General features: G+C 60.8%; 4 protein-coding genes across 6 annotated transcripts; all 4 read right to left on the bottom strand.

Annotated features, from left to right (window-relative positions):
• Positions 1 to 38,368: 38,368 nt before the first annotated feature.
• SMIM41 (small integral membrane protein 41) lies at positions 38,369 to 42,668 on the bottom strand. The gene is made up of 2 exons (XM_055128130.1): positions 42,278 to 42,668; positions 38,369 to 40,634 (listed from the first exon to the last, which is right to left on the bottom strand). Exon 1 carries the CDS (start codon positions 42,666 to 42,668, stop codon positions 42,393 to 42,395), a length of 276 nt encoding a protein of 91 aa, XP_054984105.1. The 3' UTR covers positions 38,369 to 40,634; positions 42,278 to 42,392.
• Positions 42,669 to 44,370: 1,702 nt separating this feature from the next.
• On the bottom strand, positions 44,371 to 50,549 carry ATG101 (autophagy related 101). The gene is made up of 3 exons (XM_004601492.2): positions 50,437 to 50,549; positions 47,685 to 47,991; positions 44,371 to 45,147 (listed from the first exon to the last, which is right to left on the bottom strand). Exons 2-3 carry the CDS (start codon positions 47,934 to 47,936, stop codon positions 44,743 to 44,745), a joined length of 657 nt encoding a protein of 218 aa, XP_004601549.1. The 5' UTR covers positions 47,937 to 47,991; positions 50,437 to 50,549; the 3' UTR covers positions 44,371 to 44,742.
• A 10,058-nt stretch (positions 50,550 to 60,607) lies between these two features.
• On the bottom strand, positions 60,608 to 82,861 carry NR4A1 (nuclear receptor subfamily 4 group A member 1). Of its 3 annotated transcripts, XM_055127961.1 has the most exons (9): positions 82,717 to 82,861; positions 78,529 to 78,614; positions 77,778 to 78,056; positions 65,606 to 66,480; positions 64,842 to 64,971; positions 64,462 to 64,613; positions 64,049 to 64,251; positions 63,780 to 63,958; positions 60,608 to 61,354 (listed from the first exon to the last, which is right to left on the bottom strand). In XM_055127961.1, the coding sequence occupies exons 4-9, from the start codon at positions 66,476 to 66,478 to the stop codon at positions 61,098 to 61,100; spliced, it is 1,794 nt and encodes a 597-aa protein (XP_054983936.1). In that variant the 5' UTR covers positions 66,479 to 66,480; positions 77,778 to 78,056; positions 78,529 to 78,614; positions 82,717 to 82,861; the 3' UTR covers positions 60,608 to 61,097. The 3 variants fall into 3 exon arrangements, with proteins under 3 accessions (XP_054983936.1, XP_054983935.1, XP_004601548.1); XM_055127960.1 differs by lacking the exon at positions 77,778 to 78,056; XM_004601491.2 differs by lacking the exons at positions 77,778 to 78,056; positions 78,529 to 78,614; positions 82,717 to 82,861 and adding an exon at positions 68,764 to 68,921.
• A 21,294-nt stretch (positions 82,862 to 104,155) lies between these two features.
• On the bottom strand, positions 104,156 to 110,927 carry TAMALIN (trafficking regulator and scaffold protein tamalin). The gene is made up of 8 exons (XM_055126481.1): positions 110,654 to 110,927; positions 109,238 to 109,287; positions 107,606 to 107,660; positions 107,404 to 107,506; positions 106,091 to 106,184; positions 105,945 to 106,011; positions 105,705 to 105,771; positions 104,156 to 105,256 (listed from the first exon to the last, which is right to left on the bottom strand). Exons 1-8 carry the CDS (start codon positions 110,867 to 110,869, stop codon positions 104,775 to 104,777), a joined length of 1,134 nt encoding a protein of 377 aa, XP_054982456.1. The 5' UTR covers positions 110,870 to 110,927; the 3' UTR covers positions 104,156 to 104,774.
• Between the last annotated feature and the right edge of the window lie 1,189 nt (positions 110,928 to 112,116).

The following is a 112,116-nucleotide window of genomic DNA, read 5'->3' on the forward strand; positions in this document are numbered from 1 at the left end:
TGTCACCAAGGGTGAAGTGACTGGCTTGTCCTGTACCTGTGCTGGGCCAGGCCCCAGCACCCAGCAGAGCCTCCTGGGATATTTGCTGAGGAGCTGGCAGGCAGGCAATGCCCGAGGGAGCGCCCTCTGGAGAGGCCGCCTGGCTGCTTCCAAATGGCCTCTTTTCTGTTTCTCCAAGCCAAGACCACAGGAAATACCAGAAGGGGGGAAGCCAGGTCAGAGGTCAGACCTGTGTGGCTCCCGGGAAAGTTCCACCAGGCTTCCTCCCTGGGGGACAGGAGTCCTTGTCCCAGCAGGGCCAACTGCCGGGCATCGTGGCGCTCCCACCCACAGCCCAAGGCCCCGACCCCAACTCTCCCAGCCTCACAGGGACACCAGCACACGCCACTGACAGTCACAGCATCGTCACACAATAAAGACACGCAGACGCCCCCTGCTAATGACCACCAGGGCCAGGCTGCCCGCCACAGCCCACAGCCACCTCCAGGTAAGCTCATTTATCCACCCAGCTTTACAGACTCGTGACTAAATCTCGGGAGAGACAACTGACCACAAAACCTCACACACACACCAGTGTCCAGGCAGAAAACCCTGAGGCACCCTCAGGAGGGTGGCGGGCTGAGTCAGACCCCCACAGCTGCCGCCACGCCAGCGGCCCGACCCCACTGCCTCACAACTGAACTCTGCAGAGGTGCCAAACTGCCAAGAACGTAGGGCACGCCAGTCTCCAGGCTGAGAGCCCAGCGGCCTTCTTGGGGTGGGGGTGGACAGTCCCCCCCCTCATACTTACAGAAGCCCCAGAAGCCACCCGCACATCCCACAACCACCCACACATAAACTCACCACCCAGGGGCCGGAGCCATTGCACTGCGGGTAGGGCGCTTGCCTTGCACGCGGCCGACCTGGGTTCGATTCCCAGCATCCCATATGGTCCCCCCGAGCACCACCGGGAGTAATTCCTGAGTGCATGAGCCAGGAGTAACCCTTGAGCATTGCCAGGTGTGACCCAAAAAGAAAAAAAAAGACAAACAAACTCACCACCCAGTTAAATGTTCTGGAGTTTTTGGAGCACACAGCCATGTTCCCAGCCATGCAACACCTCCAAACTGCACAGTCTGACACCCCAGTAGGAGCACGCCAAATCAGATGGGAGAGCAACATAGAAGCCAACTTAGCTCAAGACACAAACACATTAACACAGAGGCTCAACTAGCAACAGCAGCTTAGTAAACGCTCAGACAAGGACTTCATGGTGAGGTAAAGCAATTTAAAAAAAAATTTCTTTTACTGAAGTACTTTTGATCAAAAAGTTTTAACAAGCAATATAAAATAAGTTGTTTTCTGCCTGCCAGACTGGAGCGATAGCACAGCGGGTAGGGCGTTTGCCCTGCACACGGCTGACCCAGCTTCGATTCCTCCAACCCTCTTGGAGAGCCCGGCAAGCTACTGAGAGTTTTCCACCCACACGGCAGAGCCTGGCAAGCTCCCCGTGGTGTATTGGATTTGCCAAAAACAGTAACAACAAGTCTCACAATGGAGACGTTACTGGTGCCTGATCGAGCAAATTGATGAACAACAGGACGACAGCGCCTGCTGAGGGGTGGTTCGGAAAATGGGGAGATGGTGGAGGGAAGGTCAGCTGGAATACTGAGTACCTGTAACAAATGCATCTCAAACATCTTAGTAAACCACAGTGCTTAAATAGAGCAGGGGGTGAGCCATGCTGCCCATGTCCCCTTGCAGGGCCCCCAACCCAAATGCACCCCACCCGGGCAGAGGCTGGGGCCTTGCTGAGGTCCCTTCCAGGTACACGAGAACGGGCCCATTCAGGACCACCCTTCCCGAACCCAGGCCTCGGACTGCAGGCCCCCGCGACCCTCCCCTCGCCTCCCTCCCACCAGAGGGTCCCCCAGGCCGGCGTGGTCACTCCCACCTCCATCCGGCTTGGCCAGAGGAGGGACCGGACAGTCTGTCCGCCTAAGTGAAGAGCTGGCCCCTGGTGGTGCAAAGTCCTGCCCCCACTCCCATGGCCCCGCAGGCCACTGCTTGGTACCCGCCTTTGGGCCGTCCCCATCCCACATCCCGCGGCGCCCCTGCCCGCCATCCGCGGGCCGCGCGCGCCCCCTGCTGGCCGCTGCTCTGCCTGCACCGCCGCGTCCCGCGGGAGCAGGACGTGCTATGGGGCGGTGCGAGGGTCCAGTTCCTCCCTCCCGGGGGCCCATTCCTTGTACGCCCAAGTACCCAGGGGAGGTCTGGCATTCCCCTCTTAGCCTAACTCCCCCTTGCCTTCCCCTGGAGGTCGAGGGGACTCCCTGCTCACCCAGATATGGGGACAGGCACAGACGCACTCTGCGCAGCCAAGTCCGTGGGGGGCTGTTTGAGCGGGTGGGGAGCAGGCGTTGGCACAGTGGCCGGGCTTGGGAGACGAAGAAGGCCCCAGCGGGTCCCTGTCCCCAGCCTTAAATCTCTCATGGCTGCCGCTTCCTCCAGTCCAGGTGCTGAAGGGGTCAAGGCCAGCGCCGGAGGCAGGGCCCCAGGGGGATGGGAGGGGAAGGCGGGGAGCTTTTAGGGCCGCGGCTGGCAGGCAAGGGGCTCAGTGCAGCTGGGCAGGCATGCTTGCGTGCACTGCACTTTCCTGCATGCACACGCGTGCACCTGTGTCCACACACACACGCACATGTCAGTATCACGGACTAGCACGCCTGCACGTATGGGCCGAGGTGCACGCACTCCCACAACCCTTAATACCCACCTGCTGACTTTGGTCCATCACTCAAGTCCCCCTCAACCCAGTTTCCGAGGCCCCTAAACACACGAGGGGGCTATAGGGGACTCTGGGGCCAGGCTGACCACAGGTGGGGACCCTGGCTTGGTTTTACTGCCCACTGGCTCTGCCACCATGACTGTGCAGCTTTGCAGAGCCTCAGTTTCCCCACCGGTAACAGTGGGTGAGGAGGGTACAAGTGGGCTGTGAAGGAGAAAGGAGCTAAAGCGATAATCAGCCGAGCAGAGAGAGGCGCCGGCAAGTGGCCGCAGACAGATCCCCATCCCCCAGACCCTGTGTGCCCAGACCCCTCAGTGGGCGCCCCTGTGCCTACTGAGGCCTCGCACCCCGAGCCTGGAGCCCCAGCAGGCACCGGGCCTCAGCCAGCAGGGCCTCTTCCCTTTGCAGCAGCTGAGCTGCGTCCAGCCCCGCCTTGCCCCAGCCCCGCCTCACGGGACCAGGTCCTGCCAGGACCCGCCACTCCCAGCTTCCCTCTTCCTCTGAGCCTGCGTACCTGGTGTGCAGGACGGGGGACTGCAGGACCACCCCGCCTCCCACCACCGCAGTCTGCCCTGGCCACAGTGTAGCGGGGGGCACTGGGCTTCCCTCCCCAGGCTGGGGGTCTGCCTGGAGCCCCTGGCCAGGCCTCCCCACAAGTCCCAGCCCCTTCTCCCACCCCTCACAGACTCTCCCCAGGATCCCTGGGAACAGGGTGGGCACCACCCCTCAAACTCCTTCCCCAGGACCCTGCCCCATGGCCCTGCTCCCCTCCACAGTCTCCCCCAGCTGGGCTCTGAGAAAAGGGAGCCTAGAGAACCGCCGGTCTGAGCCGGTCCAATGGTCCTGCGAACATCCCGAGGGGCAGGGCAGCCCAGTGCCAGGCCCCTGCCCCCGCCCACACACACGTGCACACACACATACATGCACACACATATACTCATGCACACACATACACTCACGCACACACATACACTCATGCACACACATGCACAGACACATGCACACACATGCACAACACATGTACATGCACACGTGTGCACACACTCCACATCCTTTCAGGCCCTAAGGGGTGACCTGCGACTCAGCCTGCCTGTCCACACCCCAGAAGGGCAGAAACAGCCGTCAGGAAAGGCAACCAAGATCAGCAGAGCGCGGTCCCCCACACACACACCCCGTCCTCCAGAAACTGACCTGAGTGGCCACGAGACCAGAGAGGTCCAGCTCCTTCCAGTTCTCCCCGGAGTCAGTCAGGCCATCTCTAGCCTCAGATGTGGGGACCAGAGAGTAGCACAGGCATGGACTACTCCTGCACCAAGAATGTCATTTTGCACATGGATACCTGGGGCCTAGCTCTCGGCTTGACTTGGGGCTGGGTGCCAGGCCAGGCTGCCCACCTCCCAAGAGACAGACAAGACCCGGGACCCCCAATCTGGCTGTGCACCGGGACTGCCTGGCAACTGGGCTTTGAAAGTTTACTGTGTGCAGGGGCTGTGGGTGGGGGCTGTGGGCTGGGGCTGTGTGCAGGGCTGTGTACTGGGGCTGTGTCCCCGGGCTGTGGGCAGGGGGGGGGGACTGTAGGGGGGGGCTGTGTGCGGGGGCTGTGGGTGGGAGCTGTGTTGGGGGCTGTGTGCGGGGGCTGTGTGCAGGGCTGTGTTGGGGGCTGTGTACGGGGGCTGTGGGGGGGGCTGTGTGGTGGGGCTGTGTGTGGGGGCTGTGAGTGGGGGCTGTGTGCAGGGCCGTGTTGGGGGCTGTGTTGGGGGCTGTGGGCGGGGCAAGGGGTGCTGGCTGTGTGCGGGGCGCTGTGTGCGGGGGCTGTGGGTGGGGGCTGTGTCTGGGGGTTGTGGGTGGGGGCTGTGTGCGGGGGCTGCGTTGGGGGCTGTGTGCAGGAGCTGTGTTGCGGGGGCCTGTGTGCAGGGGCTGTGTGTGTGGGGGGGGGGGGCTGTGAGTTGGGGCTGTGTCCGGGGTCTGTGGGTGGGGGCTGTGGGCGGGGGCTGTGGGCGGGGCGAGGGGTGCTGGCTGTGGGGGGGGGCTGTGTTGGGGCTGTGTGCGGGGGCTGTGTTGGGGGCTGTGGGCGGGGGCTGTGTTGGGGGCTGTGGGCGGGGCGAGGGGTGCTGGCTGTGTGCGGGGGGGCTTCATAAAGCAGAGAGCAGGCTTCGTTTTGTGTTGGGGGCTGTGTGCGGGGGCGCTGTGTGCGGGGGCTGTGTGCAGGGTCTGTGTCCGGGGGCTGTGTTTGGGGCTGTGTTGGGGGCTGTGGGCCGGGCGAGGGGTGCTGGCTGTGTGCGGGCAGAGAAAGGGCCGTGCCCTCCCGAGTGCGCAGTGGGGAGCACCGGCCGCCCTGGGAGTCCCCGGCGGGGCCAAGCAGTGTGAAGGCAGCCAGGGCCTGAATGAGAGTGGCGGGTGCCACAGACAAGCGCAGGTTTGGGAAGGGGGTCCTGAACCCTGCTGCGACTACTGACCCCCCTGCCCCGCCCCCTCTGGCCCCCACGGCTTGGCAGTTTCAAACCACGAAGCCGAGCAGGCAAAGGCCGGGAGAAAAGGCGACGGCTGACGAGTGGGGCCGGCGTCGGGTCCTGCTGCGGTCACTGACTCGGGGCCACGTCCGGCCGTCTGTCCAGTGCTAAAGGGGACTGGCTCTGCCAGAACGCGCCCCCGCACTGTGCAGGCCAGGGTGGGGGCTGCGGGAAGGGGGCTCTCCCAGCCCCCCAAAGCAGCAGCCGGCTCGGCCCTAAGTTTGCCCTGTGACACCCGCTGTGGGTCGGGGGCTCCCAGCTACACACACACACACACACACCCCTAGCCCCATGTCTGTCCTATGCTCTGTTCGTGGGACTGGCCTCTGTGCATGTCCGCCCGCCCCGCCGCAGTGACCCCAGCAGCTGTCTCGGGTGCTGCCCGCCCCCCTAGGAAACTCGGGAACTCGGGGTCCGAGCCCGGCGGCCGGGGTCCGCACCCAGCCCAGGCGCCAGGCCCGGGGCGGGGCCGGGAGCGTCAGTCCCCGCAGCGCTGACACCTGGTGTCCACCGGCGTGCCCGGGCAGGAGGGCCGCTCGGGGCCGCCCGGACCGGACGGGACAGGACGCGGGCGGCGCCGCCACATCTGAGCCCGGCCGCATTCCGGGGCGCCCCGCCCGGACCCGGGAGGCGGAGCCCCCAACGCAGGCCGGCAGCGCCACCTGCCGGCCAGCCAGGCTCCCGCAGGCCATGGAGCCTTCCAGGGGCCTGCGCTGGGGGCTGCCCCAAAGTTCTGTCCAGTGCCTTGCCCCGCAGCCTCATCCACTTCTCTCTTCAACCCCCCTAGTCCGTCCCCCCAACACCCCCACCCCTCACCAGCCGCGCCCAGCCTGCCCGAGTGTCTGGATGCCAGGAGGTGGGCAGGAGGTGGGACTAAGCTAAGCACTCACCCTCCAGGCTTCCATGCAGCCCTCAGTACCACCGGGATGGCAGCAAAACAAAGCCTGCTCTCTGCTTTATGAAGCCACGAACATCTTTGTCTACAAAGAACAAACTTGCACACACACACACACACACACACACACACACACACACACCCCCCCTTGTCTCTGTCCTTGACCCCTGTCCCGAGGACCAGGCTTCCGTGAATACTCCCTGTGTCCTTCCCCAGCCGTCCGTCCAGTGCTCATCAGCTAGGTTGGGACCAAGCACGGGTCTGCACACGGGGCCCCTGACCCACAGCTGGTGTCGAGGCCCAGGTCTGCAGTGCAGGGACCCCTGCCTGGGGCTGGGCTGCCTTGCACAGTGGAGAAGCCCACGCGAGCGCCTGGAGCAGCTCGCAGCTGTCACACGCTGTGACCTGCTGTCAGGACTCAGGGGACGGTGCCCTCTGCGTGCTGTGCCCTCCAGGACCCTCGGAACTGCAGCAGAGTCAGTGGTGGGACGCCCAGCGGGCTCCCTCCTCCAGCCCTGGCCAGGCCTGGCACCAGCCTGCAGTCCAGAAAACCAGGGCCTGCACGAAGGGCCCTGCAAGTGAACCCCCAGAAGGGGGCCTCGGGGCTCCCCAGCAGACAGGGCATGGGGGGGGAGGGGCCCCCCCTGTCCTGACAGCCACGCGCTCAGCTCAGGGCACTCTGCAGCCCCAGTGGACAGGCCAAGCAGAGCCCAGGGCCCACGCACGGCAGGAGAGAACGTGAGCTGCCTCCCGTGAGAGCTGGCTAGGGCCCGGGGGGCGGGCAGCCACATGAGAGGCCTGCTGGGGTCACTGTGGGCGGATGGACAGGACATGCACAGAGGCCAGTCCCACAAACAGGGATGGACATGAGCATGCGCGCGCGCGCGCGTGTGTGTGTGTGTGTGTGTGTGTGTGTGTGTGTGTGTGTGTAGCTGGGAGCCCCCGACCCCCAGCGGGTGTCTGAGGTCACAGGGCAAGCTTAGGGCCAAGCCGGCTGCTGCCTTAGGGGGCTGGGAGAGCCCCCTTCACAATGCGGGGGCGTGTTCTGGCAGAGCCTTTTGTGCTGGACAGACGGCTGGACGTGGCCCCGAGTCAGTGACCGCAGCAGGACCCGACGCCGGCCCGACTCATCAGCCGTCGCCTTTTCTCCCGTCCTTTGCCACCTGCTCGGTTGCTTGGTTTGAAACTGCAAAGTCATCGCGGCCAGAAGGGGCGGGGCAGGGGGCTCGGTAGCCTGAGGCAGGGTCTAGTACCCCCAGAATTTTTCAAGGACGTTCTGCACTTGGGGGGGTCCTCCCTGCGAGAGGCCGGGGCGGGCCTGCCAGGGCGGGAGCGGGCAGCGCCCGCCTCTGCTTGGCCTTGTTTTCCTCCGAAGTTGCCTCGTCAGCTCCGGGGCAAGCTCAGGGCAGTTCCTGGCCCGGGGTGGGCAGGGCTGCGGCCCGGGGAGCAGAGCAGGACGGGGAGCTCTCAGCCCCCCTCCCTCTCCCAGCTGGGACACCTAGGTGCGCCCCCCAACAGAGCCAAGCCACCCTCAGGCCCAGACCCTCCGGGGGGGCAGGACAGAGCACAGTGAGGCGCAGGGCTTGGCCGACATCTGAGCCTCTGTCCCCGAAGGCCCCGTGCTGAGAGGCGCCCGGCTGCAGGGATCCCGGCTGAGAATTTGAGGGGGCCGGGCACTTCGGGGGCAGGTCAGCTTCCCACGGCGGCCTTTGTGACCCCAGTCCGCCTGCGGAGGGAGCACTCGGGAAGGAGCCCGCCCTCCCCCGGGACCGCAGCGCTGAGAGCTGTGCCCGTACCAGGGGGCAGAGGGGCTGGCCTGGCCTCCCGCCCGGCCGGACGCCAGGGCTCGGGGAAGGGGCACCCCAGGGTGGCAGCTGGGCCCACTGAGAGTCTCCAATTAAAGGGTACTCCAGGGCCTCTGGTGCCCAGCTCAGCCCTCCACGGGACAGAAGGGGAAACTGAGGCTCAGAGAGGTTCCCTAGGCAAGGCCAGGGCCGCGGCGCTGTTTTTCGGGGCCTCTGGCCACCTCACTGCTTTCCAGGGGCATACTCGGGCCCCCACTCTGGGCCTGGTGGGCACAGGTGCTGCAGGAGGTGAGGCGTAGAGGGAGAGTGCCCAGCTGCCCTGGAGATGGGGGGGCTGTGGGCGGGGCTGGCCGCTGGCCTTAGGAGAGTCTGACAGACACCGGCAGTGGGGGCGCACCGGGAGCCTTCCCTTTCACCCCAGACGCTCTCAGCAGGCTCAGCCAGGAGCAGAGGGCCCAAAGCAGCCCCCACCCACCTTGAGAGAAACCCAGAGTGCAGGTGGCCTCTGGAACAGCTGGACCAGGGTTCCACCCTCTGCCCCTCATCCTGTGTGCCTGAGCCAGCACTCACCCTACTCCTCACCCACTGGCTCTGGCCCTCACACACACACACACACACACACACACACACACACACACACAAAGATACACACACAAACACAGACTTGCATATACAGAGATGCACACACAGACACACACACTCTCACACACAGAGACATACACAGACACACATAGACACAGACACACACACTCTCACACACAGACACTCATACATAGAGACACACACATAGAGACATAGACATGCACACAACACACACTCGCACACACAGACACACACAGAGACATGCACACACACAGACACTTGTACCCACAGAGACACACACAGACATACATACACAGACATGCACAGATACATTCGCACACACACACAGACACGCACACAGGCACGCACACAGCCGCGGGGGCTTTCCCGTCCCTGGCGCTGTGCGGCCGGCCGGGTCCGTGCGTGCCTCACAGACAGGCCCTCGATGGGCGCAGCCGGGGCTGCTGCTCCGCCTGTGAGCCTGTGAGTGAGAGGGAAGGGGTCGAAGGTTCCGGAAAGAGCTGATGGACGGGTGGAGGCCAGGCCCAGCCACAGTGAGAACAGATGGACTTAACAGTGGTCACTCAGAGGGGCCGGGGCGACAGTACGGCAGGTAGGGCGTTTGCTCGCACACGGCCGACCCGGAGTTGATTCCCGGTGTCCCCTATGGTCCCCGAGCACCGCCAGGAGTAATTCCTGAGTGCAGAGCCGGGAGTAACCCCTGCCCCAAAAAGTTAAAAATAAATAAATAAAAATTTAAAATTAAAAAAGTAAGTGGATATTCCCCGGCTCTGTGGCTAGGGACCACCCTCCACAGTCTCCCGTGTCATGTGGGCGTCTTGGGCCCTGCTCGCTGGGCTGCCTGCAGGCAAACAGCAGAGGCCTGGGGGTCCTGCACTGGCCAGCCCGGAGAATGGACGCTCCCCCCAGAGCGTCAACCCCGCGCCCAGCACCCTCTGCGGCCAGGCCCAGCCCCTGGATGTGTCTGCCTGTGTGTGAGTCTGGGGGTGCCCTGGGACGGGGGAGCCACACCCCAGTGACTCAGGGCTGCGGCATGTGCCGACCAAGGCCAGGGCGGAGAGCAAAGCCAGGCACCCAGCCTGAGTCACACAGGGACACGCCCAGCCAGGTGCCTGCCCACGAGGGTGCCCCTCACTCAGTCCACAGGGACCCCACACGCCACGGGCGGCGGGTTCCAACCCAGGAGGGGCAGCACTCTTGGAGGAGGAGGGAGCCGGGGGGAGCGGCCAGCCGAGGGGGCTGTGTCAGGTGGCGCAGACTGGCACCGGCCCACCCCTGTGGAGGACTCGGGGCAATAGGACAGCGGGGAGGGCCTTGCACACGGCCGACCCGGGTTCAATCCCCGGCATTCCATATGACCCCCTGAGCACCACCAGGAGTGACCCCTGAGTGCAGAGCCAGGAGTAACCCCTCAGCATTGCCCTGAATGCCCCCCCCCACCCACACACACACAAACACCAACAATGTGACAAACCGAAGATGACAACCTTGGCGTCACCGCCAGGCCGAGCTGCTCCACCCTGCAGCGGCCCAGGCAAGGGGCTGAGCTGTGTGGAGTGAGGGGGCTGCAGAAGGGGGCAGGGAGGCGCCACAGTCACAGGGCGGGGGCAGCCCCGAGCCCAGTGCAGTCCAGTGGCAACCCTCTGGCCCGAGAAGACCCACCTGGCGAAGAGCCCAGACTACCCCCTGGGGTCACTGCGTCAGGCCCCCAAGTGAGGCCCCCAGCAGCTGAGAGCAGACCCTCGGGGACACCACGCACTAGCACCCCCTGGCAGACATCGTCACCAGACCCCAACCGTGTCTGCTGCTAATCTACACCTCCTCACACCAGGTCTGACGTTGCGCCCACCCCAAATCTAAGCCGTACCCCAAACCCACGCCGAGGTTTAGAGCCTCACTCCCAATCTGGGCACTTCTCTGTGCCCAGGGCAATCAACCCCATGCCAAGCCGCAGCTCTGAGCCCCCAGCCCTGCTCGGGCCAGACTTTCCCCCCAGGCTCCCAGGCCAGCCCTGGCCCCACCCTCAACCCGGGTCACTTCCCTGTGCCGAGAGCCTTTGCGGCCACCAAACCCCAATGCCCGTCCCACAGCGGGCTCGACCCCCACACCGGCCTCCCCCAAGCCGGGCACGGGGCCGGAAGTCAGGGCGCACATGCCAAGCGGCGAGCGGGGGAACACGGGCACCACGGGCCAGCCCCCCCCAGCCCCCTGCCGCCCCGCCAAGATTCCACCGGGCAGGCGGGCGGGGTGTCATCCACCCTACGGACCTGCCCCGGCCTGTCTGCTCCGCAGCGTGGGGGACAGGGGCCAGCGCAGAGCAGTCAGATGCCCCCCGAGCGCCCCATGCAGGAGCCGGGTGAGGGTCCACTCCTGGCCACGCCCCCACCCTGACCAGGGGCACCCACACCCCAGGGGTCAGGCTCAAATCTCCATGCCTGGAAATGTGCCAACAACTGCCCCGCACCCACCCCCAGGCCCTGGTCCCACCACAACCCCTGCCCTGGTCGGAGCCTGCCACCCCCACTCCCACCCCCCTCCTCCTGCCAGCCCCCACCCCTGCATTCCCAGCAGGCCAGGGCCTGGGTGGGGGGAGCAAGGAGGCTCAGCACCCCCTCCCCGCCCCGCCTCCAGGCTTCTGGCAGTTTCTCAGTCTCCCAAGAGCCTCTCCGGCTGGCCCAAGCACCCACCCACCCTCCCTACGCCCACGTCAGCCTGCAGGACAGGACCCCCGAGTGAAGGGTCCCCTTCCTCAGCGGGCCTCTTCCTGTCGGGAGGCCTGTCCACCATCAGAGGCCCAGACCCCTTCCTTGTCGCCAACGAGGGTCGAGACACTCGCCGTCCCGTACCCACCGGGCAGCAGGCATGTGGCCACACTCAGGCCTCGGCCAGCCCGGGGCCCACCCCAGAGGTCTGGGTGAGTGTATGGAGGGGCAGGACAGGGCTCCCCCACACCTGGACCCAGAACCTGGTTGCTAACACGGCAGCCCCAGCCTCCTCCTCCCCTCTCCTCACCCCTGCAGCCCCCTGCCAGCGGGCTCTGCACCTCTGCTCTCGGTCCACTCGGGAGAGGGCTCGGGCCCGGGCTGATCCCATTCTGAGCTGCCCAGTGGTTAGCGCTCAGCTCTGTCGGGTCACCCCCGCTTCTCAAGGTTAATGTCCACAGCGCTGGCCACTCAGTCAAGAACCCCACAGGTGCCACCCCCCCACCCCCCGCCGGGGTCTCACAGCTTCGGGCTGTCCAATGCAGGAACTGACCGAAGCAGGGCACGTGTCCTCTCCCTCCACGGAGCCCCCCTGCCCCAGCACGGGGGCTCCCCTCCTCCCTCACTAACCGCCTCCCTGCCCTGCAGTCTGGAGGCCTGGCTTTGCTGTCCCACCCCAGTATCCCGAGGTGGGGTGTCACGAGGCGGCTCCCTGGCCCTGCCCGGGGAGTGTGGCCTGTGGTCTCAGGCTGGCGCTCTGTTGGTTTCGTGTTTGGGGCCACCCTGGTGGTTTGAGCCTCATCCGCGGCAGCTGCAGGGACCACATGGGGTGCTGCAGGCTGGATCCTGGTCTGTCACGTGGGAGGCAAGTGCCCCTCCCGCTGGGCCATGGGCCGGGCCCCCTCCCTCCCCTTGGCAGTTCGCAGGGTCCCTGGAGAGCTGGGTGCCTCCCTCTGCGGCTCCGTTCTCGTGACACTGTGACACGGATGTCACTGTCCCGGCTTGATTAGGACAGTAACAGGCTGCAGCAGGATGAGTGACTGTCCAAGGGGCCTCCAAGCCCACCCACCCGAAGACCTGGGGACCTGCCCCTGCGGGTGCGGAGGAAAAGCGGGCAGAGCCAGGGCCAGACTTTCCTCTCAGTTCTTACAACCCTACCTAAGGGAGCTGGAGCGATAGGGCGTTTGCCTTGCAAACAGCCGACCCAGGTTCGATTCCCAGCATCCCATAGGGTCCCCCGAGCACCGCCAGGAGTAATTCCTGAGTGCATGAGCCAGGAGTAACCCCTGAGCATTGCGGGGTGTGACCCAAAAAGCAAAAAAAAAAACCCACAACCCTACCTAGGGGGCCTCCAGCTTTGGGGTGCAGGCAGGACCCCGGAGCACCTGGCCCCCAACTGCTAAAGTAACCGATGCTCCACCCCGCGCCCCCCTCCCCCGCTGCACACCACTGAGCAGCCCCACGCAGCACAGCTGGCACCCACGCACCCTCCTCCCCGCCCCCGGCCCTGTTCCCGGCCCGGGTAGCCCACACCCAGACCGGCCAAACCCGCTGCGCCGGCCCCGGCCCTCAGCTCTCGCGAGACTCCCCGCGGCGGCCGCACCAAGCCGGGCCGCGGGTTCCGTGGGGCAGGAGCGCCCCCTGCCGACCAGAGCGGGCCGGGGACCCGGGAAGGGGCCCGCGGGCAGCCGCGTGGACACCCGCGCGAGGAGCATCAGAGCCTCGGGCGCAAGGTGGCCCTCCCGCCCCGCCGGGCGCTGGTGCGGCCGAGAAGGCGATGCCCGTTTCTGCCGCCGAGCCCCCGGCTCGGGCTGGGCAGGGGGAGGACAGGCGTGGGGCACGCGGAGGGACTTGAGGGTCACCCCGCCGAGCCCGCACGAGGGTCCCCGCGGCCGCGCCGCGCCTTCGTGGCTCTGGACCCCTTCCTGGCCACCTCTAGTGGGCTTGTCTCCACCCTTCCTGCCCCCCGTGCCGGGCGCCTCGGCTTCCGAGGGGGCACCAAGGGGACAGTGCTGGCTCCCTGCTGGCCCCTGCGGACCACCCTGCCAGCCTGCCCGTGAAGTGTTGGGCTCCAGGGCGAAATCCAAGGTGCTGTGGCCACCTCCATGCTGCCCTCCGGGGCCCCCGTCTCTGGGGGAGGCGCACCAAAGGGACTTATCCTGGCTCCGTGCTCGGGAGCCCCTCCTGGCAGAGCTCGGGGACCAAACCTGGGTGGCCCCGTGGGAGGCATTAGCGCTCTGGCCCACCCATCCCTACCCGGTCTCTGCCCAGGGTTGCCTGGCAGTGGCAGGCCCAGGCAGGCTTCCTGGAGAAGGCGCTGGCCACGGGGGCCGGTGGGGGGTGGGAGGAATCCACAAGCCAGCAGAAACCGGGCTCCTTCATCCCAGGGGGTCCCCTGCATCCCCGCTGTGACCACCGGAGGCACCTTCCAGACACATTTAGCCTGTCTCTCCCCCCACGCACCCTGTGCCACTGGCCAGGACAACGTGTGCCCCCCCCCCCAGTGGCCATGCAGGCTCCCCTCCCCCTAGTGCCCTCTCGCAGGGCAGGGTGCGGCTGGCAGAGACGGCGGCGGCGGCGGCCAGGGCGGGGGCAGACCCGGACAGAAGCCCGCGCCCAGCGCACTGGAGAGTGACTGGCCCTGCAAGACCCCCGCAGATGCCCATGTCCCCCCGACTGCAGCAGACTGACCGTGGGGCTCTCTCCTCCCCGCTGCTCCCTGTCCCCGCAGGTGCCCCCCGGGGACTGGCCCTAACAGAACCTGTTCCAGGTGCTTACTAGGCACCAACTCAGGCCCCGCGGCTGCTGTCAGGACCATGGGCAGCCTCGGGCGGGGCTTCCCGTTCCTTCCGCCAGGAACTGACCTGGGCAGACCCGAGATGGGCCCCCACGCGCGTGCTCGCAGGGCCCAGGCGCGTGCTCGCAGGGCCCAGGCGCGTGCTCGCAGGGCCCAGGCCCCGCCTGGGGCCCCGCGTTGCTGTCTGCGAGTTCCACCTGGTTTCTGCGCCCAGAGCCCGTGTGTGTGCCGTGTTGCCGCTGCAAGCTGCACAGCCCGCCCCAAATGTTTTGTACTTGTCGGCAGATGCTGTGGAGAAAAACAAAGCCCAAAAGGCGAGTTCGGGGCCCAGGAGGGGAGTTCCGGGCTGGAGCGGAGGCGAAGGGGGGGCGCGTTAGCAGGCGCTATGGGCTGCGCGAGCCCGCCGGGGAGATGCGGTTTTGTGGAAGACGGCAGCAAGGGGACCCTCTGTGTTCCCTAAGAACTGGAGGCCGTTGGCCAGAGGGGACACAGACGGGCTGGGGAAGGGGGGGCGGGGCAGGATGAGATAGGAGAGCCTGGGACAGACTGACGGACTGATCTGACTGACAGATTTCCCAGGAGTCTCCTGCTGCCAAGTTGGGGTGAAGGGCAGTCAGGGTGCGGGGTGGCCCTCCCTGGGACTGCGGGTGAGGACAGGGGCTAGCGACCTCCGCAGCAGGCCGTGTCTGGTTTGGGCAACCAGGACAGGGACCCTCCAGAGTGAGCATGAGCAGGGGCTGGAGCGATAGCACAGCGGGGAGGGCGTTTGCCTTGCACGCAGCTGACCCGGGTTCAATCCCCAGCATCCCACATGGTCCCCTGAGCACTGCCAGGAGTAATTCCTGAGTGCAGAGCCAGGAGTAACCCCTGAGCATCGCCGGGTGTGACCCCCCCAAAAAAAATTAAGTCAGAGTGAACATGAGCAGAGAACAGGACACGACTGTGGCCTCAGGAAAATCACATGTGGCCTGACCAGGAGGAGGCGAGAGAGCAGCAGCTCTCCTCCCCGCAGCCCTCCCGCCCCTGGTGAGGGACTGTCACCATCCCACCGCCCAGGAGAGTTAGCAGCACCACCCCAGGGGGCCAGGAAGCAGCTCGGCTGCAGAGCCACGTGCCCTGTATGTGAGGCACATTCCGGTCCAGAAGCTGAAGAATGAAAAGAAAGGGGGCCGGGAGATGTACAGCGTCAGGGTGCATGCCTGTGCGCCCAACCCTGGTTTGATTCCTGGCATCACACGGTCCTCTGAGCAGGTGCCGCCCTGGAGCCCCCAGCACCCACGGGTGGACTGGGGATCCCTGGCACTGCAGGACTCAAGCATCACTGCATGGAACCATCAGGTGGCTGAGACTGGACCTCCTGAGCACAGGAAGGAAGGAAGGAAGGAAGGAAGGAAGGAAGGAAGGAAGGAAGGAAGGAAGGAAGGAAGGAAGGAAGGAAGGAAGGAAGAGAGGAAGGAAGGAAGGGAGGAAAGAAGGGAGGGAGGAGGGAGAGAGGGAGGGAGGGAGGGAGTAAAGAAGGGAGGGAGGAAGTAAAGAAGGGAGGAAGGCAGGAAGGAAGGCAGGAAGGCAGGAAGGCAGGAAGGAAGGAAGGGAGGGAGGAAGGGAGGGAGGGAGGAAGGAGAGAGGACTGGGAGGAAAGAGGAGGGGAAGGGAGGGAGGGAGGGAGGGAGGGAGGAAGGAGAGGAAATGGGGAGGAAAGAGGAGGGGAAGTGAGGAAGCTAGAGGGAGGGAGGGGGAGAGGAGGGGAGAGAAGGGGGAGGGAGAGAGGGAAGGAGGCCAGACAGGGAGTGGCTCAGAGTCTGGCTCCTGTCCCCAGTACCACGTGAGCTCCACGAGGAGCGACTCCCAGACACAGAGCAGGACTTAGCCCGTGAGCACCTCCACATGTGAGCCAAAAATAAAGCAAATAAACTGCCCAGTGGGCATCCTTGAATCCCGTCCTCTCTGTGGCCTCCCACTGCCGGGCTCGTCCCTCAGCTGGCAGCCCAGGCCACGCTCGGACAGCTCAGACTGAGCCCCAGCCGAGAAGCCCCCAACCCTGTCTGCTCCTCTGCAGCCCATGGACCCCAGTGGCCCCTGCCTCCGTGTGGGGGGACAATGGGGAGAAACTTCCCTGCACGGTGCTCTGGGCCAGGCAGCCGGGGCCAAGAGTGAGCTGCATGCGGCCCTGCGCTCCATCCCCCAGGTACAAACGGGAAAGAATGGCAAAGCCCACTGTGACCCAACCAACACTGCCGGGCGCTTTAGGCAAAGCAAATCGTCTGCGTACTCAAAATCCCTCCCAACTGGGCTGTTATCCTGCCTCCACATAAGCAACCTGCCCAAAGCCCTGCAGAGTCTGTGCCGTGCCAGGATTTCAGAGGAGCCGGCAGCTGGCGTTAGCAGCTGACTCTGGCTGCTGAGCTTGCCAGGGCATCCCTCCTCGGCTTAAAGCGGCTCTTCCTGCCTCCCCCAAGTCGGAAACGGCGCGGCCTGAGCAGCGGGGAAGGGGCGACGCTGCCACCTAGAGGCAGAAAGATGAAATGCAGGGGCTGGAGCGATTTGGGCATATTTGCCTTGCAGGTGGCCGATGGGTTCGATTCCTTGCATCCCATAAGGTCCCCTGAGCACTACCAGGAGTAATTCCTGAGTGCAGAGCCAGGAGTAAACCCTGTGCATTGCCGGGTGTGACCCAAAAAAGCAAAAAAAAAGAAAGATGAAATGCAGAGGTTTATGTGTAGTCCCTGAGCCTTATTCCTGGAACCCAGTCTTTTCTTTTCTTTCCTTTTCTTTCCTTTTCTTTTCTTTTCTTTTCTTTTCTTTTCTTTTCTTTTCTTTTCTTTTCTTTTCTTTTCTTTTCCTTTCTTACATTTTCTTTTCTTCTCTTTCCTCCCTCCTCTCCTCTCCTGCCACACTTGTGTGCTCAGGGCTTCATCTTGGTTCTGTGCTCAGGAATTACTGCGGATCATATCAAGCCGGGGATCAAATCCAGGTTGCTGCATGCAAGGCAATCGCCCTGCCCACTATGCTAGGTGCCCCAGAAGGATGTTTCTGTGGGAAAAGATCCTACTAGAGCGCCCAGCACCACCCACACAAGGACTATGGATCTCACTCTGCCGCTGAGCCAGAGACCGCTCACTGCAGAAATGTCACAGAACACTGTCTCTCTGGTGGGCCCATGTATGTTTGTTGTTGTTGTTGTTTTTTTTACAAACCCAGGTGGCAGAAACTCTGAACCCCCAGCCCTGGGCTCAATCCCCAATACTCCAAATAATAATAATAAAGCTAACTTTAAAATGAAATAAGAATTCTGCATCCCCATGCCGTCAGAGAATTTCGTCCGGTCCCTGAGGTCTGATACACTGTAACTAGGCTTGAGATCATGGCTTTGCTGGGGGGAGGGGGGAGGGGGCAGGTTTCACCCCCAATATATAGGTGGTGACAGCTTCCTTAGCCTGAGGGTGTTACCTGCATATTTGTTATTTTATCTCTAAACTTTGCATATAATATTTACATAATTTCATATTACCTCTGCTAGGGAGTTTTTATTTTAAATAATCAAATGTGCTCCTTTGATTATGATGCATCGTATTTAACAGCCTAGGAAATGAACAGCTGTCGGCAGGTCTGTGCAATTTTGAGAGCAGTCAGGGGTCCAGGAGTCTCCGGGGACCTGTCAGTGGATCGAACCTGGTGGTAAAATATAAGCGTGTTTTGTTGGCACGTGTGAAGGGATCAAAAATAAACTCCATTAGCTTCTTTTGCAGCAAACTGACCCGGGCCACTCGATACGGTCATTATGCCTGACGTTAATGCGTGTTTGCATTTTTCATTACATTCATGGCCATCACATGATGGGTTCGCTTTGTGTCTAGGTCACGCCCAGCACGCTCGGGGCTTACCCCTGGCTCTGTGCTCAGGGGGTCACTCCTGGAAGGGCTTGGGGACCACATGGGGTGCCTGGGATGGAACCCGGGTTGGTCACACATGAACCTGAAGCGCCTTGCCCGCCGTACTATTACCCCAGCCCCCAGTGTCTGACGGGCAGATCTTCAGGGCCTTCTCAGCCCCATAAATGTTCTCTTCTCCGTCCATTATGTTTGGAAAAATTCTACTTCACTCCAGAGGAAACAGCCATTTTCGGGAGAGGCAGGCACCGCTGAGTCCATCGCTCCCTGACGGAGGCTCGAGGAAACTGTGTCTGAACCGTGTTCACGCTTTCAAACTTCCCGACTGTGGGGCCGCCTCTGCACTGCCGAGATGCACACAGCACCATGATGCTCCGGAGGAGAGGCCTGCAGGGAGACACCACACACAGACACACACTCACACACACTCACACTCATACACACTCACACACACTCACACACACTCACACACACTCATACTCATACACAGACACATTCACACACAAACTCTCACATACACATACTCATACATTCACACTCACACCCTCACACATCCACACTCACACTCACACTTACACACATTCACACACTCACACACCTCACATACACACTCACATATACTCACACACTCATACACATACTCACATGTTCATACACACCCATACACACTTATATACACACTTACACTCTCACATACTTACACACATTTACACACACTCATACACACTCATACTTTCATGCACTCATACACACTCATTCACACACATTCACACATACACTTACACATTCACACAGTTACACACACATACACTTACACAGACATACACACACACTTACACACATACACACATACTCATACACACACATACTCACACATTCTCACACACACACACACCAGGCAGAGGACCAAACCAAATCGGTGCTCAGGAAGCCACGGGAACTGTCCTCATAACACCAACCCTTGAGTGATTGAAGTTTAAAGTGTAAGAAATAGCACAGGTATTTCAGTCCATTGAAAAATACTTTTAGGGGGCCGGAGCAATAGCACAGCGGGTAGGGCGTTTGCCTTGCATGCAGCCAACCCGGGTTCGATCCCCAGCATCCCATAGGGTCCCCCAAGCACCTCCAGGAGTAATTCCTGAGTGCAAAGCCAGGAGTAACCCCTGAGCATCGCTGGGTGTGACCCAAAAAGCAAAAAAAAAAAAAGAAAAGAAAAATACTTTTAGGGGCTGGAGCGATAGCACAGCAGGGAGGGCGTTTGCCCTGCACGTGGCTTATCCGGGTTCGATCCCCAGCATCCCATATGGTCCCCCAAGCACCGCCAAGAGTTATTCCTGAGTGCAGAGCCAGGAGTAACCTCTGTGCATTGCTGGGTGTGACCCAATAAGCGGGGGGGGGGAGGGGGGGAGGAGAAAAATGCTTCTAGTTTGGGCTGAACCTACAGGACAGCAGGCATTTGCCTTCCACACAGCCAACCTGGGCTTGATCCCCGGCGTCCCATAGGGTGCCCTGAGCCCCTCAGGAGTGATTCTTGAGTGCAGAGCCAGGAGTAAGCCCTGCGCATCGCCAGGTGTGAGCCAAAAACAAATACTTTCAGTAGATGGAACAAGGACACGGCTGAAAGGGCTGGAGTTCATGCTCTGCATGCGGAAGGCCCAGAGGCCATCCCCAGCAGCTTATGGTCCCCTGAGCACTGTGCCAAGAGTAGCTCCTGAGCACCACCAGGTATGGAAGAAGGAAAAAAGGAGGAGGGAGAGAGCGAGGGAGGGAAGAAAGGAAGGAAGGAAGGGAGGGAGGAAGGAAAGAGGGAAGGAAGGAAGGAAGGAAGGAAGGAAGGAAGGAAGGAAGGAAGGAAGGAAGGAAGGAAGGAAGGAAGGAAGGAAGGAAGGAAGGAAGGGAGGGAGGGAGGGAGGGAGGGAGGATGGGAGGATTTAGAGTTTGCCTCGGTGGCAGTAGAGAGGCGTTTGGGCAGGACTCTGCCATCGGCTGTGTCTGGGTACACACTGGGTGGCCCCTAATCTGCGCAGTGAGCTGGCTTGTCCTGGGAGAGTGAGCAGGAGGGAAAGGGTCATCACCAGGGTGAGGACCACCTGGCCAACTGACCTCCAGCCAGTGGGGCTGCTAGCCAGCCCCAGACAAGCATACTCTTCCCTTTCCGCGTGCTTTCAGCCCCCCCACCCCATCTTTCTGGAAACTTCTGCCTCTTGCCACCTGCAGTCTTTCAAGCACCCTCGGAGACTGGCAGGTGTTTCAGCATGCTCTGAGGGGCCAACGGATGGTACGGTGGGTGAGGGGCTTGCCTTGTGTGTGGTCAGCCTTGATTCCACCCCTGGCACCCATATGGTCCCCTGAGCCCTTCGGGAGTGATCCCTGAGTGCAGAGCCAGGAGTAAACTCTGGGCACCACCGTCCATGGCTGTCCCGGATGAGAAAATAAGAATCAGCATGCATTGAGCCTTGGGTGTCTGCGTGGCCCCGACTGGCCCTGGGGGTCCCAAGAGAAGCAGGGTAAGTTCAAGACCTGCCCTTTCTGTTTGTTTGCTTGTTTCTGCTTTTGTTCTGTTTGGGGGTCACACCCAGTGATGCTCGGGTCTTAGTCCTGGTTTTGCACTCAGGAATCACTCCTGGGGGTTCTCGGGACCCTAAGGGGTGCCAGGGATCGAACCAGGCTCGGCCACATGCAAGGCAAATGCCCTCCCCGCTCTGCTCTCATCCTGCACTCTCCCGCTCTGACCCCTGGACCTGGACTTTTACTTGTCTGGGGGCTCCTGAGAGCCTCGGGGTCACCTTCCCAGTGACACTGTCAGACCGGACTATTGCGTGCTGAAGCCCAGTGGCGCAGCGCTGCTCATGTCCAGTGGCACTAGGTGTCTAGTGCCGGGGTGAGTGTCCCCGCCCCTGAGGCGCTCCTGACCAGTCCCCTCCCACACAGAGCTGTGCCCGGCTGCACTGGGGCCGCATCAGGGTCTGAATGTCACTTTACTCAGGATTGTGCAGGCGGGCGCTGGGCTCCTTGCAAATGTCACAGGGGGGCAAAGCCCACAGAGAAAGGGGAGATGCAAAGCGGGCCTTGGGGCCCCCAGGAGGCATTTTTAATGTCGGGGGCCGGAGAGATGGGACAGCAAGGCGTGACGCTTGCCTTGCCCACAGCCAGCCTGGTTCCGTCCGCGGCTCCGTGTAGGGTCCCCGAGAGCCCTGCCAGGAGGACCCGGCTTACCCTCTGCTGGGCTTGGGCCCAAACACAGAACTAAAGAAAGGAGGTGTTTCTAGTCACTGCTCAGAGAGGCTGGGTGATGGGCCTGCAGCTGCCCAGGTGGGTTGTGAGCCAGGTCGGAGAGCAGGGCCAAAGCTGCAGAAACGCCCAGTGGCAGGAGGGTAGAGCGAGGCTGGAATCCCACGGCCCCCTGCAGGACCTGCCCAGGAGCCTAGACGCCGGGCCTGCTGCTCCTCCAGCTGCCACCCGCCTTTCTCAGCCCAGAGCCTGGGAGCCAGACAGAGCTAAGGCCTGGCGACAGGCTGTGATCAGCGACAGGGGCACTGGGCAGGGCTCAGCAGGACAGCATCTGCCCTGAGTGTGTGATGGCAGGAGTTCCATCCCAGGCATGCAAGCACATGCACACACATGTGCACATGAGTACATGCACACACATGCATCTGGGTATATGCATATGAGCACACACAGGTATATGCACACATATGCACATCTGCATCCCATGGGTGAGTATATACACACACTGTACACATAGGCATGCAGGTATACACATGGGCACATGCATGCATGCAAGTGTACACACACTTCACAGAGGGGCACGCAGGTACACACATGGGCACGCAGGTACATATACACATGCATTCATGGGTATGCATACATATACTGTACGCAGAGGCATGCAGGTACACATTGGCATACAGGCCTGTATACATAAGTATGCACATGGCACACAGGTACCCACATGGGCACACAGGTATATGGCACATGCTCGTATGAATGCACGGGTGTATGCATGCGCACACATGTATAGGTGTATACAAGCACAGGTGCACGCACACACACAGACTTTGGGGAGACACTTCCACACACTGGAAGGGCATGAGAAGAGGCGAGAAGGGAGGGGCTGGGGAGCACAGAGGGAGACGGAGGTGGCCCCTGGGCACAGGGATGCTGCCCCTACACATCTCCCCCAAAGGGCACCGAACCCTGGCTGCAGTGGCCGGGCTGGGAACGCGTGTGGAGGCACCACACCTGATCAGCCAGCTGTGAGGCCCCAGAGCCCCGTCGCCACTGCACGTGGCCCATGGAGGAGGTGGCCCCGGGCCCTTCCTGCTGGCTTCCAGCAGGTCACACACAGTGCATGCTGTTGTTCGCGAGCCAGCTGAGGCCCCGCGCCACCACTGCCCGCTGAGGGATGTGGCCAGAGCCCTGAGGCGGTCTGAGCCCATGTGCAAGGTCCCCACAGGCTGGGACAGCTGAGACCCTGCACGTCCTCAGCGCAGACCCCAAGCTGGAGGTCCCCACCCTGCAGCAGGGTTCTCTGGCCACCGTCAGAAATCGGGTCTCATCTCCCGGGCCGGCCCTCCCGCTGCCCTTTGTAGATGCCCCCGTCAGCCCTGCTCCAGCTGAGTGGGTGCTGGGAAGTGGCAGGAGTGTGGGTGACAATGGGTCCCTCATCACTACGTCCCTGAACCCCACGCTCCCTTCGCGCCCTGCAAATGTCCTTCCTCAGGGGCGAGGTACAGACTGGCTCTGCTGGGGAACGGGCAAACCCCATCTCGTGGACTCCCTTTGCATCCCCTAAGGAACGCACCCAAAGACGAGAGGGTCTTGCGAAGGAGGGGGCTGCCCACCCACCGCCTGCTCTCCTGCCGGGGGCTCCCACTAGACCCCCAGGTGATGCCTCAGGACTCGCCCTCTTTTGTAGGCTCCTGCGCGTCCCAGGCTTCAGTAGGGGGAGACGCAGAGAAGGCTTTACCCTGCTGCCTCCCCCTCCAATGGGGAGCCGCCCACCGAGCCAGAGCCGGGGGACCCTGCCTCGGGTCTTTCCTAAGATGCCCACTAGGGGGAGCCCCGCCTCTCCCCCTCCTCCCCATCCCTCCTGTGTCTCCAGGCCAGTGGAGGTGGGGTCGACTCGCCTCTGTCCAGGGACCGGACAGGCGCACGGGCTCGTGGGATGAAGTTTCCACATTTGCCAGGCGCCCGTCCTGCCCTAGAGGGCATCGGGCCCGCGCCGTTCTGTTCCTGGCACCCGCGCCCGCGCTCCTCCAGGCCTGGCCCCCCCCCCGCCAGGTACATCTGGGGGCGCCGCGGGGGCTGCGAGGACGGTCCGTGCTGGGGCAGGAGACCCTGTCGCGCTCCCGCCGCCGCCTAAGTCGATGGGGCGGGGTGGGGGGGGGGACGCAGAGGGGAAGTTCCAGGTTGGAGCAGCTGCGGGCCAGCTGCGGGGCGCCCCCACCTCCCAGCTGCTTCGTGCAGGGGCTCTGGCCGGGGTTGCCTCTGCCCCAGCCTGGAGAGGCCCTGGAGGACTTGGGCGGGGCTGCCCCCTTCGGGCTGCCCTCCCGTGCCTCCCCGAGCAGTGCTCCCTTCTCTTGGAAACATCCTCGGTGTATTTCGGCTTTATATACCTTACCAAGCACCCGGCGCTTGGGGGTAGGGGACGCCGACCCCCACGCCCTAGGGTAGGCTTGGTATGCAAGCCTGCCCGTGCCCGCTAAGTCACGACGCCACCCGCGTGGACCAGAAGGAGTCCGGGAGAACCTCGCAGCGCACGTCGCCCCGTTTCCAGCTTCCGGACGGGCCCCCACCCCGTGCCGGGAGCTGCTGTACTTCCTTCGGCCACGCGAGGGCGCCGGTGTCCAGCAGATACGCCGGGCGCCGGGCCGCCGCGACCGGGCCGCCCCAGTCTTGGGTTGCTTTGCGGTCCCGCGGCCTTCGCTGCCCTGCACAGTCAGCTGGTTCCGAGGAGCAGATCCCTTCAGGGCCTCACGCGGTGGGAGTGGGCGGGTGCTTCCCAAGACTGTGTCCCCCCACCACTCCCAGGCCCGGGGTGACCTCTGAGCTAAGCCCGGGACTGCAGAGGGGGACGGTGGCCACTGGACCTGCAGGGAGGGGCACGCAGACCAGCCACCGAGTGCTGAGTGCCGCAGCCCGCCGGGTCAGGGGTGCGGGCGTGGGGTGCAGGCAGGTCTGGGGGCGGGGTGCTACAGAGAGCAGTGATTAAACGGAGCCTGGGGGCGGGCGGGGGGGATGAGGGGCTCCAGGCCACGCGCTGGGGTGGGGTGCTCCGGGGTGAGGTGAGGGAGCAGAGGGAGGGGTGCACAGACGGGGCAGGGAGAGCGGGGAGCGGGGGGAGGGGTCTGGACTAGATCCAGAGGGAAATGGACATCCCGAGAGGTCGGGGCAGTAACCTGAGCGCTGCTGCCCGCTAGAACGTTCTGCGGTGATGGAAAGGTTCTGCAGCTCCCCCCTGTCTGCCGGGGGTCAGAGCGACTCTCAGCTTGTGAGACGGGATTGCTAAGACTGCAACTTTTTTTAAGGTTGCATAGATTTTTAAATTTTTAATCAATATAAATTAGGGCCTGGGGATAATGCCTGAGTCAGGACACAAATCCTGAATCAGCTCCAGAGGGCCTCCAAGCTGCACTGGGGTGACCCTGGTGAGCCCCAGCACCCAGACTCCAGCTGCACCTGGTCCCCAGGCCCTAGCACGGAACCCCTGTTGACTGAGAATCTCTGGGAATCACCCCCAAGGCTGCTGAACATAGCTTGGGAGACCCAAAATATAAATTAAACAAAGTAGTAAGTTTCTTGGACCCCAGCAGCCACTTGCTCCCACAATTCAAAATCACCGCCATGCCCCTGACCACCTCCACCATCTTCGGACAGACCTCACCAAGATATTAATCTGCTGAAAATTTGGGTATGCAGATTTTGTGACTGAAATCTCCTGGCTTTCTTGGAGTCAGGATGGGCTACCTCCCCCCACCTCCCTGTGCCTCAGAGGCCCTGACAGTCACATCCACATCCCAAAGCTGCCACCCAGTTTAATAAAAAAAAAAAAAAAGCTACTCCAGCTGTACCTTCCTGATAAAAATATTGAACACCCTGAACAAACACAATGACCTCTTAGCACCTGTATTGCAAACCATAATGCACAAAAGGAAAGAGAGAGGGTGGGGAGAGAGAGAGAGAGAGAGAGAGAGAGAGAGAGAGAGAGAGAGAGAGAGAGAAGAAAGGGGTGTCTGCCATAGAGGAGGGGGGGGAGATGGGAGGGAAATTGGGGTCATCGATGGTGGGAAATGTACGCTGGTGGAGGGATGGGTATTGGAACATTGTATGATTGAGACCCTATCATGGGTCTATCTTTGTAATGGTCTATCTCACAGCAATTCAAATTTTTTTTTTGCTTTTTGGGTCACACCCAGCGATGCTCAGGGGTTACTCCTGGCTTTGCACTCAGGAATTACTCCTGGCGGTGCTTGGGGGACCATATGGGATGCTGGGGATCGAACCCGGGTCGGCCGCGTGCAAGGCAAACGCCCTACCCGCTGTGCTATCGCTCCGGCCCCAGCAATTCAAATTTTAAATGAACTGAAAACAAGCACTGGAGAGAAAGCACAGGGATTAAGATGTTTGCACTGTCCTCCAGCACCGCCAGGAGCAAACCCCAGCACAGAACCAGGAAGAGCCCCCAGCTAGATGTGGCCCCAAAGCAAACAAATAAACCTGAGTTGCTGGGCGACAAATCATAGTAACATCAGAGTTCCAGAATCGAACGTCTCAGGCCAGAGGAAAGACTAGAAAGCAATCAGGTTTCGGGGCGGGGGTGCGATTGGGGGGCCCTGAGGAGAGGGACCCCAAGAGAGCGTGAGAAACAGGGAGAGGACAGCGTGGGCACTGCTGGCCATGACAGAAGCAGAGGAGAGTGGGGCGGGGAGGAGGGAGCCGGGAGCACGGGCAGCCGGGTGGGGCGCACTGTGCCAGGAGCAGGCCCACAACAGGGCAGGTGCCGGGTCGGTTGCTGAGATGTCGCGACAGCCCCGTGGCGCCCTGGCAGGCAGCTGAGTCTGTGGCCCTGGAGCTCAGAGGCGATTCAAGCCACAGTTAAGCGCCAGGCACGGCCGGCAGGGCCCAGCCCCTGGGCAGCTAATGCCAGGGTGCCAGGATGGAAGCGGGGACGGCTCGCGGGTTTTTGTTTTTAATGTTGAGGCTGCATCGTCAAGTTGCCCCTGGGTTGTTCCTGGCTCAAGACATGCGGTGCCATGAGGGACCAGACCAGCCTCCCCATACGGGGCCCATACCCCAGCCTCCCACCCCCACACCTTCCTCCCGCACTCGCTTCTCTGGAGTGTTTGTTTGTTTGTTTGTTTGTTTGTTTGAGCCATAGCCAGCAGTGCTCAGGGGTTGTACTTGGCTCTGCACGTAGGGGTCACATGCCTGGCAGGCTCAGGGGATCTTATGGGATGCCGGGGATTGAACCTGGGTCAGCTGTATGCAAAGGTGAGTGCCCGCCCCACTGTATTATCTTCCCAGCCCCTCAGAGTACTTTTGAAATAGAGTCTATATTTAAAATCAAGGGGCTGGAGCTATAGCACAGCGGGTAGGGCGTTTGCCTTGCACGCGGCCGACCTGGGTTCGATTCCCAGCATCCCATATGGTCACCCAAGCACCACCAGTGGTGCAGTGCTCCTGAGTGCAGAGCCAGGAGTGAGCCCTGTGCATCGCCGGGTGTGACCCAAAAAGCAAAACAAAAAATAAATCAGCAGGACGTGGGATTGATATCTAGTATAGAGGCTTTTGTTTGATTGATTGAATTTGGCTTTAGGGACACGCCTCACAGTGCTCAGGGCTCACTCCTGGTGGGGTCCAGGGGACCATATGGAGCACTGAGGATCGAACCTGGGTTGGTCACTTGCAAGACAAATGCTCTATCTTCTGCACTATGGCCCCCATAGTGCAGAGTTTAAGGCACTTGTCTTATAGTCAGACCCACCCAGTTTAAACATCCCATACAGCGTAGGGTCCTCGAAGTACCACCAGAGGTCGCTCCTGAGCACCGAGCCAAGAATAGCCCCTGAGCAATACTGAGTAAGAGCCCCCAAAACTGAAAAATACATACATATTTTTAAAATCATCAGGATGTATAGAAAGCTGGATTTCACCTTTCACACAGCCAACCTCGGTTCAATTCCTAGAACCCCATACGGTATCCAAAATCTGCCAGGAGTGATACCTAATGTGGAAAAAAAAAAAACCCTAAACACAAAGCAAAAAAGCTTTCCCACCTCTCCTTGGAAAAGCGGCAGCTCCCAGCCTCCACGTCGGCGCTGGCCTCGAGGGGCACCCGCCCGGCCGCCTCTGCAGGCACGCCTGCCCCCTGCCCCTAACATATGTGGGAGTCAGGGAACATGATTTCAAAGGAGACGCACAACAACCACCTCCCGTCCCGAAGAGGGCTGAGCATCTGTGACTTGCTCTGAGCAGATGCGGCAGGAAAAGCAGACCTTTTCTTTTTTTTGGCTTTTGGGGTCACACTTGGCAGTGCTCATGGGGCAACTCCTGGCTCTGAGCTCAGGGGTCACTCCCAGGGTGTTTGGACACGCCCAGGTGGTGCGACCCGGGATCGAACCTGGGCACTCAGCACGTAAAGCATGTGTCCGACCTGCTGAGCTTCACTCCAGAACCCAGTAGTGTTGAGGGAGGTAGGTGAAGGGTGGAGACCCCCAAGACGCCAGGGACCACGTCCAGCTCAGTGCTGGGGCACTCATCCTGATGGTTTCTTTTCTTTTCTTTCTTTCTTTTTCTGCTTTTTGGGTCACACTCAGCGATGCACAGGGGTTACTCCTGACTTTGCACTCAGGAATTACTCCTGGCGGTGCTCAGGGGACCCTATGGGTTGCTGGAATCAAACCTGGGTCAGCCGCATGCAAGGCAAACGCCCTCCCCGCTGTGCTATCGCTCCAGCCCCATCATCCTGATGGTTTCTAATACACATTAGACATTCTTCATTTTGAGGGGCCAGAGAGATAGCACGGTGGGTGTAGACCCGTGTTCCATCCCTGGCATCCCATATGGTTCCCTGAGTCCACCAGGAGTGATCCCTGAATATGAAGTCTGGAATAAGCCCTGAGCACTGCTGGGTGTGGCCCAGACACAACCAAGAGATGCTTTATCTTGATTATTCAGATAAATGTCCAGCACCCATGACAAACAGCTCACTTGATTCACTCCAGTCCCAGCACAGAGAAAGGAGAGAGGGCAGGAGGTGAAGCCCTGGTGTAACACACACACACACATACACACACACACATATACATACACACACGCACACACATACACATACACACATACACATACACATACACACACATACACATACACAAACACGCGCGTGGTCCTTCAGCACCACTAGGGGTCACTCTAAGCACAAAACCTGGAACAGACCACAAAGATGGCCACAGCGCCACTGGGTGTGACCAACACACCCCAGAGAAGGGGCACGGAGCCACAGGACAGCAGGCGGGGCTCTTGCCGCGCAGGCAGTCACCCACGTTATACCACCAGCACCACATATGGTCCCCCCAGGTCCCGCCAGGACCGTCCCTGAGCACAGAGCCAGGAGTATGCCCTGAGCAGAGGGGAGGGAGGGTGCGGAGGGGAGCTGAGTGTCCCTCCCTGCCCCGGCAGGGCCCCAGCAGCTGGAAACCTCCAGAACTCAATCGCCATTATACTCAAGGCCACTCTCCACAGACGAGCTCACCCATGAGGGAACCTGCAGAAAAACCCAGGTATGCGGGACCCGTGACTGAAATCTCCAAGCTCGTTCGGAGAGGGAACATGCCTCCTCCCCCCATCTCCCCAGTTTACCAGTAGCTTGGCAGGTGCACCCACAAACTGCCCCTGGTGCCATATAATCTCATCAATGGCCTCACCCGTAAGCAAATCTGCTGTATAATCGTAATCTAAATTTTAGAATTCCTGGAGCATGTAGTGCATTTGCGGCCATGTGACCTCCCATACTCTACATCACTGACGTACCAAGAGTAGCAACCAACACTTGATGGGGTTTGACAAACATGTTAGTAATCTCTTATACAAGGGCTCAATGGCTCCAGGATGAAATACAAGACTCTTCACACACTTTCCTCTAAGGAAACTTTACTGGACCATTTTTAGCAGATTATTCATAACAAGCAATACAAAATTACTTCTGCTTTGAGGGTCATGGCTTGGGATTTGGGGTGCAAACATTCAAAATATGGTGGTGGGAAGGTGCAATGGTGTTGGTGTTGGTGTTCGAATATTAAACATAATGAGTTATTGTGAACAACTTTGTAAGATAAATTAAATTTAAAAAATCAATAAGAATTTTTTAAAAGAATAAAAAAGAAGGAAAAGAAAAAGTCTTGCAGATATGACCAGGAGGTCAGGGTGACAGGACGCAGGTGTCCTGGGAAAAGGCTCTAGCAACAACAAAGGGAGTGAGACAGCAAAGGGTAGGATGGACCAGTGGTGGTGGTGGGGGGTTGTCCCTGATTTAGGAAATGTCACAAGAAAGAGATTTTGTGCGGCTGGAGCAATAGCACAGCGGGTAGGGCGTTTGCCTTGCACGCGGCCAACCTGGGTTCTAATCCCAGCATCCCATATGGTCCCCTGAGCACCGCCAGGGGTAATTCCTGAGTGAAGAGCCAGGAGTAACCCCTGTGCATCGCCGGGTGTGACCCAAAAACCAAAAAAAAAAAAGAAAGATTTTGTGAGAAATGTCCGGGGTTAACTAATCTTTTTTTTTTTTTCCTTTTTGGGTCACACCTGGCTATGCACAGGCAAGCTCCTTTCCTGCTGTGCTATACTAGCTCTCCAGCCCTACCTTATTATTATTATTATTATCATTATTATTATTATTATTATTATTATTATTATTTTGCTTTTTGGGTTATACCTGGCTATACTCAGGGGTTACTCTTGGCTCTGCACTCAGGAATCACTCCTGGCAGGGCTCAGGGGATCATATGGGATGCTGGGAATCGAACCCAGGTCGGCCGCATGCAAAGCAAACGCCCTACCCGCTGTGCTATCGCTCCAGCATCCCTACCTTATTTTTTAAAATGATTTCTTTAGCTAGGGACTAGAGAGATAATACAGCAGGTGGGGCATTTGCCTTGCACGTGGCAGACCAGGGTTCAATCCCTGGCACCCCATATGGTCCCCTGAGCCCTGCCAGGAGTGATTCCTGAGTGTAGAGTCAGGGTAATTTCTGAGCACTGCCAAGAGTGCCCCCCCTCCCATAAAAAAAATAGAATTTTTTGGCAAATCTGCATGGCATCTTCATGCCTTTCTTGGATTTATGCTCAGATTAGCATTACGATGCCTCTGCAAAACACTTTGTGAACACTATTAAACCCCAAGTTGTACCACAAAATCCCTCTTTTGAGTAATAACATGACTGTCCCCTGAGGCTAGAGGACCAGGGAACCCACTTTGAGAAACACAGACACTGTGGGTGGCCAGGGAGCTTCATTGCTTTCTGCCAAGTGGTTTTGAGATATTCATCCTTTCAAATGACACAAGATGAAATTCTGTTTCTGTTTTTGATTCATCTCTCCTTCGATTCTTGTAACATTTAGTATCCCTTGAAGATGGTGGTTTTTTTTTTTTTTTTTTTTTTGGTTGGGAGGCACACACCCAGCAGTGCTCAGGGGTCACTGCTGGCTCTGCACTTAGGAATTACTCCTGGCTGTGCTCAGGGACCATATGGGATGCCAGAGATGGAACCCCGGTCAGCCTCCTGCCAGGCAGATGCCCTACCCGTTGTACTATCGCTCCGGGCCCCACCCTTAAAGATGTTTTAAACAAAACAATACAGGGGGCCGGAGCGATAGCACAGCGGGTAGGGCGTTTGCCTTGCACGCGGCCGACCTGGGTTCGATCCCCGGCATCCCATATGGTCCCCCAAGCACTGCCAGGAGTAATTCCTGAGTGCAGAGCCAGGAGCAACCCCTGAGCATCGCTGGGTGTGACCCAAAAAGCAAAATAAATAAATAAATAAACAAAACAATACATTCAAAATTGGGAGCTGGAGTCTGGGAGTTATGGTTCAGCACAGAGCACGGCTTGCAGATGTGATATCCTAGGTTGACACCCCCAAACTGCCTAATGTTATAAAACAAGGGGGGCTGGAGCAATAGCACAGCGGGTAGGGCGTTTGCCTTGCACGAAGTCGACCCGGGTTCAATTCCCAGCATCCCATATGGTCCCCCAAGCACCACCAGGAGTAATTCCTGAGTGCAGAGCCAGGAGTGACCCCTGAACATTGCTGGGTATGACCTAAAAAGGAAAAACACACACACATACACACAAGAACAAAAATGGGAGCGGGGTGGGCCAGGAGCAGCCATGACCACCTATGCAAAGGGTCCCCCGCCTCCCCCACTCTGGATCCCTCTCGGAGCAGAGATCTTGCAGCGAGCACCAGGCACTACCCCATGGCAGGAAGATGGCGTCCCCAAGGTGGCTGGGACCTGCAGGTAACGCTCAAGGGTGTCACTTCACAGCGACTTAGTGCAAAAGAGGAGCCGTACCTGGGGGTCTGCCCACAGTCCCCCGACACTCGGCCGTGCTTCCCTAGACCTCCACAGTGCCACTGGCACCATGCCCTCTCGTGGGTTTGAGCACGTTGCTGGCAAACGGTTTTGCTGAAGAAAACCAAGGGGCTAAGATGCATTTATAGTCTCTCCTTCCTCCCCACCCTTTCGGTAAAGAAATTTCTGTTGAGATGATGCCATTTGTTCAAAAATATACTTCCTAGCAGCCCTCTCTATGCAGAGAACAAAACTGGGAGAAAAATTTCCTCGGCTAATGGAGCTGACATTTGAGCAGATGGCTCAGGCAGAGACGTCTGCAGCTAATATGGTCGCGTGGATCATGAAAACGAGCCCGAGAAGAAGGCAGACTGGCCTTGAGTGCATTATTATTATTATTATTATTATTTTTGCGGAGAGTAGACTCAGACATGGGAGGCCCCGTCGACCCGTCGAGGTGGGCTAGCGGCGGCTGACCCTGCGGTGAGGCGTCAGGCTTGCTCCGATTGCTCCAGCAGACAGAGACAGAGCTGGGGTGAAGGGCCCAGGGGCGCCCCTGTAGGCGGGGGTGCCGGCCTTTCTGCAGCCCAGGGCTCCATCTGCACCGCGCCTTGGGCCCTGCACGACGGGTGTCGGTGCATCCACTCCAGCCAGGGTGCAGCCAGGGCAGGGGCAGCTCCCCGAAGGCTTCCCTCTCACGGCCAGGGCGGGTACTGGGCAAGAAGACGGCCAGCTAGACACGCGGGGCTGAGCGCTCGAGAGACGGCCCGCCGTCCGTGCCCCTGGCAGCGGGCTCGCCGGGCTGCCTGCCAGCTTCCCTGGCTTACCGACTCTGGCTGAGGGGAGCCCCTTCACCCACGGCTTCCCGAGAAAACCCAGCAGAGTCAGTGTTCTGATCGTCCACAGATGAAGAGCTAAATTAACGTCTCGGCTGACGTGGCAGCTCACGAGTGCTGCCAGCAGAGGGTGGGGGGGCTCTGTCTGCCCACGGCTGGGCCCTCGGGGCCTCAGCAGCACCATGGGCAGGAGGGACTGAGGGGGAAGGATGCGCCCTGCATGTCTCGGCGCCCGCTGGAGATTGAGTGCCCCTGCCACTTGCTCCCGCCCCCCTTCTGGCCCCTCTGGGGAGGGTGGGTGAGCCTTACCACTCACTACCACCCCACCCTGGCACTCTGTTACCTGGACTGGTGCCCACGCCCGGCACTCTGGCATGCAGACATCTCCCAGAGAAGCCAGAAGCCACGTGAGTCCAAACACGGACGCTGTGGGGCCAGAGACAGCTGTGGGGCTGGGGGCCCGCGTTGCCTCGGGGAGCCCTGGGTTCGATCTTCTACTCTGCCTGTTGCCCTGGGCACCACCAGGAGTGACCCCTGAGCACTGAGCCAGGAGTAGGCCCTGAGCACTGCCAGATGTGGCCCCCAGACAAGTAAGAATAAACGGTGACTAGGGCCAGAACAACAGCACAGCGGGTAGGGCCTTTGCCTTGCATACGGCTGTTCAATCCCTGGCATCCTGGCATCCCGTATGGTCCCCTGAGCACCACCAGGAGTAGTTCCTGAGTGCACAACCAGGAGCAATCCCTGAGCACTTCAGGGTGTAGCCCAAAACCCAAACTAATAATAATAAAATTAAATTAAAACACATTTTAAATTAAATTTAAATTTAAATAAATTGAATACTACTGCAATAGTACAGTGACTAGGGCACTTGCTATGCATACGGCTGACCTGGGTTCAATATCCAGCATCCATATGATCCCCTGAGTCCCTAAGCCCTGTCAGGACTAATTCCTGAGTGCAAAGCCAGGACTGAGGTCTGACCACTGCTGGGTGTGGCCCAAAGACAAAATAAAAGAAAATAATAATAAAATTAAGTGTAGGGCTGGAGTGATAGCAAAATGGGTAGGGCGTTTGCCTTGCACGCGGCTGACTTGGGTTTGATTCCCAGCATCCCATATGGTCCCCTGAGCACCACCAGGAGCGATTCCTGAGTGCAAAGCCAGGAGTAACCCCTGAGCATCGCCAGGTGTGACCCAAAAAGAAAAAAATAAATAAATAAATAAATTAAAAATAAAATAAAATTAAGTGTAAAGAAATTGATAAAATTAATTTTAAAAGCGGCTGGAGTGACAGCACAGCAGGTAGGGCATTTGCCTTGCACACAGACAACCTGGGTTCAATTCCTCTGCCCCTCTTGAAGAGCCCAGCAAGCTACAAGAGTATCTTGCGCACACGGCAGAGCCTGGCAAGCTACCCGTGGTGTATTCGATATGCCAAAAACAGTAACAAGTCTCTCAATGGAGGTGTTACTGGTGCCCACTCGAGCAAATTGATGAGCAACGGGATGACAGTAATACAGTGATACAGTGAAATTTTGAAAGAATAAATGGTGGGGTTGGAGTGATACTACACTGGGTAGGGTGCTTGCCTTGCATATAGCTGAGTCGGGTTTGATACCCGGCATCAAATGGACCCATATGGTCCCCGGAGCCTGGTAGGTGTAATTCCTGAGTGCAGAGCCAGGAGTAAGCCCTGAGCATCGCTGGGTGTGGCCCAAAGAAAAAAAAATTTTTTTTTTTTTGTAGTCAGGGGACTACATGGAATGCTGGGAATCGAACCCGGGTCGGCCGCAGGTAAGGCAAACACCCTACCCGCTGTACTATCACTCCGGCCCCAAGAATTTTTATTTTTAATGAATAAATGGCAGCTGAAGAAAGTCCCTGGGCCTGTGGCAGAGAAGCAGCAGCCACTGAGGTGAGCCCAGGAGGGAACCTCCTGGCAGGACGGGGAAGGGAAGGCTCAGGACTGAGGTTCCGGAGGCGCGGGCATGTGGTCGGGTCTCCTGTGGGATGAGGAGAGGACATGAGAGGCAGGGCGCCTCCAGGGCGGGCAGCCATCACTGCTCTCCGTCCTCCCAGCCCCTTCCCTCCACACACCGCGTGCCCGCCCCGTGATGGTCACTGAGGGACACCACAGAGCCAAATGCCCTGTACCCACGGGGCTCGTTGGCAGAATACACACTTCACACAACCGCACACCCAGGGCTCCCGGGGCAATGTGGGAGAGCCTGGGAGGGGCCCCGATCGGTCAGGAGGGGCCAGGAAGGCTCTGGCAGGGAGCAGAGGACCTGAGTGGAACAAGGCCAACGTGGAGAGGGGCAAGAGGGGTGAAGAGAGGGAGGTCCAGGGGTCCACACGCAAAGGTGCTCAGGGCTTACTCCCGGCTCTGTATTCAGGGCTCACTCCTGGCGGGGCTCCGGGGACCGTCTGGGGTGTGGGATCAAGCCCAGATCAGCCTTGTGCAAGGCGAACGCTTTGCCCCCTGTACTGCCTCTCCCATCTGCTGACACCATTTTATTTGTATGAAACGTCCAGAAAACGGCAAGAGGAGGGTAACTGGGCGGGGTGGGGGTGTTATATCAGTAAGTGGTTTCTGGGGGGTGGTCATGGGAATATTCTGCAATTAGCTGCAAAATGTTTTGAATACATTAAAAACTACCAAACTGTATAATTCCTCTTTGATTTTTTGGTTTGGTTTTGTTTGGGGGCCACACCCGGCTGTGCTCAGGGCTCACTTACCGGCAGGGGCTCAGGGATCACTGCTGGGGGGGGTTGGGGACCCTACGGGGTACTGCGGATCGAACTGGGCCAGCAGCAAGGAAGGCATGTCTTACTTTCTATGTCGTACTATCTCTTGGCCCCCAATTAGCTTATTTGTTTTGCTTTTTCTTGGTGTGCTCAGGGCTTACTCCTGGCTCTGTGCTCAGGGATCCCTCCTGGCGATTGCTCCAGCACCCACAGAGGGTGTCGGGGATCTGCAGCAAGCAAGGCCTTGTCCCCTGTCCTCCCTCCAATCCGGGAGATTCTGCCTCAAAGACCCACTCTAGCTGGAACTGAAACTCAGAGATTGAAAACCCAATCGTGATCAACTTTGTGACGATGTGTCTCACAGGATTCAATAATACACTGTAACACAGTGCCATCCTGTTGCTCGAGCGGGCACCAGTAACGTCTCCATTATGAGACTTGTTGTTACTGTTTTTGGCATATTGAATACGCCACGGGTAGCTTGCCAGGCTCTGCCGTGCAGGTGAGATACACTCGGTAGCTTGCTGGGCTCTCTGAGACGAACGGAGGAATCGGACCCAGGTCTGCCGCGTGCAAGGCAAACACCCTACCCACTGTTAGCTATCGCTAATATTAAAAGACCACTCTAGGGCTGGAAGTGTGGCTCAGTGGTAGGGCGTGAGGCCCTGGATTCAACTCCCAGCATCACAGAAGGGATAAAACAATCCTCTCTGGAGACTGTGAGGAACAGGTGGGCCAAGAGAACGGGTGGGCACTGGGCCCTGGGGACACTGGGGCTGGGGCCGGGGCGGGCACAGCTCTCTCGGAGCAGGAAGGAGAGTTTTCTCCGTCACACCCCTGACCCTGAGCGCACCGTGGAATGGCGGGGAGGAAGAAAGGCGGGGTGCGGGGGACAGCTGCTAGGACCGGGGGTACCAGACGAGCGGTGCTGGGACGCGGCCAGAGCAGAGCATGACCTTGGAGGCTCAGGCCCCGGCTGGCTCCCTCCCGACAGGCTCCACTCCTGCTGCTCCGTCTCGTCTCCGGCCCCGGGACACGCCGATCTCAGCCCCCGGCCTTCACACCCTGTCCTCTCAGGAACACCGTGCCCCAGCCTCGGGGCTGGCGGGGCCCCCCTCCCGGGGTTGGCTGTCGCCCCGGGAGAGCCTCGGGACACAGCCCCTCCAAGACCCAGACCTCCTCCCATTCCTTCCCACCTCCCCCTCCAGGCCCGCCCACTGACCCTGTCTCCCCCCGGGGCCCAGGTCTGCGAGTGGACCCCCGGGCCTTAGCAGGTCAGCACTGAGGGACAAACAGACCCATGCCCTTGCAGGAACCAGGACAGGCTGGACCACAGGGGCTGAGGCCTCGAGGCAGACAGAAGCTCAGGGCAGGAGGAAGCCTCGAGGGGCCCTACGGAGCTGTGGGGGGTTTCCCTCCGGCCCTGCACCCCTTCCTGTGGGACCCCGGCAGGAGGGCGAGGAAAGCCCTCGGGCAATGCAGCATCTCCAAACAGGCCCACGGGGGTCTGGGACGCCGTGTGGGGGTATCGGTCCTGTCCCCTCCACGAGCGGGAGAGGGCTTCGGTCGCTCACTGAGCAGCAGCCCAAAGGTGCCAATTGTGCTCGGGGGTCCACACCCAGTTCCCATGAAAGTGCCCAAAGTAGCCGCCAGGGTCTGAGGAGACAGGGACCCCCGGCCCGAAACCTCCATGGGACTGACCTGACAGGCGCCAGGGGAGGCGTGGGAAGGCGAGGGGCAGGGGCAGGCAGGGGGCCAAGACCTCCCTTAGCCCCCACGGCTGCCCCCGAGTTAGAGCCCCCCTTCGACCTTGATGCTAAACTGGCAATGGAGAACCAAAAGCCCCGCAAGGCAGCTCTGACAGCCGCCCAGGCAGCCGAGGGGTGGTCGAGCGCCCTCCGCTCAGAAGGACATTCAGGCACGTGGCTTCTCTGGTGCAAGGCGGAGGGGACAGAGCGTAACTGGAGGAGCGCGGCGTGGAGGGCGGCTATTTTTAAGGCTCAAGAAACCTGAGCATGTGGAAGCCAGAGCCAGCCAGGGAGCCGGAGGAGGGTTGGGGGATCTGGCTTGGGGGAGGGCCAGCAGCCGTGGGGCGCACGTCCCCAGCGCCAGAGCGGGGTCCTTCCCTGGGGACACGTGGGGAGACACTAGCACCAGAGGGGGCCTGTGGGCGTGGCAGGGAAGACGGGGGTCCTTGTCTGCCCTTCCTGAGCAGCCGGTGTCGGGCATCTGAGCGAGCCAGGGTGCAGGAAACTCAGGGAGCAAGCACGGCCCGGGGCCTAGCTTGGAGTGGAGGGGCTGGGCGGGGTTGGGTGAGGGGTAGCGTATAGTGCTCAGGGCCTCAGCTGGTACTCAGCTGGTGAACGAGCAAACAACGCAGCCCTGGGGCTCATCCTGTGGTCCCCAATGCTCACCCATTTGCTCGAGCGGGCACCAGTAACGTCTCCATTGTGAGACTTGTTACTGTTTTGGGCATATTGAATACGCCACCGGGCGCTTGCCAGGCTCTGCCGTGCGGGCGGGATACTCTCGGTAGCTGGGTTCTCCGAGAGGGACGGAGGAATTGAACCCGGGTCGGCCATGGGCAAGGCAAACGCCCTACCTGCTTCCGGAAGGATCCTCGGTAGAAGAAGCCAGGAAATGGACAGGAGGGGGTTGGCAGAAACAGGCTGGCCCCACACCGTGGGGGGAGGCTGCTGAGGGGGAGGAGATCGAGGCCAGAAGGTCAAGGGGCCGTGGGGGAAATGTTTGAACACGCAGGCTGAGAGAACAGAAGGTGCCGCAACAAAGCACATGCCCAGTGGGGGCTCTGGGGTCCTGGCAATGAAAAACAAAAATTCTTTTATTTATTTATTTTTCTTCATCGCCAGGGGAGTGGGCACCGGGCATGGCTGAAGGCAGGAAGCCACTCTCGGGAGCCCGCTGTGGCCGCAAGCGACAGCCAGAGCAGACAGGAAGAGACCCGCGTGGTACAGCTGTCGCACAGACTAGGGGACCGGGGTATAAAGTGGTAAACCCCTCCTGGGCCCGGGGAGACGGCTCGAGGGCTGGACACACCCGGGCTCCATCGCCTCCACAACACGGCCCCACACACTCCGGAAGCAACCCTGAGCACCAAGCCGGGAGTAGCCCAAGACCAAAGTAACAGCAATGAAGCCCCCTGCTCCCCGCCCTCCGAGGCCCGCAGGCCGAGACCGTCGCATTCCCGCTTTCTCGGCCTGGGGCTCCTCTTTCCCAAGCGTGTTGGGGTCATGCTGGGAGGCTGCCCATCCCCGGCCCCCCCCCCACCCCGTCCCTTCCACAGTTTCCTTCTCCATCTCTGTGACATGACGGCCCGGCACCCGCCTACCTCCTCCTGACCGCTCCCCTGGGGTGTCCCTGCTGTGTTCAGACCGGTCAGCTGCCCCCATGACTTGGGAGCCCCCTCTGGCTCCACTGACCCCAGAACTGCACAGACCTAAGTGTAGTAAGAGGACACGCCCTCCCTTTGGGCTTTGTGGCTGGGGTGTCGAGTCGAGAATGTGACAGGGCCCTGGAACATTCCATGCTCACAGCAGTGCCATGGGGCGGGGGCGGAGGGGAGGGAGGGGTGGCCTGAGCCCAGAGTCCGACAGCCAGTCACAGCTGCTCCGGAGGGCTGGTCTGAGTGATCTTTCCTGGCAGAGCTGACCCCGGGAGGCCAGACCACCCTGCAGGGGCACAGAGAGGCGAGCAGTGCAGGGTCCAGATGGACGGGAGGCAGGTCTGAAGGCTGAGTCACATGAGGCTCATCAGCTACAGGGACCAATCAATTCCCTCTGCTCGGGCCAGAATTATTTGGTTCACCCGTCAATTCAGACCAAAAGGGTGAGTGGTGCCGTGGGAGGGGCAGGCCCCCACTCAGGCCTGTGGGCGAAGCCAGGGCAAGCCCCCTCCACCCCCACATCTAGAAGGTGCTGGGCCACCCCATTCTTCCCACCCCATCCTGGCCCGTAGCACTTTCTGTGGGCTTTGGCCACAGCCTCCTGCTGTCTCTACCACAAAGCCACAAAGATGCTCCAGTCTTCACCCTTTTTTTTTTTTTTTTTTGCTTTTTGGGTCACACCCGGCAATGCACAGGGGTTACTCCTGGCTCAGGCACTCAGGAATCACTCCCGGCGGTGCTCAGGGGACCCTATGGGATGCTGGGAATCGAACTCGGGTCGGCCACATGCAAGGCAAACGCCCTCCCTGCTGTGCTATCGCTCCAGCCCCAGTCTTCCCCCTTAATTCCCTAAGATCCAGAATTTTCTGCATCACCCTGGAAAGCCTCCATCAACTTCACTGCCCCAAGGGTGGCCCCGCGCCTCCTCAGGCCTGAGCGCCACAAGCATGTCCCTCCTGTCCACTGTGTTTGGAGACGGCACCTCCCACACTGGTCTCTCACGCTCATCCACTCTGCCCCGACAGCCAGCCTCTGCTCAGGCTCTGGCAAGGGGGTGCTTCCGACAGCTGCCGTGCCGTGAGCACCCCTTCTTACTTGGCTAAGGACAGAATTCTCCGTCCCCACCCCAGAGAGTGCCTGGCTCGGAGCACTGGCTTACTCAGTCCCTGAGGGTCAGAGAAAGCAGCGGAAAGTTTCCCAGGAACAGGGTGGACAGGAAGACGGCTCCTCTCGGGGGAAATGACGCCAGCGTCCACGAGGGCTGCAGTGGAAGACGCCTTTAATCTCCAGACAAGCACCTGACCTACTTGATGCCCACAACGGCCTCCCTGCTGGCTGGATGAGGAGTGGGGCTCGGGCGAGCCCGAGGTTCAGCGTGCGTGCTCAGAAACCCACCCTTCTTTCTGAGCAGGACTCTGCACGGCTGAGGGAGGGGGCCTGGCCCACAGGCCTCGGGAGGCCGCGAGGGGCCCACACTCCCTGCCCACCCGGGAAAGACAGGATCTGTGCACGACAGGGGCACAGCCACCGCAAGGGGAGGCCGAGAAGAGGAGCCGGGCCAGAGGGCCACACTCAGAGTCTGCTAGATCCTCTCCCAGCTGGAGGCGGGCGTCAGGGTGGCACCAAGGTCAGGAACTGGAAATGCAGCCTGTTTGCCCCAGACTCGCGCTATCGGGAGATTTAGTGACGAGCTGCGGGAAGTGAGGAGGCACCCCTGAGGCACCCGTCACCTCCACATGGGCAGCACTGACCACAGGCCACAGGCGAGGGTCATCCTGTCCCAGACGCGGGACATGTGTCAACACCCAGGCTGTGGGGTCAGGGCGGGCATGTGCAGCACACAGCAGCCAGGGAGCGAGCCCCTCCTCAGTGTCAGGATGCAGTGAATGGGCCTCCCGGGCCCACGCCAGGAGGGCTTCCAGGGGGAGTGGAGCAGAGGCAGCAGCTGCAGTGAGTGCCCAGGGGAGTTTCCACGGGGGCCAAGTTTCGGCCAGTCGTTTCGGGCAGTCGGTCCTCTGCGCACCCACGGGTCGAAGGCAGGACGTCCTGGGGCTGCAGGCTGGAGGCCAAGCTCGGGGACAGCGCAGACACCCCCCTCAGAGCTCTGGAAGCTGTAAGACACCAACAGCCCCGACTTTAATTCTTAGAGGGGAGCGCAGGTGGGGACGTCAAGGCACGGGTTGCGTTAGCCCCTGAGAGCGCGTTCCAGCTCAGTGTAGCTCAGGACCCGGGGGAAGGTGAAGACAAAATCTCCAGCCATCGGCTGTCCTTGCCTTTCACCTCCCCAAGGCCAGGACAGAGCAGCAGGCTGGGGCCAAATGCCTGGCTTCACGCCTTGGCCCTCAGACCTGCAGCCCGTCCCCATGCACACTATGTCCCTGTGTGTCTGTCTCTCTGTGTCTGTCTCTGTGTGTCTCTCCCTCCCTCTCTCTCTCCCCCCCCGCCCCCCCTGCTGAGAGATTCGGGTGACGGAAGCATTTCCTGCTCTTGGAAATTCTTTTCCTCCCCACGCAGCGGCCAGCCCTGGCCAGGGTCAGAGTGCCACAGCAAGCATCTTGGTATTTGCTCCAAGAACACTGAGCTCCCCAGCACCCCCCGCGCCCCCATCCCCCACTGAGCTGGAGCCATCCCAGGATGGGCGCTGGATGAGGGGAGTTTTCACCTTCCTTCTCGCCAGCCCTGCCTCTGAGGGGACGGGCCTCCCGCCACAAATCTCTCCAGTCTCTGTCCTGCCCGGGGGGACGGTGGGATGAAGGGTGGGAAGGCAGCGGAATGGCTGGGCCTGGGGCTCAGGACCCTGCCGGCAATGGAGAGACACTGGCAAGGGAGGCTGGGGACAGGCCAGTGCCCAGTGCCAGGAGCAGCCGGCTCCAGCCCTCCAGGCTCCAGCCCTCCAGCCCCGGCGGCCCAGGCCTCTCTCCAGGGGGCGGCAGCGGCTCCCTGAGGTGAGAAGTCGGAGGCTCAAGGCCCTGGGGATTAGCACCAGATCCCGCGGCTCTGGGAAGGGTCACAGGATGCTGCGAGCCTCTGGCAGCTTAGCTGTCCCCCGTCCACGCGGTCCTCCTGCCCCTCGCCGGCAACTCTCCCAGGCACTGAGAGTCCACAGCACTGGGCACTCGGGAGCTTGGGCGAGAGGGGCAGGAAAGGTCCAAGGCACCCCCCAAGCAAAGCCCCAACTCTGCAGCCCCAGACACAGTCCTGGGGGGAGGGGGACCGGGAGAGGGCAGCCTCGCTCCAGCTCCCAGCCCTGGCCTTGAGTCACCTTTCTCTAGGCCACCCAGGCCCGCCCCTCCAGCTGGCGCCCATCCCCGGAGAGACCCGGGAGCCCCCGCAGCTGGGAAGCCTCAGGCCCAGCTTCCTGGAGCAGCTGCCCCTAAAGACCCTCGGCTGTTAGGAACCTCGTCCTGCTCCCCCCAGTTAAGCAGGGCCAGGGTGGTCCTCCCTCGCCCCCACCCCCGCCTCCCTCACACGGAGGAGGAGCCCCAGGTGGAAGCAGGAGGAGCAGGCGGCCAGGAGGTCCCCAGGTCACATGGGTCCAGGGCTGGAGCCGCCCCTGGGGGCCCCCCTGAGCCCCTTGACTTTGATTTCCCAGCCAGCCCCTGGGCCACAATTACACGCAAGCCCAGACTGTTCTAGAAACAGAATGGGGCGGACCCGAGCCCGCCGGAGTCTCTGACAAGAGATAATGTGTGTGAGGCCCCCCAGGGCCGAGGTCAGCGCCCCCACCCCCCTGCCAGCGGGGCAGACCCCTCACCTGTGCGGGGGCGCCAGCCGCCGGGGTGCTGGAGCAGGAGCTGCGGGGATGCCCCTCGCGGGACCGGCGCCGCCCCCTGGGGTGTGCGGTCCGCGACCCCCGGGCCAGCCCACTCCTAGGTGTCGTCAGAGTCCTCGCCCCCGCCGGGCTCGGCCTCGCGGGGCTCCCGCGGCTCGCGCGCCAGCAGCTCGGTGAGGCCCTGCGCGCGCAGCAGGAGCCCGCCGCCCAGGAACAGGATCCCGCAGAGCACCAGCAGCGACAGCACGCCCAGCACCGCCGCCTGCACCGCGGCGCGCGACCCCTCGGGGGGCTCGGGGGGGCCCCCGGACTGGTTGCAGCAGGGGCTCAGCCAGGCGGTCCGGGCCGCCGCGCCCGCCTGCGAACTGTTCATGCTCGGCCGCCCAGATGTGCGCGGGGTTTGTGCGCGGGGTGGCCAGATGTGCGGGAGCCGGCGGCGAGGGGAGGGCTGGCAGCGGCGCTGGGGGGAGGGGCTGGAGGGGCGGGCCCGGGCTCCCGACGCCCCCAAGCCTCACCCAGAGCTCTCAAGCCCTTCTTAAACAAAGCGACTCCCTCCCAGGCTGGGGTATTTCCTGTGGCCCCAAAGGCCACATCCTCCTGGGCGTCCCCAAGGCATCTCCCTCCCACCCCTGGTGGGTCTTCACACCCCAGGGGCGGCTGACTTGCCACCCCCTGAGCAGGGCACAGGCACGCAGGGCAAGCCCCGTCCCTATTCCTGGCTGTCTCTGGGCCAAAGCAAAGTACAGCCAGGTGGCCTGCTCCGTGCTGGGGGGGACCCCCCACCCTGTCTCCCACCCTCACCCCCATCAAGGACTGCAGTTGGCTGCAAACCACCGTGAGATCTTTTCCCTGCGGAGAGGCAGAAAATCTGTGGAACGGCACTGGCAGTGGCTGGAAACAGCGGGTCTCCTGGGCCGTGGAAACAGGCGGCAAAGACACGACCCAGGGCTTGAGCGATGAGCTGACCCGTAAGGAGGCGCCTGGGCTGGCCTAGAGGTTGGCACCTCCTGGACAGCAGGGACTGGAGAGGGAAGAGCAGGGCAAGGGGATGTGAGATCCAACCCCCACTGCTTCCCTCATGCCACCTGGAGACACCAGGATGGGGCGTTACTGTCCCATCCCTCCTGCAGGAACCAGTGGACCAGCAGGGTGTCTGTGATGGGGGGGGGGGGGAGAGTAGGGCTGCGGCTGGGGACGGAGCCTGGCAAAGCGGCAAGTGCAGGAGGGCAAGCGCAGGAGCGTGCAGGGGTCCTAAGCTATCACAAGGCTGGGCCAGGGAGGAAGCTGGGGAGGGGCCCTGGGTTCCATCCTGGCCCAACACCCATCAATTCTGGCATCAAGCCAGAGTCCCCTTTAACAGCGCCCTGCCCCTGCCTGCCTGAGTGAGCCCCTCAGGCCCTTCCGCAGAGGGAGAGCAAGGAGCACCCGGGGGGCAGGCCGGTCAGTCGAGGTCATGCACCTCTAGACTGCCGAAATGGGCTTCCCCATCTCCAACCAAGACCCTCTGGAATGTCCCAGAGATTGAAGGTGGCCCGTAAACCTGTTGTGAAACATCACACGACCAAGGCAGCTGGCAACAGGGGAAAGGAGCAACCCTCCGTCCTGTGGGGGAGGAACCAGCTCCAGGGGCTCGACCCCCCCACTTCCCAGCACCTTCCTGCCACAGCTCGTTTAATCTGGGCACAACTGGCCCAGAGACACCAAACAGCACTGCAAGACTAAATCAATTAAAAGCACAGAGTGGAGAGCATTGATCTGGAGTAAAGCAATGTCCTAGCAGGCAGCGCGGGCTGGGCTGGACGTGGCAGGGGTCGCTGGCTGCCTCCACAGCCAGTCTCTCCAGAGAAACCCCAGGTGAAGGGGCCCTGCTGGGGGCTGGGGAGGGAGGTGGGCAGTGCATGTTCTGAGATAGCAGAGAGTGGGGAATCAGGACTAGCACACAACCCAGATGTTGAGCTTCCCTGGGAGAAAGGTGGGTCACCTCCAGAACCTGGCCCAGCGTTCCCATGGCCCTGGTCACTCCTAGCAGGTGTGGTTCTTGCTCAGGTGGACGGCCAACACAATTACAAGCCTGATCTGTTTTCACTGATCTTTAATCCCAGCCACCATTCCCCTCGGTCTCAAACAAAGGCCCCAACCAACTCCAGATGACCCGGGTTCGCCATGCAAAGTGCTCCTGTCTCAGGTAGCACACAGGCCCGGGGACAGACGGCTCAGCCCAGGCATCCTCTCCACTCGAGTCACCATCTCAGCGCCGACTCTCCTGCACAGTGGAGAAAGAATGGGGACCCCCCAGGGGCATGGGGGGCAGTGCTGGCCAGTGAAGAGACAGTCTGGCCAACACAATGCAAGGGAGCGGCAGCTCCCAAGCCCCATTCGGGCCCCACAGCCGTTCCGAGCCCGGGGGGCGTGTAGTGCAATCCCAGACGCGCAGGACCTGCCACGGCCTAGAGGGCAAGCGTGTCCTTGATGAGCCTGCGCATGGTGGTGGTGACCGAGGTGCCCAGCGCGTCGGTGATCTGGAAGGAGATCTTATAGAGGTAGGGCTGCACGTCCCGCAGGCCCGTGTCAAACACGTTGTCCACCTCCGACTGCGTGGGCATCTTGGGCAGGTACTCGTGCCGGCTCATCACCTCCACGATGTTGATGATCTTCTCGCACAGCTTCTCGCCCACCTTCTCCCGGCAGATCTGCCGCTCCTGCTCCGTGGCCAGGGCGACCACGTGCACCTTGACCGTCCACACCTCCCACGGGATGCACTCATCGGAGAAGGGCCAGCGAGACTTCTTCTTCTGGTAGAACTCCAAGGACATCTGTCCGAGCCCGTCCCCGCCAGAGTTGCGCAGTGCATCCTGGGGAAGGAGGGGTAACAGATGGCCACCTGCAGCCTCTGGGCGCTCTCGCCCCACGGGGCCTACGCCCCCAGCCCCGGGAAGTCTGCTCTCCCTGCTCACCATGTGGCCTGCGGCCAGGGCAGCAGAGGAGACCAGAGTGGGGAAAGAGCCGAGAGAGGTGACACTGCCACCACCACTCTAAAAGTCAGGGTCGGGGCTGGAGCGATAGCACAGCGGGTAGGGCGTCTGCCTTGCACACAGCTGACCCAGGTTCGATTGCCAGCATCCCATTTGGTCCCCCCAGCACCGCCAGGGGTAATTCCTGAGTGCAGAGCCAGGAGTAACCCCTGTGCATCATCGGGTGTGACCCAAAAAGAAAAAAAATTATTTTTTTTAAATTAAAAATGAAAGTGAGGGTCCTGCAGCCAGGGCAACAGTACAATAGGTAAGGCACTCCCCTGCACACAGCCAAGCTGGATTCGCTCCCTCTTACGGTCCCCTGAGCACAGCTGGAAGGGATCCCTAAGCACTGCCAGGTGTGACCCTAGAAGCAAATTAAGTGCAAGTAAGGGACCCAACAAAACGCATCTCCTCAGAACCTAAGTAGCTTTGTCCAGAGAAAGGTGGTGAGGCACTCACCCTGGCCAAACCTTTGGAATAAATCTCAAGAGCTGCCAGGCAGCTCTGTGAGCCCGGCAGGCTGCGGGGGGAGGCTCAGGGAGGAAGGCACTTGCTGAAGGCTGCAGGCCAGTGACGGGTTTTGCCAAGGCTGGAATGAGGAGTGCTGGATAGTAAGTCCTTTCTCTCCACCTCTTCCTGAAAGGCCTTTTCTTCCCACCAGGCCTCCTCTCTGGCCTCTATCCTGCTCCGCTTCATCACCGCTCCTTCTCCTCAGGTAAATCCTATTGGCCTCCTCCCCGCAATGAACAACAACGAAAAAGCAGCAGCAGCCTGAGAGCCCTGAAGGCCAGGAAGGGGGAAGCAGGACGCCCACATCCAGCCATGCGCCCAGGCTCCTGGGGAAGCACATGGCCCATCTGGTGAGGTAACTGCCTATTCCACCCACACACACCCCAGCGAGGGGCTGTGGTCCCACAACCCTCCTCCTGCCACCGCTGGGACCCGAAGCACCTTTTCTTCAAATTTAGGGACAACTCAGGGGTGACAGGGTAGGATACTAGCCCTCCCTCAAAAGCACGTCTCCTTCAGGGTCACACCAACAGCACACACTAGGACATGGCTATCACAGGCTGTTTCAGGCACACGACACTAGACCCACTTCATCTTCACAGCACATCCATGTTCCAACTTTACACACGGGGAAACCAAGGCCCAGAGGGGCAGACAGTCACACACCTGCTCACACACAGGCATCTGGCAAATGGAGGACGAATGCCACAACTCCCCAGGGGACATGTAGACTGCTCACAAACTCGCCCTTTGGGGACTGGGGCGGGGGTACGAACTGGGTGTGAGAGGGTCCAGCCCATACTAGGATGCTCCTCTAGTTAGCACACAGGCTGTCCAACCCCTCCTCCTCTGACCCAAGACAGCAACTGAAAACTTTTCCCAGGGGATGGGGAGAGAGCTCACTGGGCTGGAACATGCTTTGCTACATATGTAGGAGGCCTGGGTTCAATCCCCAGCACCACATGGGCCCCGAAAGAATGACCCCTGAGCACTGAAGCAGCCCCTAGGCACCACTTGGTAAGACCCCAAAATATATACAAAGATTTCCTGAAATAGAAAAAAATTAATAGGGGCCGGAGCGATAGCACAGCGGGTAGGGCGTTTGCCTTGCACATGGCCGACCCAGGTTCAATCCCTGGCATCCCATATGGTTCCCCAAGCAATTGCCAGGAGCAATTCCTGAGTGCAAAGCCAGGAGTAATCCCTGAGCATCGCTGGGTGTGACCCAAAAAGCAAAAAAAAAAAAATAATAATAATAATAAAGAAGTAGTTTAGGGGACCGAGAGAGAGTACAGCAGGAAGCACTTGCCTTGCATGTGGCCCACCCACGTGGCTCAATATCTGACATACCAAATGGTCCCCTGAGCACCACCCGGGGTGATTCCTGAGAGCAGAGTCAGAAATAACTCCTGAGCATCTGGGTATGACTTTAAAAAAAAACCAAAAGTCTCCTGGGGCTGACGGGATAGTAAGGTACTTGCCTTGTATGTGGTCAATCCTATTTTGATCCCTGACACTAAATATGGTCCCCTGAGCCCCTTCAGATGTGATTCCTGAGTACGAAAGCAGGAGTAAGCCCTCAGCACTGCTGGGTGTGCCCCCCCCACCCCCCGCAAAAAAAAGATAAAACATATGAGGCAGAGAAAAGGGGAGCAAATCACTGTCCAGGAGACCAATGGGCACCTACAGTGAACCGTGTGCCCACTGGCGCCCACCTCGCTCCACCTCTTCTCGACACCCCTCTCCCTCCCGAACAGCTCTGAAATGGCCGTAGAAGACGCTGATACACTCTAGGCAGAGGGGGCGTGCTGGGGTGGCAGGGCACTTGAGCCCCACTTGCTGCACACGCCACACACCTACCTTACCTTGAACTCCCCAACAACCTTGCGTAGGGCACGGTCCAGCTCATCAGAGGAGACCCGCACGTAGGTGAAGTCGATGAAGTCGCAGTCGACATCCTGGGTGCCCACGGTGCCGATGGAGTAGGTGCCCTCCTTCTTGTAGTGGAACTTGCCCGTGCTCCGGTGCAGGAGCACCGTGTGCAGCACCGCCAGCATGGCCTCCTCCACCTGGCGCCCCTCCACCGACACCTCCAGCACTTCCGAGCGACAGTTCATTCTGCAACCTGCTCCGGATCCAAGCAGGTCAAGAGTCAACAGCCCGGAGGTCACCCTGCAGGAAGCGAGGTCAGGAGGTTGACATCAGCCGCATCACCACGTCCAGGCGGCCCAGAGCCCTCCCGAGGCCCCGCTCTGCAGTGTTTTGCGTTCCGCAGTGCTCGCTGGTACACAGGCTCTCAGGATAAGGAAGGGAGCTAGCTGACTGGCTGAGGCTCCAATTCCGCCTGACAGCCAGTGGTTGGCAGTGTAGCACGGGGCAGGGTGGGGACAGGAAGAAAAGGAAGGCTGGAATTCCTAGGACCCCTGAATGATCAGGTAAGGAATTCTGAACTCAAGGGTCGCAAGGAGGGGCTGGAGAGATAGCACAGCGGGTAGGGCGTTTGCCTTGCACGCGGCCGACCCGGGTTCAAATCCCAGCATCCCATATGGTCCCCTGAGCACGGCCAGGTGTAATTCCTGAGTGCAAAGCCAGGAGTAACCCCTGTGCATCGCCAGGTGTGACCCAAAAAGCAAAAAAAAAAAAAAGGGTCGCAAGGAGTACTCTGCCAAGATTAATTCTGCGCACCAGAAGTTAACACTGGCAGAAGGGCCAACAATGCACAAGGCCAGGAAGGAGCTCAGGGGTAGTGTGTCTGCTGCAACAGATGAGGCCCTGGCTCAAGGGACAGAGCTCACACACCTCGCATGTGTGAAGCCAAGCCCACTCCCTGGCACCCTATTCCTCCCACCCCAGAACTGGAGATCGTCGCCCTGGTGACCACTGAGCACCACTGGACCAAGCACTAAATGCAGTACACCAGTTAGAAGAAAGAAAAAAAAAACACCTGACAAATGTATTTCCGCCCCAAGTCACGCATGTTCCCAGGGCCTTGCAGACTCTTAAGGTAACGCCTGTGGCCTTAAGGCATCAGGCAGCCAGCAGAGGGAGAGGTGGCACCACAGGACTGGAGGGGCAGATGCAGAGGTGGAAGCTTCCCCATCCCACGGTCCTGGTTAGAATCCCAGCACTCCTGCATCTCTGCTCCGTGACCTCAAGCACATCAGCCCATCTCTGAGCCTGCTTTCATATCTGATGTAAGGATTAGCCACACATATGAAACACAAAACCGGCGTTACGGGTGATGGCTCAGAGGGCTGGAGTATACGTGCAGGAGGCCCAGGTTCAATCCCTGGCATCACATGGTCCTCCACACTCCTGACTCCTAAGCCAGACAGCCGCTTGATGCCCAGCTTTCTCCTCTGCTCAACTCCCCCGTGCCCCCAGTTTCCCCACAGATGAAAAGGGGATGTTAACAGCGCAAGGAGCTGACGCCTGCAAAGGACTGAGAGCAGTCCCGGGCAAGTCATACATCCTAAAGATGAACTCACTGCCGTGGTGTCACGGCGGAGATGATGGCGGCTGCACTGGGTAGTGTGAAGGGAACAGGCCGAGAACCAGAACCTGGCGAATAACTTAACTGGGGGCAGGGCGAGCGCTTCGGGTCCCCTGCTGATAGGGATGAGTTCACACGCCTCCCAGAGAGGGAACTCACTCCCTCTCGGGTGACTACTCCACCTTTACGCCCCTGGACGGGTTACTCCGGCTATGGAAACTTGTCTCTTAGGGCTGTAGGTCGCTAATCTCAGCGTGGATAAACAGAAATCTCACCCCTTTCCATAAACGAACGTGTCATTTAAAGGCAGGGCTCCCATTTTCCCACCGGCCGTGAAGGGGCCCCAATTCCCTAGCCCATGCCAGCTTGACTCCCCAATTTCTCTCTCCAGAGCCGGGGGGGGCCCCTCTCCTGGGCTCTGGGAGTCCCCCAGACCCCCTTTGCCAGCAGCTGTGTGCCATCTGGCAAGCACCTCCCACGTGTGACTTGTCTTGGGGCTGCATTAGGCACCCCGATCCTTGCGGACAGAAGCTGTAAACACAATCACCAGCCACCTCGGGCAACCTGGGTCCACGTGACTGATTGCTCACCTCGGCCCGACCCACGAATTCCTGCCCTCCCCAGGTGGCTGGCTGTCTCCCCTGGGCCCGGGATGAAGGGTGGGCACGGCTCCCTCCACACGGCGGTTTCCAACCCTCCAGAGGCCCCCGCTGGGGTTGCGCGTCAGTCCCGGCTGGGGGGCGGGGAGGGACCGACCTCGCCCTCTCGCCGGGCGGGTCCCCGGCTGGGGAGCCCCCCGGGGCCCCTCGTCTCCCGCCCGTCCTCACCCGGGCACGGCCGAGCGCCGCCGCCCCCGAGACGCGCGCGGGGGCTTCCCGCCGGGCCCGCGGCCGCCCCGCGAAGCTCCAGTGGGGGTCGGGGCCGGCTCCAGCGCCGGGGGTAGGGCTGACCCCCGCCGGCCCGGGGCCTCGAGACGAGACCCCGTCCCGCCCAGCGCCCGCCCCGGCCTCGGGCCCCCGACTCCGCGCCGGAAGGCCGCGCCGGGCCGCTCCCACCCGCCCGGGGGCCCTGGCACCGCTGCGGCCGCCCAGCGCCGCCGTCTGCGCGACGCCCTTTCCGATTACCTCCAGCTCCTCGGGGAGGAAAGCGGAGACGCCCCCTCGCCCTCCCCGCGGGGACGAGCCCTCTCGCCCGCGGCGGCCGGAAGCTGGTCGTCAGGCCCGGAGTCGCTCACTTCCGCCATAGAGTCGCGGAGGAGGAGAGAGAGGCCGCTATGGCTCAGTGCTGCCTCTGTCGGTGGAGGACCGTCAGCGCCGCGAGCCGGGCCCAGGGCGAAGGCGACGTCCGGACACCCCTGGACACCCCTGGACACCCTGATGCCCCTCTGATCCCCCTAGACATGGGACAGCCCTTTGGGAAATGCCCTGGAGGTGATCAGCGCCAGTGTGTGGTGAGACATCGAGGGCATGGCGAAACTTCAGCCTGTCCACTGTGAGTTTGCAGAAAGCGTCCCTGGCTCACAGCGATGCTGCAGACGGGACTTGACGGTGTGCTCTGTCCATTCCCCGAGCACAACTTGACAGCTCTGGTGACAGTGCTTGTAAAGCTTGCGATTCGGCTTTTTTGTTTTTGTTTGGGAGGTCACACCGCCAAGACTCAGGCATTATTCCTGGCTCTGTGCCTCTGTGCTCAGGAATTACTCCTGACGTTTTCCTGAGGGTACTGGGGGGACCGGATAGGATCTCTGAGGATAGATCTAACCCGGGTCGGCTGTCTGCAAGGCAAATGCACTACCATCCCCTAATTCGGCCATTTCTGACTTCCACCTTTCTAAAGGGGACGCAGGGGATATGGCTCAAGGGTAGAAAACTTGCGCAGACTAGAGACTACTAAGATCCAGGATTTCACACTCCTGCCATCCCCACCCTGACCCCCTGCACTGCAAAACACCTTGGAAACTGAGCTGGTACATTCCTCTGCCCTGGCCTCCTCCCACCTGGACAGTTACCTATCCGCTTCCTTCTTCTCGGGAGTAAAGCCCCAGACCCCCGACCCCCAGTCTTGCTACTGGCCCTGGCTGCAGCTTTCTCTCTCCAGTGTACTCCCAGGATGTGAAGAAGGAGAGAGATGCCAGCTTCACAGACCAATACCAAACCAGAGCCGAGTCTCAGGAGAACATTTTGAGTGGGGAGGGGCTCTGAGCTCTGAAGGAGGGGGAGGTTTGAAGCAGCCAGAAGGGGCCCGGGAACTTAACCCCCAGAGGCTGTGGGTGAGTGAGAAGTCTGGGCCCTACCCGCTACTTCTCAAACCCTGGCTGCTTCTCTCCTGACATCAGAGTCAGGCACTGCTGCCGCCCCTGGCCTTGCCAGCTGCACACCGGCTGGCAGTGTTGTGCCAACTTCTCCACCCTCCTCTCAAGAGAGATAAGATTTACCCCCAACAGAGAGTGAAACCAGGCTGGGGATCTGCTGGGGACGGTTGATTTTGTGTGTCAACTTGACTGTGCCACAGAGGGCCGCGGCGGCTGGTCAAGCCTTTCTCTGGTGGGTGAGGTGTTCCTAGAGATCACTGTGTCACTGTCACTGTCATCCCGTTGTTCATCGATTTGCTCGAGCGGGTGCCAGGAATGACTCCATTCGTCCTTGTCGAGTGCTAACCCGATGGCGTATTGGGGGCTCTTTCGGGGTCGGGGGAATGAGGACCGTCACTGTTACTATTTTTAGTGTATCGAGTATGCCACGGGTAGCTTGCCAGGCTCTGCCGTGATTCCCAGGGATAAGCATTTGAATCCATAGAGTCCACAGTGGGGAAGGTAATGGGTTTTGCTTCTCCAGCCAGTTGAAGACCAAAGAGAATGAAGGGCCTGCTTTGGAGGACAGAGCGATAGTCCAGCGGGTAAGGCACTTGCCTAGCACGCGGCCAACCCAGGTTCTATCCTGGCATCCTGTATGGTTCCCCGAAACTGCCAGGAGTAATCCCTGAGTGCAGAGCCAGGAGTAATCCCTAAGCATCACATCACTGGGTGTGGCACAAAAACAAAAACAAAAAAGGCATGGGGCCGGAGCGATAGCACAGCGGGTAGGGCGTTTGCCTTGCACGCGGCCGACCCGGGTTCGATCCCCGGCATCCCATATGGTCCCCCAAGCACCGCCAGGAGTAATTCCTGAGTGCAAAGCCAGGAGTAACCCCTGAGCATCGCTGGGTGTGACCCAAAAAGCAAAAAAAAAAAAAAAAAAGGCTGAGCCTCCCGACGTAGATTTAAGAATTGACCATGGGTCTACCTCAGGCCCTGAGTAGGTCTTGCGTGTGTAAAGCCCTGGGGTTAATCCTGGCCTTCTAAAATAAAATAAATGAAATAAAGAGAAGCATAATTGGGGCTGGAGCGATAGCACAGTGGGTAGGACATTTGCCTTGCACGCGGCTGACCCGGGTTCAATTCCCAGCATCCCATATGGTTCCCTGAGCACCGCCAGGGGTAATTGCTGAGTGCAGAGCCAGGAGTAACCCCTGAGCATCGCCAGGTGTGACCCAGAAAGAAAAAAAAAAGAGAGAGAAGCAGGATATTTGACCTTCCTGAGTCTGCTGCCATTTTGGCTTGTTTTTGGTTTTTAGGTCATACCAACCAATGCTCAAGTGTAACTCCTGGCTCTACACTCAGGAATTATTCCTGGCGGTGCTCAGAGAACCATATGGGATACCAGAGATCAAACCTGGGTTGGCCGCCTGCAAGGCAAGTGCCCTACTTTCTCCTGCTTTCCAGGCCTTTGGACTTTAACTACAGTGACACATCAGCTCTCAGCATCTCTGATGCTGATAGTGGGTTTGTTAGACATTATAATTATAGGTTCCAGTTCCTTATAGCAAATATCTTTCTGGCCTAAAGAGATAGCTCAAAAATCTGGCATGCACACTTTATATTCTAGAGACCTAGGGGGTCATTCCTCGCATGGCATGGTGCCCTGGGCAGCACTGAAAGCAACCCTTCAGTACTGATCCAGGAGTAGACCCTGAGCATCACCAGGTGATGATTACCTTCAGTAAACAACTATGCATACACACTAGTGGTTCCACTTTGAGAGAACTCTGATTAGTAGACTCACCCAGGTATTTATTTTATGTATTCATTTATTATTATTATTATTATTATTATTATCATCATTGCAGCGCTAAAGGTTGAACCCAGAGCCTCATACTTGCAAGGTGAATGCTCTAATGTTGATCTGAATGCCCGGTCCCCATTGGTCATTTTATCCCATGTGTCCCTGAAACTCAGGAGCGTCCTGATAGGCTGAGGCCTCCGCCTCTAACTCAGGCCCAGATATTGGCCAATCCTTGCCCAGCACATCTTGCTCCGTCCTACAGGATTTCTGGCTCCTCAGAGCCTGTTGCCAGGGCCCCTCAGTGCTCCTGTCAGGAGGGCCAGGGCCAAAAGCCAAACTTCTGGGATAACCCCCCCGCCCCGTCTCTGTCTCTCTATTTCTCTCTCTCTTAAGATTCTTCTGTTGGGGGGTCATACCTAACAGGGTTCAGGGCTCACTTCTGGTTCTGTGCCCAGGGACCACATAGGGTGCTGCAAATTAAACCTGGGTCGCGCCTGTGTGCAAGACAAGTAAGTGCCCTGTCCACTATCCTATCCTATCCTGTCTCTGCAGCCCCTGAAGCTGCCCTCTGACGCTCCTGATGGCCAAGAAGAGGCCTTCCAATGCCCCACTCATGCCACGCGGAGGCCCCTGTCCTCAGGCCAGGCCCCTGTCTCACCCAGCAGGCAAGCCTCAGTGCCAGCCCTGTGGAAGGCCGTGTCAGAGGTGGTTTATGGGCTAGCAGTGTCGCAGCCCGGGCAGGGCTGGAACTGGCTCCCGCTACTGCCCCAGAGGGTCATCTGCGGCACCTTCCGGCAAAAAGTGCTGCTCTCAGCGAGCTGGGAGGTGACCGACAAGAGCCCCAGATGAGTGGAGAGACTCAGGACAGCGACCTCAGGAGGCGGGCCGTGGCCTTTCCAGGGGAAGTGCTGCTCCGGGGAGCTCTCTGGGGACACAGGGAGGAGGGGGTGAGGCTGGGGAGAAAGGCCTCATTGAGAGCAGAGAGGGGGCCGGAGCCATAGCACAGCGGGGAGGACACTTGCCTTGCACGTGACCCAGCTGGATCCCCGGCATCCCATAGGGTGCCCCAAGCACCGCCAGGAGCAATTCCTGAGCACAGAGCCAGGAGTAACCCCTGAGCATCGCTAGGTGTGACCCAAAAAACAAACAAAAGACAAAATAAAAAATGAGAGCAGAGAGTGGAAACTGAGGCAGCAGATCCGGCCGCCAGGGACCCAGCCCTGCCTGACACCCTCAGGCTCATGGCAGCAGCGAAGGCCTGTGCAGGTCCCTGAAGGCCAAGCCCCGACCTGGGGAGGCGCCTGCAGGGTGACCTTGCTCGTCCCGCCCCTTCCCATGTGAGCTGGGGGGGGGTGAGCCCGGACGGTGGTCCTGCAGGCCAGCCCAGCTGCTCCAAGCTGACCCCAGTGACGTCACAGGGAGTGTCTCCAGCCCCAGTGACAACACGGAGTGAGACTCCTGAAGGACCGGCCTAGCGGGGTAGCCAGCACCCTGCCGCTGACCCTCTCCCCCAGGCCCACCGCATCTGACACGGGCTCTGGGGTCCTGGACGGGGCGGCCTCATCACCCCTCTTGCTGGGCTGCTGCTCGCAGTCGCCTTCCTCCAGGGCAGAGCAAAGGGCCGCAAGGCCACCAGAGGGACAGGAAGCACCCGGAAGAGGCACCTCCGGGCCGGGCAGCGCTGGCGTGCCTGCTGTCTGTTCGGGGGAGTCTGGGGACCGGCCCTGCCTTGGGAAGGCTTGTGCCCCCTTCTCCCGGCACGCTGCGTCTGTCTCTGGCCCAGTGTGTGCGGCGGGCTGGGGGCTTGTCTGACTTTGTGTGGAGCCTGCTGGCCTGTCTCCCCGGCTACACAGCGTGCCGGGCCTCTGTCCCCTCTGTGGGCGACAGTGTGTCTGCCCGTTTCTCCAGCTCTAGCAGACCTAGCGACCCCTGGGTGCTGCTCTTCTCTCCCTGGCCTTCTGTTGAGTAAGTGTGGGGAGCAGCCATATTCCTCCCCCGGGTACCCCAGGTACCTTCCTGCTGGCCTCCCCCACGGCTGGCTCTCAGGGTGGGGGCCCCTTCCTGTCAGTGTGTTCCGACTAGGAGGGCAGTGACGGTCAGCATGCCCGCTCCCCTCCCCCGCCTGGCTGGCAGCGAGGCACCGCGCCCTGCTAACGCAGCATGCACAGGACAGGCCCCCACGTCCTCCTGCCCAGCTGTCACCCAGCCCCCGCGGCCACTTGGGGCTGATTTATGGTCCTGAGTAGGAGCGAGACAGTGCCAGCGCCTGGATCCGAGCTGGAGGCAATCTCAAATGGTCCCTGTGTTAGCAGGAAGCGGAGGGGAGGCAGGGTGGGGGCAGGACGACCAGAGCACGGGTGGGGAAGAGATGGGGGGACAGGCAGAAGCCAAGTCGGGGCCTCCAAGGCCCCAGACTCTGAGTCCAGCTGGGGATGCAGGAATGTGCCTCCTGCCCTCAGAATGTCCCTGGCTGTGGGGGAAGGAGCCGTTGGGTGGTGGAAGGGACTTTATCCAACCCTGCGCAAACTCCTTCCTTCCTGCCTTCGTTCGTGGGGCTGGGGGGTTTCACAGCCCACTAGCCAGCCTAGACCTTCACCAAACCCAGCCTGGGGGCAAGTAAGAGAAAGAGGGGCTGGAGCGATAGCACAGCGGGTAGGGCGTTTGCCTTGCATTCAGCTGACCGGGGTTCGATTCCCAGCATCCCATATGGTCCCCCGAGCACCACCAGGAGTAATTCCTGAGTGCAGAGCCAGGAGTAACCACTGTGCATTGCCAGGTGTGACCCAACAAGCAAAAAAAGAAAGAAAGAAAGAAAGAAAGAAAGAAAGAAAGAAAGAAAGAAAGAAAGAAAGAAAGAAAGAAAGAAAGAAAGTGTTTGCCATAGTGGCAGGCAGAGGGTGAGGGAGGGGAACTGGGGGGGACATGGGTGGTGGGAAATGTACACTGGTGAAGGGACCAGTGTCGGAACATTGTATGACTGAAACCCAATCATGGACAACTCTTTGACTTTAATTGAATCTCACTGTGATTCAATTAAAAACATTTTTTTCGGGGAAAAGGCATTTCAGATAGAGAAGGGAATATCAAGTAAACTGTGGTTGGAGGACCCGCTCAGGAGGGGAGATGCGGAAAGTAGACTATAGATTGAACACAATGGCCACTCAATACCCCTACTACAGACCACAACACCAAAAGGAGAGAGAGAACAAATGGGAATGCCCTGCCACAGAGGGGGGGCAGGGGATGGGATTGGGGGGTGGGAGGGATACTGGGTTCACTAGTGGTGGAGAATGGACACTGGTGGAGGGATGGGTGCTTGAACATTGTATGAGGGAAACACAAGTAATGTGTTTAAAATGTGTAAATCTGTTACTGTACCCTCATGGTGATTCACTAATTAAAAAATTAAAAAAGTTAAAATTAAAAAATATTTTTTAAAAATTGGAAAAAAATTGGACTGTAATGATAGCACAGCGGGTAGGGCGTTTGCCTTGTACATGGCCGACCCGGGTTCAATTCCCAGCATTCATATGGTCCCCTGAGCACCGCCAGGAGTAATTCCTGAGTGCATGAGCCAGCAGTGACCGTGTGCATCGATGGATGTGACCCAAAATGCAAAAAAAAAAAAAAAAAATTAGAAAAAAATATACGGCCTGGAGTAGGGCTGAGGGCTTGGGACTGGCTCTGGCTGCTGAGTGACAGGGCTGCCAGGCCAGACCCAGACAGGCCCAGTAGGCCCACGGGTGGAGGTTGCCCCCGGGGTTCGTGCAGATGGGAGCTGAAACTCCCCAAAACCCCAGGCCCAGGTCCCCGCTGACGGGAGAAGGGGCTCACTATGGCCTGGTGGCCACACAGATGCCGCACACATGCTCGGGGCCAACGGTGTGGCATGGTACTGCAGGATTGCGGTTGGCCGTGACTTCTAGACGCTTCTCTGCTTCCTCAAAGCTCAGCCTCCCTCACCCAGTCCTGGTGGGCTGAGCCAGGTGGGGCAGCTTCCTTGGCGGGCCTGACCCCCTGGCCTGGGCTAGCAGTCAGCCCCCGATCTCAGAGCCTCCCTTCTGTGGCCACGGTGGCACCTCGGGGCTGGGGAGGGTGTCGGGGCCTGCGGGCACAGGCCCAGCATGCGTGGGTGGGTGGGGGGGAGCCGGGGAGGCAGGCTTCCTGGGTCTCCTTGTGAGGACAAACAGCGGGCTTTGAGTCCTTGGAAAATCCCGCCCGGGATTCCAGGCTCTGCCGGCGTCACTGCCTTTTGACTATTGTCCCCGTCGGAAACGGGCCCAGCCCCCGGCCAACAGGGACAGAGTGGCCATTGTGAGGCCCCACCAGGCTCAATGCCCCCTTGTTTGCCCTCCCAGCCCCTAGCAAGACTGGGAGGCCAGTTCTTCCAGTGGCTTAGAGGAAAGAAAGGCGGCAGGCCTTGGGCGGGGCCAGGCGGGGCAGGGCGGGGCCGCAGGGCTGGCCCCCACCCCCCCACCAGGCTTGGCAGCGGCCTGGGTCTGTTGACTGGGCAGGGAGACCTGGGCTTGACGGCCCGGATGCGCTGCCACTTACGTGCCAGGTGACCTTGGGAAAGTCACTGCTGCTTGGGAAGTGAGCGCTCTTCCTCTGTAAACACAATGGCCGCTCTCTGTCGGGCCCTGCTCCCCACTGGGCGTGGCTTGAAACACTTGTTTCTGTGTTCATTCATGGAAGCACTTCAGCCACTTTATGAAACAGGTACGAAATATGTCCCCCAGTCATAGATGAAGACACACTGCAGAAGGAGGAGGTGACCTGCCCAGATTCCCCAGCCAGGAAGTGCTGACGCCTAGAGGTGAAGCCAGGCAGGCAGCCTGGTGGCAGTGTCCTTGCTTCAACCGCTTGGCCGTGTGCCCTCCTGGGAGGGCCAGAAACTTTATGCCCAACAGCACAGGAAAAGATCCTGTGGGGGGGAGGGGGGAGATGAGAGGTGGGGGGGAGGGGATAGTTATGTCACTGCTGTCGCCTTCGAGCGCGGGCAAGGGGACATCCCTGCCCCTGCCCACCCCATCCCAGGCCCCAGGCCCTCCTCAAGCTCCAGTGCAGTCACTGTGGCCGCCTGAGGGCCAGCCTGCCTACACCCGCGCGGAGGGGCAGCCTTGGGAAACTGCCTGCCTGCCTGCTCTGCTCTGGACCGGGCACTGCCACCCTGTTCGCCCCTGCCCTGGGGTGGCGGAGTGGGGACTCTGAGAGGAAGGGCCATCTCGGAGAACGGCATGAAGCTGGTGCCTGCTGGAACGGAAGCAGAGTCTGAGCCCCGCTCCCAGCCACACGCAGGTGCGAAGACCCCTCAGGGGCTGAGGCGTGCCAGGGTCGAGGCTTTGGGCTCGCACTGCTGGGGGCGTCGCCATGCACGGGCTCCCGGGCCCCACGTACACGTGGGCCCTTGTGACAGCCTGGACTGTTCTTGCCAACCCCTTGAGAGGGCGTGAGCTGGGGCCCTGGGGGCGTGAAGACTGTAGTGGCGCCCTGGAGAAACTCCTCAGCTCTCAGCGGCACTGGAGCAGTCCGCCACCGGGCCAGGGAGATGGAGTCGGGGGTCCTGGGCCAAAGGTTTGGGGAACACACACGGGGCCCCTCCCAGGAGATCTTGGGGAGGGAATGAGGCAGTGGTGAGGACAGTGAAGGGACCAGCCCCTGCGTGGGGCCAGCAACCTGGGGCCTCAGGCTAGGGTTGATCTAGGTTCCCAAAAAGTGAGCCCCTAGATGGAGCCAGGACGGGCTGAAGGGGTACAGCAATACGTCTTGTGTGAGTGAGGCCCTGGGCTCGGTCCCTGAGCATTGCATGGCCCCTTGAGCAATGCTGGGGTAGCCCTCATGGTCTTTGAGCACTGCGGGGCTCGAGCACTAGCAGGACTGCCCCTCCCCCCAGAAAAGGGTAGATCCCCCACAGGCCACCGGCATCATGAGCCACTGGGTCTGGGTCAGAACACAGAGTCTCAGGATCCGCAAGGCACTGACGAGGCTGCAGCCAAGCTCGGAGTCAAAGGGCTGCAACGGGCACTGGGCACAGGGCAGGGGTGGGGTGGGGGGAGATCTTAGGAGAAAGGGGCAGGCCACTAGCAACTGGGGTGGCACAAAGACAGAATAGAGACCCCTCACATCTCTTTCACACTCGCTGGGGTGATACTTGTGGCTTGTTTGGGGTCACACCCAGTGATGCACAGGGGCTACTCCTGGCTCTGCACTCAGGAATTACACCTGGCGGTGCTCGGAGGACCATATGGGATGCCGAGGATCGAACTCGGGTCAGCCGCGTGCAAGGCAAATGCCCTACCCAAGGTACTATTGCTGTCCAGGTGGTACTCATGGCACCCAGCTGTGGCTACCAGAACCTTCCACGGAGCAACATTCGCAGCTGCCACACATCACACCATTGTGAGCTGCCTTTCACCCCACACTCCCCACCCTGAACCCAGCAGCCCTGTGAGGGGTCGGGTACACCCCCTCCCTGCTCTTCAGACATGAGGCCTGGCAGCGGGAAGCAGGACAGAGTGACACGTGTGACAGTCAGACTGCCTATCACTGGGCAGTCAGCCTGGCCAGGCCTGGGCACCTCAGCACACGTTCTTTCTTGTTTCGTTTGGGGGCTACACCCGGAGGTGCTCAGGGCTCACTCCTGGCTCTGCACTCGGGGATTACTCCTGGAGGGGCTCAGGGCACCATATGGGGTACCGGGGACCAAACCTGTGTGGGCCGCGTGCAAGGCAAGTGCCGTAGCCACTCAACTGTCTCTCTAGCTCTCAGCATGAAACGAGGGCGGTGGTGGGAGCTCATGGCGGAGTCATACCTTGTACGTAGGAGCCCAGGGACCCACCCCCGGGACCCCCCTTCAAAAACAAGTGAACAGCCCAGGAAGCAGATGCTGTTATATACATTTTTTTTTTCTTTTTGGGCCACACCCAGCAATGCTCAGGGGTTCCTCCTGGATTTGCACTCAGGAATTACTCCTGGTGGTGCTCAGGGGACCATATGGGATGCTGGGATTTGAACCCGGGTCGGCCGCGTGCAAGGCAAACGCCCTACCCGCTGTGCTATCTCTCCAGCCCCCTACATACACCTTTTACAGAAGAGGAAACGGGCCGTTGGCTCAGGCTGGTCCTCTTCAACAGATGTGTCTCTCAGACCCTCTGCAGTGGGGGACCAAGGGTGTCAGATATGCACGGGACCCCAGTTTCAGCTACATGTCTATTTTTTTATTCAATATATTAAATATATTAATCAGAAAAGTCACATACTACAAATCCAAGAAAATACACAAATATAAATGTCAGAATCTGTCATTTGTCTTCTTCCTAGAGTGAGTTTATGTACAAGTGGAAGGAGGGGAGGCACAGAGCAGGTGGGCCAGAGAGGCCTGCCGGGCTGGGGGGCAGGGCGCGCCCCTCCCGCCCCGCCCGCCCCCGAGCCTCAACCTCTCCCTTCCCGTATTTACAGCAGCATCTCGCCTATTTACAGCACAGCGGTGTGTGTTAAAAACGGTTTATCTTACAAAAACATGAAGGCCGGGGCCAGGCTGGGAGTAAGACGGAGAGAAGGGGTGACCCCCCCCGTGAAGCAGGCCCCTCCCCGGGCGTGAGTCCTGTGCAGCTCGGGCCGGGGGCTGAAGGCACGTGTGTAGCTGGCGGAGTGCACGCGGAGTGCACGTGTGTTCCCGGGCAGCGTCAGAAGGGCAGCGTGTCCATGAAGATCTTGTCGACGATCGGCGGAGGGGGCACCAGGTCCTCCAGCTTGAGGTAGAAGATGCGCTGCAGGCCCTGCGTGCACAGGGTCCGCAGCTCGGGCAGCTTGCCCAGCAGGCGCGACAGGCAGCCGGCCGGCTGGGGCTCGCCCGCCACGGCCGAGATGTGCTCCTTCAGGCAGCTGGCGATGCAGTTCTGCAGCTCCTCCACCCGCCGCGGCTCCTGCAGCCCGTGCCGCTCTGCGGAGCCAAGGAGAGCAGCGTGAGCCACACACCGAGGGCGAGCGCCTCCCCAGGTCTGGACAGGCCGCCCTGACCACTGCCACAGCCTCCCGCCCAGAGGCCCCGCCCCCCCCCCCGTGAGTCCTATCCGACACCCCCAATTCTGGTGCTCAGGATGCTCATCCTCTAGGAGACACAGAGGCACTGGGAGGTGAAATGACATACCCAAAGTTCCAAACAATAAAAAAAAAAAAAAACAGGGCTGGAGCGATAGCACAGTGGGGAGGGCGTTTGCCTTGCACGTGGCTGACCCGGGTTCAATTCCCAGCATCCCATATGGTCCCCTGAACACAGCCAGGACTAATTCCTGAGTGTAGAGTCAGGAGTAACCCCTGAGCATTGCTAGGTGTGACCCAAAAAGCAACAACAACAACAATAAAACCTGGGGGCCGGAGAGATATCACAGTGGTTAGAGCACTTGCCTTGCATGCAGCTGACCTGGGTTCAATCCCCAGCATCCCATATGGTCCCCTGAGCACCGCCAAAAGTAATTCCTGGGTGCAGAGTCAGGAATAACCCCTGAACAGCACTAGGTGTGGTCCAAAAATCAAAACGTAGAAAAAAACCCTGGGGACCAGATTTATTTAGAGTAGAGCAGGTACATTTGCCTTGCACACAGCCAAATAGGGTTCAATCCCCAGCACACCATAGAGACCCCCAAGTCCTGCCAGGAGTGGCCCCTCAGCACAGAATCAGGTGTAGCTCTGAGCATCACTGGGTGGGGCCAAAAATCAGAAATAAAATAATAATAAGGCAGTCTGCTAGGCCAGTGAGTTTTGTTCTAGATGGTTCTGAAAAGCCCTGGAGAGGAGTAGCAGTGTTTTGGGGGTGCCAAGAATCAACCCAGGGCGTCACCCATGCAAGGCTGTACAGCTGAGTCATGGCCCTGAGAAGGGGGTCTCAGAGACCACCCACCTGCCATGCGCTTTGTTCTGTGTGACTGGGACCACTGTGAAATTTTGCCTGTTTTCTTTTTTTTTTTTTTTCCCGGTTCTAGACCACACCCGGTGGAGCTCAGGGGTTAATTCTGGTGGTCCTCAGGGGACCATATGGGATGGCAGGGACTGAGCCGGGCAAACACCCTACCCGTTGTACTATCTCTGTGGCCTGTGAAATTTAAGTGAAAGAAAGAACAGGATTAACTCTGGTGATTTACGAGAAAACAAGGAAGTGACCTGAGAATCTGCCACTTTACTCCAGTGCCCGTCCCCGAGGCTGCAGTCTGAGAATGCTGAGAGCGGCTCTTATCTGCAAAGAGCCCAGGCTAGGAGGAGCCCGAGGAGGGTGGTGATGTCTCTTTCTTTCTCTCTGGGCCACAGCCAGCAATGTTCAGGGCTTACCCTTGCCTTTGCACCCTGGAATCACTCCTGGTGGTGCTCGGGGGTCCAGATGGGATGCCGGGGATCAAACCCGGGTTGGCTGTATGCAAGCCCCTGACCGACTAGACTATAGCTCCGACCCATGTCCATGGACATTCTACATCTAGTTTCTACCCAGGGTGATGAGTCCTCAGAGATTTATCTCTTATATGCCTTCTTTTAGGTCACACCCAGCGATTCTCAGGGGTTACTTCTGACTCTGCACCCCACTTCTCTTGGGGGTGCTTGGGGGATCATATGGGATGCCAGGGATTGAACAAAGGTCGGCCGCGTGCAAGGCAAATGTCCTCCCCACTGCAGTATCTCTCTGGCCCCTTTATAGGCACCACCACTCGGTGAGAAATTTTGTGGGTCATTTTCCCTATGACAGCGCCACACCGGAAATGCTGACAGGCTACTCTCAGGTGTGTGCTCAGGGGCTGTGCGGGGCTCGAACCCCAGTCTCCTGCATGCAGGATGGGAGAGGTCTCGCTCAATGGGTTGAGTGTCTGTGCTTTGCCGGCACAAGGCCTGGGTTCAATCCCTGGCATCGAGTGGTTTTCCCCAAGAACCACTGGGTGTGGCTCAAAAACAAAACAAAAAAGGCATGTTCTCAGTCCTTTGTGAACTATTTCTCCGGCCCAACTCAGTAAAATTTTTTCTTGTTGGGCCACACCCGGTGATGCTCAAGTACTCAGGAATTACTCCTGGCTCGGGGGACCATAGAGGATGCCAGGGAATCGAGCCTGGGTTGGTCGCGTGCAAGGCAAGCGCCCTCCCCACTGTACTATTGCTCCAGCCCCTCAGCAAGATTGAAAAAAAATTAAAAAAAAAAAACAAAAACAAGCCTCTAAGTCACACACACAAGGTCTGGAATGGACGACGCCGACACTCGGGAACTTTCAGCTAAAGCGGCTGGTTCTAAAGGCCAGTGACCGCCCCTTCACAAAGTAGAGGTGCAGGAAGTGCCAGCCCCCTGGCCCTGGCACCCTGCCCCTGCGGCCCAGCCTGGGGCCACCACGCACCTGTGATGAGGACAAGCGCTGACAGACAGGCGAAGGCGGGGACGTCGACGACCAGGCTGTGCAGGGAGCGCGAGAAGGCCAGGATGCTGTCGATCCAGTCCCCGAAGCCACGGGCACACTGCAGCCGGTGCAGCACCAGGCCCGAGCAGAAAACCAGCTTCCCCTCGGCCGGCTTGGACCTGGCGGATGGACACAGCGGGCGGTGGTCAGGCTTCGGGAGGGTAGCGCGGTGGCCGGGGCAGCCCTGTGGGCGGCGGCGGGCAGCTCACCGGTAGGCCAGGCGGAGGATGAAGAGCTCCAGGAAGGCGGACTCCAGCAGCAGGTCCTGGTCGCCCACGGACAGCTCGGCAAAGCCGGGGATCTTCTCGGCCCACTTGCGGATGACCTCCAGGGACCCCGAGAGCAGGTCATAGAACTGCTGCACGTCCCCGGCATCCTCCTTCCCGAAGTGGGGCATCACCAGCTCCTGAAACTACAAGGGGGCGGGGGGGGGATGAGCACCTCAGAAAAGGCCTCACCTTAAAGGGCCGCGTCCGAGTGAGGGTCTCTGCTGCTGGCACAAACGCACTTTCCCTTCCCAGTGGGCCACCTCCCACCCTGGCCACTTCCTCCAGGCCCCTCAGCCGGACCTCCGAGACAGTGCACGAAGGCACGGTCCATGGTGAGAGCAGGTGGGCCTCACCTTGGAGTAGTCCAGTTTGGCGGTGCTGGGCCCGGAGTCCAGGTGCGCCCTGACCAGCGAGGTGAGGAGATTAGCGGGGGAGGCATCAGGGGGCTGCTTGGGCTTGGAGGGGAGCCGGCCCCGCCGCCCCTTCAGGCTGTCTGTCCGGACAACTGCGGAGAAAGGACAGGAGTGAGGCCAATGGGGAGGGACCCAGGGAAAGGACTCAGCCCAAAGCACCCGCCAAAGCTGAACAGCACCCCTGACTCAGGGGACCGGGGGTCGCAGGGGCCACGCCCCACTCATTTCGTGTGCGAAACTGAGCCAGGCATGCCCACCCCCGCAGCAAGCCGGCCAGATGCTGGGGAGGGGGGCTGCAGCCCGCCGGCCCAGCTACCCACCTTCCTTCACCATGCCCACGGCCAGGCACTTCTGGAAGCGGCAGAACTGGCAACGGTTCCGCCGCCTCTTGTCCACAGGGCAGTCCTTGTTGGCCAGGCAGATGTACTTGGCGTTTTTCTGGACCGTACGCTGGAAAGGGGCGACACGGAACAGGCTGTCAGGGGAGGGGGAGCAGGGAGGGGACCGTCCAGATCCTGCCGCTGTCCCAGACAAAAGCGCCCTCTGTTCGCAGCTATTTTCCTAACATTTGGGTGGCAGGGGAGGGAGAGATGGGGCGGGGGGAGGAGAAAGAAAGTCTTGGGGAACACTGGGAGGTGCTCTCGGCCTCAGGAGGAAGAAGCCCCCCCGGGCTACAAGGCTAGGGGCTCCCCGGCCCGCCAGACACCTGTGCTCCTCAATGTGCCCAAGTCTGTCTGGGACACAGAGCGGCAAGCGCAGGGCTGCGGGGAGGCGAGGTGGGTGCCCAGCGCTGGGACAAACACACAGCCCGTTCCCGATCCACCCCCGGCCCTCCAGCTCCGACTCCACTTTCCAGCACTTTCATCTCCTGCCAGGACACCAGCGCCCACGGTCCCTTCCCGCGGACCCCGGCGTGCGGGAGGGAGGGCAGAGGCCGGCGAAGACACTGCCCCCACGACCCGCTGCCCACCTCTCAGCCCTCTGAGGAGAGGTGCCAACCCCTGCTGACCAGGGGGCCCCCAGCCTGCAGGGCAGAGTCGGGCCGAGGAGGACCCAGACCTGAGCACTCAGGGCCGCCGCATACCTTGAAGAAGCCCTTGCAGCCCTCGCAGGTGCGGACCCCGTAATGCTGGCAGGAGGCGTTGTCTCCGCACACGGCGCAGCGGCCCTCGCTGCCCCCCGGAGCCCCACTCCGGGCCTTGGTCGAGGTCATGGGCGCATCCAGCATCCGTGACCCGTCGAGGTGTGGCGACGTGGGCACCAGGCCGGGGAACGCCGCGGGCAGGGAGAAGCTCTCGCCCTCCCCCAGCGGGTGGGCCGTCTGCGAGGGGAACAGCTTCAGGGGGCTGTGGGCCAGGCCGGGGCTGGGGCCGGCCGGGGGGCTGAAGGAGAAGAAGGTGGGCGGCTGCGGCGGCCCGGCCTTGGGCAGCTGCTCTGTCCACGCCCGCAGGCCTTCGTAAGTCTGGCTGGGGGAGAAGGGGCCGAAGGAGCCGTCCCAGGGGGACAGCTGGGGCGGCTGGAAGCTGGGCGTGGAGGGGGACGGGGCCGAGCAGGGGCTGCCGTAGTAGTCAGAGCCGCTGGACGACAGGGTCTCGTCCAGGGGGCCGCTCAGGGGCCCGGGGTAGCAGCCGTACACCTGGAAGTCCTCGAACTTGAAGGAAGCGGAGGCAGGGGAGGTGGCGGAGGAGGAGGAGGTGGAGGAGGCCGAGGAGGAGGCCGAGGAGCACGGCGGGGCCGTTCCCGGCAGCTGGTACAAGAAGGTGTCGAACTCGCCGGCGTAGCTGTCCATGAAGGTGCTGAAGCTGGGCAGGGCCGTGGGGGCGGCGGGGGCAGCCTCGGGGCTGGCCAGGTCCATGGCGGGCTTGCTGAGATCGGGAGTCAGGGCGTCACTGGCCAGCTGGTCTCGGGGTCCCGGGCTGGGTGCTGGTGTCCCATACTGGGCTTGGATGCAGGGCATCTCTGGAGGGGGCGAGCGGGAGGGCAGCCGAGGTCAGGACCGGGGCCTGGGACACTGCGGCCTCAGAGGGGACAGGAACTAGGCATCCTGGCCCTCGGCCAAGTACCATCTTGACTCCCCTGTCACGAAGCCCCCCCGGGGCTGGGTGGGAGGCAGCGCCCAGCACCGCAGGAGGGGGGCAGCTGTGTCCCCCCAGCCCTGCTCCTCTCGATGTGGAGGGAACCAGGAGGAAGTGGGTGGAGGAGCCCTGAACCCAGTAGAAGTAGATTCGCTACTTCTCCACCCGGTATTTCTGGAATATTCCCTGGCCCGTTGCAGCTCTGCACGGTTCCCTCGCGCCCTCCCCAGCGTGTCTGGGCAGAAGAAGGGTGCCCTGGAAATGCAGAGGAGCCGGCGAAGGCCCAGCTGCTGAGAAAGTGGCCTCCGCAGCCACGTGCCGGGGCCCTCCCCGCCCCCACCCTACATACTGAGCGAAGCCCACGCGCACCCCAGGCCTGCCATCTGGGGAGGAGCACCCACTCCGCGCCGCCAGGGGTGCTCCCGGGAGGAGAAAGTCAGTCCCCGACTCCCCAGGGCCTGGGGAGGGGTGTCCGGCCCCGGGGCTGCAGGAGGATGGACAGGTCTGCAGAGGAACGGTCTCCACCCCAGAGCCCCGAGGCGCCTACAGTCCAGCAGCTCTGCGGGGGAAACTGAGGCTGGGTGGGCGGTCCAGTATCTGCGCCCCAAAGAATCTCGAGCCCTCAGCAAAGGGTGTCTCATCGCTCGAACCCTTAGCCGGGGGAGCGCCCAGCATCATTCCACGGGAACCCTTCGAGGGTCGCACGGTCCCAAAAGAAGCCAGGGGGCCACAGGACAGCTGCCAGCCCACCTCTGGGCCTGGATGGCCACCGCGGTGAGGGCGGGGGAGCGAGCCCAGTGCCAACATCCAGGGGACAGCCCCAGTGGGTCTGACCCACACCTCTCTCCAACTTCCTGGGTCCGAGACCCCCGCAGCCACACTCCCCCCCCCCCACAACCAATACAGTCACCAAAGCCCCGGGAGTGGGCCGCCCACCAACAGCGCCTGTCCACCTCCCAGAGATGCGGGTGGCCACGTCTCCCTGCACCGAGGGCAGCAGGGAAGGGTCTGGGGTGGCAGGGAGGCAGCAGCCACGCGGAGCTGGGCGTTCCTGCCTTATTCAAATCCTGTTTCTCCACTTGGACTGTCCCACATCCGGATCAACACCCCCCCCAGCACCCCCCTCCCAGGTACTTAAGGACACCAGATATGGACCTACACCTCGCTGTGGGCAGCAGGGCAGTGCCACGGGGAGGAGGAAGAGGCGGGGTTGAGGAGGGAGCAGGGAGAATCCGGCTCCAGGCAGGTCCTGGCAACAATGTGGTTTGCACCTGTTATGCTGAGCAAGCCGCAGGCTGTGCCTACCTGTAGGCGCCAACGGGGACTGGGGGTGGGGAGGGCACTGAGGTGATCTGCGTGGCGGCATGGGGGGGGGTAATCCTCCAGGCAGCGCTACACCAGAGACCTCACACTAGCAACTTCCCTCCAGGATCCCTTGGGACAGACAAGGGGACAGGGAGCAAGCGCCTCCTCTCTCTCTCTCTCTTATACACACACACACACACACACACACACACGGATCCTGCATACAGCTCAAACAATCTTCCCTGTACTTCCAGGGCCCCAGCCCTGCTGGGGGCTAACTCAGCGGGACCCTCCGGCGCGCAGTCCAGTCCCCATGCACAGGATTCCCCGGGGCCAGCCAGAGGGCTCCGGACAGAGTTCAGGCAGAAACTTGGGGCCGGGACCCCTGCGAGCACTGCCACCGCCTCTGAAGTCCAGCAGCCTCGGGGGCGCAGCAGGAGAGGGCTGAGCAGAGGGGCCCTCGGGTCCGTTAGCGTACACCCCGCTAAGACCCCCCCCCAGCACCCAAGTCCTGGGTTCCACGTGCCCCCTCGGGCGCCCGGCGAGGCAGAACGACAGCCAGCCGCCTGCTGGACAAGTCTCACTCCTGGCGCCAACCCCAACCCCCTGCGGCTTCCACCTTGCGTGGCCAATGCTTCGCCCCTGCCCCCCCCCCCAAACACGCACACCTTCCGGGTCCCGCGGGCTCCCGGCGGACCCGGGTCCGCGCCCCGTCCCATCCGCGACTGCCCGGCTCCAGAGCCGCACGGCACAGCTGAGAGTCCCCAACATCCTCTCACCCCCGCTCCTCCGTGCAACATCCCGAAAGGCGAAGCCGAGCGCCCCGCTCGCATGCACGCTCCCTCCCCACAAGGGCACCTACCCGGCCGGCTCCTGCTCCCCCTGGCACGGACCAGCGCCCCGAGTCACTGCCTGGTCCCCGGTCCCTGGTCCCGCGTGCGCTCCTGCAGTCCTGCACACTCCCCAACTTTCGCAGCCTCTGCCACTGGGGCTCCCCGGCCGCGCCGGACCCTCCTCTTAAGCGCTCCGTGACGCACGGGGAGGGGCGGGGGCGCCACTGACGCACGCGGCCCGGCGAGCTTTGGCCATACAAGGGCGAGGGGGGCGGCGCGGTTCCGGCGGGAGGAGGCGCGGAGCCGGGGAGCCCGAGGGGGCGGGGCGAGGGGGGGGCCTGGAATGTCTGTGCGCGTGACGCACGCGGGGTTCCATTGACGCAGAGAGCGCGGATTGTTTGATCTATAAATAGGCCCCTCGCGCTGGCAGGCCGCGCTAAAAATAGCAGCTCGCCGACCCGCGAGGCTTCCCCCCACCAAGCCCGGGACCCGGCCCCGGGGGGCCCCCCGGGTCCGAAATAAACTGACCCGGGGAGCCCGCGCCGGAGAGGAGGGCGCTGTCGAGCCGCGGCCCGGCGCTTCCCACCGAGGATGTGCTCAGCCCCCGGCTGCTCCTGGCCGCCAAGTGCTCGCCGGGCGCCGCGAGCTCCCTCGGGACCCAGCAGCGCCCCCCGAGTTCTGCCACGAGGCCCCTGGCCCTGCGCGACGGCCAGCTCAGGGCTGCCCTCCCGACGGCCCGCGGCCGGCTCAGCTCGAGGCGTGGGCACCGGGCTCCAGGAGAGGTGCCGCGGGGCACGGTGGCTCCCGCTAATTCCCTCCCCCAATTTCCCATGCAAAGTACCTTCCGGAGGGCAGGGGTTTGCTGGGGCCCAGAAGGGCCAATGGGAACTGGCCCCAGTCTCCCCGTCCCCGCCGGGCCAGCGCACTGGGGCTGGGAGAGATCAAACTTCAGCACCGGTGGGGCCTGAGAAATTTTTGTGCCAACGCTTCCCCCTTTTATAAACAAACAAGGCTCAGAAATGATGGCACGGGGCTGGAGGGACAGCACGGCGGGGTAGGGCGTTTGCCTTGCAGGCGGCCGACCCAGGTTTGATTCCCAGCATCCCATATGGTCCCCTGAGCACTGCCAGGGGCAATCCCTGTGCATCACCAGGTGTGACCCCAAAAAAGCAAAAAAAAAAAAAAGATGGCACTTGCTCAAGGTCACACAGCATGATGGCACCTGGGACAGCTTCTCACACACTCTGGTCAGATATGCTCCCGCGCTTCAGATGGATGGGGGTCTCCCCTCTTTCCGCAGCTGGAGGGGCCTGCGGCTCTGACCTGTCACCTCCACCAGCAGCAGACAGGGCCTGCAGATTGAGCCTTCCCTGTGATGACATCACCCCTTACTTGCAGGAAGCTCCCCTACCCCACTGGGACCCCACCGGTCCCCTTCTCCCCTGTAGCCGACATCAGAGGTGCCTGCTTCCCCGACGCTTACCCCTCTCCTGTCCCCCGTCCACCCTGCAGTCCGGCCCCCACTGTCCACACCTCACCTCCAGTCCCCCAGTTCTGCCCTCCCAAGTGTCCCAGCAGCACCTCACACTTCACATGCTCCCGGCAGGGCTGGTCTCTGCAGTCCCTGAGGCCAGCGGCCACCCCACTCCTCTGGAGGCCGAACTCACCCCTTAACCCTCTCCCCCCTCAACTTCACTCTGGGCTCCCCATTCCCACTGGGCCGCGCACGGCCGCGCCCCACACCGTCAGCTCAACCAACCTGGACTCTTCTTTCCCACTGTCTGGCTGCCGCAGCCCCTAGCGCCCCCACAAACAGTCTCAGCTGGGCAGGCTTCCCACCAGAGAGCCCCGACTTTCCCAAATATCCTCCTGAGACCCCCTGGGAGGGAGAAGGAAGGGACCAGAACAATAGGCCCCGACTGTCCAGGGTCTCCACCCCACCTCGGACAAATTTTTCTTTGTTCAGGACTTTGGCCTAAGATATTCCTTGAAGAAAAAAAAAGGTTGGATTCCACAGTTTTTATTTTATTTCTTTTTTTTTTTTTGCTTTTTGGGTCACACCCGGCAATGCACAGGGGTCACTCCTGGTTCTACACTCAGGAATTACTCCTGGCGGTGCTCAGGGGACCATATGGGATGCTGGGATTCGAACCCGGGTCGGCCGCGTGCAAGGCAAACGCCCTACCCGCTGTGCTATCGCTCCAGCCCCATATTTTCTTTCTTATAGGAGGACTCCCAGGCAGTGTTCAGAGGGCCTGGGGCCAGTCCTGGGAACACTCAGCCCTGCTGTATGGGCCAGAGAGCTCGGTGCTCGGCCCATGCATGCAGGGGGCCACAGGGGGTCACATCCTGGTATGCCTGGGGGCCCTGAGAGGCACAGAACGGCATTCACAGGCCCTGCACATGGAAAACTGGGGTTCCAGCCCTTTGGGCTCTTTCCTCAGCCCAGATTCCAGTTTTTCAAAAAGGTAAGAAACTGCTAATGCTAAGTCAGGGGCTCCGTTTTGCAGACTCAAATCCAGAGGACCCAGTAAGTCTAGGATGGTGAAGCCACCTCCCCGCCGTGTCACAAGCAGGCTTCCCCATCCTGTCCTGGGGTGGAGTTCCCCAAAACAGAGGAGCGCTCCTCAGAAAATGACAGCTGGGGCCGGAAAAATGGTACAGCGGGTAGGCTGTTTGCCTTGCATGTGGCCGACCCAGGTTCGGTCCCTCGCATCCCATATGGCCCCCTGAGCACCGCCAAGAGTGATTCCTGAGTGCAGAGCCAGGAGCAATGCCCTATGCATCACCAGGTATAGTGCCCACAAAACGAAATCACAACTATGCTCAGTTGAAGGCCTGGCCAAAGCTCTACCTGGCCCACCCACCCAGTAAAGAAGGTGTTTTGGCATCAGCCTGGCCGGAACCTGGTCCGCTGAGCACGAAGCCAACCGGGCCAGCACCCACCTCCCCCACTGTAACAGCAGCCCAGAGCAGCCCTCGCCTCCCATGGGCTCTGGCGCCACCTGGACAGACTTAAAAACCGCCAAAGCCTGGGTCCCGCCCCCAGATGCGAGGAGCTCTGGGGTCTCACCCTTGACTGTGGTCGGGAGTATTAGAAAGACACAGTTGTACAAGCCCCCAGGTGAGTCGAGCCAGAAGGAAGGTGTGGAAGTTTCGGGGCCTCTCGGGAAGCCTAGCAGGAGTCCCGGGAAGGCAAGCGTGATGGGGACAGTCTGGGCCCAGGCCTGGCTCCTCCAGCCCTAGGACCGCGGCCCAGGAGGCGCTGACCACTACACACTCTGCACCACGAAGGCAGAGGAAGGAGACGCAGCCACAGCTACCCCTGGCCATTCTGGTGGCGGCCCAGGTGGACGCTGCAGGTAAAGAGGAGGGGAAGGTGCTCCCCAGGGTGAGGATGGGCTGAGTCTCGGGGCGCGGGGTCAGCTAAGGGGGGATCTGGCGTCCTGACAGTGAGCTGGCAGGATGCACAGACTCCGGGTCCAGTGCAGTTCCTCAGCGCAGGAGCCAGCCAGGGAGAGCGCAGGGGTTGAGCACAGGCAGAAGGCACGGGGTGGTACCCCCGAGCACTGCCAGATGCAAACCCCGAGCACTGAGCTGGGAGTAGCCCACCAAACACCCGCCAAAAGGCAAAGGCAGAAAGAGTGAGGTGTGTGTGAGGCGCTCGGGCAGGGGGAGCCAGGGCAGGGCCAGGCAGGGAGGGGAGAAGCATCCCTAAGAAGCCAGAGCCTGAGGCCAGGCCAAGAAGGGAAGGCAGGGCTGTGACCCCACAGGGACAACACGGGGGAGACGTCCTGTTGGTGACAAAACACTGCCACCCAGTCGGGCTCGAGCTGCCTGCCCCCACAGACAGGGCCCAGGCCGGCCTGCCCAGAGCACGCCAGGCCCTGCGGCCATCTAACTTGGTGACAAGCACCTTCTTGGAGGGCGGTGGGGGCGGGCAGGGGGGTCACCAAGCAAGGGCTGGACTTTGGACCAAGGCAGCCCACCTGGGTTCCCTACCCTCTCCCCAGCCTTCCAGGTTCAGAACCAGAGCCCACACTTTCTTTCTGTTTGTTGGCTTTGGGGTCGCACCCACCAATGCTCAGGGGTGACTCCTGGCTCTGCACCCAGGGCTTCCTCCTGGTGGTGCTCAGGACCACACGGAGTGCCGGGGATGGAACCCAGGTGAGGACCCAGGGTTGGTGTTGGGGCCGATACCTGGTGGTGCTCAGGGGTCGCTCCCAGCAGTGCTCAGGGAACCATGCCATGCTGGTTCCAACTCAGCTCTCCAACATGCAAAACACATGCCCCGCCCACTGATCCATGGTCTAGTCCCAGTTTTCTGCGGGACACACTTCCTGGCGGTGAACTCCAGACCCCCGTGGGGTTTCTGACCCCCGTGGACCTCAATCTTTGTCTTTCGGGTGTTTTTTTTTTTTTTTTCCCAGCGCTAGTGACTGAATCCAGAGCTCACACGTCTCTGAGCCACATTCCCGGCCCTGCCTCAGCCCTAGCAAGCACCCCCCAATCCCAGGCACCCGGTGCCTCTCTGCCAGACCAGGGTCTCCCCGGGAAGGTTACTGAGCTCTGCAAGACTCACGCCTGCACTCGGCATGCTTTCCTACAGGCACGGCACCTGCCTTTCCCCCCAGAGATGTCCTTCCAGTGGCCACAGGACCCTGCCCGGAGAGCAGGCTGGGAACTCACCAGGCTGCTTCCCCGCCCGTGTCACGGGACTTGGAGCAGAGAGAAGCCAGTGCCTCCCGGGCTGAGAGCAGAGCCCTACACCCCAGGCGCTGAGCGCATCACTGGTCCTGCCTTTCCTTCTCTGAGCTCTCAGTGGCTGGGGACTGACCACGTGCTCCCTCATGGGAACAGACTGGGGGCCGGCCCCTGTGCACCCCACCTTGGAGGGGTGCCCTACATGCATCCTTCACGGTGAGTAGCCCAGAATAGGCGCCGAGGGGACCACTGTCCACCGTCATTCCCAGAAAAGGGGGTGGCAGGTAGGGGTTGGAGCAGGTGGGGCTCTACCTCCCATCTTCCACTTGGCTCCTAGCCCAGACCCGGGCCCGAGTTTTACCAGGAGCCACTTCGGCCTTCCCTTTTATTTTGGAGTCACCTCCGTGATGCTCAGGGGGGTTATTCCTGCTCTAGACTCAGGAATCCATATTAACCCACATACAAGGTGTGAGTCGTGCAGAGCTCGTGGGACCACATGGGATACCAGGGATCAAATCCCGCTCGGCATCACGCAGGGCAAGCACCCTATCCCGCCTCCGGGCAGAGGCCCAGAGCTCTGCCTCTCCCCTAAGGAGCCCTGGGGGCTTCCCTTCCTCAGTCCCAGGCCCCGGTGACCTGCCACTTCCTCTTCCTGCCTGGGACCTGGCTGGGGGATCCTGCTGTGGCTGGGAAGCCCTGATTTCTGCCCGGGGGCTTCCCATGGTCACTCTGGGAACGGGGACTGGTGGGGCCGGCCAAGCTCAGACCTTCAATTTGGAGCCCTAGCCTTGCCCAGGCCCTATCATGACCCTGCAGGTGTTGATTGCTCCCCAAATAGCTTTCAGGATACCAGCAGAACAGTCACTGCCCCACACCCACCCCTCACCCCTGCCCGTGGCAGACAAAAGATGGGGGTGCCTTTTGGAATCAGCCTCGACGTCTAATGACAGGTAAGTGATTGTGAAGATGTGGGATACATACACAGTGGAATACTACGCAGCTGTAAGAAATGATAAAACCATGTCATTCGCGGCAACATGGATGGAACGGGAAAGTATCATGTTAAGTGAAGCAAGCAGGAGAAGGAGAAACACACGATAATATCATTTATATGTGGTATTTAGAATACCACATATAAATGAGAGATTGCAATGTTTTAAGAAGGATGCCAGATCACCCTGGGTCCCAGAGTATAGGGAGGAGAGAAGGGACGAAACAGCGAATGGGAGGGGGAGAGGAGATAGCCAAGAAGCAACAGGGTCGGGGGCAGGCCAAGGGGATTCGGGTCCCTCAGAGGTATTAAGGAATGAAAAAGCCAAATATCCAAACCACAGAAAACATGAAGCCCAAATTTTAACAACTTCAAAAGGTGCCTGTCAAGAGGGCAGCTGGTGTGTCTGAGAGTGTGTGTGTGTGTGTGTGTGTGTCTGTGTGTGTGTGTCTGTGTGTGTGTGTGTGTCTGTGTGTGTTATAGGAGGGAACCTGGGAACACTGGTGGAGGGGAAGTTGACTGTGGTGGTGGGACTGGTGCTGGAATATTGTACATCTACAATTCAACTATGGATAACTATAAATTATGGTGTTTTAATCAAATTTAAAAAAATTTTAAAGGAGGTGCTTTTAGGAGCCAGGAGACCCAGGGTGGGAGCCGGGGTGCTCTCGCCCTCCCCCCTCTCTGGGAATGCTTCCTCACCTGCTGAGGATCCAGACTCGGCCCCCTCCCAATACCGCGCCCCTCCTGCACCCCTCGTGCCAGCCGGGAGAATCCAACCCTCTCGCTAACGGGAAGGCGGGAGCAACACCAATGCAGAACGTGTCTGGGGCCCGGACTCTGCAGACTGCAGCAGGATCCTGGGGCACCAGGTAAAGGTGCCAGCAGGCCCCCGTCCTCAAGAATGAGAGATGAGCTGTAACCCCAGGCCGCCTTGCCCTTCCGGTATCTGCGGATCTGGGGGTGGGATGACGGGCGCCAGGACGGGCTTCCACCTGGGCTGGGTGGTCCCTGCCTGTGGATTTGGCGAGTGCCTGATCATGGCTCCCCGCTGCACGGGGTCGTTCAAGAGGCCAGCGTGTGTCCAGAGAGGCAGTGGAGCCTCCAGCCACTGGTCTCTTCGACTGCCCCGAGGCCAGACCACCGGGGCTACCCGTGGCAGGAAGGGGCAGCTCGGAGATTGAAAACTCAGCCTCACTGAGAGGCCCGTGGGGGCCTGGGTTTCCTCTGGCGGGATGGGCCGGGGCCTCTGTTCCCTCTTCCAATCTCCATCGGGTGCCCTCAGCGGGCCCGGCTCGGGCCTTTCCCCCTCGGAGGGTCTCCCAACGCCACAGAGACCATCGACACGCACCCCATTTCCCGCGAGGCCAAGGCCTCCACCCAACCTCCTTGGGCAAAATTTCAAATTCCGAAATAAAAACCCTCTGATAACCAGCCCCAGCCGGAAAGACTGATGCATTTTCCTATTGTTAAAGTATTTTTAGTCTCGGGCTCTGGATTCGTTTAGAGGCTCACGTTCGGCAAGGGAAAAAGTGGTGGGTTGTCCCCCCCCCCCCCAAGGACTGAGGCGAGTACGGAGCCTCCCACGTAAAGCGCCGCTGCTGCTTCCAGCCGGCCCCAAGCCCCTGGCCCGAGGCCCGGGCAGCGAGTTTGCGGTGACTGTGGGCACCCTTGCCAGCTCTCACTCAGTCCTTCGCGGGCACTCACAGCAGCAGGGGAGCCAGCAGGGAGAGGAGAGCAGAGCCGTGCGGAGCCGAGCCCTAGTTTCACCCAGCCCGGGGTCCCAGGACCCCACGGGGTGGCCACCCAGCTCACCCCCTCTCTCCCTGGCCCGCACACATCAGTGCTTTGCCCAGGCCAATCGGGGGAAGGGGACGGAGACCCCACTGGAAATCTCAGAAGGAGAAAGTGCCTCACCCAGGCTACCTCCGCGCCCCGGAGCCCCAGCTAGGAAGCGTTCCCAACTCCCGTCACTGGCGGTGGCCGTGCCTGTCCCCTCCTTCCTCTGGGTGCTGCCCCTCACCCCGTGTCCCCCCCTCCTCTCAGGCTAGAGATCACAGTGCAGTCACAAGGGGTGGTCCTGAGTCCATGCCTCAGTTTCCCCATTCCCAGGACTCACCGTCGCTTTGATCCCCTGAGATCCCGACGGCTGTAGGGGGGAGAAGCCCAGGGTCTTTTGGGGGCTCTCCGGGTGCCGCGGGGAGCCCCTCGGGCGCGACTGGCCTGTGGGCCGTGCAGCCGGAGAAGCAGCCGCCGCCGAGCAGGCCGGGGCCCTGAGGCTGTCTCCAGGCCAGCGTGTCCTCCCGTGTTTATATAGCAGAAACCAGAGCTGGCCTCCGGGGACAGGGGAGCAGCCTTGGGGCCCTCTTGGCCAAGGCCTGACTTTGGCCCAGGTCAGCAAGAGCCCAAAATAGTCAGCTGACAGGAGCCCCGGCGTGAGCGTGACCCTGGGCCCGTGCCCAGGCCTGGCAGGCAGGTGCCCACGTCATAAGACCAATAGCACAGCCCTCTGGGGCCCCGGCTGGCAGCCCCTCGGCGTGGCCTTGGCAGCGCGTCTGACGTGGGAATCCGCGCGATCCCCACCGTCCCCCCCCAAACAACGACGTGCACGCAGGAATCCTGCCGCGCCACTGTGTTCCCAGGAAGAGGGCGGCCTCTCGGGGGGCCAGCTCGGGCAGAGCGTAGAACGGGGGCCCCGCAGAGGGACGGACACCTGGCCCGCGCTGTCATCTTCGTGTTTGCGCGCGGCCGGCCAGGGACACCTGCTGCTCCTCAGAGTAAATCCCCTCCCTGCCCCCGGCTGAGGCGTGCACGGGGCCTGCTGCCAGGGGGAGGCCAGCTGCAGCCCGCCCAGCCCCGGACGCGAGGCTTCCCCTCCCATCCCAGGCCAGGATGGGAACCCCACCTCCACTGTGGGGCCCCCACACTCCGAGGGCCAGGCTGTCGGCGGGGAGACCGCGAGTCCGGCTTCACCCAGGGTGCCTGCGGGCCCGCACGTCGGGGCGCTGCTCAGAGAGGCCCCCCGGGCCTGGGGGGGGCAGGGAGGAGGGCATCAAAGGCTTCCTGGCTGGGTGCCGGGCTGCACCTCGGCCAACATGGGAACCAAAACTAGGGTGCTCTGGGCCTCTCCCCAATCTCCACTCGGGGAAAGGCCCGGGGAACCCCACTCCCACACTCCGGGGCGCCCGCCTCCCTCCCCTCAAGCAGCGGGGGCCGTGCCTGCAGCAGCCTCAGTCCAGGCGAGCGAGCAGGTCTCTGGGCTTACCCTGAACCTCGGAAACCTAGTTTCCATCTTTTCTTTCATTTTTTGGGGTTTTTTTGTTTGTTTGTTTGTTTTGGGGGCCACACCTGGTGTCTTGCAGAGGTCACTCCTGGCTCTGCACTCAGGAATCGCTCCAGGTGAGGCTCAGAGGGCCAGATGGGATGCTGAGGATCGAACCCGGGTCAACTGTGTGCAAGGCAGGCGCCCTCCCCACTGGGCTCTCTCTCCAGCCCCCGAGTTCTCATCTTGGCTCCCCATGTCCTCCTCGGAGGGCTGTGGAAGGCCAACTATTTCTCATGACTCAGTTTCTTCATCTGGGGCCGCAGGATCCCTCTGGCCAGGGCACCAGGCTGAGATGTGCTCTCCTGGGGACGCGGGGGAAAAGTTGGGGGTCTGTCCCTGTCCTCAGCCAGGCCCTCCCCAATCACGGGACCCCTCCCCCAGACCACAGCCCAAAGGCCCCAGGGTGCCCTGGTGAGGACTGTGGCCACGGCCGGGCCTCCCTCGCACAGCCCCCTCGGGCAGCCTCTCACCCTGTGTGCCCCGCCTCTGGCCCTGCACCTGCTGTCTTGCTCGCAGCTGTCAGCCTGCACCTCTCCCCGCCCCCACTAGCCATGTCACCTGGGCCCAGGGGCCCCCAGCTGGGCTGCTGCGAACCGGCTTCCCCCACCCCCGCCCCACACGGTGGAGAGAACAGCTCTGCTGGGCCGAGGGCGGCCACCTCTGCCTGCCGGGGTTCCCCTCCTTCCCCTAACCACATCCGCCTAGCTCCACCCCTCCTCTGCCCCTGAGGGCACCCCGGGGTGCAAAAGGCCTGCAGCGGCAGCGGGCACTTACCCCTCAGGATGGGTGCGCAGACTCGGGTCCCTCTCCGGCAGTGCCCTGGTCTTCAGCGGGCGCTGACCTCTGTCCATGGTGGCGGCCTAGAGGGGGAGCTGGTGTAAGCAAGAAGGCCCCAGGCAGCCGGGCAGAGGGAGAGGGAGAGGGAGTGGGGGCCGGGCCCAGGCCATGGGGCGGGGGGTGGCGGGGGAGCAAGCCAGCCCCAGGACCCCCTATCCTGCCCGTCAGTTGCCAACAGCTCAGGGGTGGGGGGTGGAGGTCCTGCTGTGCCCCAGCAGCTTTAGGGGCCCTGTGAGCCACGGAGACCCCGAGCATGCAGCCCTCCTGGGGGTGCCTCCAGCCAGCAACCAGCCCCTGACTGCAGCCGGAGCCAGTCAGGCAGAGAAGAGAACTCGGGGGCGGAGGCGGTGCCCACCCGGCCTCCCAGCCCTCAGGGCAGGGGGTCAGCGGGCAGCAGAGCCCGGAGAGCAAAGGGCAAGGGGGCCGGTCCAGGGGGCTGTGCTGCGGCTCCAGTGCCCGAACGGGAACAGCCCCCCCCGCAACCGCGGGCTGGGAGCAGAGAGCTGGGCACGGCGTGCGGGGCCCAGATGCCCGGGTTCAAATCCTCGCTCCGCCACTTGTAACTGGGGGCAAGTTACATAAGCGCCCTGTGCGTCACAGCCCTCCCATCTGCAGAGATGACAGCGTGCAAGTGACATCTCTAAAATTAACTGCCGTGGGGTGAGCATGGGCTGGCAAGGAGGGGGTTTTGTGATGCTGAGGAGGGGGCTGCGCCAGACCCCCACCCTGTCTAGCCTCTCCCAGCTGCCATCACCGACCCTCAGAGCACCCCTGACCCAGGCCCGCCCTCCCCCGTCTCTCCTTCCCTCCCCCACCCTCACAGGACCCTCCCTCCGCTGGGCTCTGGAGGGCAGGGACCCCAAAGTCAGGCGCACCAGGCTGCCGCCCCACACCCGAGGAGCTGAGGTCTAGAAAGAGAGAAGTGGGTGTCTCCCTTCACGGTTTCCATGATGGGAGTCAGGAGGGGCACTTCCTCCTCTCCTGACCCCTGCCCCGGGGTCACCGGCTAAGGGCTGGTCAGCTCCGGATCTGCTCCCGGATACGGAGAGCAGCTCCTCTCGGCCCCTGCCCCGCGGTACAGGGAAAGCAGGGAGTGAAGGCCATGAGAGAGCAAGGGGGGGGGGGAGCCTGAAGCTGCTGGGGGCTTCCAGTCCCAAGCAGGAAGGAAATTAAGGAAGTGGAGGGAGAGGGGGCACGTGCCTGGTGTGTAGCTGACCTCAGTTTGTCCCTCCGTGCTGTCGGTGGTCCCCTAAACCCCACCAGGATGACCTCTAAGAAGTGCCAGGTGTGACCCAAAAATAAAAGGTAGAAAAATTGGGGCTGGAGCGACAGCACAGCGGGTAGGGCATTTGCCTTGCACGCGGCCGACCGGGGTTGGATTCCCAGCAGCCTGTATGGTCCCCTGAGCACCGCCAGGAGGAATTCCTGAGTGCAGAGCCAGGAGTAACCCCTGAGCATCGCCGGGTGTGACCCAAAATGCCAAAAAAAAAGAAGAAAGAAAAATCACGTTTATTTGACTGCTGGGGGAGCCACGCAGGTGAGGCTGGGGAACCTCCCATCCCTGCCTCCGTGCTCGGGGGCTGCCCCTGGGCTACTGGCCAAAGCAAGCGGGCAGGGAGCTGGGCCCGGCCTCCCTGTGCAAAGCACGACACGGCCTGCGGAGCTCTCTTCAGCCCCAACAAAATCTTTGAAAAAGCCTCAAACATGGGGCCAGAGCGATAGTACTGCGGGGAGGATGTTTATTTACCTTGCACATGGCAACCTGGGTTCAATCTCTGGCACCCCAGATGGTCCCCTGAGCACTGCCAGGAGGAACTCCTGAGAGCAGAGCCAGAAGTAACCCCTGAGCATTGCCAGGTGTGACTCAAAAAGCAGGAAAAAAAAAACAAAACAAAACTTGTGAACACTTCCCCCTGGCTAGGAACATGGCTCAGGGTAGAGCACATGCCTTGTCTGTGTAAGGCCCCGGGTCCCCCCCCCCAGCCACACACACACACCTGGGCTACACCCATTTCCCTGAATGACGCTGTCACCTGTCATCGTCTTCTCCTACTGTCTGCAGGGCCTCCAGCTGCCCGCCCCCCGCTGCCCGCAGCTGGGGAAAAGAGTGGGAGGCCAACTCTTCCTGCACCATCAGACCCGAGTCCCCAGCTGTCCCCTCCTCCCCCTCTGTGTCTGAGAACAGAAGCCCGCGAGAGGCACCCAGCTGGTGCCCAGGGTGATTCCTACTTGTGTTGGCAGGAATCGAACACCCTTCCTGTCACAGATCAAAATTCCCTCCCTCACAGTCACTCAACAAGCATTTGATAGGGACTGACTGGGGCCTTGATCATGTGACATCCCAGAAGCCCAGATGCCCCCGGATCCGGGGTCTAGAAAGGAAGGGACGGAGGGGGTCACAGTCAGAGCTGCACTGCGCAAGCCTGGAGGAGAAGGTGGTGACCTTACGTCCCGGCCCTTCGCCTGGACTGTGTCCTCTGCCCGGGCCCTTCACAGCCAGGCTTCCTCCTACTCCCCCCAGCACCCCCACTTCCCGCCGGGGCCTGAGCTGAGGGCTGCTCTGACCGCCCAGCCACACTGCCTGCAGCTGCGGATCAGGGGGTCGCTCACACTGGCCTTCGCTGGGACCCGGCCCCAAGAGGGTCCCCCCGGAAGGAGGTGGGGAGGGCCTTCAGCTAAGGGAGATCTGGGGGTAGAGCCAATGTCTGAGGGCTGCTCCCTGGGAGGGGGTCACAGCCCTACACCCAGGAGCCCCCCATCTGGGCTACAGCTCCGCAGAGTCCTAATTCCTATCAAGGATCTGAGTCTTGGCTGAACTCCACTGTCTGTCGGTGGCACTGTCGCCCGTTGCTCATCGATTTGCTCGGGCGGGCACCAGTCACGTCTCCACTGTGAGACTTGTTGTTACTGGTTTTGGTATATCGAATACACCACGGAGTGCATTGCCAGTCTCTGCCGTGCGGGCGGGATACTCTCAGTAGCTTGCCGGGCTCTCCGAGAGGGATGGAGGAATTGAACCCAGGTCAGCCGCGTGCAAGGCAAACGCCCTACCCGCTGTGCTATGGCTCACACTTGCCTGAAGCATCTCCTGCAGCTGAGGCCGCTGCTGGCCCCAGGCTCTGCACCCAGACACGGGCCTGTTACTATTACTGACAATAAACACAGCAGCCGTTACATACGGAAGCCCAGATGCTAGATACATTACCTGCGGTTTTACATGCATTTTCTCGTTTTAGCCTCACAACATTATGAGGAAGGGGTTATCACGATGACTCGTCTACCCGTGACTGAAGGAAGGCACAGAGAGGTCGAGTACCCTGCCCAAGCTCACACAGCTAGGAACTAGCAGAGCTGGGATGGAAACCCTGAAAATCTGGCCAGGCAGTCCAGGGCCAGGCACCCCCTTGACGGGGCAGGGGAGTAGGGGTAGGGGGGCACCGTGGAGTGGGCAAAGGCCCGCACTACAGCACCAGCCTCAGGATTTAAAACCCGGCACAGTTCATCTTACTAGCCTTGGCCCATCCTCCAGCTCCCACTGGTCACCCGCCGCTGCAGGATGAGATGGCTTCCCTTTGAAACCTCCGGGTCACTCATTTAAGCACTCACCGTTGACGGGGCTAGGACCAAGCCTGGGGGCCACCCTTGGTCACCCCTCCCACCCCACCCCCACACACAGAGGCTAACGGCTCCCCATTCATGCAACATTTAGGTGAGGTGCTATGCGCCTCATCTGCCTCTGCCCACCTTCCTTCCCCCGCGTGCCAGCAACTCGAGCCCCCAAACTCAAAAGCAAGCCCCCAAGCCCCCCAAACACTGTGAGCGCCATCCCCGCTGCGCTTCTGAGTCCTGGAGCCGCTCCGGGCGAGACCCCCCTCCCACCCCGCTTCTCTCTTGGTCCCACGACGGGGTTCCACCCACCAACCCCGCTCCCCCCTACCGCTGGACCCGAACCCCGGAGCTGGCGCGGGCAGGGAGGTGTGGAGGGCACGTCTCCGGCCTGGCCACCTAGAGCGCGCGCGCTGGCCGGACCCCGGATCCCGGGTCCCGGGCACCGCCGCCTCCCCGCGGACTCCGTTCTCTCGGGGACCCCCCCGCCCCCAGCCCCATGCACGCAGCCCCCCTCACCTGGCCGGGCGAGCCGGGCTCGCGCGTCCACCCCCGCCTTCCGCGGCCTGGCCCCGGCCAGGGGGGCGCAGCTCCTCGCCGCCCGGGCGCCCATGCCGGGGGTCCGGGGGGCTCGGGCCGCCCGTGCCAGGCCCCGCCGCGCCGCCGCCCGGCGCCCGAGCCGCCGAGCCGCCGCGCCCCCCACCCCCGCGCAGCCCCCCGGGCCGCAGTTCCGGCCGCGGCCGCGCCCCCCGCCCCCGCCGCCCGCCGCCCGCGCCGCGGCCGCGCCTCCCCCGGCGGGGACCGTGACGCGCGCCCATTGACGTCTCCGGAATCCCGGCGGCGGCGGGCGACGCAGACTCATCAATGGGGCTAAAAATAGCGGCGCCCGGAATAGCCCGCGCGCCCCGCCCCGCCCGCGGCCCCCCTGCGGGCCCGCGCGCCGTGCACCCGGTTACATAACCCGCCCCTCGCCGCCGGGGTCCCCGCGCTGGTCTCCTCGGGGGAGGGCGCCGCGGCCCTGCGAAGCCCGCTCCGGGGCGCAAACCTGAAACCCGGTTATAAATAGATCAGCCCTGGGCTTCCCCTGAGAATGAGGAGGGGGGGAAGTGGGGCTCAGAGAGGCCCCAAACCGCGCAGCGACCAGAGGACAGGGTCTCCGAGCGCAGGGCAGCCCCCCGGGCGCCCCCCGCGACGTTTGCTCTGCTGGCGCCGCAGCGGGCAGGGCTTTTGCTTCCACGACAGACAGCAGAAGGACGCTTTGGGGGACGGTGAAGTGTCTCCCAAGGAGCAGCGGCCCGGGGCCTGGCGCGCCGGCAGGGGGCAGCCCGGGCGGTGCCCGGTTGACTGTGCCCAGCCTCCGGGTGGTGTGCCCCGGGCCATCCTACCGCGGGTAGGGCGCAGCCGGCCAGGGTTCCATCCTCAGCATCCCAGATGTTCCCCCCCCCCCCCCCCGAGCACTGCCATAAGTGAGTCCTGAGCACAGAGCCAGGAGTTACCCCTGAGCATCAGTAGGTGTGTTCCAGAAAAACAGGCAAAGGCAAATGAACAAGCTACCGCATGACCTTTGGGCAACTCACTTCCCCTCTCTGACTCTGTTTCCTTAGCTGCAGAGTGGAGATGGCGGGCCTGGAATGTTGAAGGGCTGAATGCCTGATTTCCTTGCTGCTGGCAGAGCCTTCCTTTGATCTGAGAAGCCAGGGGTTGATGATCGGAGGCAACACAGCACCTCTAGGTGTGAGCCCAGACACAAACAAAAGAAAACAACCACCACAATAAGATGAGGCCCGTAAGAAGCGCCACATTTTCTGGGTGCCTGGGCCCTGGTGCACAGTGGGCAGTTGCTTCCTTTCTCTCCTCTGCAACTTATCAACCCCTAGGTGGGCTCCATGTGGGAAATACTTGGGGGCTGCTCATGGCCACAGGCCCCAAAAGGCCTGCCTCTCCCGGCCAGAGGAACCAAGCACCGGCTTTCCCTGTAAGAGCCCGCCAGGGACTGAGACTGCTTAGAAGGTAGCACTGTCGCACTGTTGTCCCGTTGTTCATCCATTTGCTCGAGGAGGCACCAGTAACGTTCCATTGTGAGACTTGTTGGTTTTGGGTTTGTGCTTTTTGTTTTGTTTTGTTTTTTGCTTTTTGGGTCACACCCTTCGATGCACAGGGGTTACTCCTGGCTAAGCACTCAGGAATTACCCCTGGCGGTGCTCAGGGAACCATATGGGATGGTGGGAATTGAACCCAGGTTGGTCGAGTTGCAAGGCAAACGCCTTACCTGCTGTGCTTCAGCCCCTGTTACTGTTTTTGGCATATCCAATATGCCATGGGTAGCTTGCCAGGCTCTGCTGTGTGGGCGGGATACGCTGGGTAGCTTGCCTGGCTCTCTGAGAGGGACCGAGGAATCAAACTCAGGTCCGCCACGTGCAAGGCAAACGCCCTACCCGCTGTGCTATCACTCTAGTCCTCCACTTAGAAGGTATCTTTGGAAATGTGAGAGCCTTGGTGCCCCGAGCAAACTCTTCTCTCCTAATAGCTGTTGGCTTTGGCAGAGCTGTTCAGGCGGAGGCAGGAGCAGGGCCGGGGGCTACAGGGCAGGGCTGCAGTTCCAGTGTTCACTCCTCTTCCCTCAGGCAGGACTTGATCCTATACTCTGCTGCTCCAGACACCCACCCCGGCTCATTTCTGGAATGAACCATCAGTTTAGGACTTGATGCTCCATCCCCAGCATCCAGGCAGCAAAGAACCCCTTCCAAACCCAACACTCTCCGAAGGAGGCCCCACACCTGACTCATTCCGCATTCCAGTGGCCGCATTCCTCTCCCCACTCCCAGAGACCCTCTGCCCGACCTGCCCTAAACTCCTGCTAAGCTCCGTGATCCCTCTCTTCTCTTCTTCATGGGGATCCCAAGAATTTCTGTTTTGCTTCAGAATCCCCTTCTCAAGGCCTTTCCACTTCTCTTCCAGATTTTACATAGGGTCAAAATCAAGCTACAGAACTCGCAGCTTTCAGGACAGGGAGGAGCCGGGCAGTTCTGAGAGCCACTCCCCTCCCTGCACCCAGGAGTTCTGTCCAAACAGGCTTCTCAGAGCAGCCACTACCCCCTCATTTTCTTTTTCCAGAAATCCAACTTTTAAAATATATTTTTTAAAATATTTGCTTGTGTAGGAGAAATACATCTACTTGGACAGGAAGCATTTAAAAAAAAAAGGGCTCAGTTACCAGTTTTTCCATGAAGGCTTCCAGCCCACAGAGGTCTCTCCCTTCTATAAATACCTGAACACAACTTGACTTTATTATTAATATCCTGTTTTATAATCAAATAAAACATGGATTAAAAGGGGCCAGAGCAAGGGCCAGGGCTATAGTACAACAGGCAGAGTGCTTGCCTTGCATGTGGCCAACCCTGGCATTCTATATGGTCCCCTATATGGTCCCTCGGGTACTGCTAGAGTCATTTCTGAGTGCAGAGCCAGGAGTAACCTCTGAGCATTGCTGGGTGTGATCCAAAAACCTATATATATATATATATATATATATATATATATATATATATATGTATGTATGTATATGTGTATATATAATTTTTAAAAGGGGCCATAATGATAATATAGCAGGGAGGGCATTTGCCTTACACATGGCTGACCAGGCTTTGATCCCCAGCAACCCATTTACTCCCCTGAGCCTGCCAAGAGTAATTCCTAGCACTGCTGGGTGTGGCCAAGGGAGAAGAAACTAATATACTGAAATACGTAATGGTCTGGTTCAGTCCCTGGCACTGTAAAACAAAAAAGGTAAAAACAGATTAATGAGTGCATGTTTTACACATGGGAGACCCAGGTTTAATATTCCACACGGCATGGCCTCCTTCCCAGAGAACCTCTGGGAGCAGCCTCCCAGTCACTACTTTAGTACGGCCAGGTATGGCTCCCCAAAAATATCTTTTAAATACATGTAGGACCTAAGAGATAAGGCACTTGCCTTGAATGCAGCCAAGCTCCGTTTGACCGCCAGCACCACGTATGGTGCCATGAGCACTTCAGGAGGGATCCCTGAGTGCAGATCCAGGAATAGCCCTGAGCCCTACCCGGTGGGAGCCAAGGAACTCTGTGTGTGTGTGTGTGTGTGTGTGTGTGTGTGTGTGTGTGTGTGTGTTGCCCAAACACATGTCCCGAGACTTGTGACAGGGGAGTCAGGTGATGAAAGGGCAGAGGCTAAAGAGGTGTGAGAGTCACACTGGCTCCAACTATACCAAAGCTGTGACTTCAGGGAAGTTACTCACCTTCTCTGGGCTTTAGCTTCTTTCACTGGGACACCAGGACAGCGAGAGACTCCTCTGACAGTGTTGTCCTGAGGAGGGCATCTCTGATACTGACCTGACACTGCAGAGAGCAGCCTGATGCGAATACCACACTTGCATGTCCACGTAGTTGGGGGGTGGAGGCGGCGAGAGGGCTGGGGACAGTCTGGAAGCTGCACAGAAGAAGGGTTCGTTTTGGCTTTGCCCAGCTGGTCTGCTCATGTGGGATTCGGCTCATGAGAAGCAACATACCCACGGGCAATGTCACTGCCTGGTGTCCTTACAGATGTCCACCCACTTTCAACTCTCCTGTGATCCCCTTGACACAGGCCTCTTAGCCGGGCAGTGGGTTGGTCAGGACACAGCCCCTGGGTCCCAACTCCCAGTCCAGTGCTCTGTATTTCTGTGCCCAATCCTGTCCTTTCATACCCGAGCCCCTCCACATATGTCGTGGAGATTACCACTCGGCCCCCTCAGAGTTGGAGAACAGGTCAGCTTGTGTGGCTCGGGAGTGAGGACTAGAGGGGGAGCAGGACGTTCACCCCACATTCTGGGAAATAGCCTGAGGGAGGACAAGATCCTGCCACAGAAAGCGGCTCCCTCGTCTAGTGGAGAGGCAGGGAGATGAGAACAGTGTGCACACAATAAAAGGAAGTTCAAGGGGAAACCTCAAGAAGCTCGAAGCTGGCATTTAATCTGAGAGGCCTCCCTGGAAGAAGTGACTACAGGGCACAGTGTGAAAAGGGAGATGAGAACAGACAGGACAAAGAGAAGGCAGGGCAGCTCAGGGAGGAAGAGGACAAACCTTGAAACTCAAGTATGGAGGGACTGGAGAGAGAGTACAGACATTAGGGGGCTTGCCTTGTATGCATCTAACCCAGCTTTGATCCCCCGCGTCCCATAGCGCTCCCTGAGCGCGGCCAGGTGTGGCCCCAAAACAATAAACAAGGTGATACTTCTTTAAAAAACAAACAAACAATAAAACACCTCAAATGTGGGATAGTGGGGCTGGAGTGATAGCACAGCGGGTAGAGCGTTTGCCTTGCATGCGGCCACCCCAGGGTTCGATTCCCAGCATCCCATATGATCCCCTGAGCACCGCCAGGAGTAATTCCTGAGTGCAGAGCCAGGAGTGACCCCTGTGCATTGCCGGGTGTGACCCAAAAAGAAAAAGAAATGTGGGATAGTGACAAGTTTGAGATTGGGGGGTGGAAAACTGAGCCTCAGGACCCAGGCCCATCAGTCGGATCCTTAGCGTCTCCCCAGGTGCCCCTCCCACGGTAGCAGAGACCTGGTCCAACACTCTCCGGGCCAGGAAGACACCTTTCCGCCTCGCCTCCACGCAGGCCCACTGGGGGTGGGGATAAAGGGTGTCTAGGGGGTTGCCTGGAGCCTTTGTGGCCACCAGGGACTCCCCTGGCCACGCCCTGGCGCTGAAGGAGGAGCGGGGCTGTGGAGGGGATTCCCTCCGCGGTGCCTTTCTCATCTTGAAGATCCAGAAACACCTGGCTGGGGTCCCCCCATCTCTCCCCAGTTTAAGGACCATCGAAAGTCGGGGTCACCAAAACAGTGCCTTCCGGGGCTGTCCCAGGGACATGGGGTCTTCCGGGGGCCAGCCCAAGACGTGGCTGCCTGCTGGAGCCACGCACGGCTGCAGAGCCCAGGCCGGGCCTTGGGAGCGCCGCCGGCTACTCTGCAAGTGCGGCACCCACGAGTGGCAAGGTCACCCACCGGGCGACCCGTGACAGCGCCGGAACCAGGGCCGAGATTCCCTCCATCCAAGCCCGGCTCTATGAAAAACAAACGCAAATCCTCTAGCTTAGCCGTCTTCATGACAACATCCAACAGGCTCGTCGTAAACAAACGCGAAACGTTTCAGAACTGAGTGATTGACAGAGCCCGGGGGCGGGGGGAGGGGAGAGAGGGGCTCCCGGGGGACTCCCGGAATTCGGTACCAGTCCCGCGCGGGAGCCCAGCGTTCTCTCGACCTCCCCCAAACTCCGCTCTTCCCCAGGGGCCGGCACCGGAAAGCCGGGCCGGAAGCCACAGGGCCAAGCCCTCGGCCGCGCCGGGCTCGGGGGCGACTGCGAAGCCCCGCGGGGCGGGCGGCGCGGGTGGGGCCCGGGGAAGCCGCTACGTCACGAGGCGGCCTGGAGGGAGCCGGCGGCGCGGCCCGCCAGGATTCCATTACCTCACCCGGCGGCGACCGGCGGCCGCAGGGTAAACACCGCGGCAAACCATTGGCTAGTGTGACTCCCGCCCAGCCAATAGCAGGCGGCTATGCAAATCAACCCTTGAGTGTTTCCATCCTTCGGGTCTGGCGTATGCAAATGACCGTGTGTGCGAGCATGGGGGTGCCCCACGAGCACGGAAGAGGGTTGCCGAAATCCGCTGCTGCGGGATGGTTTGAGACTTCACGTCGCAAGTCTGGTGATCCTTTCGGTCCCGAGGGAAGTGGGCTGCAATGAAGCGTCAGCGCCTTTGATTCTTGAGTTGTCCAGAGGACCAGCTTCTTGGAGATCCAGTGAACCTAGTTGATGCTGCAAAAATTATTTAGGTCAGCTCGGGAAGGAGGAAACAAGAGACATTCGGAAAGCCGAAACAAATCTTGGAGAACATAGTGGTCAGTCCTCTCCCTAGGGACACAGCAGAGGACAAAACAGACACAGGCCCCGCCCCTGCTTCATTTTGAAAATAAGAATTAAGTACCATACTTTAAGCAAAACACAGGATGCCAAAGATGGGGGAAGAAGTGGGGGTGGCTGTTAGTACGGGAAGACTGTGCTTCAGAAGGGGGGTGATGGATTAGAGAATAGTTCCCCAAAGATGTTTTTAAGTAGAGGCGTTTGTCAGGTGGAGGATGAGAACTAGGAAAACAAAACTATAAGACAGAATACCCGTGGGGTTAATTCAAACAGAAGGTGAGAGAGTACAGTACTAGGGGAAAATCCCGGTGCTAAGCACCTTTCCTTATCACCTTGCTAAGAACACCTTGCTTTGCCACAACAGCTCTCTTGAGGTGGGGGCTGTTTAGTATTGATTGGATTGGGGGGTGCTGCTTGAGATTCAGTGCCCTGTCATACAGTAGAGAGGCTGGGCCGACCTCAAACTCTTTTCATTAAGCTTAGCTTTTGTTCCCAGATGGCAGTCTGATGATTAGAGATGAGGTGACAGGCCCTGTGTGTGCCTGCAGCAGAGCTGGAGGAGGCCAGGGGCTCCGCATGGGCTCTGTACGGACAGGGCAAGAGGCTGGGCAGAAGGAACCCCTGCCCACATCTGGGAGTTAGCTAGTGCTTAATCCAGAATTTGGGATCTGTTGGAGGAGAAAGAGTTGCAGTATCAGTATCAGTCTCAGGGATCTGCTGGTGGTCACAGAAGCCCCCTACAGCCTGCGGGCTGGCCTGAAGGACTAGAACAGATGAGCTGGATCTGTGTGCCGTTCTGGTTGCCCAGCGACCGTCCCTGCTGCTGCTCTCACGGGGAAGCCGGCTCTGGTTACGGAGACAAGGCCGGGGAGAGCCCACGAGTCCGGCCAGAGCACTCAGCGGGCCAAACGCCTCCGCAGTCTCCCTGGCAGTGGGGTGGGTATCCTTAGCTGCCTGGCATACCTCTGAGGCTTGTCTCCTGGGGCTTCCATCAGGGGCTTAGAAGTTGGACCCACAGGCATCCAGAGGTGGAGCCCAGCCAGGGCTTTGCAGGGGTGCTGCTGTGGGAGTCCGGAGGGGCACCCTGTTCCTCCAGCGGGGCCCCAGGAAGAGCATGCACCCACTGCTGATGCGCCTGTGCAAGAGTTTCTGCACTTCCCCAAGCTCTCTACCTGTCGGAGGATCCTGAAGTTGGGGAATCCACTCTCCGGGAGTGCCCATTCCACTGAAGGATTTGGGGGAGACTAATTAGATGTAGGGCTGGAGCGATAGCACAGTGGGCAGGGCGTTCGCCTTGTATGCGGTCGACCCAGGTTCGATTCCTCCGTCCCTCTCAGAGAGCCCGGCAAGCTACCAAGAGTATCCCACCCACACGGCAGAGCCTGGCAAGCTACCTGTGGTGTATTCGATATGCCAAAAACAGTCACAAGTCTCACAATGGAGACGTGACTGGTGCCCGCTCGAGCAAATTGATGAGCAACGGGATGACAGGGACAGTGAATTAGATGTGGCTGTTCGGTCATTGAACGCACTAATTTTCTGGTTTTGGGGAGAGATGTTTCTCTTAAAGGCACGCAACTGAAATGGCTCATACTGTCATTACCATAACTGGCGGAACCCCTTTCTCTCACCCCCCGCCCCGCCTGCCCCAAGCCTGTCATGCTGAGGCCAAGGTTTGCCCACGGTGCTCTCCAGAGTTCGGGAGTCCTGGCCCATCTCGCAGGGGCCTGTGGCCCTGCTCCCTCCACTGGGCCACAGAGTGTGGGGGCACCCCTGGGGGTTGTGCTGGGTGGCATGACAGCTGTGACATGACGGGCATAGGAACGGAAGAGGAACCCGGCTCTGGAATGTAGGCACTCGTAGGTTCGCACGCCACACCTGCCAGCTGCAACCCCTTCCCATGTCAATTTCTCGGGGGGCCCTTAGTGGCGTGCCCAGCACTCTCAGCTCTCGCTGGTGCTGCCCAGGGACCCCAGAGTGCTGTGGATGACCCAGCTCTGGCTGCCGGCATGCAGGAAGGCAGCAGCGGGCACGGTGCACTGAGCTGCTCTGGCCACTTAGGCCGGTGAGCCGGACGGTCCTCAGCACTCACACCATAAATGTCCCGACACAGTCCCTTTGGAACGGGCCTCTGCGGGCCGGGCCAGGCCTCACCCTGGGAGGCCAGGGTAACTGGAGCTGCTGGCAGGCCCTCGGGTCTGTCACTTCAGGAGACATCAGCTGATGCTCCTGGGACCATTCACGCCCCCAGCCCCCACCCAGCCAGCACAGGCCTAGCTATTTCCAGGCCCCAGGGCGGCGCAGCTTACATAACAGGCGGGGAGCCAGGGCCCGGGGTGGGAGCAGGGGCTGGGAGGCTCCTTCCTTCCGCGCATCCTCACCCGGTCCATAGAGTCCCTGCTCTGTCCTGGAAACTGGGTAGGGGTGTGCCCAGGCAGGGGGAACCACTGAGAAGAACCTACCCTCTTCCAGACGCTCTTCACTCCCTCCCTGTCCAGCCCTGAGGAGCTCAGCATCCTCCCTTCCGTGAGCCTGAGGCCTCTATGCTGCCTCACTTCCCACTGCTCAGCCCTGAGTAGCCCCGGGCTGCTGTCCCCTCCCTCCCTGGATGCTCAGACAAGAGGCAGGAATCTGCCCCGGCCTCCAAGAGAGCCTCATTCTGACTAAAAGCCTGACTAAGTAAAATATGCTTAGCCCTGGAGTACAAATATGCACTGTAGCACTGTCTTCCCGTTGCTCATTGATTTGCTCGAGCAGGCACCAGTAACGTCTCCATTGTGAGACTTGTTACTGTTTTTGGCATATGGAATACACTGCAGGTAGCTTGCCAGGCTCTGCCGTGCGGGCAGGATACTCTCGGTAGCTTGCCGGGCTCTCTGAGAGGCATGGAGGAATCGAACCCAGGTCGGCCACATGCAAGGCAAACGCCCTACCTGCTGTGCTACCCCTCCAGCCCAGGGTACAAATATACATTAAAAAAATGTTTTTTGTTTGTTTGTTTGAGGCTCAACCTGACAGTGCTTACACCTGGTTCTACACTCAGAGATTCTTCCCCAAGGGACTCAGAGGACTATATGTGGTGCTGGGGGGTCAAACCCTGTTGGCCCCGTGCAAAGTAAGTATCTTACCCACTGGACTATCTCTCCAGCCATATAGGTTTTTAAAAGTTATTTGTGGGGTTGGGGGTTGGCTCAGGAAACCACTTACGGTGCTGGGAATTCAGGCTTAACCCCTGTACTAGCTCTCTGGCTCTTACACGTCTTCTTCTCCTTCTTCTCCTTCTCCTTCTCCTTCTCCTCCTCCTCCTTCTCCTTCTCCTTCTTCTTCTTCTTCTTCTTCTTCTTCTTCTTCTTCTTCTTCTTCTTCTTCTTCTTCTTCTTCTTCTTCTTCTTCTTCTTCTTCTTCTTCTTCTTCTTCTTCTTCTTCTTCTTCTTCTTCTTCTTCTTCTTCTTCTTCTTCTTCTTCTTCTTCTTCTTCTTCTTCTTCTTCTCTTACAAAAATGTTTACTGGAGGGGGGCTGGAGCAATAAATAGCACAGCAGGTAGGGCATTTGCCTTGCACGCGGCCAACCCAGGTTTGATTCCCAGAATCCCATATGGTCCCCCAAGCACCGCCAGAAGTAATTCCTGAGTGCATGAGCCAAGAGTAAACCCTGTGCATCGCTGGGTGTGACCCAAAAAGAAAAAAAAAGTTGACTGGAAAGTAAGAGAGAAAAAGCTCCCTAGCTGGGGATAAACAGTATAGGACTAAGTTCTTGGGTTTTTCCTTTTTTAAAGGAGCCACAACTAGTGTTGTAGGGGGCACGCAGTGCTGAGACTGAACTCAGACTTTCATCACTTGTATCACTTGTCATCCCATTGCTCATCGATTTGCTCGAGAGGCGCCAGGCTCCATTTGTCTCTGTCGCTAGTGTAGCCTTTCATATGCTGGCATTTGTTCTACCACCTTAACTATCTCCCTGGCAGCCTCTATCATACTCCTTTGCATCGTGGCTTCGTCCATGAGCACTCTGGTGCCCTTTCTGGAGGTAGCCAGCTCAGGTCTGGGCCCCCTGTGCCAGTCATGGGGTGGGGGAGCTCAGGCAAGCATCTAGGTGCTCTCTGTGTCCGTTTCCCCTGTGCAGGATGGGGCGATGACACTCCCCACTGAGCTGTGGGGAGCTGATGAGCTCGTGTGCAGAAAGTGCTCCGAGCGGCCCTGGCAGGAGGTCAGAGCCGCTAAGTGTTGGCTATAATTAGACAATGTTTGGAGATTACTTTCCTTAGCCTTGGCTCCTAATAAGCTCCCGGTGAAAGGTAGTTGTTATTTTTAACATCTCCTTTCACCTTCCCTATCTTAATCTCCTTCCTAAACCCACCTTGGTTCAGCCTTGTAATTCCCGTTAAGTGCCCCCTAATCACTCTTCTTTTGTTGCTAATCTGCTGCCACTACCAATAAAGGCCTGGATAAATTATTTCTGTCTGGTGCTGACGCTCCCCAAACATTCCACAAGGCACTCCTGTCTGAGCCTCACAGCAAACCCGTGACCACGCAGTGAGCTCATGTCATTGCCCTAATTTTGCAGAGCTGGGACAGGGTGTGATCTGCCCAGAAGCATCAGCTGCTCAGGGGTGTGTCCGGGACAGCAGCCGGGGTATCTTCCAACCTCGGCACGGAGCGTGCTGGAGGCTACCGCCGGGCATGCCGGCTCCTTGCTGCCAGGACAGATTAGCACAGGGGGCCCTCCTGCTTCCGGTCCCAGCTCCACTGAGCACCCATGGAGTGGGCGGAGAGAGACCGGTGGGCCTTATAAATATATCCATCCTAGCAGCGGCTCCCTGAGACCCTAAACGCTGTGTGGTGGCGCCCTCTACTGGACAGAAGTGGCCTCCAGGAAACCGCTGCCTTTCTCCAAGGGAGGCAAGTGAGTGAGCCGTGGATTTGTTCACACAGAAATCTATCCAAGGTTTCCGAGGCATCAGGTCGTCTTCAGTGAAGCATGGAGATGGGAACATACTCAAGTTCCAGGATCCCCTAAATTCATCAGGATAGGGTAAGGGTGATGGCAGGCGCAGGAGGGGGCAACACCATCCTGGAACTCAGAGACAGGTCAATGGGTCCCAGAGCAAGCTTTGCCAGGGGACTCCTGGGTCCCAATGCCCGCACCACATGGACCCACGAGCCCGACAGGAGTGACTTCCAAGTAGGGAACCCCTGAGCACTGCAAAAATGCCCCTGCAGCCTCACGGGATGGGGGTGGAGCCGGCCTTTGTCCTCTCCTGCCCCAGTGAGACCCCGAGTCGCCGCCCACGAACGGCCCCTCTGGTTACTGATTAAACTGCTTAACAGCCATGATCCCAGAGACACACCAGTGAATCTCAGAACCCAGCAGCTTTGGGCAAAAATACCTCCAGATTTAATTATTAAAATTTCAGACCCGCGTGACATCATAGGCTATTCATAGTCAGCAATAGAAAACAAACTGTCTAATGTTGCCTTTTCAGCAGGTCTGAGTGTTGGGGAGAAATCCCAAATAATAATGGTGGGTCTGGTGTCGAAATACTGAATGTAACCAAAGTAGAGAGAGAGCAATGTGGAAATCATCTGCCACACAGGTCGGGGGAGGGTGCGGGATGGGGGTAGACTGGGGTTTTAGGTGGTGGAAAAGGTGCACTGGTGAAGGGACAGGTGTTTCATCATTGTATGACCAAGACTTAAACCCGAAAGCTTTGTAACTGCTCTCACGGTGATTCAAGAAATAAATTTATTTTTAAAAAATGCCCCCGCAGGAGGGGCTGGAGCGATAGCACAGTGGGTAGGGCATTTGCCTTGCACACGGCCAACCCGGGTTCGATTCCCAGCACCCCATATGGTCCCCTGAGCACCACCAGGAGTAATTCCTGAGTGCAGGAGCCAGGAGTAACCCCTGTGCAACGCCGGGTGTGACCCAAAAAAAGCAAAAAAAAAAAATGCCCATGCATACAAAAGCAAAACCAAAGTGTCACATTAGCCAGGTAAGGCACAGAGCTATGAAGGGAAAGAGCAGGTTAGTGGCTAGAGGGTGGAGGATTGGATGGTAAAGCAAGAAAGCGCCTTCCATGGTGGGGGGCATGCCTCAGGAACCCCAGGGCAGTGAGGGAGACAGCTCCTGTCTGAGGGAAAGGCTGGTGAGGCAGAGGGCGAGCTGGAAGACTGGAGGAATTCAGACTGCTGGAGGGATAAAGGGAGCGCGAGGTGCAGGCAAGTGCAGGCAGGAGTCGGCCCCCCACTCTGTGTCCCTGGGCAGTTCCCCACCCGCTGCTAACTCACACATGACCTGCGATCATCCCACGAGCACGCTGGGGCAGAAGACATGTGCACGGGACATAGATTGCCTAGGGACAGCACAACTTAGGGCTTGATCTGGGGGTCCTTCTGATTCAAGAATTTAGGCTCTACTCCTGAGGTGAGCCCTGGAGAAAAGGGCAGCTCAGGAAACAGCAGGTAGAAATGGTCACCTTCGAGGGGCTGGAGCGATAGAACAGCGGGTAGGGCGTTTGCCTTGCACGCGGCCGACCCAGGTTCGATTCCCAGCATCCCATATGGTCTCCTGAGCACCGCATGAGCCAGCAGTAACCCCTGTGCATCGCCAGGTGTGACCCAAAAAAGCCAAAAAAAAAAAAAAAAAAAAAAAGGTCATCTTCGAATGAAACCCAAGACTGTGTGTCTAGATATTAAAACAGAAAACCCCAAACGGCAGAGAAACACTCCTTGGGAGTGATGCTCCTGGAGATGAGCTGTCTCCTGGTCCACTGCGGCTGCCCCCGCGCTGCCCGGCCAGCGGGGCGAAAGAACGCCCCCTCTCTATCAGCAACGCCCCTTGGGGAGTTCGGGTTTCCGAGGCGCCTTCTGTCATTTGGTCTGCGCTGTAGCACTGCCGAGCCCGGACCGACAGCCACGTCCTCCGCACCCTCCAGGAGCCAAGTTCGGGGAAGGAGATGCCAGGGAGGGGCGGGAACTGCAACCCGGCGGCCCAGAGGCGGGGAAAGGCCGCTCCAGGGAAGCGAAGCAGTTCCCGAGCCTTCCAGCAGGGGGCGGCGCCAGCCCAAAGCTCCGCCAACCTGTGCGGGCGGACCCCGGCCCTCCCGGGCCCCCCGAGCGCGGCGGGGACGCCCTAAGGGGACGCCGCGGGGTCTGGGGGCGCGGGCGCGGAAGGCGGCCTAAAGAGCCGAGGGGGCGGGGAGGACGGCAGGGGCAGGCCCGGCGCGGGACGGTGCTGGGGGGGAAGGGGGGCGCGGGCGCGAGGAGGAGGTGCGGGCGGGGGCGGGGGGCGGAGGTCCGGGCGGGGGCGGGGGCGAGGGCGCGGGGTGTCTGGGGGACTTCCCGAGGCGGAGGATTCGCCGTTCCGGGGAGGCGGTTACTCACCCAGGCTTTGCCACCTGCTTCCCTCCCCTCTCGAGCAAAGCACAGCCCAGCGCCCCCCCACCCCCGGGCTGAAACCTGCCTCCTCTATTCAGCCCTCGGCAGCCCTGTCGCGGGGTGGGCGGTGGGCGCGGGCGGGGAGGGGCGAGGATCCAGCTGCCTCCCGGATCGCTCCGGGAGCGGCACCCCCGCCATACCCAGCTGCACCCAAGCCCGGCCTGCCCCCGCCAGCGCCGCCGCCACCACTATCCCCCTGCTGACCCACCCGGCGCTGTGGCAGTCAGACTTCACCCACGCCCTGTAAGCCCACCCCCACCCCCTGCACGGGCCACGCCCACAGTCCTCGTAGGCCACGCCCACCACCCGCACAGGCCGCACCCAGCACTCGCCACCCTGAGACCCTGGCGGGGCGGCTGTGGGGTGGGGTCTCCCTGCTCTCAGGGGTCTCAGTGCGTGGGTGCAGCCCCCACACATGCTAAAGCCTGTTCTACAAAGCAGAAGGTCCTCAGCTCCCCAGCGTAACACCACCTCGGGGGTTCTGGCAGTACGTGGGTTTGCCAGGGCGTGGGGGGTGGGGTGGGGGCCGGAGGGGGATCCAGGACTCAGAGTCTCTAGAATCATATCCATTCACGGCCTGTCAGGAAATCTGCGTTAAACATTTGGAATATTTCTGGACCTAGGGATATACCCCAGGACCCCGGAATCAGAAGCAGGGATGGGGTGTGGGTGGTCCCCGGCTGACTGCACAGGATTATTCCTGACTCAGCTCAGGGTCACTCGGGGGGCCATGTGATGTTGGGGATCAAAACCGAGTTGGCCACACATGCACCCCCGCTTCCCTCTCTCTCCAGTCATGATCAGAACCTTGAGAGGAGGGCGAGGGTCCCACCCACCGTTAAAGGGGCCCTGTGGGTGATGTGTTGTTCTCCTTGGTAACCTTGGCTTTGCATTCACCTAACCAGAGACCAAGCTCCTTGGAGAAAGAGCAAGATTTGGAGAGACGGAACTGTCCTGTGCTCTGGGCCTGGGTGGTTGCTCTCTGGTGGGAGGGGTGTGTGGGGTGTGTGTGTGTGTGTGTGTGTGTGTGTGTGTGTGTGTGTGTGTGCTGTGAGGGGTACTGAGTGGTCCTGAATGCTGAATGTTGTGTGGGGTGTGTGTGTGTGTGTGTGTGTGTGTGTGTGTGTGTGCTGTGAGGGGTACTGAGTGGTCCTGAATGTTGTGGGTGGTTGCTCTCTGGTGGGAGGGGTGGTGTGTGTGTGTGTGTGTGTGTGTGTGTGTGTGTGTATGTGTGTGTGCCCGAGCGCTGTAAGGGGTACTGAGTGGTCCTGAAGGTTGTGGAGTCGCTGTAGAATGACTCCGGAGGGGAGGAGTGGGGAAAGAGTCCCAGACAACCAGTATTTGTGCGACTCTCCATTGTGTGGGCATAAGCTTGTGTGTTCTCTCCTGGAAGCCTAAAACTCCAAGAATGGGAATCCCCCTGAGGCCTAGGAGGGCTCCCTGACAGCAGAGGTCTTCCTGTCTGGCGCTCGGCGAGTGAGTGCAAACCACTTCTTCCTGCCCCGCCTCCACCCCGCCCTGGTCTGCAGGCTTTTCAAAGCTCTTACAGGGTTCCATGCAGAAACTGGGCGTTGGTTGAAAAATCAATTCAGTTTGAAGCTTCCAAGTGCTGAACTTATTGTTTATTCAGACATACTTGCTTTCGGTGCGTGTCATTGGAAGTCCCACTCATGCCAGGGGTCTCATGGGTCGCGCCCCTGGGAGTCCACGTTGGGGACCAGTGGCCATAGCAGGTTTTCAGGTTGAGCTGAATCGTGCGGATCAGCCAAGTACACTTAGCAGGAAGGGGGCAGGGCTCCGGGAGGGCTGGAGAGCTGAGGGGTGCGGTGTGTGTGGGGACTGTCAGGATGGAGAGTCGCCTTCACAGAACCTGGCGAGGGAGGAACCCTACTTTCACCTGCTGGAGCCAGAAGTAAGCGCGGAGAGGTTGCAGTGCCTCGACGTCGGCAGCAGGTGGCAGGCTCTCGCCTCCCGAGTCTGTCCCCACTGTCCCCCACCTCTGCTCACGAAGCATCCCAGTGCTCCTTCCGTTCCCCTCCAGCCGTCCCTTCAATGCGGGGCCAGGCAGCCTCCCTCTGGGACAGCTGGGCGTTTGTCCTGCCCCCGGGACGGTCGCACAGCCTCTCTCCCCCCTCTCCAGCGCGAGTGGGCAGCAGGAAGTGCCTCTACCATCTCATCGCTGTCAGCTCACGTCCTCTTGTTTTGTCTCCAGGGAAACGGGTGTTCGTGGGTTCGCCCCTTATAACAGATTTTCTTTCTTTTGGGGGGAGGGTGGCACGCCTGCCAGTGCTTGGGGGCTATTGCTAGCTCCACTCTCAGCCATCGCTCCGTGCAAAGTATAGACTCAACCCCTTTGAATCACCCCTCTGGCACAGTCACAGGCTTTCCTAGGGGCGAGCCAGACCCCTCCAGCCCCTTGGAGGGCTACCCTGCCCCCATCCCGAGTCCCAAGAGCGCTGCCAAGCCGTGTTCTCACCTCACTTGTGCCCCTCACAGCGGGAGCTCCCCAGACTCCCTCCCCGAGCTGTGCACACTCCCCGGTGTCTGGTGTCTGTGCCTTTGGTCCCACCCTCCGTGTGCCCCGTGTGGTCTCCACACAGCTTGGGAGGGTCAGCTCTGCCAGCCAGCTCCTGTGCCCCCACCCTGCCCACACCCCCCTCCTCCAGGAAGCCTTCCTCTCCCAACCCCAGCTCTAGACAGCACCAGTGACCACTGCACGCTGGGCTAGCGGCCCGTTTTGCTCTGATTCTCAGCTACTTCATCTGTGAACTGGGGGCATTGCTGAAGCTTCTCAGACATGCTGGGAGGCCTGGGGGAGGAGGTACGTGACAGGGCTGGGCCCTGGGACCCCCGGAGAGAGGGTCCCTGGTCTTTCCCTCCTTGGACACACCCTTGCCCATGCCCGCCCATCTGTGCATTGCTGCTTCTAGCTTGCAACTCATGTCCCCCCCACCCGGTAGGGCAGGTCGAGGCCAGAGAACTTGGGGTGTGTGTGGGGGACACAGGAGATGGGTGAGTGGGGCTTGCTCTGTGAGGACACCAGGCCAGGCGCCATCTGCGGGGCTGTGTCCCAGCGTGACCCTGCCTCTCCCACGCCTGGGATAACTGGGGGTCTCTCCTGGCCCGGGCCGGGGGAGACCCCGGAGGCCTGGAGAGGACAGAGGCTGGTTGGGAGTGGAGCGGGAGGCAGGGCAGGGGAAAGACCGACCGCACAGTATTCCGAGGCCAGCTCCTTCCCTGTCCACCCCCACCCGCCACGGAACACGCTCCCGGTTAATTTTTAGCATCGCAGCTCGCGCATTAGTCACTCCCTGTCACCCACCTACACGGCAGGAGGCTGCTGCGTCGGTGCCGTCATCCCATCCGCTGAGAGGTGGGACCCACACCGCCCTGGGCCCCCTCCTCGGGGTGCACAGGACCAGCCGGCAGCCCCCTTGCACGGGGCGGGAGGGGGCGGGGGGGCAGCTGCATGGTGTGGGGGGGAGGGAGGGGCTGTGACTCAGTTCTGGAGGGGGAAGCTGGGCAGGCCTCATACCCACCCCCCACCGCTCCCCCTGCCCTGAGGAAGGGGGTGGGGGACCCCGGAACAAAGGTGTGAGAGGCGCCTCCCCTGACCTGAGGGGGAGCAGCTGTTCAAACAGTGGCTGCAGGAGCTCCATTTTCCTAATCAAATGGCCTCGCTGGGCTTGCTGGGGCAGGGGTGAGGGTGGCGGGCAGGGCTGCCAGGTGCAGCTTCAGCTCTGGGGCCGCGCCCATCCCCGTGAGCTGGGAGTGTAGGGCTACTACAGCTGCTTGCTGACCCCGGGCTGTGCCCAGTGGGCTCGAGGGCACAGCTCAGGGGTCTCAGGCTTTGTGCGGGCCTGTGTTCGGCCCTGGAGGAGTGATGGCCAACAAGGCAGAATTTCCCGCCTTAGGGAGGCACCGGGCGGAGGCAGAGCTGGGAGAGGGGCCTGGCAGGCTCCCCCCAGACGCTGCATTTAATCCCCAGCATTTCAGTCCCCCTCCAGAAGCCTTGGGCGTAGCTTCGCTCCATGGGGAGTGACCCTGTTCCCAAGAATGGCTGCGGAGGCCCCGTCACACACACACACACACACACCACACACACACACACACACACACACACACACACACACACACACACACACACACACACACCTGTGTTAGGGCTGGAGCAATAGTACAGCAGGTAGGGATCTTGCCTCGCGTGCAGTTAATCCAGGTTCGATCTCTGACACCCGATGTAGTTCCCCGAGCTCTGAGTGCAAGTGGCAAGACCAGTGACATGGCAGCCAAGGGGCCCGGCTGGGCTGAGGCTGCCACCTCCTGCTCTTGTGCCTCTCCCCGCAATGGCCGGCACGCACACCAGCGAGACTTGGGGGGGGGGGTACTGGCGGCCCTGCCCCCCGCACCACAGCCCCCCGGCTCCTAAGGGGCTCCCTTCCTCTCCTCACCTTCCCGAAAAGGAAACCAGCCACACCCCTCCTCTGCTTAACTCCATGCTGTGGCCAGGAGACAGCTCGGCAGGCTGCCTTGCGTGTATTAGGCCAGGCGGGTTCCGTCCCTGAGAAACACATGCCCCCCCAATGGTGACCCATCCCGTCTTTCCCTGAAATGCAAAGGGCACCCACAGTCCCTCCCACGGCCTGTCCAGAACACACTCTCAAACATGAACACACATTTTGGTGTGTCCCCCCCTCCCAATAAACAAACAAGCAAACAAACAAAAAACTAGCATGATTGCCCGTTGGGAGCAAGAAATACAAAGTAAAACATCTAGTAGGCAGGTCAAGTTGAAGACTAAAGGGAGAAGGAGAGGGAATGAAGGCCCCGGAGGACGGGATCTGGGAGGGTCCCCCGAGAGCTGATGTTTGCTTCCCCGAGTCCTGAGGACCGTGGAAACAATCTTTTAGTTTGGGTTTGGGGCCACATCCAGCAGGGCTGGGAGGGTTAACCCTGCCTCGGCGCTTGGGCGTTGTCATCTGGGGGACCAGGCAGTATCTGAATTCATGTGAGGCTCCCACAATGCAAAGCATTGGTCCCACTCCTTTGAGTCGGTCCCCAGCTCCTGGAATCAGTCTTCTGAGGAAAGTATCCGGCACAGGCAAAGCCTGCAGAGGCAGGAAAGAGCCTGGCATAGATAAGGAACAGGATGGGAAAGACAGAGTGATTTCGGTACACTGCGCGCTGGAGAAAGAGAAGCAGTTTGAGGGGTGGGAGCGACAGGACAGTGGGGAGGGCACTTGCCCTGCATGTAGCCAACCCAGGTTCTAGCCCCGGCATCCCACGTGGTACCTGAGCTCCACAGGAGTGATTCCTGAGTGCAGAGCCGGGAGTCAGCCCTGAGCGTTGCCAGATATGGCCCCCAAACCAACACACACACACACACACACACACACACACACACACACACACACACACACACACACACACACACACACACACACAGGAACAGAGACAGAGACAGACAGAGAGAAGCAGTCGGAGCTCCCCGAGTCGGCAGCAGATCCCGCAGGTCTCCTGGATCAGATCCCCGGGCCGATCATCAGATCACGTTGTGCATCACCGTAAGGCTCCCTGTTGCCCAGTCACTGTCCAGTCCCTGGGCCCATGCGGCTGCTGGTGGTGGGAGCCAGAGCTCTCTCTCCAGAATGTGTGTTCGAGGGGCCGAAGTGATAGTGCAGTGGGTAGGGCACCTGCCTTGCAGTGGCTGACCTGGGTTCAATCCCTGGAACCCCATACAGTCCGCTGAGCACCACCGAGAGTCATCTCTGAGCAGAGTCAGGAGTGAGCCCTGAGCACTGCTGGGTGTGGCCCCAAAACAAAGAACAGGGGCTGGAGCGATAGCACAGTGGGTAGGGCATTTGCCTTGCACACAGCAAACCAGGGTTCGATTCCCAACAACCCATAGGGTCCCCCGAGCACCGCCAGGAGTAATTCCTGAGTGGAGAGCCAGGAGTAACCCCTGAGCATCGCTGGGTGTGACCCAAAAAGAGCAAACAAATAAAAAGAGCAAAGAACAGAACCACAACCAAAATGTGTGTTCATGTTCGAGAGTGTGTTCTGGACAGGCCGTGGGAGGGACTGTGGGTGCCGTTTGCATTTCAGGGAAAGAAGGGATGGGTCACCATTGGGGGGGGCATGTGTTTCTCAGGGATGGAACCTGCCTCGCCTAATACACGCAAGGCAGCCTGCCGAGCTGTCTCCTGGCCACAGCATGGAGTTAAGCAGAGGAGGGGTGTGGCTGGTTTCCTTTTTGGGAAGGTGAGGAGAGGAAGGGAGCCCCTTAGGAGCCGGGGCTGTGGTGCTGGGGGCAGGGCCGCCAGTACCCCCCACCCAAGTCTCACTGGTGTGCGTGCTGGCCGTTGCGGGGACGGGGAGAGGCATAAGAGCAGGAGGCGGCAGCCTCAGCCCAGCAGGGCCCCTTGGCTGCCATGTCACCGGTCATGCCACTTGCCGTAGGCCCCCGGCTGATGACGCCCTCGTGGGGTGCGTGGGGCTCCTGAATGCCAGCGCGGGGGCAGGGGGGAGAGGCGGGAAGCACAGAGGCGGCGGCGAGGAGCATCCCGAGAGCAGGGGCAGAGCAACCAGCCCGTAGAAATGACGCGTTGCTAACGCGCCGAGCAGCGCCGTGGGAGCGAGTGGGGCCCCCGCGGGCGGGGGCACTGTGCTGGGCTGGGTGGGCAGGCCCGGGGAGGCTGGCGCCGAGGGAGCCAGCTGGCACAGACCCGCGATAGTAGGGGGTTCAGGGCCAGGGGCGAGGGGACAAGGACGGGAGGCGGGCCGGGCCCAGGTGCCCCAGCGTGGGGCTCAGTTTTACTCCAGGGGCCGTGAGAAGTGCCACAACCAGCCGCGGCAGGCGAGGCCCGGGCTGAGCAGGGCGGCAGCGGGGTCTCCTGCACACCTGCCCCTCCAGCCCCTCCGGGCCACCCGGGAGGCGGGTGACCCGGTGACCAGCACAGGCATTTCCAGGGACATAGGTAAGGATGGAGCCCAACCCCAATTCTGGTGTGGGGGCCTCGGGGGCCCCCAATTCTGGTGTAGAAGCTCAAGAAGCTCTCTGGCCTCTCGTGAAGCTGGTGGTCACCTGAACACACCTCTCTGTCTCTCTCCCCTCCTACTTCTCTAAGGAAACTTCTTTCAATAAAACGATATTTTTTTTTCTTTTTGGGTCACACCCGGCAATGCACAGGGGTCACTCCTGGCTCATGCACTCAGGAATCACCCCTGGCGGTGCTCAGGGGACCATATGGGATGCTGGGATTTGAACCTGGGTCAGCCGCGTGCAAGGCAAACGCCCTACCCGCTGTGCTATCACTACAGCCCCTCAATAAAACAAATTTAATGCAGCAAAAAATATAAAACGAAGTGCTTACGACCAAAGGAGGTGTCCAGCCAGGACCCTTTATGTCAGTGAAAATCCCGCACAAACGCAGTATGGAACGCGCCTGTGTGTGCCACGGGCACTGAGGTGAGGGGAGCCCGCAGAGATGTGGCAGGGGTGCGGGGGTGTAGGGGGCAGTCGGTGCTTGTGGGGTCGCTTCCCTCCAGCCCCCTGACCCCAGGCAGTCACCACGCTGACACCGATGCAAAAATCCGTCCATTTAATACAGTCTGAGGTTCAGAAGCAACACAAAGGGTGGAACAGTCTGGCGGCCCCACACACCCGGCCGCCAGCCAGGACCCCTGCCTGGGAGGACCCCACTTAGTTACAGGCCCCCGGAAAGGGGGCGAAGCCCTTAGGGGTCCAGGCCGGCGGGGAGAGAGGCCAGCACCCTAGTCCCCCGCGGGGCCTGCTAATGAACTGGAACCACATTTGGGGGGCGCGGGGAAGACCGACCACCGGCCTTTTTCCCCAAGGCCAAGGGTCAGGAGCAAGTAAAGCTGCAGAGAGGGCTTCGTGGGATCGGGTCCCCGCAGAACGGGGGTTTGCCTGGAGACCCCACAAGGCACTACTGACCCCGATGTGGGGTGGCGCGCCCCATTTTTGGCTCCAGAACCTCTGCCAGGCCCGAGTTGTCCAGTTCTCCGCAGCCCCGCCGGCTGTCGGGGCGTTGGAAAGGCGCCTGGGGTCTGGGTTCGCGGCCGGGGCTGGCCAGGACCCTCTCCCGCTGCGAGGGGCTCCTGAGGTCCCCTTGGCCCGGCCCCCCCTCGCCCTGGCTGGAACCAATAAATAAATAAATACGTCCCCGCGCCCGCCCCGCGCCTACAGCTGGCTCTCCTCCTCCTCCAGGGAGCGGTTGAGTCCGGGGATGAACTTGAGCAGCCGCCGGCGGAAGCTGCGGTACTTGGTCTTGCGCAGGCCGGCCCCGCACAGCGCCTGCTCGCGGGCGTCAGTCCAGAGCGCGCCGGGCACGCCGCCGCCGGGGCCCGGGCACCGCACGCTGGCGCTGCGGCTCAGCAGCGCGCGGGGCGCGGGCGCGGGGCCGCGGGGCTCGGCGGGGCCGGGCGCGCGCGCGGGGGGCGGCAGCGGCGGCAGCGCGGGGGGCTCGGCGCCCCGGAAGAAGCACGTGTGGTAGACGGCGTCGTCGGGGTCGCCCCCGGGGCGGCGCGCGCCCGCGCGGGGACCCCCGGGGGCGGCCAGCAGGGGCCCGAAGGGCAGCGAGCCGGGCAGCAGCCCCGCGCCGTAGAGGCAGGAGCGCACGGACTCCAGCGTGTCGTAGATGCTCGGGTCCTTCACCACCAGGCCTGCGGGCACACAGCAAGGGGCGTGTGGGGAGGGGGCCTGCGCCGGTGGCCTCCCTCACCCCGAGCCCTGCACCTTTCACGGTGGAACAGAAATCTGAGACTCCCCCGTCTCAAGAACCACACAAGGGATGGACACAAGCCCTGTGAGGTTCGGTGTTCCCGGCTGTAAAATGGGGACAATACTTGGGCCGGAGCCATAGCAGGTAGAGCGTTTGATTCACACAAAGTGGACCCGGTTCAATCCCCGGCGCACCCTAGGGTCCCCCAAGCACCACCAGGAAGGGGGACACACAAAACTGTCTCCTACTTACCGTCAGAGGGCTGAGAACAAAGGGGACATATGGGGCATCAGCCCTGGGCCAGCTCTGTCTTTTACTTGGGAGGGGGGAGGGGCCCACAGGCTCTGGGCAGGGAGAGTGGGCACGGGGACACAGCCCCATCTACTCACCATGCACCAGCCGCTGCTCCTGCACCATCAGTGACCGGTACTCCCCCCACTTCTCGTATAGCGTTTGCTGCGAGAGACAGACCCACTGTCAGGAGGGGCCGACAGCTAGCCGTGGTGGACCCGGGCAGTGGAACCCCGTGGTTGCCTTAGGGCTCTGGGAGGCTGGGACAGACAAACAGGCTCCTAAAACACTGGGCCCCGCAGAGGCCGGGGTGGCTGGACATCCTGGGGCCGCCTCACCTTTAGGTACTGCAGCCGGGCCTCCAGCTCTGCCTTCCGAATGGACGTGCCGTACAGGGTTTCCAGCCTGCGGGGGGAGGGACCCACGTGAGCTGGACGTGTGGGTGTCCAGGTGGAGCCAAGAGGGCCGGAGGGGGCCTGCGTACCTGAGTACGTTGCCAGACGCCTTGATGATGTCGACGATCTCTCGGTGCCGGAGGCCTTCCACGTTCAGGCCGTTGACGCTGGCGATGGTGTCCCCTGGCAGGCAGAGACGGGTCAGCAATAACCCCACAGCACCCCTCAGCTCCCAGCCCACTCCACTGTTCCGGGGAGACCGATCCACCCAAGCACCCCCACCAAGCCAACTTGTAGGGTCTAACATCCAAGCCAGGGGCCAGGACGCTCACATCGCACACACCTCTCCAACCAGGAGTCCAGTCCCAAAGGCACAAGCCTCAGGCATGGGGGTTGATTTACTTCCACTTGTTTCTGTTTGGGGGCCACACCTGGTTCTGCACTCAGGAATCACCCTGGCAAGTGCCTTGCACGGTGTCTTGTCTGTCCGGCCCCCCCAGAGTCAGGGGTTTCACTGACTCATTCACTGGGCACAGCGAGCCCAGCCGTCCTATCTCTCGGGCCCCCCAGAGCTGGTTGTCATGAGAACAGCAGAGAAGGGAAGAGGCAGGGCAGGCTGAGAAGCCCCATGCTGAGAACTACCATTGTTTCCACTCTCCCAGGAGGCCTCAGCTTCTGAGACCTGGTGCACTGTGGAACCCACGCCCAGGGGCTCATTTCTTATCCATAAAAATCCAACAACCAAACCAAACAAAAACAAAAAAATCTGAGTACGGGGATGTGGCTGCGTTTGGGATCAGGAGGAGGGAACGGGCAACCACCCTGCAAAAGAGCTGCAGTACTCGGCCTGGTCACCAGGGGGTGCTGGTGAGCGAGGGTTTTGGAAAGGTAGCCTTGCACGGGAGGTGTGGATTCACACCGCTCTCAGACTGCCCTGTGCCAGGACTCAGGGTCTCCAGATCTCACCAGTCCTCAGGGTTTCCTGATGGAGGCTTGGCCTGTTCAGAGACACTGGTGCTCAGATGCAGGTGGGGCAGGGGCAGGGGAGACCCTATCGTTCAGGGCCAAGCCCACTGAATGCCATGTTACTCGGACCCCAGCTCCTGCTCAGACTGGATGGCCAGGTTGCCAGGCGGAGGCAGAACAGCAGCAACAGCATCTGCCATTTGCCCGGCCCTGGCTCCACGCCCAGGAGCACCCGGATGTGAGGAATGTCACTGTCCCCAGTCTGCAGGTGGGACTGCTCAAGTGCAGGCCGTAAACGGCACATCTTCCTGACTCCGAAGCTTGGCTTCACCCATTTTTCTTACTGGTCCCCCAAAATAGAAGGGCAGTCTGACTTCAGAAGAGATCCTTCATTCCCGGGCCCCTCACGCCCCCACGCCCTGGCTCTGGGGCCCACCTGGTGTGAGCCCCGCCAGCTGGGCAGGGCTGGCCTCGTGAACTCGGCACACAAACGTCACCATCTCCACGCGCTGCTCCTCCCGGTGATGAAGGCCATACGTCTGGAAAAGACGAGAACTTCAGCCTGGCAGGGGTGGGGCCCGGCGCCCCCAGCACGGGCCGTCCAGCCGCCTGGTCCCTCTGCACCCAGCTGTCCCCACCTGGATCTCAAAGCCGAACGTCTGGTTCTCCTGCTTCTCCAGAGTCAGCACTTTCCTGCAGGAGACACAGCGGGCATCTCACCAGGATGGGACAGGCACGTCGGGGTCCCACCGCAGGCCTCCCCCACAGCTGCCGGCACCGCCTAGGACGCCTGCCTGCTGCGATAAGCCCCTCTCAGCCCGGTGGTTGGAATGTGCTTCTGGGGTGGGGAACAGCTGGCCCGGGCAGGGCTTAGCAGCCGCACCCCAGCTTTCTAGGGAGCCCCAGCCTAGAGCCTCCTCTGCGCCACGGCCCTGGGGAGAGGGCTGGCCAAGTCACGAGGCTCACGGCAGATCACAGCTGCTCCCGGCTGGCTGCGGTGGGCGGGGCCAGCCCACCAGATGTGAGGGTCGGGGGCGGGGCACCCGAGGCCACGCCCCTTCCCGCACTGCGGGCCCGCCCCCTGGACACAATGGTCTGGAGCGGCTCCAGACCCGCTCCTGCTGGGGAGCCCGGTTTCCTCTGTCCACCCCCACCCCCTTCCTTCCCGCCGCCCGGGAGCAGAGTCACGGCAGCCTCCGAAGGCCCCTCGGGTCTCCCAGACCCGCGGAAAGAGTCCGGCTGAGCGCCCCGCTCCCAGCCCTGCCCGGGCTGCTGCCCGGCTCTGCGCGCTGGCCCTGGCCCCTGTGTGTACAGGGACGGGAAGCCGGGCCTGCTGGGTCGATGCCACTCAGCCCTGGTTCGGGAACGCTTGGCCAACTTCTCCTGCCAAGGGTCAGGGAGCATCAATAATTTAGGCTTTCTTTGTGCGCCCTGCTGGATCGCCCTTGGTTTTCACTTTGGTTATTATGATTTGGCGGAGCTGCCGGAGGTGCTCGGGGGTTATTCCCAGCACCTTGCTCCGGGGTCACTTCCTGGCGGTGCTCAGAGGACCAGGCAGGGGACCCAGGCCTCCTGCCCGAAAATTCTGGCTCATTTGAGTGATCTTCCTGGTCCCTTAGAAAGATAAAAACGACTCGAATTTAGCCCCTTTCTAAGGCCCGCCCGGGCAGGGATTTCCTTCCTCCTCTGGCTTTCAATAAACTTGTCTGTTTCTTTAAAAAAGGCTCTTAGCTCCAGGACCAAACACGTCCATCGGGCAGGCCGGCCGCAGTGGCTAGTCCATCTGAGGATCAGCCAGGCACACATCGGCACAGGACACAGGCAGAGTAGGTCCTGGTCAGCTCCTACTGCCCACCCGTTGCTCCGTCTCAAGTGCTCTGCTGGGCTTGCGCTGGGGGTGCAGAAAGTCTCAAGGAGCCGGACATGGCCGGGCAAGGATCTAGCCTCGCGGGGTGTCTGGGGCTGTGAGCTCCGGGGAGCCCCAGGGATTCCCCCTCTCCCCACCTCCCAGACCCAGAGCTCTCCAGGGAGCGAGCTGGCAGGGCCTGGGGGTGGGTTGGAGAGCACCTGATGACTCAAAAGTCCCCAACTCCTTTCTCTGCCACCCCCTTCTTGCAGCCCACACCCCCACCTGCCCCTCACTCCCAGCCGGGACACCCGAGGAAAGGGTGGGGAAACGCCATCCCCCCACCCAGGCTGAGCAGCTCTGTCGTGCTGCACTCCCCCCTCCCAGGACCAAGGTGGGTGCTGGGGGGGCAGGGGTGACTCACCTCTGCTGTTCGGGACTCTGACTGAGATTCTTCCAGCGGAACCCCGAGCCCTGTGTGGGGAGAGAAGCCGGAGTAGGTGGGAGCGCGGCCGGCACCTCACTGCCTCTGCCCGCCCGTCCGGTCCCATCGACATCTGTGTGGGGCCAAGGGTGGCCATTTGCCAGGGCCTCCAGACCCTCACCCCAGAGCTGTCCTCCTTAGGCTTTACTACCCCCGCCCCCTCCTGCAAAAAAAAAAAAAAAGAAGAAAGAAATAAAAAACAAAAACAGACCGTGGAGGCCCAGCTGTCTTCCGGGTTCGGAGGATGGTTTTGGGGGGTACCGGACTCTAAGAACCACCCTCCCGCCCCAGGGCCCAGCTGCAGGGCTCAGCCCGGAGAGGGGTCACTCCCCCAGAAGGTACTGCAGGAAGGGCAGGGTCGCCTGGAGGCTCCCTGAGACCCCTGCTCTGGTTCCCTCCGGTGTTAGGGGCCGGTTAGGGGGCCGGAGTACAAAGGCGAGGGCCAGGGTGGCCTCCTTCCCCAAAGGCAGAGCCTCTGGGGGACCAGCTGGGAATGTGGACATTTTGCTGCTTCCTGGGGGAAAATAAAACTGCCTCGGAGTGCAAACTTGTCCCGAAGTCTCACTCTACTTAAGGGGGAGCACGGCAGTTCTTTCCGTGGAGACTTGGGGGTGCTGGAGCTCAGGGTTTCTGCCTTCTCAAAGTCCTTAGGAAACTAGGCGTCTCTCTTCCTCCCAAAACTCGTGGTTCCTATTCCAGACCACGGGCACTCCGGGGGATGCCAGGCCAGCCCCGTCCAGGCCCCAGACCTTCCGGTCCGTGCCCTGGTCACCCTCCCGTGGGGCTGCCCCCGGGCTAGGAAGAGAAGTGGGGACCCCTCTTTCTCTAGAGCAGAGGACTGGCCTCAGGGTGGGGACAGTTTCCAAACGGGCCACGGGACAGCACAGAGGGACCCCTTTGTCTTCCCACCCTATTTTCATAAAATGCAAATCCTCAACAAGCCGTTCATTGTTGGGGGGGTGCTGGCGGGGGAGCAAGCGGAGGAGAGAGGGAGGGTAGGGAAAGGCCACCCGCCCCCTCTGCCCAACCTGGGTCTCGGGTCCCTCCCCTGGGAGCGCTCGGGCGCCCCTCGGGCGCCCCTCGGGTCCAGGCAGGGCCCCGCGGCGCGGGAGCTGGCGGCGGGCGGGCGGCGCCCGCATCCTTCCTGCGCCCCGCGCCCCGCGCCCCGCGCCCCCTCCCCCCGCGTCCGGTCCCGTGCGGAGTTCGGGGCCGGGCCTGGCCCCCGCACCTCGGCCCGATCCCCGGAACGCGGCCGTCCCCTCGGAAGTCGGGGCGCGCCACGCACTTCCTCGGCGCGGGCTGGCGGGCGGGCGCGGGGCGACCCCGCCCCGGGGGGCGCGGGCGGCGGGCACGCACCTTCCGGCGGGGCAGCGTGCCCCCCGACACGGCCAGCGCGCGGTACAGCTCGGCCGGGTGGCAGTCCTCCAGCGCCGCGTACAGCTCGTCCCCCGGCGGGGCGCCGGGCCGGGCGGCTGCGGCGGGGGGCCCCGCGTCGGGGGTCCGCGCGCCGGGGTCCGGCCCGGCCGCCGCCTCCTCCTTCTGCTGCAGCTTCCTGAGCCGGCGGAGGGTCATGGCTCGGGCGCGGCGCCCCGGCGGGCAGGCGGCGGGCGGGCGGCGGGCGGCGGGCAGGCGGCGCTCGGTGCCAGCGCGCCGGCCGCCGCGCGCCCCCTTTATAGGCTGCCGGGGCCCGGCGGGCGGGGGTGGGCCGCGACTCGGCGGGCCCCGCCCAGGGCCCGGCCCCGCCCACAGCGCCCGAGAGCGGCCGGGCCCCCGACTCCGGGGGGTCTGAGCCCCTCGAGGCGGGCGCGGTGGAGCCGTGCAGAGCCAGCGAGGGACCAGGCACGCTGGCGCGCGCCCAGGGGCTTCCCTAACACTAGGAGGGGGAAGAGGGACCCCCGAACTGCAGGAGCCTCCGATGGGTAGAAGGGTCCGGGGGGGGGGGGGCCTTCTCTCCCCCTCCTCAGCCCTCCCCTCCCAAGGCTTGTGCAGGGCCGTGCTGTCTGCGGTGGGAGAAGTGGCCCCTAGAGCTGAAGTCTGTCGTCGGTGAAACCCAAATCAGAAGTGAGAGGAGCAAGTGGACAGCCGGGCCTGACAGCTGGACCCCCACACCCCTACAGCAACCTCTGACCAGGCCAGGAACGCCCTGTCTGTGCCCTTCCCCCCCCACCCCGTTTCCCCAAATTTGCCGTATTTCTTATAGTGCTGGGGGCTATTCCCAGAGCTGCTCTGGGGAGGAGGGGAGGTCAGTCCTGGCAAAGCTCGGCCCGACGTGCAACGCATGTGTTCAGCAGCTGAGCCGTCTCTAGACGGAGCTAGTAATAATAATAATCGCCCCTATTATGATTGTTTAAATTTGCATTGTCAGCAATCAAGCCCAGGTTTGTACTCCGGGGCCAGAGCGATAGTATAATAGCAGGGCACTCGTCTAGCACCCGGTCAACCTGGGCTTGGACTCTGGCACTCCGTATGGTCCCCTGGCCGCTGCCGAGGCTGATGACTCTTGAGAGCAGAGCCAGGAGTCAGCCTTGTGTGGCCCAAAAACAAAGCCTAAGATGAAAAAAGCAAGACATCTATTTTATCCCTGAGACACAGCCTGGCCCTTTCTCGTGCCTATAGAGCTTATATTTCCTCAGCACTTGCCATGTGCTCTGCACATGTCTGTGTATGCTTTTTTGTTTGTTTGGTTGGTTTTTGGGTCACACCCAGCAATGCTCAGGGGTCACTCCTGGCTCTTCCTGGTGGTGCTTGGGGGACCATATGGGATGTTGGGGATCGAACCCGGGTCGGCCGCGTGCAAGGCCAACACCCTACCTGCTGTG

Source organism: Sorex araneus, chromosome 2, assembly GCF_027595985.1.
Source record: "Sorex araneus isolate mSorAra2 chromosome 2, mSorAra2.pri, whole genome shotgun sequence".
NCBI classification, from domain to species: Eukaryota; Metazoa; Chordata; class Mammalia; order Eulipotyphla; family Soricidae; genus Sorex; species Sorex araneus.

Excerpts from the sequence above, each read along its gene's own strand:
- ATG101 (XM_004601492.2), bottom strand. The coding sequence starts at position 47,936 with ATGAACTGTCGCTCGGAAGTGCTGGAGGTGTCGGTGGAGGGGCGCCAG. Across the intron at positions 45,148-47,684 it reads AGGTTGTTGGGGAGTTCAAG|GATGCACTGCGCAACTCTGG; the intron begins GTAAGGTAGGTG and ends CTCCTTCCCCAG.
- TAMALIN (XM_055126481.1), bottom strand. The coding sequence starts at position 110,869 with ATGACCCTCCGCCGGCTCAGGAAGCTGCAGCAGAAGGAGGAGGCGGCG. Across the intron at positions 107,507-107,605 it reads CGTTCGGCTTTGAGATCCAG|ACGTATGGCCTTCATCACCG; the intron begins GTGGGGACAGCT and ends CGTCTTTTCCAG. Across the intron at positions 105,772-105,944 it reads CCCGGCTGCAGTACCTAAAG|CAAACGCTATACGAGAAGTG; the intron begins GTGAGGCGGCCC and ends TGTCTCTCGCAG.
- NR4A1 (XM_055127960.1), bottom strand. The coding sequence starts at position 66,478 with ATGCCCTGCATCCAAGCCCAGTATGGGACACCAGCACCCAGCCCGGGA. Across the intron at positions 64,972-65,605 it reads GCTGCAAGGGCTTCTTCAAG|CGTACGGTCCAGAAAAACGC; the intron begins GTATGCGGCGGC and ends GCCCCTTTCCAG. Across the intron at positions 64,252-64,461 it reads CCAAACTGGACTACTCCAAG|TTTCAGGAGCTGGTGATGCC; the intron begins GTGAGGCCCACC and ends GCCCCCTTGTAG.
- SMIM41 (XM_055128130.1), bottom strand. The coding sequence starts at position 42,668 with ATGAACAGTTCGCAGGCGGGCGCGGCGGCCCGGACCGCCTGGCTGAGC.